This window comes from Dipteris shenzhenensis, chromosome 21 (assembly GCF_047967505.1).
Source record: "Dipteris shenzhenensis isolate YYH24624 ecotype China chromosome 21, Dip_SZ_1.0, whole genome shotgun sequence".
NCBI lineage: Eukaryota > Viridiplantae > Streptophyta > Polypodiopsida > Gleicheniales > Dipteridaceae > Dipteris > Dipteris shenzhenensis.
The window spans coordinates 48,312,502-48,456,680 of record NC_141616.1 but is presented as its reverse complement, the minus strand read 5'-3'; the positions used below and the strand labels follow the sequence as shown (position 1 = coordinate 48,456,680).

The following is a 144,179-nucleotide window of genomic DNA, read 5'->3' as shown; positions in this document are numbered from 1 at the left end:
ATTAAATGGCCTCACAATGTTTTTACGCTGGAAGGTCCTACATCTTCTAAGATTCATAGCTGCTTATTGTACATATAAGAACTTGTTTTCACTATGCTCTCGTACTCGAACAAATTAGAGAATGAAATTGTCATAGGGAGAAGAGTCGAACAAATCAGCAACTACAGAGGTGTTGTAGAGGGCCCATTCTAATCTTGATATTGCATATGGTTGTTTAGAGGCTTGACGATTTGCTAACCACCACGCGATGCCTTCTTGGAGGCTTACAAATCCACGGTGCAATAGAATGCCTCGGCAAGGAAGGGAGTGAAGAGAAGAAGCTAGGAAAGGGAAGACTGGTGCTTAAGAGTCGAGGCCTATAAGGTCATGACTCCGAAATCGCGGGCTAAGCAAGATCCTCGAGGACAAAAGGCGTACTCTGAAATCCCATTTTGTTCGAAAAGAATCCGGCATAGATTATCCTTGCTTTTTTTCTAGATTATCCTTTACTTTTGGAAGAACTTTTAATTCCTTCATTGGACGGACATAGATATCCAGTGTTACATCAATCCGGATGCTGCAAGTGGATTCAAAGCCTGCAAGTTTCATTGATGGGCTGGTGGAGGAAACTCGAGCTCAAAGCTCAACAAAGAGATAGGAGGAAGGGAACTTGCAATGGACTTATGACGTTCGACTACGATTACGACTATTGATACTCAGGTAATATGCCAACACCTTATCCATTCATGAGACTTATTCTTGGCGCTAATATTCTCGACATTTATATTATTAGCACTTATATTCTCGATGCACAGGGAAGGGCCTGTTCCCTTGGATTATAACTCTTTGGGGAAGGAAGCACGCCGCCTCCCCGCACGCTGTGTGGTTATAATAATTATATATTATATATTATCATACAAATATTTTGAATTACTGGTCCATTCAAAATTGCTTCTTTTCAATCTAAATTCTTACAACATTCCTCTCTTTTGATGCATGTTTTCGATGCAAGGGAGCAAGGAAATCCAAGCTAGATGCAAGATCAAAAGATATGGACACCTTTATTCATATGATTGTAGTCCATGTGACAATATTGCAATGAGGATTAGTTATGAGCTCTTTTGAATCAATTTATTCATGTATTTGTTGGGCTTCAACTCCCAAGATGGACAAACAATATGGCCAAGTCAATAAAAAATCACCACCCCTGACACTTGCAGGGAGGATCGGGTCCTAACGGACCCTGCATCGTGTCTCATGTCCACATTTTTACTCATTCGCCTTTTTCCTTTAAAAAGTTGATAAAAAGTTAGGATTCAAGTTCAATTTTGAGTTATGAGTAATGTGCTCCACGATGGAAAGGCTGCCTACCGCAACCTAGTTTTGGCCTGCCATGAGTGAAGGCTGTGTTCTCCAGGAAGGGCTTCCTCCGCCTCCTGCTAGTGTGACTATTGTGAAGAGCCAAATTTGCTGAAGATACCAGTCAACAAGCTAGGTCAACCACATCCACAGAGCTCTAGGCCTATTAGGATCTTCGTTGGAGCATGCAGATCCGCAAACAACGAGGAGTTTGGTTGGGATACAAAGACCCAAGTCATGAGCTTTGCTAAACCATTGGTGGATGTACTTGTGGAATGAATGTCAACCGCCAAATTTGATAGATAGGCATGCCATTTTCTCTAAGTTTAGGGATGCAAGCAATGTGCACGGCTGGGATTTCGGCAGCTCAGCAAACTTGTAGGTCATTTCTTTATGGCCTTTGAAGAATTTGCAAGTCGTTAGGCAGTGCATTATTTGCATGAAGCTGATTTAGGCCGCTATGTTAGACCATCCACTGGTGTTGTGCAAGGAATTCTGCATAGTGCCACGATATTGCCTCCAAGAGAATCGGCGCTCCTTGTGTCAGTATCAGCTAGAGAATATGGAAGATCTAGCTTTGATTGTTCAAATTTATCTCTCATGCATCCTTTCCTCAGGAAACTCGTCATCACGGCCATCTATAAAACGACGGAGATTGGTTGTGAACGACCCATCTTGTGAGAGTGTGCTCTATTTCATTAGCTTTTGATATGGCTAGTTGTGAGGGTGTTGGAGAATCGGCTTGTGAGTACCAGATAGGAGAAGGACCTCTTGATGCAGTAGAAGGCTCTCCGCAGTCCATGGACACCGAAAATAATACCTTCCAAAAGGGTGTTGTGTCATTCCATTTATTCTTCTGAATTCAATATTCGATTCGTCCTTCGAATTCACTTGCAAGGTTCATATCTCTGATTTCAATGTCTTGCAGAAATGCTAAAATGAGTTCGCGAGAAGAGTGTGCTTGATATCGTGACAACACAATGTCTACGGTGAAAGGTATTGTCATTCTTGTTGTTATATGCATCATTGTCTAATACAGGCATGGAATTCACTACTAATTGTTATGCATGCATCTTCAGAGCCAGAGCCAGAGAAGAAGTTCCACGAGAAAGCGTGCGCTTCTGTCTTTAGTACTCCTATTATGCTCTCAAGCAGGAGCAGGCCTCCCAAGCAATTAGAGTTGCTGAAAAACTCTCCGATTGCAAAAGACACGAAGCGTTCATTGAAGAAAGCGTTCCAGGCTGCGACGCGGTTGAAGAAGCGTACACTTAAGGTTGCAATTTTTTGCTCTGGTTTTTCATTCGCCAATGCATATTATGCTCAAGGTTGCAATTTGAAATACATTTAGGGATATTACACTCAAGGTTGTAATTAGAAATACTTTGTAGACTTTGGTAATATTGTTGCAGCTACAGCTAGTATCGAGAGATTTGTCTATTGTTTGATGACCTTTTGGAGGTTCATGTAGTAACGAACATTTTAATCGTGAACAGCAAACGATTCACAACAATTACATGGCTGTCATTCTGTTTGTTGAAGTTTAAAGTTTTTTCATGAGACAAGCGATCATACATTGTTTTGCTGTTGCTCATTGAGATATGGTGCCATGTGCACATATTAGAGCCTAAGGTATGGTATAGGAATGTATTAAAGTAGCCACCCTAGGATGTGGACTACATGATGTGAGGATGTGGATCGAGGACATCCACAAGGAGAGATGTGGATCAGAGGATCCCACAGGTGTTGATTATTCACAGGGCTCTCTCTATATAAGAAGCCTATTATGTATTGTTGAATATATAGATTGCAATAGATTGATTGTTGTCAACCTTATGTCGCTCTCATGGTGTTAAGATCCTCCTTGATCCCTCACTTTGTCATGGTATCAAAGCTCCCTTGCCTTCCACTGAGGCATTGTGATTCATGTGAGAGAGCGTGATAGAGCGAAAGATTGAGAGCTTCTCGAGTGTTCTTGTGAGAGTTCACTTCCGTAGAGAAAAGTTCCCATTCATTATGTTGAGAGAAAATTTTCGTCATTAGAGATATTTTCGTCCACTTTTTTTTAGAGAATCCTGCTCATAGGTTTTCCTTTATTTTGATTGTTTTTGTGTGAGCAATAGCAAGAGAATACTTTCGGTGAGAGTCTTCTTGTTCTGATAGAACTTAGGGAAAGAGAGACATTTGTTTTTATAGTGGCACAGCCAAAGAAGTGAGACAAACATTTGCAACTAAGGCCAAGACTTCATCAATGAAGCTCACATCCCCTTTATCAGTGGTCAGTAGAGTGCCACATGGCACACATGCTTGTCATGGCACATGTCACACAGTGCCACCCAAGCACATTCCCTTACGAAGCACAATTTGTAAGCTGCATGTGAAAAGCCTATGCCACATCATTAAGGTCAACTTCTTCATAAAACTTCAACAAGGCGTAACTTCCAATCCTATATGCACATGCTCCAAAAAGAAAAAGTGATCGCCTTTTCAAGCTCTACGCGCTTGTAAAGTCAAATTTGTTGTATGCAATTAGACACTGCCATATTTAAAATTTTCCTCAACTGGTAAGACCTTTGCAATGGCAATACGCACCCCAACTGTTGAGAAGTTCACTGGGGAAGGATTTCACACCTGGTCTACACAAATGAGGTACCTCTTGATGCATCAAAAGCTTTGGAAGACTGTAAAAGAAGACATACCCACTGTAAAAAATGAAGCCTGGAAGGAAAAAGATGAAGCAGTACTATCACTCATTGGTTTGCACTTGGGTCTAAACATAATTCATCATACAGACTCCAAGAATCATGCCAAAGATGCATGGGATGAGTTGAACACAGTGTTTAGTGCAAAAGCCAAAAACCAAGAAATTCATCTTAAGATTGAATTCTATGGTTTGCACATGAGCTTCAATGAATCCATGGCACAATTCGTCAACAAAATCAAAAGCATTATGACCCAACTAGAAGGCATAAATGCAAAAGTAGGGGAAAAAGATGCACTTGCAATCCTCCTTAAAAGCATGCCTGCAAAGTACAGCGAATTGACAACGACTTTGAAGAATCTCCCACATCCAAAGTTTGAGGAATGTGTATCCTCTCTTCTCGAGAAAGAAAGACATAGACATCGACATCAACACACAACAGCAATACTGAAGAACAAGCATTGTTCAATAAAACATCAATGAAGTGTTACCATTGCGGAAGGATGGGTCACTATCAAAGTGACGCAGACTCAAGAACAAACCAAAGTGTCACCATTGCAAGAAACTAGGACACAAGGAAGAAGATTACAGATTGAAGAACCAGCAGGTCAACTACGTGGAGTTAGGATGTGGACTACATGATGTGAGGATGTGGATTGAGGACATCCACAAGGAGAGATGTGGATCAGAGGATCCCACAGGTGTTGACTAATCAAAGGGCTCTCTCTATATAAGAAGCCTATTATGTATTGTTGAATATATAGATTGCAATAGATTGATTGTTGTCTAGCTTATGTCTCTCTCATGGTGTTATGATCCTCCTTGATCCCTCACTTTGTCATTGCTCTACCTTATATAACGAATTGCGATAGTTTTGTTTTAAAGATGTTTGAATACTGGCACAGCGACAACCAAGAAAGACAATTACAGTTCTGATTGTGCATTGAACAAGAATGGAACACTGTTAGTTTTTTGTCTGAAATTAGATGTTGTGGGAATTCTAAGAACTGACGATTTGTTTTTGTCTTGCAAAATGGTTTCCGTTGTCTGCCTTTTGCTTTTAATGTAGATATCATTGCCCTTGGACAATTTCTCAAATGTGGATTTTAGTGCTTATTGAGTTCAATAGTGCCTTCACCTTCATTCAACAAGGTGTGATAGTGTCTATTAGAAACATGAATACAACAGTTATTTGAATCTACTGCTACAGGCTTGTGTAAAAAAAAAGTGCTAGTAAGTTACTCAAACAATGTGAACTTGCAAAATGGGCATATCGTCATAGTGCTATCCTTTGTTTTGCCCCCGAAATAAAGAGTTTTTGTTGTTACAACGACTTGGAATTACGAAGAAAACCATAAGCATTAAAATTGCCATAACTTTAAGAAATCATTTCCTAAAATATTGTTTTGTAAGTCTTTTATTTTAACGTTTCCATTGCATTTTCTTAGCAAATGCCTTTGACACCCTTTGCATACCCTCTATTGTTGCAGCAAGCAAAGCAACATCATTGAAAAAATCAGAATGTCCTGAAGCCCAAGAAGGGTTGGCCCGTAATGAAGAAGTTTCATGCAAAGGCCATGACATTGCAACACCCAACAAGGCGCTAGCCTTGACACCCGATAGATTCATAGGAGGGGGAAATACCTTGCCTATGCTTACCATTAGTCAAGTCACTAATGCCATCCCACAAGGTTTGCTTTTGAGTGGAAGCTCCTTGTCAAGTACGGGAGTTTCAAAGATAAAAAAGCAACATATGATACATGCTTATGTGAGGACTTAACTGATCGTCACAGTTGTGAGACCATAACCTTGATTGTGCCTCATGCATTCATACAACAATACAAGGACACACTAATGCCCGATTCCTTCTATAGGATTGAGGGAGCAATTCCTTGCAAGAAAGGTCAAGATGAGGGGGGAAGCTGTTACTTTTCTTTGCATGTTGATGCAACAACCTTTGTGGTCAAAGGATAAGAATTTGAGGATGACATTCAATTCGTGCATGAAACATCAATAGCAAACTTTGCACCTCTAGCATCATGGACAATAAGAATGAAGCAAGGCACAATTTCAACTATGATGGCCACCATTAGTGTTGTTGTGATCAAAGTGGACGATGAGGGCGGTGTCATGGACCAAGTGATTGTCGCAGATGGACCACAAGATGAGGATCATGCAGTTGTAAGTCTCTTTGCCTCTTCTTGGCTTTGGGTAAGTGGTGCTTTGCCAACCTTCTAACTTGCCATCCTCTATAGCTGTCTTTTGTCACAAAGCGCAAGAGCGTGCTCACTCGTTTGGTACAATTGTACAATGACAATGGCATCGTCATGTACACCCTCAAGAAATGCTTGAACACAGCATCACCACTTTGTTTTGTTTTTGTATGGTGATGCCGGGACTGGCAAAACATTGACATTGCTATTACTAGCGCAAGCCTTGGCACAGCACTACTCTCCGGTCCGTAACTCTGGCAATGAGTTCCCCAAAGTCTTGCTATTAGCGTACACCAAAAAAGCTGCATACAACATAGGCGGGACAAATATACACTCTACTTTGCACTTGCCTTTGTTGACATCAACATACAAAAGCCTCGCCATAGAAAAACTACAAACACTTTCTCAGCTTTATAAAGACGTGCAACTAGTTGTGTCATGAGATTTCATTTTTGGTAGGCCAAAGCACCTTCGTTGTAGCAGACATGCATTTGTGCAAGATCAAACACAATCACTTGCGGCCCTTTGGTGGAGTATAATCGGATATTTTCATGCAAGCCTTCTGCATTAGCCATGTCGCCTTCTGTCTGGAAAGACAACTTCATGTACTATGAGCTCAACACCCCCATGCAACAACAAAACAATGTATTCCTTGATCTCCTAGACTGGCTCCGTAGAGGTAGCTATACCAACACCATAGAAACAATAAACAGCAGTATTGTCACCAGCCGCATGTTGCAGATCAAGTGCCTCATCTTTTTTACACAAACTCAGCGAAGGACACATAACCATGCCGTCAGATTAACGACGATACCTATTGTATAAAGGCAAAAGACATTAGACATAATACATGCAGTAAATCAACCGGAATTCTGTTGGATGCAAAGTCCATAGGAGGATTGCACACGGAGCTACAGCTAAAACAAGGCATGATCATCGGCAACCTCGACATCTCTGATGGCCTTGTGAATGGAGCCGATGCCATCTTCAAGAGTGCAATGTTGGACAGAAGCCCTCCAATTGGATAGAGTTTGAGAATCCAAGCATAGGAAGACATGCACGAACAACACACTCACACCTCTTCAAACAAGGAATACCAAACACATGGATCCCAATCTTGCAAATCGCACGTGAGTTTCAAATTGGGAAAAACCACCTCAACATAATCTACAAACACCAGTTTTCAATACAACCAGCAGCAACAACAAGAACAATCCACCGAGCCCAAGGCCTAACAATGGACTCACTCGCTTTCAATCCCTCTAGAATAAAACACATGGCCTTGTGTACATTGCACTGTCTCACATCCATGATCTTGCCAAGCTCTACATCTTGAAGCCGCTTCGACAATCACAAGTAAAAGTTAATAGCATGGTCCTTGAAGAGCTAACGTGACTACGTGCAACACAAGCATGGCGTACACTGCAGTTGGATTTCAGTTCCCTTACTTCTAGCATGATGTCCTTGCAATCTCTAAACACACAGTCCCTGTCAACACACAAGGTCGACATTCTTGCGTCCCCTAGTATCCTCGCAGCAAACTTCTTATGCCTACAAGAACTCCATGCCAAACAAACAAATGCAACATCTCTTCTAGAGTACTTGCACGTGCTTGGCACAGAAGGCCTCGGCATAGGCACATACTACAAAGAAAAACTTGTTCTAGCAGCAGACAAACAATTCCTCCACAAAGAAGGGGTATAATGTTTGCTTACCACTTTCAGCACTTCCCAATGCGGTTACATCACAATCATCAACATTTACAAATCCCCAAAAGCAAATGTTAGGACGCTCACACAAACTTTGCAATGTTTGCTACCCCATGCAACGCACAATAATTACGCATGCATTGTTGGAGACTTGAACATTTGCTACAACAAACGTAGCCACAGCCTTTGACTACTCCAAGAAATGATGCATGCACACAATATGCACCAACTAATCTCCCAACCAACAACAATTCATGGCTCCACTCTTGACCACATTTGGACATGTGCAAACACGAACTTACCCACCATCCACGGCACAAACTATGTTTACTGGACAGATCACTCACTAGTGTATGCAACAATCCCCAACACATGATATCTTCTTTATCTACCTTGTGATGGCAGGCCCAATGAATATCATTCATCTTGTTTTTTTTGGGCCTGCCACCGAGAGGCCTAAGTAAAGGCGATGATGAAAATATGGATTTTATGTTTTTTTTAGCGATACCTCGTCATATTTCCTCTTATCACCCATGCAGTGGAGTGCTGCATGTGGAGGTGCTACCGACATCTGTCATTTTTTGGTTGGCTCATACACCTCTCTCATTTTCTTTGTGCATGGGTGTATCATAATCACGATGCATATCTGCTTGCAAACCTTCATGACATAGCGACACTCGCCCCGTTGGAGTCGAGGGTTCCACGGGGAGATGGTGGAAGCAGTAGCGAAAGCAGTAGAGCTCTGGGAGAGGGAGGAGTCAGCAGCTCGAGCAGCAATAGGGAGGGCATCTAGGGGGGAGCAGTCCTAGATGCTTATCTTAGAGTCATCAACATGGAGCTTCAAGACAAGGAGGGTGTCACGAACGTGGTTGGCTCCTGCACCCCCCTCATTTGCTTTATGCATGGGTGTATCAGAATCATAGTGTGTATCTGCTTGCAAACCTTCATGATGCAACAACACTTGCCCCGCCGGAGTTGCATCTAAGGGGGGAGGCAGAGGGTGGGAGTGGGGTGAGTAGTCCCAGACGTTGAGCTTGGAGTCATCAGCATGCAGCTTCAAGGCAAGGAGGGTGTCATGAACGGAAGAAGTGGAGGTGAAGCAAGAGAGGGAGGTGCTTCCAACATTTGTCCTTTTCTGATTGTCTTGTGCGTCTACCTCATTTGTTTTGTGCATGGGTGCATGGAAGGCTCTTGGGTGTTCCTTTGTGAGCCTCGTTTTCACCCATGCTCTATGTTGTGTGTGCCAATTCATGTGCTAGTGTGGATAGCTCATTGTACGATGCAGTCTTCATCTCCCAGCAAGGAAATGAAGCATATGCACTGGCAAAAAGATGCAATTATTAAAAGATCCATACAAACCTTGGGACTAGACTCCTTGAGCTAAGAAGGAGGAATATAGAGAACATGCCCCAAGGCCAATACTGTGGAGTTCAGATAGAAAGAGCTCGTGAATCCCTAGGACACGAACCCAAACCAGATATTGGTGTTGTAAAATGTCATCAACCGAAAAAGGTTGCTGACCATGGTAATGGATAAACCAAATTACCCTTAAAGCCAACCGAATAGTACAACACCAAGTCATGCTCAGCTGCAAACGCAACAAGGGCTTGATAAAGACCATGCCCAATGAAGTGGTAGGCTTTCTTGACAGAGACTCTTGGGATAGATGGGTACTGTAGCTTTGAAATGACGTGCATCAACTGAAGAAACCCGATGTTTAGCATCAAGATCTCGAAGGTCGCATGCAAGACAACCGAAAGCAATCGAATCAATAACATCCCAGTCTCCATGTTTGGTAACATCCGTGTAGGAATCCATCACCACATCAAGCAAAGGCGCAGAGGACTCATCATTGTGGGGTGCTTTGGAAACTGGATTGCCCAATGGTGCAGAAGAAGGCTCGGGGAGCGACGATGTTCAAGAGGCATGGCTAGCTCATTTACAGCTGACATTTCTTAAGTTTGGCATGACGTTGATTGAGATAAATAACTATGACATTTTTGTATTTGATATTTTATTTGCTGTACAATGGCATCCATGTTTTTGGAACGCACGTATTTTTCCATACATATAACATGACCTAAATGCAAGGTCCAAAGGGACAACTCCTTGAGTTGAAGCAATAAGGTGGAGATGTGCCTCTCTGATCTTCACAGTGTTCTATAGATGTTTTTTGTTGTCCTTAGTTGCCCTAATTGCCGTGGGCTGCAGGTGATTTGCCCTAGAAAGTCAACCACATTTTCATAGTTTTCCCTTTTTTCATAGTTTTCCCTTTTATATAATAAAAGCCAGCTTATTTCTCCACATTAAAATATAAGAAAACTTGATTTCAAGGCCATAATTTTCCCATTCTCACTAGGGAGACATAGTTGGCTCTAATTTCTTCTAAAATTGTAACAATCTTCAATCCGATGGGCATGATACCAAAGCCAACATTATTTCCTCTTCTTCTTTAAATATGCCATGCCAATTACAAATTTACTTTGCATTTTGAAAAACCACATTAATCCATATTAAGAAGAGCTTCATTAAGCTAAGGGCAACGCCAACAAACCTAACCTAACATGAGCTAACTTAACCTAAGCTAAAAAGGGTCGATAAGAGCAAGGGGGGGGCATGCTGAGAGGGGAGATGGGAAGGGAGAGGCGAGAGGGGGATGGGGAGCATGATGAGGATAGAAGGGGGGGTGAGGAGGGAGAGGGGTGAACTCAGAGGGGCGAAGGGTGACAAGGAGGAAGAGAGGTGAACTAAGATGGTTGAAAGGGGGGTCAAGGAGGAAGAGGGGTAAGGGAGAGTTGTAGGATGAGGGGCAAGAGGGAGAGGGTCCCAGGGAGTTAGAGAAGGGGGAGAGGGGTCACGACGATTGATAAGAATGCTGAGGGGAGGAAGAGAAGGCAAGAGGAGGAGGAAGCTGCACATGAGGGGCAGTAGAGTGAGAGAATGGGGTAGGGGAGGTGAGAGGAGGAACGAAAGAACTAGCAGGTGAGAGAGGGAAGGGCTGGGGAGTTAGGGAGGGGAGGGGAGGGGATGTGTAGGTTAGAGAGGGGGAGGAATAGGCATAGGGGACGAGAGGGGAGGGGAGGGCAAGCAAGGGCCATGGGTTGGGAGAGGGGGGGTGGAGAGAAAGGGACAGGGGGAGGGGCAAGGAGAGATGGCAGGCAAGAGGGAGAGAGAGCGCGGGAGCATGAGATGGTGGGAAAGGGGGAGTGGCTAAGCTAGGAGGTAGGGGGTTGACTAATTTTTCAAATTTGGGGTATTAAACTTTCATAGTTAACTTGTGTCAATAATTTGAGATTTTTGAGGGGGGGTGAATTAACTTAGGTTAATTTGCAATTAATGTGATTTTCCACCAAAAGTTGAGTAGGCACACGTGTTTTTCAATAGAGAAATTCAAGTGATTTTCCACAAAAAGTTGAGTAGGGGCATCTACATCTCTCTCTCTCTCTCTCTCTCTCTCTCTCATGCACACGCACACACACACACACACACATAATTATGCTTTATGTATAATTATATAGATTTGATTGTGCTTTTATACCTCTTAACATCAGAGCTTCATACAATGCTAATTAAGAGATTGTACTATGACCAAGATCATGCATTGAATTCAATGCAAAATAGTTTCATGATAAAACTATCATTTGATATATTGGATTCACTTGAGCTAAGGTTTGAACTTCACTATCAATTTCTTGCCCATGTTTAGCCTAAATGGAATTTAGGACCCACTTATGTATGCATTCCCAAATGCACTAGCTTGTTGATGGTACCTTGTGAAGCTACAGGGTCCCAAGACTAATTCACCTGCCATCAACATATGAGCACACTAAATTCACATTTTGGATTCATTTCAAAAGGAGCTTCCCCATTTGGTAGAAAGCAAATGCATACATGTTGGAAGGAATGGGGTGTGGGCCAAGTTAGCCCTAATTTGGCCAATAAGGATGTGAAACTCGTTGTTTGCAGAACGGATGTTAATTTGGTTAGTTTGCATATTGGTTGGGTAGGGCAATTAGAGGCTTTTCCATTTGGGCAAATTTTTGTGTGGTATTTCCAAACAACGAACAACACACTCAAGAGATTCCATGTCTCTCAATGAGTTCACCCACATACAAAATGATTACCAAAATTAAGTTAGTGCATGCGGGTCAGAGTAAAACCTTTTGAACCTGTGATTTAATAAATAGCTATGGATTTTTGGTATCAGATGCACCCTTGAAGTCTGCTTGAGGTTGTACCAATTCCTACAAACTAGCCCATCTCCATGATCAAACCTCTAAATTCGCCTTATGTTATCCTCACCTAATTCCCCATTGAGAAATGGTGCCTATGCACTCATTATGTGTACATCGAGGTTGTTCATTGTTGCGCAATCCAACAAGAGTTGGATCAATGGAGTAGATGTCTCTACGTAATCAATTCCCTTAAGCTATGAGAGTCCTCTTACTTATAAACATGCCTTCAACCCATGCCACCACACTCATCAACATTTTCTTCCCTCATCTACCTGCCTTTTGGTGGCAGGATCAAGCTCTGTGTCATGTGATGCAATCCATCCACTTTGTTACATGTGCACACATGCATGCATGCACGCCTGTGCATACACTCACACACATGCTAGCTATGTGTATATGTGGATGCATGTGTGCATGTGCAAATGTGTGTATATGTGGATGCACGTGTGCATGTGTGATGTTTGGATGACCATTCCGAAGAATAGGTGCCTATGCATTCCAATAATTGCAAAAGGATGTAGGGATTGCTATTGCAAGATATGAAGACTAGGTAGAGAAAAGGAATCAAAACTCTTCATATCTTTGTTGTTCGCTTCGACAAATAACTGCATGTCACCGACCATAAAACAAGATATTGTTGGGAAGACAAGCATCAATGGTCCTATCAAGAGTAATTATGGTGTCGAAAAACTTTAGGAGACAATATATACACTTGCTTAATCATGTGAGAGAGGATCATGGTGTTTGTTATGATGGGATGTAGGGTTAGGCTATGAGGCAATTTGTACCATTAATTGGTAGACTCTTTGGCTTTAGGGGCAATGAAAACTAGTTAGATTGCAAAGTAAAGTAAATACTATAATCAAACTATTATAATAAAAAGGACATAGTATTTTATTGAGAAAACCAGGCATGCTGAGCAATAATCAAGCAATGCTATAGAACCTAACAAACAGTATAAATTAGCCACCATTTTAAATAAATAAATATTTATTTATTTAGCCCACCCTTTTTGACTATATGATCTAGGATTCTTAGTATGGGAGGTGAGGTTTGATAAGGGATTTAATGTGAAAAGAAATGGAAAGTTAAAGCAAGCTTAGAGATATGGTGGACTAGATCATAACCAAGCTTGAGAGGAAGATGACACCAAAGGTGGCTATAAAATAATATATCGTTCACGCTATTACAATATAAACATGATATATAATACATACATAACCCTAACAAAGGTAGACCTAAGTCCATAAAGAACATTCAAAATGTGTCTTAGGTCTCTCACTTAAGATGTGCGTAAATCTACCCATACATGGTATGTACCATGATCTGTACATTGTCAAGGAATGTGACCTTTAGACTTATATTTGCTCTTGTTTAGTCCTTTATTTTACTAACTCTTACCTCCTCCAAACCTCCCTCATCTCTAAAGACTTTGGGATGGTAATCACTAATTCATTTGCCTGATCTGAGGATTCTTTACCCTACAGCTAACGCCCAACATGCCACATCATCTTTCATTTTGGAGTGTGATTTGGTAAAAGAGAACAAAATTGTAATCCATTGTAGCTATTCCATTTTGCTATATCCCATTTTAGTCAAATAAGTAGGGAATGTGTAACCTCTTTTTATAAATATATAGGGAGTCTAAGTTTATCATCAAAAGGTTCAAGCCTTATGATATTTGTTTATTCAACTATAAGACATTCTCCATCTTCCTTTCAAGCTACATTCATTAGCTTGCCTAGAATGAAAAGAGCAAGTGGTGGTACAATGCAAGAGTAGGTTCCAAAATAAACAAATACCAAATTTAGAAACAAGAAAAGTAAAGCAAGTAAGAGGTAATCATTCGTTCTTCATTGCTTTCTTTTTTATGCTCCTTCCTTCTCCATCCTCATTCTATCCTTCCTTCTCCATCTTCTATCATGCATTCTTCATCTTCCTTTCAAGCAACATTCATTAGATTACCTCAAATTAAAAACAAGTAAAAATGAAGTAAACGATGCATAGAAACAATTGGGACAAGAGAAAACTTACATGGAAGAAAAAGAGTGTGAGGAGAGAGAGAAATTATTGGCTTGAAGCTCTCAATATTCATAAGGCCTTTTACGTTTGAAACAATAAAAAAGAGTAATTGGAGAGAGTGTAAGGGAGAAGGTACACCATAAGGGTCAAATGCATGTGAGGGTTGGGGCAGGTAGTAGAGAATGAAAAAAAAAAACGTAAGACATGCTCTGAAAATGCAGGAAATACAAGGGTGGCATTGGTACTTTTGTAAAAAACCCAAGTAAAATTTTATTACGAATATTGACAAAAATACCAAAGATCATGGAATCAGTGGATGATAAAATAGAGTAGTAGTAGCAAGCTCTTTGAGAAAATATATAGGGAATACTCAAGGAGGTACAAAGGAAACTAAAACATAAATTTTGAAATATGAAAAATATGCAAATAAAAGAAGAAGAGACAAACAATTTGAAAGAGGAAATCTTATATGGGTTTATGTAAGCAAAGAGAGACATCCACAAAGGGAGTATAATAGGCTCACAAAGAGGAATATTGGCCCTTGAAAAAGTTCAAAGAAGATGGACAAAATGCCTATAAAGTGGAATTACCTCCGTGGATAGATATCAGTCCTACTTTCAATGTTGTAGAGTTATATATTGTCTTAGACTAAGGATTACCAGAATTCGAGCGATTGCGTTCGAGCGAGGTGATAGTTCGAGCGAGGAATTTCATAAAATTGACATTCTAGTGTGATGATTTATGTTCAAAAGTAGTATGCATTGCTTACTTTTACAATTGTTGCCCTACCCATGATATTGTGAGGAATCAATTGCCTTACATACAAACAACAATTTTTGAAAATGTTTTGCAATGTTTGCAAGGCTCAAGGAAGAAGGAGGGGTCGAAGAAAGGGGTTAGAGTATGTGTTTTTCTTGTGAAATTTCCATTTTCAAGGCAAAAGATAATGGGAGGATATCGCGGCCTCTTGGGAGGCTCCTTCTGCCAATTTTATTTGGGCCATAACTTGGTCAATCGAACTCCAAATATGGTCATGTTTGTAGTCAAAACGATCGAAATAATATGAATGAATCCATTTATCATGTTAGAGTGTCTAAATTCCACAACTATAGAAAGTTTTTACTTATCTTTGTTTCATCAGAGCTAAACCTTATCAAACTCTTATATTTTCTTAAATTTTTCTCATATAGAGTTCGGGTCCTTGGTTCTCCCCCTCCCTCCCACAGGTATATACATGGTCATGGACATATGAAAGTGATCCATATTTTGTTAGCATCATGGTCATAAGGTGATCAATAATTTATAAGCTCCATAGTTTAAACATTTTATTCCTGTTATCATTTTGTGTACAAAATGGATCATATCATATGGGTAGCATAAAAATAGACAAGCTACATAGTACATGGTCATGTAGATTCAACCATTTCTAGTAAAAAACTATTGGTACTCTAGGTTCACAAAAAGTTCATCACAAGCATCGCTCGAACTCTGGGCTCGCTCGAACGTAGTCGCTCGATGTTTTAACTTACTCTCTTAGACTCTTTGAAAAAAAATGTAGGAGATACTGAAGGAGGTACAAAGGAAACTGCATATAAAGAGTTATATTATAATCTTAGAATGAATGAAGAGCATGATGACCAGTAAGAAGAAGAAGATGAAGACAAGCACAACCAACACTCAACATCGACATAAAATGTGGTTGATGATGAAGACTATTCTAAACAAACTTTTAAGACTAGGAGGTAAAATTACATCACGCACTTTGGCAAATGGAGAGACAAAGACCTTGCTGAAGGCACATTGGTGAGGACAAGTATCATCTTTTGTGGAAAATACATAAAGCAAGAAAATGAAGTTAGCTTTAAGACTATGGTTATTCCACTTACGAGATTGGATTCTTTCTATACTAGGGGAGACTGACACAAGAGCATAATCCCATTTTTTAAAAAAACAAGTGAGTGTATAGTCATAGAAAGAGGCTAACATGGTTGTAAATATGAAATTCATTGGAGATAGGAAAAGATGGCCACAATGGACTTTCAATAAGTCACCTTAACAAGAAATAAATACAGAGGACTTACATGATGGAAAGCTCTCACATCCTCTCACTTCTCCACATTTCTAGATTCTTATCAATTGATTCACGAGTGTGTACAAGGAAGAGAGATATTGAGCTACATCTCGTTTTATTATAAAGCGAAGTAAGTGTGAGTTTTAAGCCATGAATATTGTACCATCTTCACTATATTATTATATCTAAGTTGTGAGCTCAGGTTTTGAGAATATAATCTACAATGTTAGATCTTTTAAACATTTTTTTGAATCTCTAAAATCATTGAGTTCTAAGTAGTTGAAAGAGTTTAATTGGGAGAGGTTGAGTTTGAGACAAATAGTGCTAGAATGAGCACAATAGAGTGACTAGTAGCTCTCTCAATCTACAAAGTATTGTGCAAATTAGGTGACTATTCTTGAAGTAGATGCTAAGCTCAATGCATATTTTAAGGCTAGAATATTACTTGAATGATGAGAAAGAAGATTTCAAAATTGCACATTTGAGAAAGCTGGCATTACTCCTTATATGATGTTCAATTTAAGAGATTCTTTGGTGGGAATCTTAGCCTATCATAGAACAACATTCTAGTAAAGATTGGTCACTAATGGAGCTCTGTTGGTGAAGTTAATTTATTTTTTATGCTTCAAATTCATTTATGAGGACTTTCCTAATGTGGAGCCATAAAGAATGCTTTGGCGACTGAATGGAGCTCATTCAGGAGACTCTTTGACCAAGTTTCTAGCTTTGAATGGTTTTGATATTTGAAGATTGCATATACCTTGTGTTTTTGTAGCTACGATTCCTTGTCTAAGAGAGTCCTCATTGCAACTATGAGAGGTGATTCTCTCTCCTTGTTTTCTTTTTCTATCAAAAGAACCCAATTAGTCTTCGCCCTTGAAATTATAATTCAAACTAAAATATATTGCTATCGGTAATAGAGCAAACAAGGTGGTACAAACTCTTTTTCCATTAGTCTTTATGTTGATGAGTAAGAAAGTTCAAAGAGTGTTCTTGGATTGTGATTTTTTTAGTGATCTTCGATGGTTTTTCTATTATTTTCTAGGTGATGCAATGGGTGCACCATCCCCACAATTTGATGAATAATATGTGATGTGGGAGGGTGCCACCAACCATTGGTATGTGGGAGTTCTTGATCGTACTTCCACTATCCACTCGCTCCTTACAAATGAGCATACTTTTAAAAAATAGGTTGTGGTAAGGGAAGCAAGGTTAATTTGGGTAATACTTATGCATTTTGTATTAAAAGATTGGCCAAGCCCATCATCTCAGTACATTAGAAGCAAAGCTTACTTTGAATAGTTTTTACCACAATAACTTTCAAGCTAAAGTCGCACAACTCATGGAAGGTCACGAGGTGATCAATAGATGTTTAAATTAATTGGGTTCTTAGGTCTAGTTTTTCTATGTTAGTATCTTTTATTTTATTTGGGTATAGGATGTGGCTACATATTTAATATGTTAGAATCTAGTTTTTGGGTGATAATTAATATTTGATTTTATTGCATAGGATGTGGCTACATATTTAATAAAGAAAATAGAGTTCGCATCAATCATCTAGTCTAAGGGATGAAGAGCATAAAAGATATAGCAATGAAGACAAGCAGCTGGCAAATATAAGCTTTATTTTAGATTCTCAAGAAGGCTAATACATTCTATTATCATCCAAGTGCAAAATGAGTCAACATTACCCGTGACTAATACTATTACCCCTTCTGTTGTTGCAATTAAAATAAAAGGACTATCCTCTAAGAGAGGGGTTGATAGATTAAAGAAAAGCCTATTTCATGGAGATCTCATGAAGGACATGGGTAGAGATATAAGAGCATTAGGAGCATCTATAACTGATGGGACCTTTTATATTATGCAAAGTTTTTATTTTCTAAGTTGGGGACTATAAGGTTTTTCATCTAGAAGTTGTATTACTTTTGCTATATCCCAATCACGTGTAGGCTTGTTTTGTAACATTCACTTGAAAGGCATCATGGCTGTCATTGGCCTTAGCGGCATTAAGCCCTCTTTCTTAGTTATCAAGCCTTGTTTCTTCTCTTTTGGATTTGGTGGTAGTATTTCTTGCCTCTTTAGTATTACACCTAAGCTTCACCGTCCCTACAATACGATTAGAAAATGTATTCACTAGGCGTCAAGCTTGCATCTACAAATGACTTAATGACAGCAGCCCAAAACTAGCAACGCATGGTCCACTAGCCTTGGAAACTTGGATAAAATAAAATGTACGAGAATAGTAAGACCATTCCTATATATGATGCGACAGATGCTTCAATACCTTATAGTCCCATTATTGCATGTGACCTATAAATGCTAGGAAGAGTCTATGGCATGCAAGAAATGTAAAGAATAGATTTTCATTAAACTAGGGGATCCTTAGATACAAAATGAGAGCCAAAGTCCTCTTCCATCAAAATTTGAGTGTGATATATCTTCCCCCCTACTTGCCACATGTAATAAATCCAAGAAGAGAAATAGTAGACCCAAAAATCCATCTATAGATATCCCCTCTAAACCATTCACTATGCTTGATGAATTGCAAGGGAAGGTGTACAAAAAATGGGAGGTGATGGAGTGGTAGTAGGGACATACCACCTAACTGGAGCACATTGAAAAAAGTAAAAGAATACTCATTAAGTGCTAGGACAAGCCCAAATCTAGTGTCAAATAAAGATACATCTTCAAGCAACCACCATTTTTAAGCCTTCTTGAATCTTCATCAAACACCTATGATGCTTGAATCTTTGACAGAATCAGCAAACCTACAGATCCATCTATAGAGATCGCACACAAAAGCATTTAATATTTCTTGTGAATTGCAAGGGAAGGTGTACACAAATGCTAGTCGATGGAGTGCTAGGAACATGCCCCCTAGCCATAACAAATTGACGATCTCAAAATTGAAGAAGCTCATAAAAATAAATCATGAATTGCAATGATAAAAGTACTGGAATGACCACTCACCCTTTAAAAGTTAAAATAATGTTCTATGCTCTAAAAATCTTTACGGAGCATAAGCAATAAATATAGATACGATGAGCTATTATGAAAGGTCAGCAAGTTGACAAAAAGTTGTCAAGTTTTGAAGCATAATGTTGGTTCTAACATAGTTGCATGATAGCTTTGCATGTAGGTTTAGCTATTGTGCTACCCAAATATAAGTAGCAACTTATAAAATAAAAAATTGAACCAACAAAATAGATGTGAAATGTGTTGGAAATGAAATTGAGAGAATGCGAGAGGATGGAGCTGAAGCAAGCTAGAAAGAAATTGTAGCAACACAAATGAACTACAAAGCTAGGATAGTCATAGAGACAAAACCCTCTACTGAACACTAACTGGGGTGAAAATATTTGTGACTAACTCACCTAAAAACTCAACCTCTAACAAAAATTAGGGGTTAAAAACCTTCATAAACAAAAAAAGTGCTCCTAGCCCCTTATTACATAACACTGGGCATAGCTTTAGGAAATATAGATATTTCTAGCACCCCCTTGCAGTGATGACAATGTCACAATGTACAAGGTAAACATCAATCACCAAACCTAGATAAGATCAAAGGACCATGGTTTGATGGGACTCTAGATCTCTCTTTTATATTGTGTCCAAGCTTTGGATGAAAAAGTATACCAACAAACATTCTAATATTGGATAAGGCACCCGAATTGTCTTTTTTAATATAATAAGGCACTTCTCTAGTCCAAAGGGGTATGGGATGAAAACATGTGCAAGACATGACAAGTACAGTGGCTTTGTAAGTTCTAGCCTTTTGCATTCAACGACGTGGTTTATTTTTGAGGGGCGTGCGTATGTTTTGAAGTACACATAAGTTGAGGAGGTTTTGGATTCCATGTGTGCATGCACATATAACACTTATGCGTGAATCTTTAGGTCCACGGACCACTATCAATTAGTCTTTTGCTCCATGGGGTAATCGAGACTACTCTCTATTTTCTAACAACAAATCCTCTGGGTCCCACTCCAGACCTACAAATAGCATAGTATCAATCACATATGCTTGGAGGCAAATATGAATCCCCTAATCAATGTGGTATCAATGTGGTCAACGGGGTGGTTTTCAAGGTAGATGTGGAGGTGCAGGCAGAGGTACTAGCTTTTTAAGACCTATCATGTGCTGTAGATGTGGAGAGTATGGCCTCTACCAAGATGATTGTACACAATCGTTTGGGGACCCTCTTGTACAAAGTGCAACAGAAACGACCACTACACCAAAGATTGTCCTAATGGCAGATTGGAACCAGCAACTCAAGTCAATATGGTTGACATAGTAGTGGTGGGTGAGGGCAGCAACCCCCATTCGATTGGTGCAATGTTGGGAGCAGTGACCATGTCACAAACCAAAGGGGACAAGTGTATGGATGACTCAGAGTTAGCACGGGAGGCCTCATCACCAACTAATACCACAAGTGCATCCCCATCAAAGTCATCCCATCCCTCTAAGGTACATAGTATGCCTAAGAATGTACCACCCTTCTTTTTGGTAATAGTTTCTTTCTTGGACACTTGTGCATTTCTTGGTGAAGCAAGAAACAGTCTACAATGGCTACCTCTTCATGTGAGGCTAAGTACTGGGGTAGCCTTCACACGACCACTGTTGAGTGTATTTGGTTGTGGCATTTGGTGGGTGCTCTTCATGCATCATTCGAGGAACCTACTTGAATTCTCAATGACGATTAGAGCGCCATTGGAATGGTGCAAAATCTTGTGTTTCATGCTCGTATGAAACACATTGAAATTCATTACGATTATGTCAGGGAGCAGCTACATGGATGGCATACTAGCTTGGTCTTCTACCCTACATAGTAGAACGTGCTAGATCTCTTCACCAAGGCATTACCTCATCCAAAGTTTGAAGCTTTTTGCAACGCCTTGGATCAAGATCCCATCTAGGGGGGGCTATACTTAAACACGACTAGTGGACTGTTGAGTATCAAAATCACCAGCCCAATCTCAAGTGCTACAAGCATGTACATGAAAGTCACCCCTTAAATATGAATGGAGGGTTTGCAACATGCATTCATATTAAGAGAAAAGACCCAAGTAAAACATGTAAGGTCATCTATTAATGTAACATAATAAAGATGACCTCCTGCTCCACAAACATCCGTATGGATGAGCTGTAATTTTCATGTAGCACAGAGTCCACCATCCTTGGGAAAGGGAAAATGATGCATTTAACCCAAAATTGAACCCTCATATATTTTGTTTAGAGGAGTCTCTAATCAAGGCAAGGCATCAACCAAATTAAGCTTTTGCAATGACATAAAGCTACCATAATTTTCATGTCCAAACCTGGCATGCCATCATTTTGCATCCTGCATGCCATAGGTACAAGCCACAAAAGTTGAATGCTCTTTTCTCATAAGCATCAAGCTGAGATAACCTATGACCTACTAACGTCTTTAAGAGAAAGAAGAGAACAAAAGTAAATAAGCTAAACCACCCACGGTTGTGAGCGAAAGTTCTCCAATCCATTAATTGGACAATAAGAATTGTTGGCATAAGAAACACACTTACCAATGCACTAGGTAGCTTTGATTTATGCGAGGTGATATGACAGGCAATGCCACTATCAAAGTACAATGTCTCAACCATCATGTTAAAAATTCATGACTCCCAAGAAACATCATGGTTGAAAGTTAAGAACTCCCAATCATGCTCAACAAAATGAGCAAAAGTATCGTCAAAACTTGCATGTTGAGGTGAGCCTAGAACTCTTTCTTTTTCTCTTTTACAAGCCTCTTGGGGCATTCATTGATGTGATGACCAAGCTTTTTGCAATAATGGCACTTGCAAGGCTTTCAAGCATTCTTTTTATCTTTCTCACTTGCATGTGCATGTCTGAAACCACTACTACAGGCATGACTTGGTTGAACTTCTTTTGGCTCTTATCTTTACCTGGAAAAGCATGCTCCCCAACATAATGTGAAGCCATATTCTTTCGTATCTGATCCTCTTGCAAAAACAAGAAATTTACCAACTCTTGAAAAGTGACGCGATCTGATTCCCTTGTATCCAAGGGTCAAGAGATGTCTGAAAAGAAATATAAGACTCTGGCAAGGAGTTCAAAGTAATGGTAATAAGCTGTGAATCTAGAATGACCTCATCAATGTTCAAGAGTTGCTCTTGCAAATCTTGACCTTGGTAACACCCTCATCCAGGTGCACACTATCAAGCTCTCCACGCAAATATTTGATCTCATTATGAGCTTGGTACATATTTTACAAAATATCCCAAGCATCTTCAATTGTTCGGCATGACTCAATATGAGGGACAATGAACCTCTTGATATTCTGTGAAATCAAAGACAAGGCTTCAACATTACATGTATCCCACCTCCTTTTCTTGTGAGTAATACCTAAAAGTGCTTGCCCAACCAGGATAGCTTGTTGTCCTTGTTGCTCACAACCTACACTACCATCACCACCCCTCCCCCTTGATGTGGAGGAGTACTTGGTGCTATAGGACTGGGATGGGCATCATCGCCTATAATATAATCCCAAATGTCCTTGGCAACCAACATATTGTGAATACAAAAGCTCCAAAGAGGATAGTTGGTGCCATCCAACCGATCCTCCTAGGCAAACAATTGGAAGACATCATTTGGATTTTATTGTGCCATTTGCGCAAACACAAAGAGGGAAATAAATCTCAACAAAGTTCATGTGCTTTGAACACCCTACTCAAGTAACAGATATCATTATCAAAGTCTATACTAGGCTACTAGAAAGATCCCATGTTGTTATATGTGCTACAATCTCAGAATTCCCCCTAAAAAACCAACCAAATCTTGGCTCAATAAGGCATAAACTGTGTTGAATGCTTGATTGTACCTATAAAGGCAGACCCCAGTGGCATGAGAGCCAATAAATGCAAGAAATGGAATGGAAAAGAACTCTCAATGTAAGCAATACCAAAACTAAAAGTTCACCAAACAAAATCCAAGCAACGGGGCTGTAAAAATACCTCCAAGATGAATTGAAAATAATCTCCCACAAACTATATGTGCTTTCCTTCAAGTATGCTTGCATTAACAAGCAATAAATTACTATTTTTTCTCTCTCTTTAAAAAAAGAACAACACGTCCCCAACTGAACGGACTAAAAATGCACATATAGGTGCAAAGTATAAGTTGTCCTTGCACAATACAGTCTGAGACAGGTCAAAATATCAAGGAGAGATTGAGCTGCAAGCCCAAAATAGTCCCATGAGTGATGAAAAAGCTTCAAAACAACAAAACAGTCTAAACACCTCAAAAAGCATGTCTAGCCCTCAAGAAATAGGCACCTAGCCGAGGAATGATGGTTGCGTCCAAAAAACAACCAAAAACAACGTACAACTTGCCGTTTTTGTTCAAAATGGGCCTAAAATGAAGTCACCTAGCCCATAAGAAGCTCCCAAAGTGCTCAAAAAGAGGTGCCCCCCAACCTTGGACTTGTAGTAGGAGGTGGTGGCTGGTCAAAATCAGCAAAAAAACTTCCAAAAAGTGGTCACCCAAGTCGATAATAGCAGTATAACTTCTCCATAATTGGCACCCAAGCAAGATGACCTTGTAAGAGGTGGCTACTAGCAAAAGCAAACTATATTAACCAAGTTCTTTGTGATGAAAATGAAGTTTTTCACAATAAAATTGAATCTAGAGGTCGTGGAAGGCATGGGGAGTGGTGTGGGAGCGAGGGGGGACCTGCTTTGATGCCAAATGATGGAAATGGAAGTGAGAGAACATAAGAGAATCGAGTTGAAGCAAGCTAGAATGAAATTGCAGTGATGCAAATGAACTACAAAGCTAGGGTAGCCATAGAGGCAAAACCTTAGAATGAACCCTAACTGGGGTCAAAAGATGTGTGGTGACTAACCCACCACAAAATCAATCTATAAATGTGGTTAGAGGTTAGAGGTTAAAACCTTAATAAACGGGAAAAGTGTCCCTAGCCATGCATTACATAACATTGGCCACTACCTTAGGAAATATAAATATTTCTAGCAACATGGATTGTGAATCCCATGTAACCTTCTCATGATTGTGAAATGGTATTTGCCATTCAAAAAAATTCCTCTCTTTGGGTACTCAACTATTATGTACTAATATTTGTCACTCAACTTTTGTTTTATCCACCATTAAACCTCACAAGAGCTCTCAAAACTAAACTTTGAAAGGATACAAAATGTCAAGAAGAGTTATAAAGCTGAAAAAATCATAAGATTAGAGCTACTTCAAGATCTAAATGGAAAGGATACTTTTAGTAACAGTAATGAGCTGAATGGAAGTCTCCAAACTAAAAGGAAAACTCTGTACATGGTTTTCTTATGTATTGCTTTGCAATAGAGAACCTATAAGAAGCTTATGATAAGCTCTATAAGAGCTCACAATTTATATGCAATGCTTGAGAAACTAAATAGGATGCAAGAGATTATCTTATAGTAACATCATTGAGAAAGATGTACGCTATGTTGATACAATAGAAGAGATCATCATTATGGACTACATAGAATTTCAATAATAGTTATTTGATGTGAAATGGTCTTTTATAGTCTATAGTGGAGCTCCTATGATTGTGAGATATGATAGTAGCGGATTTTCCCAAATATATCCAATATAATATGTCAAAATCCAATAGATCTATTTGTTATGTCATATGCAATTATGCGATCCACACTATGTCATTACATGTTTATTGGCAAAATTAATGTCATTTTGAAAACAATGTGTAATTGCTTACTGCTCTATTGGAATGTTAGGGTCACCTCCACACTTGTGAGCCCCCATATGAGGAGGACATGAGGGAGGATGACATACACCATAGGTTGGGACAAAGAGGGTATGAATAGGCTCGCATCGCATGGTTATATTCATGTATCAGATATGAGAGAGCTTGAAGGGATACGTCATGGGAAGACTTTGGATTGCAATAGAGGTATTCATTGGAGTTGCCCTTCCACCAAGTACAATAGCAAGGAATATGGCAGTGGGGGTATACAATAGAGCAATAAGTATCGGGGCTAGTACAATGGGTACACTATTGGTTGGTAATACGACAACAATAGCAATAGGTCTAGAATGTCAACATCAAGTCTAATAGTAAAACATCAATCAGTACAGAGACCCAAGAAGCATTATTAGGAGTGGTGTATAGGACCCATAAAGGTTAGAAGGCTTGGGGGAGTAACCATCTATAGCACATGCCTTCAATAGGCTAGGAGCTAAGTCAATCAATTTAGAATCCTATAGACTAGATATGCTAATAGCCTACTACGTCGGCAAGCCTATGGGTGATGGTTGGCCAATATGAGGGCTTAGTGCCTAATAAACAGGCCCATTGTAGACACATCAATTAGTTAATGTGGAGGGGCATATCTTGTATTGGGGCAAATATAGGTGCATACCTTGAGCTGTAAGGAGAGCAAAAGATTGGAAGAAGGGAGCAGTAAGTAGAGCATGTGTGGAAGAAGCTACTAAAGCCTATTATTGGAGGCACATGTTGAATGAGATCTCCAATAGAGTCAGCATATGAAGCCTTAGGTGGTATCTTACCTTAACAGAGTTTGCTACTCCATATGTGTAGGTACATTTTGGAAGTTGTTGTAAATTGATTTCTACATATGCATATTCTTTGTCTTAAGTGGTCTCTTCTCTTCAGTGCTCAATTCGAACTTTTAATTGAGATTTATGAATGTTGTAGTTCGAAAAAATCTTTTGCATTTAGAAGTTTCGCTATGTTATAGTCAAGTGTAGGCTTCTTTTGCAACATTTACTTGACTTTCATTGTATGTCTAGTTTTCCATCATGATTGTTTCAATCAATTTTTGGTGGCATATCATACACACGAGCCACATATGAGCCCCCATACTAGGCCTATGCTTAAAGTATAGAACCCCACCAAGACATTAGTTATATGGTTTTATGATGATACTATCAATATGGATGACCATGTGGACATGTAGCAAGAGGAAGAAAATAGATCATTGGAATTTTTAATGACTCATCAAAAGAAGACGAACTGGAGTTAGATGAGGACGGATTTGGATGATCCAATATTTGTCTTGGCCCGTAGAGGCTAATTAACTTATGTTGAGCATAGTTTAATCTATTCTAAGAATAGGTTAGTCTTTTACACCTATGTCTGAGCGGCTTTTGATTTTGACTTTGAAATTCACATTACATGTTGAGGGGGGAGGGGTGCACATTTCTTCCCCCAAAGGGTCAAGAAAGGAATTGGAGACTTGGCCTTGTATTCCACGTGAGTGAGTCCTAGCACTAAGCTATAAAGCACTCTACTAGACTTAATGGGAGCCATACAATTTATAAATAACCCCTCCCTGTTTAATGCCTACCTTTATTAACGTCGCCTCCATTATTCCCTCTTCCACTTAAATTGGCATGCCTCCCTTCCCCCCTTTATTCCACTTCCCTTAGGGGCTTGTGTGATGGAGGGGAAATAAGGATGGCTATTTTGGATGTTTTTCCCTTGGAAGAGCCTAGTTTGAATGTTTTTCCCTTAGTGCATGACATAATGATCTAAGGGAAAATGAGAGAGGGTTATACTCCTATTTCCCTTCTATTCCCCTTGGTGCATTTGCACAACATAACAAATATAGCTATTTCCCCTTTTTTTCCCCCCCATGACACAAGGCCCTTTGTTTGATAATGCAATTGCCCTCTTCCTTTTCAACCTTTTCTTTTCTTTTCACCTAAATAGTCCCCCAACTAGTTAAATTTTGAATTTTCATTCGTTGGGGGGACATATTCAGTGAAGAAGAAGAGTAATTTTGTATTGAAGTCAACTTAGGCAATTCCAAATAACTTGCATATTTTTCATTTGACGGGGGAACATATTCAGTGAAATAGAAGAGTAATTTTGTATTGAAATCAACTTAAGAAATTCCAAATAACTTTCATATTTGCATAGCTATTCTAAAGACATTTTTCCATCTTATTCTCATAGCATGATTCATTTCATTTGGAGTGGCCTGCCAATTCTCCGATTCTATGCTTGTTTGAGAAGCTAAAACATCATGTGGTGACAACATAGGTCAATAAATATTGTTAGAAAAGGAATGAATTGGTAAGAATACCAAATAGACATTTGCAATGTCCAACATGTGTAACATAATGACAAATGGCTATCTCGATATGAAGCCTTACATGAAGGGAAGCTTGCCCTCTTTGAAGGGGTACCTAGGCTAACATTTGTAATTTCCAACATTTGGGAGAGGATGCCATCATGGTAGTTTAAAGACAAAGCTATGTGAGATGTGAAGGGCCTTGTGAAGTCCCTCCATGTAGACCCTCTCCAAAGAGGGCCCTCTCTAGATAGTTTACAAGGCCCTTCACATCCCACATAGCGTTATCTTCAGTATCTCACATCTTCTCCTTCTCATTATGTATTCACAAGGCCACATAGCTTTATCTTCATCACACTTTATCCTCTACAAATATATATTCACCCCTCTCTAGAGAGTTTGTAGAGGACCCTCTCTAGAGAGTTTAAGGGGTGAAAATAAATAAATAAATATAGACTTGGGAGGAGGAGAAGAAAACTAATAGCGAAGGGACATGCACTACCTTTTGTGTTCCATGTCAAGCTGAAGAGCACCACCCTCTTTCTCGAGGGCGGGGGGGGGGGGGGGGGGGATGCATGTATACAGGGGGAAATACATTCTATATTCCTTATCACATCCCAAACAGGGTATCCTCTAGAGGATACATTCATCGAGAGGACCCTCTAGAGTACAACACAGCTCTATCCTCTACGGTATAAGGGCACTGAGAGGACCCTCTAGAGTGGGATATCCGAGAGAGGACCCTCGAGTGGTAAATCCGAGAGAGCTTTATCTTCAAGAGAAGAGAGCTCTATCGTCTAGAGGATACGTTCACGCACCCCAGAGTGGGAGAGAGAGAAAAAAAAAATATATATATTGTGGGGAGGAGGACAAGGAAACTAATAGCTAAGGGACATGCACTATCTTTTGTGTTCCATGTCAAGCTTAAGAGCACCACCACCACCACCACCACCACCGCCACCTCCTCTTCTTCGTGCTGGGGGAATGCCCAAAGCCATAGCCTGCTCGCCTCCCTTCCTCTTCCATCGCCTCTGCTCCTCCGCCCTGGCTTCCGATTCCCGTCCCCGCGTCCTCGTCCTCTCCGGTCCTACCGCCGTCGGGAAGAGCTCCATCGCTCTCGAGGTCGCTAAACGACTCCGTGGCGAGATCATCAGTGCGGATTCTGTCCAGGTTTGTCTGCACCTCCCTGCTCCCTTTCGCACTCACCGTCTTGCAGCAAAATCCAAACAGAGGAAGCCGTCGACACTTGAACGACACTAGCATTCCATGTTGCACTCAATCCAGAGCGAGTGATGGTGAAGCAGAGGAATAAAAGGAGCGTGAGGCGGGAAGTGGGTTGGGGGGAAAGAGAGAGAGGGAGAGGGAGGAAGCAAGGTTCAGATTAAAAGGAGCTCGAATTTTACTTTGAGCTGGCCCTCACAGGTCTCTTTACGTCGAATTTTTATGTGAGTATAATGCCCTTTGGAACCGCGTAGTATGCACATCGATTCCGTTTCCACTCAATTCTATATACTTCAATGAACTCAATTCTTGAGAACTGCGAATTCCGTTGACGACTGCTTCGTCACTCTCTGTTGTGTACAAGGAGAACTAGCCGTTACAGATCAAATAGGAACTGATGTTTTGATTACATCACTGTCCTTTCTAGTAAGAGTTATTCTTATTCCCATGAAAACATGTACGTCTTCACTTCTGGAAGCCGTCGCCTATAAGCTGGATTTCCTGAGAGACACTATGAGGATACAACATATCGTCCTACTTTGTGATTATGGATTTGGAAGGCTGGATGCACTCCTTTGTGGTAAACTGTATGAACTCTAGCACTTCTTTAAACTCGCTAAAATAAAATTTAATTCTGCTTTGCGACCTTTATTCACGTCGACGTAGACGAAGTACATTGCGTTAAGCACCGCTTATGCATGCTCCACTGTAGGCAAGGGTTCTAAACCTGACCTACTATGTGGGGTTTCGGCCCAAGAAGAAGCTTGACCTCTCAAAGTGGGGCGCCAAATGAAGAGATTTTCAGATGGGCACTTTGGTTGGAGTATATCATGTAAACGTTGGAATCGACCATCTAGGACTGATTCATCGACCAATTAGGCCGATGGGTCAAGGTCTAGGCTCTCATGCTCAACGAAGATCCCTGCTACAGCCTACTCCTCAATTCACAAAGTAATGGAGTCTGGAGAACAGGCTACTAGTGTTATGACATATATGTATCCTATTAGGCCAGTAATTTAATCATGTCTCTACTTATCGTTATCCAACAGGTGTTTTTGATTTTTATCGTGAAAGCACAAGAAAATCTTTTTACCCACATGAGACTCTTATAGTTTCCAGAAGAGACATCTTTTGAGTAACCATGGCGTCCAAATTGTTCGCTCTATTTGGGGGCAATGGCACACTTAACAAAACCCCTTGGGGCTTGCATAGTCTGTTCAAATTTGTGTAACAGCTCTTATGATGGAGCAGATAATATTTGTTATTTAATAGAGTCACCCTTGCATGCAGGTGTACGAAGGGCTTGATGTGGGAAGTGCAAAGACTCCTCCGGAGGATCGACAGGTCTGCATATATGTGAAGGAAAATTGACATTTTCAAGCAGATCTTAATTTTGTGTGCAAGTGGTTATTTTGATCCTTTTTTTTTGGGGGGGGGGGGGGGGGGATTTGGCAGACTTTTTCCCTCTTCTTAAAATTTGGCAGACTTTTCCCCTCTTCTTAAAAGTAAGTTTGGATAAAACTAAAGCTAAGGATTCTTCAGACCCGTATGTCCTAATTCCAAGTCATCTTTACATCCTTTACCTTTGAATGTGCTGCTATGAAGAGAGATTCATACAGTTATGGAGCCCTTGTGATTGGTTGCCTGAAAAAGTGATTACATGTATTGCATGCAAATTTTGGAAATTGGAGTGACCTCATGGCTTTCTTTTTTATTTCCCTAAATAAATTGATTACTTTGATTACTACTATGTACCAGCTATTGTATAAAAATTATGGAAACTGAAGAACCTCCTAGACAAGTCGCCACATAATTGCCATGTAATTGATGAAACTCATTAGACTTTTGGTACATAATTGCCATCAAATTGATGAAACTCATTAGATTTTTGGTACCTTTCCGTATCCAGGTAACATTTGAAGTAGCATTTTCTCAGGGCTAAATATTGGCAGGATGCTAACCAGCTTTGTAGGTTGGAGTTCTAGTTCTTTCACCTAAGTAATGTCATACAAAAATAAATATGGAAATGGCATGTATTTTGGGTGGATCATACACATTATCGTTGATAGTAAACAATTTTTCTGGTTTGACAAATGAACAAGAGGTGGACCATGGCTTTGTCAAAGCTGCTTGTGCTTGTTGAAGGCTACATTGCCAAGGAATTTTAATAGCCTCAAAATTTTGAGTGCGTCAGAAAAATTAAACAAAGAAGACTCATCAATAATTTGGTGCTGAACTTGCAGGGTATACCTCATCATCTAATTGATATTGCACATCCACTGCAAGGTAATATAACGTTAAGCGTTTTTGAATTATGTTGGCCCTAGTTGTACTGCATCAATACGAGATTGACACCTTTATTTAAACAATCTAATATGTCTCTTGATACAGAATTTACAGTTGCAGACTACTTTGAGAAATCAAGGGAGGCAACGGAGCAGATTCTCACAAAGGGAAAGGTTCCGATTCTTGTTGGAGGAACTGGCATGTATCTACGCTGGTGCGGTTTTTGAGGCTATGTCGTAAGCATGGTCCGTGTGGCCTTGCTTCAAACAAGCCCGGCTCATAGCTGCTGTTTTTTTAGATGTCGACTCTCTCCCTTTCTCTCACTCTACTCTCCCTCCTATACATACACACATGCGAAGGTGCACATGCGTCTTCACATGCACATGTATATATGTAGCATAAACAACTACACCCACACACACTCTCGAGCGGTGGCAGACACCGCGCGCGCGTGTGTGGTCTTCTTGTCCTCTCCTCCGGCATCCTAGATACTTGTACTTCTCTTTGACATCTTGGGATGTTTGATCCTGTCCTTTGGGCCAGGGTTACTCTTTTTATTTTTGTAACTTTTGTGGGTTTTTACCTCTTCTGAGGTTTCCCACTTGGTAATAAAGTGCGTGTTTGTGTGTGTGTGTTTACACATAAATACATACATACATTTCTACAATCTACTTATATGACACACGAGTATGTGTACAGACATATGTATATGTAGATGCTTTAACATATCCATATGTGTATCTACATCTAAATATACTATATACACACAAAGATGTGAATCAGAGAGAGAGTCTATGCATTTAGGTTCTGAATTTATACTCTTTGAGGTTTCCAGAATCGTCTCCATGATGTTAACATAGCCTTGTGCAGCAAGTATTGTGTAAATTATGGAGTTTACTTCAACCACTACAGCTGAAGTCTCAACAGGGGGTTGATTGGTTTATTTTTAAAGGTACTTGTACGGCATGCCTGATGGACACAAATCTACTCCGGAAAGCAGGGCATTAGTCGATGAAGAGCTTCTGAAGGTTGGTGATGATTGGGATAGTGCTGTGGACCTGCTGCTTAAAGCTGGTGATACTAAGGCTTTGATGATCTCTCGCAATGATTGGTATCGACTTCGTCGAAGGTTGGAGATCATTAAGGTATATCAGCAGGTTATTGTGATTATTTTTAAGACACATGCCCAGACAAGCACTGTATATATCAGACTTACTGTGGGTTGTAGGGGGAGGTTTGGGGAATGTGGTAAAAGAAAGCTAATCTTGCTCATATCTTAATCATTATTTGTTAAGGTCTGTGCTTTGAATGTTTTTAATGCAGGCAACTGGTCTTCCTCATGATGCTTTTGGCTCTCTCTATTATACAAAAGTCCAGAGGGAGCCTGACGAGGCAGTGTCATCACTCAATTTTGTAAGCTCAAGTCATCAGCCTGCACATGCTGAAGAGCTGGACTACCGTTTCCTCTGTTTTTTTCTATACAATCCTCGTGAGATTCTATACCGCTTCATAGACCATCGCTGTGAGGAGATGCTGACAGGTGAGCATTTATCTCATATGTCATATCTTTGTAGTATATGAGGCAATTAGTATTCCTTTAGGCTTTTAGGCGATGTGCACATGTGTAATCTATCTTAATGCTTCAAAAGGTCGTTTGACATGGTATTTATGTGCTGTCAGGAGCGCTTCAGCTATCTTAAAAGGTTTACCCCACATTCAGGGCCCACATACATCCTTACGGCTACTTTATCTAGGTTGAGATCTACTGATGTCTAGTGGTTACAAAAACGCAATATGACTCACAAAATCAACTCTACATTGTGTGTCCTGCAAAACCTAGTACATCCTCTCATTGCAATGTTCCAAGTTGATGTGGTGGCAAGCATGAGTTGATCTATCTAATGCATCCAATGAAGCTTAAAGTTCGATAACATATCTCTCTACCGGCATAGGATTTTGTGAGAAGTCACTGAGCCTCCTATGAGCCCCCACATGAGGAGGAAAAGGTGTCAGTAGATTAGAGAGGATAAATGTTACCTGGGGTTAGGCATTGTGCGCCCGTCTGCATTGGATTGGAGGGCTTCTGCATCTGGAAATGGAGCAGGAACAGCCGCGATTACAGATGGCAGGCCTGCATCGCACAGGGCTGGAGAAACAGCAGTAGAACTGCACTGCCAGGACCTATTTATAGGCCTGACAGTAGGGACCTACATCAGCAGCAGGTTCCAGGACAAGCAGGGGAAAGCCAGGCAGGAGCAGTCGACTGAGCTGGCAGACCCATCGGTCTTGGAGCAGAACCAGTCGGATATTTTTGGGCTGGATTCAGCCCGATAAACAGCCCCCACTCCGCCACAGCCCATAGCAACACTGAAGCCCTTTTCCAGCAGGCAGTGTGGACCTGAGAAGTGTGTGGAATCTTAGAACTCTTCATTGCAATCATCTCTGGTTGCTGTTTTTGCCCAGCACCTCTGCTGCATGTATTCAGCTCTTTTGTGAGCAGGTTTCCACCATATGGACAGTGGGAGCCTTTACTGCCCATTATGGGCGGTACATTTTCTAGATGGATGCCAAGTCTGCATTTTTGAACGGCAACCTAGAGGAAGAGGTCTAGACACGTGGATCACCCACTGGGGTCCATGTTCCAGGTACATTTTCACAGGTTTGTAGATTGAAGAAAGCTCTGTACGAGCTGCAGCAGGCTCTAGAGCGTGTTACCAGCGCATTGATGACTTATTCAACAAAATTGGATTGTGTCGAAGTCCATTAGATGCTAACTTGTATCTCTTTTGAGAAAGAAAGTTTATTAAAGTTTGGTAAAGACTGATGGGTCTATGAGACTGATAGAAAACCTGATACAGTGAGCAAAAGGGTGGAGCTACTAAGCGAGCATCCTAACCCATGCTAGAACTGTGTAGACATAGTCAACCCTGGCATCATCATCCACATAATAGATGCGATATGATCCAGTGCAATACAATACAATGCAGCATACATAAGGAAAGCATAAAGCGTCAAGGTAAATCCGATGATGGACTGGGCAGTGTAGGCAAGAAGCCCGTGATAGATCGCTGTCTGCTGTCTGGAGGAGTATTCCGTCATGCCCTCCTAGCGGCTACTCTACGCCTAACAAGTGCCATAGTAACCCCTGTCCCAGATCTGAAAAATAGATGAGATGTCAGCTAGTATTATCTGTGTGTCTGTCGTCTGTGGAGTGTGTTGCGCCTCTATGGTCGGGGGGGCAGTGTGCTCTGGCAAGAAGAACTCTATGGTCATACTCTGGGATGGGCTGGACAAGGCCTCCCCCCTGTCTCCGTGACCTGATGAGACGCTCTCTATGTCGGATCGCCTTGTGAATGGCGGCAAGGCACCTCCGATCTGGGTATGAGAGAAGTTTGGAAAGGCCCTCGAATGTGTCTCTAAAAAGGCAATGGTATCGCCCCCACGTATTTCGTAGTAGGTTGGGCAGCGGAAGGCGAAGTGCTCCTCTGACTCGACCTCATGTCGCTCACATCATGTGCATATATGGCTCTCCCTAGGAATCCCCTCTCCTCGACCACTCTCGATACGAAATTGGTGGGATGACATACGAAACTATCCAATGGCAATCCTGAGTGATTGTGGCAAGTGGATTTGGGTGTACCTTGGCGGGACAATGAAACCCTCCTCAGGGATACGTAGGCAATAGTCTCGATAGAAAGTGAGCTTTATAGGAAGCTCTGCCTGTGCCAACCAGGCCCTAAATGTGTGTAACTGTAAAAGGTTCTCACGGATGATTGGATTGAACTCGTTGCCTTGAAATGGGACAAACGGAGCGTCGATGCTTGGTTCGTGGGTCCTGAAAATGTGAGTGGAAGCACTCTCTCTCCAATCGGGCAAGGTAGGCGTAACCTCTACTCAGGCAGGTTCTGCATCGCCGGTCGCATCGTGAAGATAGTATAAAGAAAATACTTGGAGACAAATAAAACAATACTGAAGACAATTAATGGCTGAAGAAGATATATATATCACAAACGGAACTCAGTACAAGTGAAGATATGAGAGAAGCTCTGGAGGAAGCAAACGTCAGTCCTGACAACTGTAGTGGACTTCTGCACTAGCTCCACAAGTTGGAACTGAACCAAATCTGAGACAGCAAACTGATGCAGGGGTTGCTGCAGATTTGGAATAGAAAGAACATAATCTGGAGCGGAAGTTGGAGGTAGATCTGGAGCAGAAGTTGAGGGCAGATCTGGAGCAGAAGTTAAGGGCAGATCTGGAGCAGAAGTTGGGACAGATCTGAAGCTAAAAGAAGGCAGATCTGGAGCAGAAATTGGAGCAGATCTGATGCAGAAAGGAGGGCAGAACTGAAGCAGAAAGGAAGGCAGATCTGGAGCAGAAAAGAGGGCAGATCTGGAGCAGAAAGGAGGGCAGATCTGGAGCAGAAAGGAGGGGCAGATCTGAAGCAGAAAAGGAGGCAGCCAGGAGGCAGCAGAGGAGGCAGCCAGGAGGCAGAAGTGGCTCAGGGTGTGCAGGTACCTCTGGAGCTGGAAGAGAGGAGATAATGGAATACCGAGCCCCCCCCCCCTTTAAATAGGAAGGGGCTTTTAGTCGGTCAAGCAACAGGTTGACCGACCTGGTCAGATTTGACCGACCAGGTCAATCTGGTCGGCCAGATCTGGTCGGCCAGATTTGGTCAGTCCAGCAAAAACTTTTTTAATAATTTTTTTAAATTTTGTTTGACCTCTGAACCGGGGGCTTTTGACAGATCTTTAGTTGTGGATTTTGCCTCCGATCCGGGGTTTCTTTGACAGGGTTCGGAGAGTCACCAGTGGTGTTTGTACCTGTTTATCCTGTCCTCGAGAATTGGAGATTGCCTGGCTTAACACCCCCTCTCAATGTCTAATGTAGACAGGAGAAGCAAAGAGGTGTTCCATGAGTGATCTATCTTCTTTATCAGCCTTTTTTTTTTTTGGGAATAAAGGGTTTTCATTTAGATGGAGATGCCTACAAAGTAGGTTTTCATCTCCACTAAATGCCCAGATGATGGTACAAAAAAGAAAGACTCGAAGAGGTGCCCTCGCAGGGGATTTGTTCACTTCCTTAAGTACACAAAAAGAAAAAAAACTGCTAAGAAGAAGGAGGAGGTAAACCAATCCCCAACCGTGGGCAGAGATGCTCAAGAGTAGGGCGATTAACCGGCTTGGTAAGAATATCAGCATGATTATCGGCAGCTGGAACATAGATCAACCGAATAGTACCTAATTCCACTTGCTCGCGAGTAAAATGAAAGTGAACACCGACATGTTTGGTGCGGTTGGAAAAAATGGGATTGCCTGCGAGAGCAATGGCACTTTTGTTGTCGACGTAGAGGATCGTGGGTTCAGTACAAGGAAAGTGTAGCTCTGCCAAAAACTGTCGGAGATATATGGCCTCTGTGGTACAATCATACAAGGCCCGGTATTCAGCCTCAGTAGAAGAACCAGCAACAGTTTCTTGTTTACGGCTAGACCAAGAAACAGGTGCCGAGCCAAACGAGAAAATATAGCCGCCATGAGAACGACGATTGTCCGGGTCACCAGCCCAGTCGGAATCAGTGTATCCCTGTAGGGTTAGTCCTGGTCTGAAATGTAAACCATAAGAGTAAGTACCACGAATGAACTGCAAGATACGAATACATGCATGCCAATGAGTGAGCTTGGGTTCATTAAAATACTGACTGAGAATAGAGACGGAGTAAGCAAGATTAGGACGAGTGTGAAGGAGCCAGAGGAGTTTGCCAACAACCTGGCGATAGAGATGTTCATCAAAGGGAGGAGACTCCAAGTCTTTTGAGAGCTTTACGGTGGGATCTAAGGGAGTGGCAGCCAGCTTAGGTTCATGAGGAATGATTTGATCAAGGAGTTGAAGAGCATATTTCTGTTGAGAAACAAAAATACCACCAGAATGTTGTACAACTTCCATGCCTAAGAAATAGGAGAGCCGACCGAGATCAGTCATTTCAAAAGTGATGCTGAGTTGAGTTTTAATGTATTGAAGTGTAGTGGGAGTGGAGCCTAAAAGCAAAAGATCATCGACATAGAGTAAAATAAAGCAGACCCCCTCTGACGAATGATGGATATATAAATTTGGATCATAGGGAGTAGAATGAAAACCATTAGTTTTGAGGAAGGTGTCTATCCGGTGGAACCATGATCGAGGTGCTTGTTTAAGCCCATAAAGAGCTTTGCGGAGACGGAGAATCTTATTTTCATGGCCAGGAGGAGAAAAACCTGGTGGGGGAGTCACATAGACTTCTTCATCAAGGTAGCCATTGAGAAAGGCACTCTTGACATCCATTTGATAGATAGTCCAGTGGTGATGAGCAGCTAGAGCGAGAAGAAGACGAAAGGAAGTTAACCGAGCAGTAGGGGCAAAGGTTTCCTCATAATCGATACCATGTTTTTGGCGGAATCCTTGCACTACTAAGCGGGCTTTGTATTTGTCCAGTGTTCCATCGGCTTTGAGTTTTGTTCGGAAGATCCACTTGGTTCCAATGACCTTTTTGTGAGTGGGTCGATTGACCAAGATCCAGGTCTGATTGCGATCAATACTTTCAAGCTCCTGTTCCATAGCACGATGCCACGCAGGATTTTTAACTGCTTCCTGCCAAGTGGCAGGTTCAGAATGTATGATATAGGCCGTGGTATAAAAAAAAAGAGGCAGTGGTAGTAGAAGAAGTTATTTGAGTAGAGCGGCGAGGACCAGAAGGAGGAAGTTCGACAGGAATAATTCCGGAATCCTTCATAGTTTGGCGATACCAGCGTGGCAGCGGGTCGTGAGGAGAAGCAATGGGTGGGGAGAGAGATGTTTCGGGAGGAGAGGAAGGAATTTCGGGTGGAGAATTGTCGGAGGGAACTGGAGTAGATACGTCATCAGGAGAGAGAATAGAGGAATTTTTTAGCACTGCTCTTTCATCGAAGACCACATCTCGGCGAACCAAAACTTTGTTTGTACGAGGATCAAATAATCGATAAGCTTTGGCTTCTGCCGAGTAGCCAACTAGAAGAAAAAGTTCAGCACGAGGTTCGAGTTGCGAGTATCATTGGGAGTATGAGTGTACGCGCGGCAGCCAAAGATGCGAAGATGAGAAATAGAAGGACGATAGCCATAGAAGGCCTCAAAAGGCGTCATGTTCAGGATGGATTGAGTAGGACAGCGATTAAGGATATAGACAGAAGTATTGATGGCTTCGGCCAGAGACGTTCAGGCAACTCGGCTGCAAAAAGCATGGAACGGGCCATGTTCATGACAGTACGTTGTCTCCGTTCGACACGAGCATTTTGGGAAGGCGAATTTGGAGATGTAAGATGGCGTTGGATACCATGCTCTTGAAGAAATTGAGTGAATTCATGGGAAATGAATTCACCACCATTATCACTACGAGCAATCCCAATAGACTTTCCCGTTTGGTTCATAACCAAGCGAGCCCAAGTAGCAAAGAAAGAAAAAGTGTCGGATTTCTCTTTCATGAAAAACACCCATTGATAGCGAGAGTAATCATCCACAATTAAGAAGAAATAATGTGAACCATTGAGGGAAGGAACAGGAGATTTGCCACTAATATCGAGGTGAATTAGACGCAAAATCTCACTGGCTCGAGAAGTGGAATGAGAAGGAAAAGGAGTTCGGCTTTGTTTACCTAATTGACAGGGATGATAAATATCTTTAGCTCGCGATAATTTAGGTAGGCCATCAACTAGATGATCCCGAGACATTTCATATAAAGAGTCATAAGACAAATGTCCCAGACGATAATGCCATAATCGTTCTGTGTCAGTTGGATCTTTCAGGGTAGCATTACCATAAAGCCAATGAAACTCAGAACCGCAATGGGAGGGAGTCGCAAGAAATTGAGTTATGAAGTACAGACCATTAGGTTGAGCATCACCTCGAGCTAGAAGGAGTCCCGAGGACTCATCTATGATGTCAACATGCATCTTTGTAAATAGCACTGTGCGACCAAGGAGGCAAAGTTGATGAACAGAAAGAAGATTGACCCCTAATTGGGGGACATAAAACACTTGATCCAATTGAGCAAGATTGGGACCTTTGTCAGTATCAAAAGTTATTGAACCAACACCATGAATAGTAGCAACAGAGTTATTGCCACAACGGACTCCCCCTGTCGCCGGTTGGCGAGAAATGAAGAGATCAGGATGAGGGGTCATATGATGAGTGGCTCCACTATCCACAATCCAAGAAGATTTAGAGCCACATGGAAGAGTATGAAAAGCTGACCTAGATAGGGGGGAGGCTGGGGTAGGGGGGCGGGTGGGGAGGATGATGATAGTAGGAGTGGCAAGAGGGGGAGGGCATGGAGAGGGAGAGGGGTTTGGAGGGGGAGGGGTGTGGGAGGGAATAGGGGCAGTAATAGGCCCGCCGTGAAAGAAGGGATGATCTTCATAAACCGGCAGAGGCCAATAAGAGTTTTGCACTGCTAATTAGGCTCTGGATCCCCTTCTCAACCGTTGTCGGGCTACCTTCCGCTGCTTCTGCCATCGCAACGTCAGGAGCTCCTGAGGCATGCTGCTGAGGCAAGGGTGACTGTGGTCATTGTACCTCCACTATTGCTAGATCGCCTAGTTGAACCGTGGTCCTTGCTGGGGGGGAGGGGTCTCTAGCCAGAGGCTCTTGCGGCCGCTCCTCCGCGGGTGCCTTCGTCCTGCTCTCGCTCTGTGTGTGTGTGTGTGTGAGTTACTTGATGAGTATGAGTGGTCTGTTTGAGTTACTTGATTCCGTACTTTGTCCCATAGGCCCGCGAGGCCTCCTACGGACGTTAATCTCTCTCTCTCTCTCTCTCTCTCTCTCTCCCCCCCCCCCCCCTACGTCTTGCCCGTTGTTTGCTGCAATTTCGAGCCAACTTACTTCGTTTCTTATTCTTTTTTCCCACTTGGATCCACTCTCTGCTTGAAGGTGTCACCCAGGGGGTTTGGGACTCTTGCTGCTCATGTCTGGAAGGGTGCTGGGCTCTGGCCTGCAGAATTGGCCTGTCCTGCGAGGGTTGGGGGGGAGGAGTCCGTCCCTGACCACAAGGACCTTAACAGTCGTGGGATTCGAGGGTGCTGCTATAGAGCCCCACTGGCCAGACCAAGAGTCACCACCAAGATTTTCTTTCTCTGAACAAGCACAAAAACTCCCGCTGTGAGGAAGGGAAAAAGAAACAAAAAGCCACCTGGACGGTGGGCAGGGAAGCTGCCTCACCCCAAGAAAGGCAACTTTGCATCCATACATGTATTCAAATGGCCTCATCCCCATTGATAAATGCTGGTGCCATTGTAAAGCCCATTAATAGTGTCGTGGCATACATGCCTCATATATTCCTACATCCATTTGTCTACCCTCTTAAACTAACCGTATGTCTCAAGATGGTATGATATATTTAGAGTGAATATATTTGTCCACCCATAGTAGTAAATAGCTCTTAGAACAACAAAAAATCTAAATTTGTACGATTGGATATGTTCTAGTCTTACAAGGGTATATATATACAGCTCTTGCCAAAAGTGACCCACAAACTTTGCACCTTTGCTTAAAATCATGTGAGGGAACACACGGTGTTAATACACATAGTGAATATATTGCCGGGCAACTTGAGATGTAAAATAGCGCACCTTTATGGAATGAAACGGGCATGTTTAGTGAACCTGTCCACCAATACATGTATGCTGTCCCACCCCTTGTGAATATAAGGTAGGTCCATGATGAAATCTATGGCAAAGAGCCAGCTGTCTAGTTTGCTTTCTTGGCATGGCAAACGTTTTGGGAAGCACTCAAACACATCATTCCAGAGGCCTTCCCAATATTAACCCTACTTAATGCATTCATAGGTCTTTATGATTCCTGTATGTCTTGCTGTTAGAAAACACAGATGGAGGTTGCTTGCTGTAGCCAACAGTCCAGCAGCAGTGGAAGATTGTGTAGAAAAGTAGCCCAGGAAACACAGTGCTAAATTCAAATCTCATTTCCTTTTCTTTGTGCTCACAAGTAGATAGAGATGGATGCAGATGCAGTTATTGAACCATGCACAGAAGTAAAGAAACAGTAAAATAGATTGCAAAAAGGTGATCTGCAGACTAGACTGCAGAATGATTGGGGGCCCTTTTTTAAGGCTGTTTGCCCTGCTGACCTGACTGACCAGTCTGTCACCCTCCTGACCCAGTCTGGCCATATTTCTGACCATCTGACCAGACCAGACCTTTTAAATAGCCCTGGGCGGATGAATGATGCAAGGCCCCCAATGGGGCCCTTTTATAAGGCTGTTTGCCCTGCTGACCTGACTGACCAGTCTGTCAACCCTCCTGACCCAGTCTGGCCATATTTCTGACCATCTGACTAGACCAGAGCTTATAAATAGCCCGGTCTGCTGCCTGTCCCAGGTCTGCCACCTTAGACCTGTTCTGACTGTCCCGACCTGCTGCTTTGTCCTAGATCTGTCACAGACTTGCCTTGCTGCTGCTGCCCTGTCACTGGTCCCCGTAGCAGTCCTTGCAGTCTTCTTTGTGCTTCTGCTGCTGCCAGCACCTCACTCCATGTCTAGGACGTGTGTTCCTTCTATGCAGTCATATATGCTGCTCACATGGCAGCCTGCATTCTGCCCATGTGGCAGCCCTGCTACGGCTGTCAGGTCTGCCTACATGACAGCGCATGTGGACTCTCTCATAGCCCTCTTTTGCTACTGGTGTACCGCACCCATGTCCTCATATGGGGCTCACACCTAAATGTTGGAAATGAGAGGTAAGACTTACTCAAGCCTCACACTCTGCGGAATAGGATCAGCTCTATCGTTCACACTCTATGATGCAACTCACTAATGAAGGCCTAATGCAATAGAATAGACAGCGTATACAGGAGAGAGATATAGAGAGAACCCAGATCATATTCCTCCACCAAACAATCAAGAGTGAGCATTACACAACCAGCAAAGGGGTGTTGGAAATTGAGGATAGAATCACTAACACCTCACTTCCTCTCTAGCTCATACAACACTCAGAAAAACTGAAAGAGAGAGAGGACAAAACTCAGATATATTCCTCCACAAACGTGGGCAACAAAAGCTCAAGGATGAGCGTGTACAAACAGCCCGAGATGCTGTCAATGATGCTGAGCCTCTGACTCTCCCCGTGCGCTTGCCTGTGTGCAAGGCTGTAAGTGCAGGTGATGAGGAATGAGGGGGGAAGGGGGGGATTTTTCTAGGAGGGGCTAGGCCCCCTCAATCTGGCCGACTAGGGAGTCGGCTCCCTGCCCAAGGCACTGACCTGCCAGCCCACCAACCGACCTGATTGGTCGGCCTTTGCTGGCTGGTCAGGCCGGCTTAGGCCAGCCCTATTTAAGGGCCCATAAGCCCTGCTTTATGGGCCGCTGTTGCAGCTCCCAACTCCGCCCGTGTGCAGGCCTAGGTGGCGCCTAGGATGCTGTGCCATCTTCTTGCTGCAGTGCGGATTCCCTGTCAGGTAGGTCTTCTTCCTTTTATTTTCCCCTACCCCCTATGGTCTCCTGCCCCCTTGTCCCCTCAAATCGGGGGCTCATAGGTGGGGCAGTGACCTTCTCACAAGGGGCTGGACAAAAGGCTGAGAACTCTAATGGAAAACTCCTGCTCTACGCTGCCTAGAAGGCTTCAGTGGCTGATGAAATGAGTGGGGGGGTAGGCGGGTTTATATAGGGGCTTGCTGCCCCCTAAAATACACCGACCTGCTGGTTGGTTTTCCAGAATGGGCCGACCAGCCTGGTTGGCTGGGCGGACCCCTTGGGCATGCCTGTATATAGGGCCGCCTCCCTTGGCTGGGCTAACCCCTTTGGGCAGGCCTGTATATAGGACCTCCCATGGGGCTGGTCTTCTTCTGCTGCTGTGTCTCAGGCAGCCCACACAGCTCCCCCAAAACACCCTCCCGTCACAGTCAAATGCCCTCTTGTCCTTATGTGGGGGCTCAGAGGTGGGGACATTGATGGTGATCAAGCCTTGTTGACTAAAGGAAGAAATAAGCCTCATTTGACGCCTTTGGGTAGGACGGATTAGGCTCAACCATCAAAGAAATTTTAAAAAATGCAGGTCAGCCCAAAAAGAAGGTTAGATGTCATTATTGCAACAACCTTGGACACCACATCAATGAGTGAAGGAAAAATGGTCTTGTTGAAAGGAATAATAGGTCTGTGATGGAGATGGCCAGATGCATGATCAAAGCAAAGAATTTGCCCCACAGATTTTGGATGGAGGCAGTAGTGTGTGCAACATACATTTTCCCCACCAAGGACTTGAAAACTGTGACACATTTTGAGGCTTGGTATACCAAGGTAGACTACCTCAGGGTGCTTGGCCGCGTAGCCTATGCACATATTCCTAGTCAGTTGAGAAGCAAGCTGGATGGTAAGGCAATTAAATGTATTTTTGTTGGCCACTGCAATGAGAACAAGGCCTACCATCTCTACAAAAGAAGAATTTTTATTAGTAGAGATGTGATTTGCATATAACTCAGATCAGTCCATGACGGACTTTGATAGACAGCTGCATATAGGTACTCATGAGGTGTTTAAAGGGTCACTTCCACTAGCGGTTGAAGGCACTTCAAAGCAGCCCGTAGAAGATCAGAATGTTTAGCCTGCACATGCGGATGCACAGCAGCCTTTTGATACTCTAGATTAGGCCCAGGATCAGCCTATCATACATGAGGATGTGCAAGAGGTTGTTGGAGAGGAGAGGGCTGTTGAAGCTATAGAACAATCTGATGGCTGTTACAAACTATGTAGGACAGCAGATTTTCCGCCTCTCTCTCTAAACTGCTGCCTCCACTGCGACCCCCAGCTCAGCTGCGTCTGCCCTTCAGCGCCCCCTCATTCCGCCTCAGCTTGTAGCTCCCCCTTATCCTGCCTCAGCTTCAGCCCTTCTCCTCCAGCTTTCATCTCCACCTCAGCTTCATAATCATTGACAGCGTCAAAGCATGGGGAAAGGAGAAAGGGAGAATGACGAGGACAATGGGAGAAACAAGAAACAGGACAAGAATTCAAAGCGGACGAATCTAGAGGACGTGAATACATGCGTCAACCGGAGCGGACTAGGAGTGGACAACAAAGCAATAACGAATAACTCTACATCATCCACTTCGACTGCATCATCATCATCATCATCGATATCCACCTCGGGGCCTCAACTTTGACTACGACATGCACATTGATTGCTACAACAGTTAGTACACTAGGCTCAACGCCTACTTCGTAGTCTCTGGAGATCTACACTGGTCCATAGTACTCTTTCTCTTCCCTCTCACCCCTCCCTCTCAGCCAGCCCTCCTTCCAGTACTCAACCAGAGTCGCTTCATCATTGTCTTAGACATCTCTTCTCCTTGCTCCGCTCACTCGATCGCCACCTACCAGCAGCCCCACCCCTCCACCTTTGTACCAGCTCCCTTTCGGTTTGAGATCCCAAGAGGACCGGGCTTCCCATCACTGGCTGATCCACTAGATGCTTGGGAGTCTCTTCTCATAGAGGTACACAACATTCGTGCGCGTGAGATGGAGCTGCCCGATTCCCACAAGAGTAGGCCCGTTTCACTCAGGAGCAAGCGCTTATTATACAACAACAGGCCAGTCTCATTCAAGAGCTTAGGCAGGACATCATAGAGCTAAAAAAGGGGATGTCTTCTTTGAGCACTACCTCGGGGGGCACACCGGCGGTAGCAGTGGAGGTCCAGATAGCCAATATGCAGTTGGTGATTGCAGAGACATCCAAATGGGTAAATCTGGTGAAGCGGGAACCTACGAAAGAAACCGTTTCGGCTACCCTTTTGAAGCGGCAGTAGAGGACCAATAAGGCTCTCAACATTAGAGTCCGCCGGATCCCATGGATAGAGGTCACATCGATAGATGACGCGACCACCTTTGTTGCGACCACTTTAGGGATTCTTGATCATGCTATTGTGGGAGCATGGCGAGTGGGGAGAGACCCTAATAGAGAGCACCATTATTATACGGTTCAGAGACACTCAGGCACGCCTAGCAACATTGCGTCGTAGATCGGCTTTATGAGATCGTCCCTCGATATCCATGGGTGAGGACCTGACACCTCCACAGATAGAGGAGAGAGGTGTCCTCTTGCACCAGTAAGATGCGGTCCACAAGGAGGGGAAGTGGACAGTAGTGCGGGATGGACGCCTCATCACTAGGTCCCATCGTCGGACATATGACCGCCCTCCCTCATAGGGAGGCGGGGTCTATGAGACGCGCAGGATATCGAGACGCTCGCTTGCACCATCTAGGACTATAATGGTACCTTATGGTCGGAGCCTGGGAAATTCTCGGATTCCTACACAGGGTGAGACAGAGTTTCCAATACAGAGACACATCAGAGCCCATAGCATCTCCTATTGGTTGTCAGCGGGGATACATTTGGGAGTCAGCGTATAGGGAGGAGACGAGCGAGACAGGTGGAGTAGGCACATCCCTAACGGAGTGGCAGTACTATATAGATCATCCTCATGGGGGTGATTTTAGTTGAGAGGAGGGACCCACACTTTAGATTCCTTTGGATCCGGATACGATGCACGACTAGTCGAGATCTCTTCATAGCCATCTACTACTTCCCATATAGACATCACATTTCGCTAGGGCAATGCAAGAGGAGGCTGAGACATCACTGTACACACCTCTTCACCTGGATATCATGGTTTTTTGAGTCGCGGAAATGTCCTCCTTGGGAGCACGTGAGGTACCACTACTAGATTTTCGAGAGGATGCAGTTTTACTACCCGACATAGATGTCATTGACATTGGCGTACCATGAGTATTTGCTGACAAATGGACCCCTATCACCTCTTATGGGCATGCAGTTATTGATCTAGGTATGACACATGATCTCATTCTCTACAATGGTCTTGAGCGATGGGCTGCCTCTGGTGGCTTCACCTGCTTTCCACATGGAGGAGGGTCTAGCGTGGTTGACTACATCTTGGGATCCCGGCCTTCATGTCACACATCACGGACTTCTCTGTGTCACCACCTCTACCTGGGACTGATCATACTTATCTCTTCTTTAGCATCACCACCCCTGGCCTCGCCACACCATCCACCACAGTACCCACCTACACCACCTACCATGACATACACTTTGATCACAACTTCTCACCAAGATACTCCTCACGATTCTACACAATACTCACTTATATTGACCACATATTCCTCCTAGAGGACCGTGCCACTCTGATTAGCCGATCACTACACGAGGCTGCCCCTCATGCTTTCCCATACACCAGACGATTTAATCGTCCACTGACAACTCCGATTCGAGACCAAACATGGCCTCCCAAGCGAACTGGACATGATAACTTGAGTACTGTCGTCTAGTCTAGTGAAAGAAACAAGTCTTCATTTGCCGAAACGAGGAGGAATTATTGACATTTTTTTTAGTAACAACTGTAAGGACTTTTAGCAGAGGTTCCTTGAACAACTATCTCCCTCACTGCTCACAAATACTCATATTTAACGCACATTATATGACATCCCCAATCAGCCCACTCCTGATCTCTCGCACACACGACCACCCACCTCTTGCACCCTATTTACTAAGGGAGGAGTCAAGGACGCAGTAATGAAGCTTTGTAATGGCCGAGCGAGAGATCACAAGGGTTTATGCACTGAGTTTGTTGCATATGGGATTGATATCCTAGTCCCGATCCTAGCAAAGCTATTCAATGAAGCAATTTACCTCGGTCTCCCACGCACGTGGACCCTCAACACCATCACACTTATTCACAAGGCAGGAGATCCTTGAGCCCATAAAACTATAGGGCCATTATGATCGGGCATGTGTCCAAGATATAGGCCTCAGTACTTGACATGGAGGTCAGCCACTATGTAAAGATGCAGGGACTCAAGGCAGAGGGGTAGGCAGGTTCCGGTGTGATCATGGGACCACTTACACTTAGGAGTGTCATTTGGAGGCTAGGGCACGGAAGCAGAGGGTCTATTGCTGCTTTGTGGATTTCTGCAAAGCTTTTGATACCGTACCACGCGTACGCCTCATCACGCAGTTACATGAGCTGGGTTATGGCCAGGAGATTATCTCGGATGTTATGGCATTATACGAGAGGATTTCCAGCAGAGCTTGGATGGGCAGTGGGGTGGACGGATGAGATCATGATCACCATCGGGGTCAAACAAGGTTGCCCACTTTCTCCGACCTTGTTTGGCCTTTATATAGATGAGCTTGAGTCTTTTATGAGGACCCTAGGGAGAGCTGGATGTTCTCTCGCTGGTGCCTTGCTCTATATTTTATTATACACTGATGACGCGGTGCTCCATCCTTTGAGAGGCTCCAGAGATGCCTAGATGTACTACTGGTTTTTTGTGATTCCCATGACTAGGTCAACTTGGATAAAACCAAGGTCATGATATTCACAGCTATGCACATAGAGCAGTTTACTTTTGACGGGTGAGATTGTCTCATCATACACGTACCTGGGGGTTCTATTTTTTGGTCCTAACTTTTTTGTGAGACCGACGATGCAGGCCCGCATGAGCAAAGGATATGCCTCTCTTGGCCGACTGGAGAAATAGTGCTTCCACTCACACTTCAGGATCCACGAACCAACCTCTTTGACTCCTTGGTTTGACATGCAAGCATGTATGGCAGCCCTTGCTGGCGCCATATCTCTTCGATACAGAGTGGACTCGAGTGGAGAGATTACAGGTTCTCTTACTATCACAGATGATCCGCAGTAAGCCATCGGTTCCTTATCAATGATGAAACCTTTGCCCCCATTTCCAAGATGACCACCATCAGATGTGGTGTTTGAGTGGTTGCTCATTTTGGGTGGAAAGTACCTCAGTTGGATATAAAAGCAGCCTTTCTGAAAGTGGACTTCCAGGAAGGAGTGATGTGAGTTAGTGTGTGGGTTTTTAGAAACTTGGTCAGGAACATAAAATATGCATACTCCATAAGGCCCTATATGGGCTGAAACAGCTCCGACAGGCTAAAATTCTCACATTTTTGAGCAATCAAGGTCTATAGAATAGTCCAACTGTTAGTACCCTTTATGTCAATAAGGACAAGGAGGATTTGTTGATAGTCATCTCGTATGTGGATGATATAGCTGCTCACAAGCACAAATGAAGAGAAATTACAGAGTACTAGAATGATCTCGAAACTTCATTTGAGATGTCTGATCTGGGGCTTTTACACTATTATTTGGGCATGCAGTTTATGCAAACAGATGAGTGGTCAAACTATCAAAATTCAAGGACTGTTATAAAGGTTTAAATTTCCTGACTGCAAGCCTATTTCAACTCCCATGGAGCGATGATTGAGGCTATTCATGAATGACACAGGTGAACCTTTTGATGCTGTTGTCAGCAGTTAGGCTGTTGGATACCTTATTTATCTTTGAATTCACGTCCAGATATTCAGTTCAGTGTATCCTAGCTAAGCAGGTATATGCACAGCCCAAAGACACAGCATTGGTGTGCTGTAAAGCGTTTCAGATACTTCTAGGTACTCTGTCTCTTGGTTTGTTCTATGTCAAGGGGCATGACTATGACTTGCATATATTAGTGATTTAGATTGTGCTGGGGATTGTGATTCCACCAATGGAAGTTGTTTCTTTATTGGTATTTCATTCATTTCTTAGCTGAGCAAGAAACAATCGATTGTGGCAGCATCATCTTGTGAAGTTGAGTACAGGGCAGCCTTCAGAACTATAGTTGAATGTGTATGGCTAAAGAGACTAATGGCAGATCTTCGAGATGGTTTGTAGCCATCTCCTTCCCTAGTCACTGACAGTCAGAGTGCTATTGTAGCGGCGCCGAATTCGATGTTTCATGCAGGCATGAAACTGATTTTCATTATCATTATGTCAGATAGAGATTGCAGGTAGGAGAGATGATTTTGATCTATTTTCCTACACATTAGAACATTGGTGATCTTTTCGCCAAGGTCCTATCTAGAGAAAGAAAGAATGTTTATTAAATAAAAGTCTTTGAAAGAGATGAGACTGAAGGAACCTGACACAATGAGTTGAATAGGTGGAGCCTCTAAGCTGACATCTACACCAAAGACAAATACAATATAATCATAGAAACACTAATACACAAAGTATCTAAGCCCATGGAGAGGATGAAAGTTGTGGTGTGGCATTATTGTGATGATCCTCTAGAGGTTGCAGAGGAGTCAAGCCAAAGGGAGACCCTGGCGGTGTGTGACGCTGCGGTGGCCTAAAACCTGTTATAGAGCGCGGGTGACGTTCAATATGTGTGGTCCACTATGGTCTCCTAGTTGTGGCCCTACGTTGGACAAGTGCCACTGTCATCTCTGTCGGTTGTGCCTCTAGTCTGGCGAACATGGAGCGAAGTACATCAATCTGTCACCACAATGTAAATATCCTAAGTCAAAGTACAGTTGACCATTTATTTGATCTTAATTAAAGAATGTTATATGTGTTAATTACGGTCGAAGAGTCATTTTAATGGTCAAAGGATTGACTACGGTCAAAGATACTTGACTCCAGTCAAGTAAACCTGACTACGGTCAGAGAATGTTGACTTCGGTCAACAAGACTTGGCCTGCGCCAAGAGGGTTAACCCCGGTTAACCAAGATGTGCCAACTCCGGTTGGAGAGACTTGGCTATAATTAAGGCGCCTTGACCCTTGGTCGAAGCTCTTTAATTATAATCAAGAGTGTTGACCTCGGTCAACCAGAGAAAAAATATATATATATTTATTTATATATATATTTGTTTAGATGTGCACATGTGTTCAGTGGGGACGCCCACCGTGACTAGGATTAGTCCACAGTGTGTTATTTTGCATGCAAAGCGCTAACAATTAATGGGTACCATGGTGGTGCGCTTTAATTAATTGTTGCAGGTACTAGGAAGGATTATTTTTCCTAAGCGAAATGGGAGCCTGACAAGCACCTAGGAAGCGGTTCGTGTGACCGAGAGTTTTGAAGACTCCAGAATGGCCCTAAGTGGCTTGTAATAAGAGTTAGTCTAGATTTTAGACAAGTGGCATGTTGCCAATTTGAATGGGGCTTGAAGCTCTTGTAAAAAAAGAGAATTCTTTTCACGTTTTAGGGGAGACTTACGTGACAGCTCAGGCTGAACTTCTGTAACAGAATTTCTGAAAGTAATAAAGACCTTCGGGGGGGTCCAGCCCGACAATTTGTCCTGGGCCCTAGTGTTTGTTCAGAGAGAGGGAGTGAGGGAGAGCTTTTGCAGCATGTAATTCCGTCGATGACGTGAAGATATTGCTGTTTTTCCACTCTCAGTGCTGTTTCGTAAGTTTCGGTTGTATTCGGTTGTATTGGTATCAGAGCCTGTTTTCGAGGCTTTTTCAAGCTTTGACGATCGGGTAGATAAGGCGTGAAGAGCGCAAGGATTTGAGATGGTGCAGAGCTAGGCGCTAATGAAAGGAACGGGAAGGAAGCAGCTCCGTTGATGGAAAGATTGACGCAGAGATTCTGTTCACGCAGCAAGCATAAGTGACGGGACTTTATTCGGAGCTCACGTTGCGAGAAGAAGACCTTGTTCATTGTTTGGAGCCCCTATTGTTGTGCGTCAAGCTGCAGGTGTAATTCGCAATGGCTAACAAAGAGTAGCGAATGTGCAAAGCAGCGGGTCTACACGCAGCGACAGAACAGGTTCCGACGTGAAGCAGGGGGGGGTTCCACCGTCGCCTTAACGTTTTGGCGTATTTCCTGATCTGATGGCCACGTAGACCTCCACATGGGCGCACACGACTTTTAGACCTTCAAATCTTGTGACGGAAAGTTGGAGGGACCGTGATGCCTTCACGTGTAGATTCGTGTTTGACGGAGCGACGCGAGACGCCTGACGATAATTACCAGCCAAGGTCTAGAACCTTAGGCTGATGTGGTAGTCAGCAGCTGACGTGGCAGCCAGCAGGTTCACGCATGCAATAGATGACGTGGCGCTGACGTGGCGCAGGACACGTGGCGCTGACGTGGCGCAGTACACGTGGCAGACCGCGCAATTGCTGACGTGGCAGTACAGGTGGCAGACAGCTCAGATGCTGACATGGCACTGACACGTGGCAGCCAGCCTGGCAGACCAGTGGTTAAGTTAATCCTGGTAAGGTTAAACCCTGGTTGGTTGACCCGTGGTTAGTGAAATCCTGGTTAAGTCAACTGCAGTCAGTTAACTCTGGTTAGTTGAACCAGTATCCAGTTAGTTCAACTTTGGTCCAGTTAAGCTGGCCTAACCAGACCAGTTTGGTTGGTGTAACCAGTCCAGTTAGTCTAGTTGCAGACTAACCAGACCAGAACCAGACAGTCGGTTAGAGTAACCAGTAGTTACTCATCTGGTTACTGTTTTCAACAAAAAAAAAAAAAAAAAAAAAGACAGTTGCAGAGACAGTTTTGGCTATTAATTTTCACCTGCCTGTCAGGTTTTTACTGTCAGAAAAGTAGCAGAAAACCAGAGAAAAGCAGAGAAAACAGAGATTTGCAGAAAAAGGAGAATGCATGCCTTTGAGCAGTAAAAAGAGGGAAAAACAGATGCCTTTTGAAGCCATCTGCAGCAGCCAGAAAAGGGCAACATAGTTGATGATGCTTTGGCAACTGTGTGGGTACATGCCTTGAACTGACAGCCCGTACTGGCATAGATTGTGAATGCAAAACACCTCTTGTTGAGGTACTTTTTCTGTTGGAAAAGCAAAGGTAGTGTGCATTAGTTATTTGCACAGTGTGAGAAAATCTGCAGATCTCAGAATATGGATCAATCACCTATCCAGTGGGATTCTCAAGATAGGGATGTGCATCCAAGACAGAGGAATGTGCCACAATCTCAACAAGAATTTGAACAAATGGTACGCACTCGTATACAAGAACTGGAAAATCTTAAAAGGGATCCCAGGGCTCAGCATTTGTTTCCAGCAGAAGCTATGCCAAATCCAGTATATGACGTGCCAATGCCAGAGGCACACTCCCGTGTACGGTCTGAGAGAGAGAGATCTCATAGATCTCATAGGAGACGGTCCCATAGTAAAAAGAGATCGAGGCATCGTCACCGATCTCCTAGTCCATCACCGTCTACCTCGAGTTCGACTTCTGTGTCTTCTTCTTCCTTATCAGATAAACCATCCAGGAAAAGAAGGAAACACGAGAAGTCTGGGAAGAGAAAGTCTTCCAAAGCGACCAGGGAATTTAAAGAGGGAGGAAAATCTGTCAAGTTTATGACCTACAATGGACAGTATGGTCATACAGACAAAGCATTGCAGTTTATCAGACAGTTTGATGCTGCATTTGGTACAGAGAAATTTTCAGAATCCTCCAAATTAAGAATGGTCAGCTTACACTTAACAGCAACGGCTAGTGCATGGTGGAGTGCACTGACTACAGATGGGTCAGCCCCAAGAAAGTGGAAGGGCTTCAAGAAAGCCTTCTACCAGCAGTTCATGCCTAAACAGTTCAGAGACCATGTTCTTCAAGACTGGGACAGCTTGCACATGGATGCAGGAGATACAGTGGATGGGTACAACCAAAAGTTCTGGGATGCTTATTTGCAGGTTGCACCGTTCAAAAAGATCTCCAAAGGTACCCAGATGAGGAAATACAGAGCAGGTCTCACTCCAAGAATTCAGGCAGTAGTGAATGCTTTGGGGGCAAAGAATATTCAAGATCTTATGCATTCAGCCTCAGTAGCGAGTCTTGTACCGCTACAAGATCCATCTACAGTACCATCCTTGCATGCAGGACGTGCTGATAAAAAGAAATCTGATTTCATAAAATCAGAAAAGAAAGAGTCCCCTAAGGCTGAAAAGAAAGGGTTTCAGCCTCAGAAGTCGAGGGGTACTCAGTTCTCAAAGACCTATAAAGGCAAATCTATTTTTACCCCTGAACAGATAGCGGAATTCCGTAGAGATGGGAAATGCTTCAGGTGCGGTAAAGAGGGGCATGTGGCTGCCCAGTGCCCAGAAAAGCCTTCATCATCGAAGGGAAAAGAGGCAGAGAAGCCACGAGGACCGCAAAAGCCAATGGCGGGGGGTATTCCTGATATACTGGGTCATGCTTTGAACCCAGAAGAACGAGAATTGCTGCTATCATGGGGCAAAGTTAGAGACCAGCAAGCGCTAATTTTATTTGATCCAGGGGCTACTGATAATTTCATATCAGAGGATCTAGCCCTGAGGCTGGGAATAAAGACGGAAGAGTTAGGCAGGGCTTTGGATGCCGATCAAATGTTTTGTGGGAACCCTGTGCCAGTTACTCCCTTGATAGGGAAGCTCCGTCTACATGTTCAGAGTTATGTGGATCAGGAAGACTTCTTCATTTCTCCACTGAAACATTATGATGTCGTTTTGGGGATGCCTTGGTTTCACCGCAAGGCAGTGAAGTTGACTCTTCCTGAAAGAGTGCTGGAATTTGTACATAGGGGGAAAAATCAGCGTGTAATTGCCAGGAATAAAGGGGACACTATCCCCATTGTATCTGATGTTTCATGCGGTAAAGCAATAAAGTCTGCAATTTCTGCGTACATGGTTTTTGTAAAAGAAAAAGAGACTGATATGCATGCTGAAATGAATGATGCAGACAAAGATAAGTTTCAGTTTTTGGTAAACTTTAAAGATTGCTTTTCTGATGTTTTGCCAGGGGAGTTACCCCCAGAGAGACCAGAAGATCATCAGATAGAGTTAATGCCTGGTAGTGAGCCACCAAACAGACCCCCTTATAGAGTCAGTGCGACTCAGAGAGAGGAGATTATGGCTCAGGTACAGGACTTGCTGTCCAAAGGCTTGATTCAGCCCAGCTCGTCTCCTTTTTGTTCCCCTGTACTGTTAGTACAGAAGAAAGATGGTTCATTCCGTATGTGTGTTGATTATCGCGCACTGAACAAAATGACCATCAAGAATAGATTCCCTATTCCGCGTATTGATGATGTCTTGGATCAGTTAAATGGAGCTTCAGTTTTCAGCAGGATAGACTTGAAGAGTGGCTACCACCAAGTGAGGATACAGCCTCAGGATGTGCATAAGACAGCATTCCGCACAACATTCGGGTTGTATGAATACTTAGTGATGCCTTTTGGATTGACAAATGCTCCAGCCACATTTAACAGAATGATGGATCGCATCTTCCGGAAGTACAGGCATTTTACCGGTACTTTCTTTGATGATATCTTAGTTTTCTCTAAGACAGAGGAAGACCACAGAGAACATCTTGCTATAGTGTTTCAAGAGCTAAGAAATCATCAGCTCTATGCAAACAGCAAGAAAAGTGAGTTCTTCTTGGAAGAAATCCACTATCTGGGGCATATAATATCCAAGAATGGGATACAAATGGATCCAGCAAAGATCCGTGCCATTCAGGAATGGCCAGAGCTGAAAACTGTGCATGAAGTTTGAAGCTTTTTAGGCTTGTGTTCTTACTACAGAAGGTTTATCAGACATTTTGCTGATATCGCAGCTCCATTACATGACCTCACTAAGAAAAACGCAGCCTTCACCTGGGGATTATCACAGAAGAAAGCATTCAATACACTCAAGGAAAAGTTGACTACAGAGCCTATTCTGGTAGTTCCGGATCTGTATCAGTCTTTTGATGTGGATTGCGATGCTTGTGGAGAATGTGTTGGGGCTGCATTGCATCAGAATGGTCATGTAGTAGCCTATGAAAGCAGACGACTTCGGGATGCGGAAAGATATTTAGGAATCTATGAGAAAGAGTTATTGGCTGTAATTCATGCCATCCATACATGGAAACACTATCTTTTGGGTGCAGATTTTACTGTCAAAACAGATCACCAAAGTCTGAAATACTTTTTGACTCAGACCAAGCTTTCAGAGAAGCATATGAAATGGGCAAACATGCTGTCAATGTATCATTTTCAGATTGTCCATACCCCAGGAATTCGGAACCGAGTGGCAGATGCCTTGTCCCGAAGACCCCAGGTCAATAATGTAACTATTGCTTATCATTAGGACCTGGAAAGCATGAGGGAACAATATGCTCATGATTCTGATTTTGGTGAAATTTTACAGCAGATGCAAGAAGGGCAACCCACCAATCACTATTCCCTGAAAGATGGGTATTTAATGAAAGATGATTGCCTATGCATCACCCAGGAGATGAGGAAAAAGATTTTGGGGGAATGCCATGCACCTCCCTATGCTGGACATAGAGGAATTACAGCAACAACTCTAGCACTAGAGAGGTATTTCTTTTGGCCAGGAATGCGCAAAGATATACATCAGTTTGTTACTGAATGCCTTACGTGTCAGAAAATGAAATATGATAGACACAAGGCACCTGGCCTACTTATGCCTCTTCCCGTGCCTCAGGCACCATGGGAAAATATTACAATGGACTTTATTTTTGATTTGCCAAGATCAAAGTCAGGGAATGACGGAATTTGGACTATCATAGACAGATTCAGCAAGCAAGCTCATTTCCTTCCGGTTCGCAAAACCATAAAGGCAGATCATATGGCTAAGCTATTCATGGCACAGATCTTTAAACATCATGGTATGCCTAAGTCCATTGTTAGTGATCGAGACCCCAGAATGACCAGTCTATTCTGGAGAGCTTTATTTGATAACATGGGGACGAATCTGAATTTTTCTTCTTCTTTCCATCCCCAGACAGATGGTCAAAGTGAAGTAGCAAATTCTACCATTTTGGATATGCTGAAATGCTACGTGGGTGACCAGAGTTCAGACTGGGAAAAGTACCTACCGTTAGTAGAGTTTGCTTACAATAATACAGTACATAGCTCTACAGGGAAAGCCCCTTTTGAAGTCATATATGGGAAGGTGATTTTGCCACCTATATTAAGGACTAAAGATGAAATATTTGCAGCTGATCAGTTTGTGAGGGACCTCCAGACAGCTTACAGCCAAGTCCGGACAGCAATTGAAAGGTCTCAAGAGAAACATAAAAGAGCTGCAGATAAACATAGGAGACAGTTGGATCTCAAGGAAGGGGACTGGGTACTTTTAAAGTTTGAAAAAGCTAGGCTCCGCAAGTTTAAAGGCAAACACAACGTGTATGCAAAGTTATCTCCCAGATACTATGGCCCTTTCAGGATTACAGAAAGAATAAATGAGGTTGCATACAGATTAGCATTGCCAGAGCATTGGAGGATTCACAATGCATTCCATGTGAGTCTTCTAAAGAAATTTCAAGGACCAGAGCCTACAGAACCAGTATCAGAAGATCCACCAGAAGTGGATGAGCTGGAGGAAGTCCTTCAGCCAGAGCAAATTGTGTACCATACTGTACGTAAAGGCCCTCAGGGTAAGGAATTTTGCAGGTATCTTGTAAAATTCAAGAATTATACGACATTAGATGCCAAGTGGATGGACGAAGACATGTTATCCGATCATCCACAGCTTTTGGATGTTTACAAGGAAGCTTTTCAGTTGAGGTCAACTGAATAGAAGCCGAGGGGATGTCACCACAATGTAAATATCCTAAGTCAAAGTACAGTTGACCATTTATTTGATCTTAATTAAAGAATGTTATATGTGTTAATTACGGTCGAAGAGTCATTTTAATGGTCAAAGGATTGACTACGGTCAAAGATACTTGACTCCAGTCAAGTAAACCTGACTACGGTCAGAGAATGTTGACTTCGGTCAACAAGACTTGGCCTGCGCCAAGAGGGTTAACCCCGGTTAACCAAGATGTGCCAACTCCGGTTGGAGAGACTTGGCTATAATTAAGGCGCCTTGACCCTTGGTCGAAGCTCTTTAATTATAATCAAGAGTGTTGACCTCGGTCAACCAGAGAAAAAATATATATATATTTATTTATATATATATTTGTTTAGATGTGCACATGTGTTCAGTGGGGACGCCCACCGTGACTAGGATTAGTCCACAGTGTGTTATTTTGCATGCAAAGCGCTAACAATTAATGGGTACCATGGTGGTGCGCTTTAATTAATTGTTGCAGGTACTAGGAAGGATTATTTTTCCTAAGCGAAATGGGAGCCTGACAAGCACCTAGGAAGCGGTTCGTGTGACCGAGAGTTTTGAAGACTCCAGAATGGCCCTAAGTGGCTTGTAATAAGAGTTAGTCTAGATTTTAGACAAGTGGCATGTTGCCAATTTGAATGGGGCTTGAAGCTCTTGTAAAAAAAGAGAATTCTTTTCACGTTTTAGGGGAGACTTACGTGACAGCTCAGGCTGAACTTCTGTAACAGAATTTCTGAAAGTAATAAAGACCTTCGGGGGGGTCCAGCCCGACAATTTGTCCTGGGCCCTAGTGTTTGTTCAGAGAGAGGGAGTGAGGGAGAGCTTTTGCAGCATGTAATTCCGTCGATGACGTGAAGATATTGCTGTTTTTCCACTCTCAGTGCTGTTTCGTAAGTTTCGGTTGTATTCGGTTGTACAATCTGTTGGTGAGTCTGTCGTGTCTCTCAATTTGGACCTTGGCTCCGCCGTCTCCCTGGGGCATGTTGGTCTCTGCCGGTTGTGCCTCTGGTTTGGCGAACATGGAGGGAAGGCTTCAAGCCTAATTTGTACTTCAATCCGTTGGTGAGTCTGTCGTTCTCTCAATTTGGACCTCCCTGGGGCATGTTAGTCGGTGTTGTCTACCAGGAAAAACTTAGTAATCATCCTCCGAGTCATGAGTGGAGTCTGGCTGTAGATCGTCATCTCGCGTATGTGTCTTGAGCACATTCTCTGTGCCGGATGGCCTCATGAAAGAAAGAGGCCAGGTTTTCTCTGATCTGGGTAAGATAAGAAACTAGAGAGGAGTCCAAAACCATCAGTGAAGAGAGAATGGTACCTTGGATCGCAAAGTACACAGGGCATCTGATAGCAAAGTGCTCCCACTCGATCTCCTACTGATTACGTAGAATACAGATGCAACCCTCTTTGGGTATGCCCTTAGCTTGTCCGCTTTCAATGCTTAGGCGGTGCAACGAGACACAGAAGTGTCCTGCTCGATCGATATCCTTAGGGAGGTGGACCTATGTGTATTCTGGTGGGTCAATGAAGCCCTCCTTTGAAATGTGCAAGCAATGATGCCTGTAGAAGCTGAGCTTCACAGGAAGCTCGTTGGATGCCAACCAAGTCCTAAATGTGTGTACTTGTAAAAGATCCTCTCGGATAACCGGTGGCCTCGTGTTATGTAAGCGGAATGGAGGGTTCTTAATGCTATACTGAAAGTGTGGTAATCTATCCATGTGTAGCCCTCTCAAACCATCTATGTAAGAGCCATAAACCCTGACTCGGTAGAGGTATGCGATAACTTGGAATGCTGCATCAAGCTGTAGTAGGGATGCTCCAAATTTAGTCAGATATCTTATGTGTGACTTAACTGTGACAGCAAGAGAACTTGAACCCGCTCGAGTCAAACTCAATCTGCCTCTAATAGATCGGACCCTCAACAAGGACTACCATACATCCGCAAGGCGAACTAAGGAGTCAAAGAGAAGAGACTTCGTCTTGGAATCCTGGAAATGAAGTGAATATCGGATTAGAGAAACAGACTCCCAAGTATGTGTAGGATGAGACAACCTCTAATGGTAATTTGTCTAGTGTGAAATGCTCTCTTTGCATGGCTGCTCATGGTGTGTTGAAGATCATGACCTTGATTTTACCAAGGTTGACTTTGAAGTCATGTGTCGTAGAAGGTATGAAGTGCATCTAAGTGTTGCTTGAGGTCCTTTGCTGAGGATCAGAGTAAGACAACGTTGTTTGCATATGGGAGGATTTGAACTCAAGGAGCTAGCGAGAGAGTGGCCTGCTCCATCTAGTGTCCCAATGGCTCATCTATGTCGAGGCCAAAGGAGATTGGTGATAATGGACAACCTTGGTTGATCCCAATGGTGCTCATGATCTTCTCTATCCACCTTGCACCTGAGGCGAGCTCTTGGCAGTGTGTCAAATGCTTTGTGGAAATCCACAAAGCAGTAGTAAACCCTCTGTCCTCAATGACCGCTTTGATTGTGAGTATGTGATCTAGAGTCACGTGATCACCCCATAAGCTTGCCTGTCCTTGGCCCTAGGTTCTTGGAGCTCAGCAAATCGGCTAACCTCTGTGTCGAGCATTGATGCACGTCTTAGACATGACATGCCCAATCATAGTGGTCTAGTAGTTTTTTTGGGCTCATGGGATTCCCTGCCTTGTGAATGGGAGTGATGGTGTTAAAGGGTTGAGGAGTGAGGAACTAGTGCAAATCGCTTCATTAGAAAGCTTTGCTAAGATCGAGACCATAGTATATATATGAATTCAGTATGTAGTCTCTTATGATCTTTAGTCGGGTGCTATGAAGTTTCAAAGCTGTGTGTTTGACACCGTTGGTTGTGAAAAGGGTGCAAGAGGTAGGTCGGGGTAGGTGTGAGAGATCAGATAATGGCTGGTGAGGAATATTATACAGCATGCATGCGTAGGAGTGCCATAGTGCGGTGTCCATGAGAGAAGATGGGGCTCGCCACTCCAGAAAATTTTGCTAGAAGTCCTTAGAGTTGTTACTCAACATGATGTTTAGTAACTCCTCATTTTGGCGAACATAAGTGTGCTTCTTCCGGTAGACTAGACAACGGAACTCACGTATCATCTCTGCCTCACTCGAAAGGTGATGCTTAGTCTCGAATCTGAGTTGAAGGCGTAAAGCCTTACAGTCATCATCATACCAGCTATTGCAAGATACTGAGCCAAGAGGTAGTTGATGAGTGGAACGGGTGGGGTGTGTGAAAGCGTGTAGGGCGACCTCATGGAGAGAGTGGGTGATCGTGGTGGCTTGGTCCTCCAGGAGTGGCATGCCATCAATATACGCAAGCAAAGTGGAAAGACATGCGGAGTACTTAGGTGACATGCTATGATCAAAGTATACGTCGTGACATGTACTCAGGTGATAGGCTCTAATCAATGTGTATGTGCGTGGGTGGTATTTTTGTGTGCATTCTAAGACCGGGGATGGATATACTAAAGAAAAGCTAGGTGTGATTTACTCGTGGAGGAGGTGGTGGTGAGACAAAGAAATTGGTGATCTGCGAGGTGAAGGCAAGGGTCCCATGAGATACTCAACTATGTTGGAGCCCCCCCCCCCCGCCCATGGGAAACAAGTGAAACCACCGAAGGAGGGCCATCGATCTAGACCATTATAAATGACAAGATTATGTATCTTGCCCTTGTTTAAGAATGCATGCCCGTAAGATGTGACTGGGGGTTATCTGTTTGCGAAAACTCGAGATATCCTTGCCTCATCTAAACCAACCTTTGGCAATGACATAGAATCATCATGAAAGTCTAGAGCGACACTTGATGTGTGCCTGCCTTGGAGTTGAAGTTTCCCAACAAGGAGAATGTCCCCATGGCTCAAGAAATCATGACTTTCGGGTATAGGGTTGTGTATGGTGAAGCAGCCTTAGCATCTTTGCGTATGTCTTGAGAAAAGTTTGAGGCTGGAGTAACATACTATGATGAAGAGGTCTTGACGAGAGGGCATGGAATCTGAATTCCTAGAAATCTAGCATCTCTGTCATGCCTCGCGACAGAGCTTGTCACGATAAGAGCTAATCTGTATAGTACTGCAATTGCTCCCAATCCATGCAATGCACCAATCTCTCGAGTCTCGTCCCGGCATGCTATCTCCCATGTGTAACCATTGATGGCGGGCGTACTGGGCTCTGATTGGTCTTTGTGTAGAAAGCAAGACTGAGACATTCCTTAGATCTGACCATATGGTACCATTACAGTTCCAAATAGTGTAGGTTAGGGTCTCAGTGCTCTGACTCTCATAGAACCCACCCCCTTATGTAGGGGGGCCACTGGATGCCTATCGAGGGCCTATCAAGAGCTGCCCATCTCGAGAAAATCTTGAAGCTTTCCGCAAAGCTTTGGGCTTACTTCCATTTGGTGATTGAGATCATTCCTTGTACTGGACATTGTCCCAAAAAGGGGGTGTTGGAAATATTGTAATATTAAAGGCATGACCAATGTATTAAGTAGTTAGGAGGGTCAGGGGCACTTATTCCTTCTATGGTTGCCCCCCTAACCATAGTTTCTGGTTGAGTTTATGGTTCAGTGAGTTTTAGTTCGCATTTTGGTTTTTAGGGTTTCGTCATGTTGACAGCTCTTTGTCAATTCAGGATTGCTCCACGTTTTGGCTCTCCCGTCCATCCTCACTTCTCACACACATGTGAGCTCTATGGCTGATGATAGTCTTGTAACAGTGTGGAGATTGTTCAAAACAGTCGATAGCCGTCATTATTTGTAATAGTTGAGTTGTATTCAGCTTGCCGAAAATCTATGCACCATGATAATCAAAATCTGTGTCCGAAGAGATGTGGATTTGATGCTCTGAATTTCTTGGATTCAACTGTAATTTGTTTCCCCTTCATGATCAGGATGTTCTCTTTCTTTCGAGAATATATTATCAAGTGACTATGAAAAGAAAGAATCTTCTCTTGTGTGGATTGACGCCGAAGAACTTTCTAGGGATGCAAAGATGAGTTTTGGTTCCTTAAATAGATATGTGATAATAAGGATCTTCTTTCATGATTTTACATCCACCAATGGCTCTTCAAGCTGAGAAACATGCTATCTTTATTCTATATCCTCACACCTTTTTGTATGAGTGCTGTGCTGCGCTGCGCTGCCTAATCGACCACTTTTCTAGATTTTTGGCTATAGAATATCTATGTGGGAGAGACTGAAATTCAGCACCTTTTTCCACTGCGCTGCGCTGCCTGATCGACTACAAAAATTCTAAATTTGTATGATTGGACTTATTCTAGTCTTACAAAGGTATATTTTCGCTATAGAATATCTATGTGGGAGAGACTGAAATCCAGCACCTTTCTCCACTAGCAGTTGTAGCTTTGATGACGAGACATGACTTACTTCTGATTAGCCTTCTCCTTAAGTAGAAGATTCATTGTGGCTGCTTTGCCCTTAAGAAGAAGGTTAGCCTTCTCCTTAAGTAGAAGATTCATTGTGACTAGCTCTGCCCTTCTGCTTCGGAGTTTCTAGCAGGAAGGTACTGCAAGTGCTTCTTATATAAATGGATACTTATGTTTGTATGGGTTGTAAATTGTCACGAGGGTAGGGGTTTTGATGCTCACATGTGGCCTCGACCCTAGTAATCAAATGGCGAGGTCACATGATATGGGTGTGCAAGTTCCCCCTAGGCAATTGTGCCTTTGGGGCAACTGAAAGGTTTAGGGCCAAAAAGGGCCCAAAAACCTTAGGCCTTTCAAGTTGGTCATGGTAGGCTTTTAAAAAGGCCCCACCAGAGGGGGGCCTAGGGGCAAATGAATCCCTTGGGGACAACCCAAGGCGGGCTGCCACGTGGCAAGCCCATGCAGCCCCACTTTGGAAAGGAAGGCCTTGAAGCAAAGAAATTGATGGGATCTTCCACGCAGGGAGGATGACGCCAAAAACGATCACCGTTTGTTGAATATGTGGATACAGAGGTCTGTTGGATGCAGCCGTGAGGACAAACATGCACGGAAGGTTTAATGCAGGTACGGGTGTATGGAGAGGTACGGCGCTGCAGGTACGGCCAGTGCAATTAATGCAGGTGGAAATGAGTACGGCTGTGTACGGAGCTTGGCACACTCCCCTATGCTGTGCACGGTTGATGAACTGTACGGATTGGCATGTGAGAAATCTGACTGTTGTACAGCAGTACAGACAGACTGTATGATGCAATTGGCTGCTTGACGTGGCTGTACGGGGCAGGATTTGCAGGGCTGTGTGGGCTGATGTACAGCCACATGGAGCTGTTGTATGGGCAAGGACTTAGCTATACGGATGGATGCCATTATGGCAGCGTAAAGAGGTTATCTCCCCATTGCCTTGCTTTAGCTCATGCTTGAGCACGGTACCTTGAGTTCAGGCTAAAGAAGAAGTCTCTTATGCTTGTTGAGTTTGTCATTTGCAAGGGCTTGTTGTGAAGAAGCCTAGGTGGCAGGGTGATTCACATTGAATGCTTGCAGATCAGAGATTGACCCTTGTGATCATGGGCTGTTTATTTATGCTCTCTCCCAATGCTTGGGTAGTTCAATAAGCCAGTGGGCACGAGAGGCAGTGTGGGAACTTGTTCATTCCTGTGTGGATTGTCAGAGAACAAATTCCAAACCACATGCTGGTGTATGGTCAGAGATGGATGCTCATTGTCATTGGGGTGTAAGAGAAGGACCCAGCAGGGTCATTGCCTGGATTATTGATGCCTATTGAGTATTGATAGATACTCTGAATGCAACTAAGAACAAGGTCATTGTGTAATCTTTTTGGGGCCAGTCTGTGTCTTTGTACTTTGAGTAGGAGCGCTCTATCTATCTGTGGAGTGTTTGCTGAGTATTTTATTGTTAAGGCTTTTGTTGGTTAGTGTTTTACCGCCCTCTTGTTGGCCGTGAGGCTGGTTTCAAAATGTGTGTATGTGTGAGAGCATATGTCTAGAACAATTGTCTACATCCAATGTCAAGTGCTGATGCTGTTGATGGGGATGTAGTAGCAGCTAGTCCCTGCTATGTGGGATGAGGGTGTTACTACCTTGTGGGTGATGATCATGAGGTTCGAGCTGCAGGGTTTTCAGCTTTTTACAAGATGAGTGGGCATATACTTTGATTCTTGCAACTTTAAGTCCATATGGTGGACAATCTTGAACACTGTTTTTGTGAGAGTTTGTTGTTAGCCTTTAGGCATTTATGAGCGCTTAGAATGTGTAATCTACTCTGCAGAGCTTCCGGGTGGGCTGATTGGGACAGGTTTTACTTATTCTTGATGGCCTGTGCATGCAGGAAATATGGGCTTATTAATGGAGGCATCATGGCTTCTAGATTTGGGGCTCAAACCGAACACTTCCTCTCCTTCTCGGGCTATTGGCTATCGGCAAGTACGTTTTCTAATCTTCCGATAGCAAGATTCTGTTCATATATACACATCGTGCATGAGGGATCAGCAAGATCTGTGTACCAGTTGCTTTCGCCATAAAGAGAAAATAAAGATGTAAAAGGATTTACTTCACCATCACTTCATTGATATACATTGGAAAGATAAGCTAGCCAAATCAAAACAGTTGTTCATAGTGTTCAAAAGTGCCCTGCCCATAATGACTTTGTGCTAGCCTTTCAATACTACAACAGAGAGAGAGAGAGAGAGAGAGAGAGAGAGAGAGAGAGAGAGAGAGATGATTCTATTAATGTCCATGTGAGACCCTTTAGGGTCTATGGGACTGGTGGTCATTATTAATAAAGTTTGTGCTATTTTCTTCCAATCTATTGAAAGAAAATAGCACAAACTTGCTATGCATTGAGTACTTGTTGAGCTAGCTTGTGTGCTAGTTCAAGTATCTTGTTGCGGTGTTCCAAGGTTTCTTTTAGGTAGCTCCCTAGATTTTTGGCTGGCTGCTCCAACAGCTTTTTGAGTTGCTTCTGCTTCTGCTGTCCCCATATTTTTCTCTGATGTGTGCATAGGCTGGGCATCCTAGGAGTAAACAATATCCAGCTGTCCCCTCAGAATCTGAGAAAATCCTGGAGTCTTCCAAACACCATTCTCCCGAGGTCTGTTTCAACCTGTCTTCACTCTGGCAGTATTGGCAGCCAAGTACTCACTTGAAGCAAGGAGATCCCAGCGGGTGATCCACACAGATCTCTCAGCCCAAGTGTATCTCTAGAAAACGTGGACCATGAACTTCATATGAGCTCTCAAGTAGGAAATCCTCTAATCTTAGCATACTCTGTTCACCTCTAGATGTCCCTGTGTTCACCGCAGAGGCTTCAACATGTTCATAAAATTCACCTTCCAGCAACCTGGGTCCTGCAATCGAGCTTTGAAGAAGCGATGCAGCTCATTTTCTACCTCTCCGGTAGGGTAGATTTTGCAGATTCTTTCCTCTCTTGGGACCTTGGGTCTTGTCCACCTGCCCTTTCCACCTCTAGTTCATGTGAGCTGGTTCTCACTTGCAGAAAGAAGCCTGAGTTTGCTGTGCACATAGACAAGAATCTCTGCCATTTTATGAGCAAGCCGATTGCGTTTGAGTGAATGGATGAACCCATAGGTGGACCAGTTCCGCTCTGCTGCAGAGGAACTTGATACTTGTGAGAGGAGCCTGATTGCCAACTTCTGCAGTTGAGGGGTATCTGAACCATAATTCTCCCACCAAGCAACGGGAGAAAGTAATTCTCTATCTGAAGAAGCAGAGAGCTCACCAAATGCACCCACTTGGCCAAGATACATTGACAGTTGATCCTTCATCAAAGTCCTCGCTGCAACATCCTTTCCCACTCTATCTAGAGTTTGCCTCCAACCTCTCATCACTTCAGCATCTTGTTGTGGATTCTTGCCAAACCATTTCAGACTAAGAAGAAAGGCTGTGGCATGGAGAGGAGAATGAAGCATATCCCATCTCACTTCCGCAATTTCTCTTATTTCTTCATATATTGTCTCTCCATTGCTTTCTCTGGTTAGGACCTCTTTTATTTTCTCAAGCATTTGATCAATACCTTCATAGATCACACCAAGACAAGCATCATCCTTGTCCACCAATCGTAACATGCGCGTGATAGGCCAACACACTCTCACATACTCCTCCGCTTCATCCCAAAATGAGGTTGAGAGTATGGTGTTTTGAATTTGCAAGGCTTCATCATTGCGACCTCTCCAATCATCCCAATCTTGGCTGACAACCATCTGCTTCAAGGCTGCCTTTACTTTTACCAAGCGGTGGAACATAATGAAGTTTGATGCAAATCTAGTATCACCGGGCTTGAGCAACTTCAATTTTGAAAATTTTGACAGCATAGCCCTTGGTGCCTCATGATTGGAGATGAATTGCTGCACCTCCTTGCCATGACAGATAGCTAGGTCCATCCATGCCAGGGCCGAGAGATGCTTGGGCAGCACATGGGGTCCAAAAGATATGGTTAAATTCTTGCTCCACAAGACGACCAGCTAGCTTGCGATTCGAGGCATTATTAGTAACAACTTGAACTATATGTTCAGCGCCTACCTCCAAGATAGTCTCTTTTAATGCAATGGCAATGTATTCTCCAGTTTTCGCATCTCCACTTGTATCTATGGATCGCTTGAATACAACTCCTCGTGCACTGCAAACCATAATGTTTAAGAGAAGTCTCCTTGCAGTGTCGATCGAGCCATCAGGAACAATAGAGCATCCATAGTATGGCCAAGTAGATTCAACCGTGGATAGGCTCCTTGATGCTCTTTCTCTCTCCTTGTCTAAAAGAGACGTACGGAGCTTCTCATAGTTTGGAGGTTTATATCCCCTTCCAAATGAAGCAACTGCACTCACCATGCTCGTGAAATATGGAGACCGTGCAAGAGCAAATGGCAATCCATTGGCATAGAAGCAACAAGCCACAGAGTCATCAACCTACTCCCTTGAAGCATTGTTGAACACAATGGGCATAGTCGATTGTGATAATGCCTTTGGACCTACACTCCAACTGGAACCAATAGGACCCTTGTGCTTCTTACTAGAAGATTCATGATCTTCATGTGCCATTGCTGCCTTATCATCTAGTGGCACCTTTGTGCAAACTTGGACACCCATGTTCTTTATTCCTAGAAGATGGGCACGCACACGAGAGTATGAGCCACAACACTCGCATCCACAAAAAGAGCATTACCACTTCTTGCTGCCTCCTTTGGCAAAGCTGCCCTTTGCTGCAACATACTTTCAAAGTTGCTCAGGATCTTGTGCACACCATGGCATCTTGGCACTTGAAAAACACCTTATTGTGAGGGATCTGGTAAATGCCTTCTTCGCTTCTTTCCCTGGCCAGCAGCTTCAAGTCGTTGGTACAAGGGGCAGTACCCATTAGGAGTGCAAATAAAGCTTATGCAATTGCAGTTGAGTGCCCTTTGACGGATAGCATCGTCAAGGGAGAGAGCAGAAGAGAGCTTGAGCGGGCAGGTGCATTGAGAAAATATCACTTCTCTTGGCACGCAATGCATATAGAAGCATTGCAGCTTATCATCGTTGGCGCCATCAGAAAGAATAGAATGAAAGGGCTGAAAGAAGAAGAAATCTGGATAGATAGATAGATAGAGAGAGAGAGAGAGAGAGAGAGAGAGAGAGAGAGAGAGAAGACTGGTAGCTAAGAGACAAGGTGCTCTGGCGAGAAAAAGACCTGCACCTGCAAAACGACAGAAAGCCAACGGCAATCGTTAGAATCCACAATCATTGAACGAAATAGAAGCGAAATCCAATATTAGGCTGTGTGCAATAGCAAATCATTTGACTCCACAAGCACATTGAACGTTGACGAAACCCAATAGTGGGCTAACCATGGAATGAAGAATTGCAAAGCTTGTTGAATGAAGCAGGGCACGCGAAGTATGAATCAAGGAAGACCAGCTGAGCGGATATGTGGAGAGTGCTACACAAAGGCACTTATAAAGATGCCTCGTGTGTGGACATTCCAAACTCCATGGCATGCCATGCAAACCACGGAAATCCAGTTGGATTGTTCCATTAGAATGACATGTGGTGGACTACTGTTCATCGCTGGCGTCTGTAGTGATTCGATTGCTATTCTCCACAACCTTTCTAGCACAATACGTCGATGAAGGCAACAATGAAGGCAAACCACAAGGTCCGTCTGCAATTTTGTGGTGCATCATCACGATTCTGCGTTGCCACAATAAAGCTATCAGAGAGCCTGGAGGCTGGTGGCCAAAGACGAGCCAATGACGATTCCATGGTGGAGACCAAGATCGATTTTGGCACGTTCAAGGTGGACCAGCGCTGCATGCAAGTGCTGGCATTTCCACGTTTCGAAAACGTCACTTTTTTGGAAACGTAGGGAAATGGCGTTTCCTTATATTTTCCAACATTTCCTGCAACTTAGTTTCATCTTTGAGAAGGGCATTATGAATGAAGACCATTGGCAGATGGAGCTTTGGTGTGAATGCGATTGCGCAAAAACCTAACAATTGGAAGTGTAGAGTAGAATACAATGTAAACTATGTGTTGTTTCTATAAAAATCGTGTGCTGAGTCTAGGGGCATCTAGGGGTAGTGCCAAGGGTAAGTCATTTGTGTAACACTTTGTACTTTTATCGTGGCAAGGGCAAAAGCTTGGGTAGAAATAGTCTCTAAACCAATTCTACTCGGAGTTTTATTGATGCAATGACAAATTTGACCCTGGTTGAAAGTTTGAAAGCTAAACAAGAGCATATAAATATATGATAAGGCTCTTGGATTTATTTGTACTTTGGGAGCAACAATGTTGAGCATATTGCAGATGTAATAGTCTGGGACATAACTACTAAACCGGTACATTTTTTTGTTGGGGGGGTGTATATTGACAATAAATTGTCAATTTTGTTGAAGGGAATTCTTAATCATTTATCAACTCATTGTGGTTTGGATATCTTTGGAAGAGAGTACTAGACTTCTCCTTTAGTGCTAGCCTTTGTCATGACTGAGTCTGCCCTTCACCTCCGGAGTGCTGACAGAACCTTAGTATGAAGACCTTTGTATAAATGGATGGTGGCGTATGTGGATTTGTATTTGGGAGAGCATATGTTTATACTATGGTCTACACCCACTGTTGGGTGCTGATGTCATCAGCAGGGATGTCATAGTAGCTAGTCCCTGCTATGCATGGAGTTTATGGTTTTCCACCTATGAGTGACTATCATGAGATTGAACCTGCACTATGTGTTGTCTTCTTAGAGGGGAGTTTGGGCATCTTCCTGGATTCATCTATATATATATATATATATATATATATTACTGGAAGAGAGTCAAATGTGAAAATGGTAGAAAATTAGTGCTGTAAATATACAAAGGTGAATGTAGAAAATTAGTGCTGAAATTTTGAATTTTCAGTCTAGAGTCCATGGTAAGAGCGAAAAATATATTATTTACCACTGTATTATACTTATTACTCAGACCCTTGGTTGACTTTCGAGTTTTGTGCCTTTCATAAATGCACAGCTATCCTCCTTGTAGTGCATTAGCTACTAATGTCTGAAGCAGTGTAATGCATGATCATTGTATAATTTATTGTCATATTCATGCTACTAATTTCTGAAGCTGTGTAGTGCAGGATCATTGTATCGTTTATTGTGATATTATGGTCTTCGATGCTTTCTGGATGATCTTGCAGTTGTAGTTTTGTTTGCAAGGAGCATTGGTGTTTGCTTAGATTTCATTTTCTGGTTTAGGCAATGGAGTATTTGCTGGAATGTAGGGGTGCTGATGGTTCGAGCTCTCCACAACAGTTCCGTTCATTCCTCTCACAATTTCAGAAGGCGTCAAGGTTTGAGCTCATCAATGCAGCTTTCAGAGTTATTTTAAAGAAGCAATTCTCAACTGGAAATATCTAGAAATTAAAGGAACATATTGAGGTAAGTATATTAAGACAGTAATGAAATGGTAGCCCTAGCTGGATGTGTTCTTTGCATCTGTAACCTGTACTTTATTCCCAATTTTATTTGTTCATGCAAATTGATTCCCATTTTAAAGAAATCTATATATTATTAGAATCATCAGTAATTATACAATGGCGGAGGTCAAGTTTTTAATTGCCTAGTAACTAGGTTTATTCCCTTTTGGAGCTCTAAAAATACGTTTTCTTGTTTCTGGCTGCTGTGTGATTTCGAAGGGTAAGAAAAGTTTAATCGTACAGAAACAATCACTGTACCATGCAGTTAGAGCAGTACATCCTATAGACTATTCCTGCAGTTACTGTATGGTTTCCAGATTTAGAGTAAATTATCTTTCATTCTACCTGTGCCCATCGAGCTTGGAACTTACATTCTTATATGATTCTCACACAAATGCAAAGCTGTTTATTGTGTCAACGCATTTCTGCACAATGTTGACAAGTGGATAGTAACATTCAAACTAATGTGCTTCACGTCCTAGCTTCCAGAAACATGTCCCAAAATCAAAATCAAGCTTGTGGTGATTAAGGGTGATACTGAAATGGTTGGCAAAAATAAAATTTCATGAAAATTGGCGATTTCAGTGCTCTGTGCAACAGCCTTTACAGAATGGAGGCGCCCAGTAAGAGTTCCTGTCTTTCTTTGCAGCATCCTCTGTTGCAGTTCGTACGTTTGTGCTAGCAGTCTGCAGCCTCTGGCCTCCTTGCCTCTCCAGTCCCCCCTTTCTGTTTTTGCAGCTCCCTTCTTTCTCTTTGCAGCCCTCTTTCTCGCTGCACAGTCCCGTCTCTAGCTCCTCATTTCAGGTCTCCCTCTATAGCCCATTCTCTGTGTCTGTGTTTGTGTGTGTGGGGGGGGGGGGGCGCGTGGGGGGCGGGGGGGGGGAGGGCTGGCAATAACAATCCAAGCTCTGTATGTGACAGTTTGGAACTGCAGTGGACTCCTATTGTCAGAAAAAAGGGGATTTTCTGACACCTGGGTCCTACATAAGGAGGTATTATTTGCTATAAAGAGACCATGATGACATAGTATTCAGTCTTATTTGTTTTCTACTTCATGAGCCGACGTGGTCTTGAAGATTGCTGCATATGGTGAGGCTCAGCTCATTGACAGCTACTAGATGAGCCCTGGGTGCAAATCACAATTCTCTAGTGTCTTGTTTGCATGAAAACGTTAGGCTTGTGGATTTCCTGTGCCTTCAATCTTGCAAGATGTCAGCAACTAAAGCCCGTTGGTGATGTAGAAGGTGAGTGTGTACAAGTTTGATGTCCGTGTTGAGTCTTGATGTTGCTCCTGTCTTAGAACAAGTGGTATGAAACTGAATTGTTGCAGAACATGGCCTCTCTAGCTCTCAAACCAAGTCAAAATAATGAGGTGTGTAGAATTAATGACCAACATTCTAATCTATGCGGGGGCTTAGCCAGCAAGCAAAGAACATCCTCCAGGCATCTAGAGGTCATATAGGAATTTGCTAAAAGTAGAAGACAGCAGCAAATATGTGGTGAGCAAAAAGCTGATGGGGGCAAGGTGGATGGAGATGATAACGCAAGACAGGCTAGAGCAAACGTGCAATCTGGGGAGAAGGCGCCTGGACTGAGCAGCCTAATGTAGAATGCCTAGTGATGATTGTTACCTAAAGTTGTCCCTTTTAACAAATCTGAAGGTAGAATTTGTAATCAGGTTTCTATTCTATTAATCTGATTAATATCAAGTAGAGTTTTTACCCTAATCTAGCTTAGGGTTTTAAAATTAGTACTAGAGTGATCCAGTATCAAGCTGAAAAGTTTGAGTAGCTGATAGACTTGTACTTCACTTCGTGGAATTCACCTCATGCACTAGCTTTCAACATCCGGGAACCTAGGGTGGTTCACTGAAACCTATAAAACGTTAGTTTTGCTACCTACACTTAAGTTGGCACCGCCATAGCAAGGGTGGTGTAATAGGACAAAGTGAAAGCCATTTCAAAAGGAATCTCTGTGCATAAAATAATATGAAATAAATAAGAGAAAAACGGAAATGGACATGTAGTTACTTTCAAGGTAAGAATCATAGAGACCTACTCCCCATGGCCGCTCCATTTAGGAGGCTTCCTCATGTTATACTTTGCTGTGCTTAAAGCTATGAGTACTTCCCTTTCATTCATTTTTGTGTGGAAGCAAGCTGTCAACCACTGCAGTCTGCCGCATAAGCTCAAATTTGGCTATCAATAGCTAAGATAGAATATATTGCTAGAGATCCACATATTTGTGATGCACAGCTGATAGTTTTCTTTAACAGCTAGATTATTAGCATAAATGCTACTGTTTCTCCTGTATTGACTAACCACTGGGCACCCCAAGGTTAACTAATCAGAACTGTGACTCGTGCTGTGAGAAATTACAACTTAACTCTGAGCGTTTTTTACTAGGTCCCTCTTGATTTGCCCCCATATAGAGCACAACAACGCCTAGCCAAATACCCACCATAGAGGCTGCCAGTCTGATCTTTGGCCACCCCTTCACTATGCTGAATTGGACTACCCAAATGTTCATGACGAAGCTGGCAATTGTCTTCCATGTGTTGTCCTGTAGCAAAACTCACATGCACGTATGCATGCTCTTTCAGCCTGACATAATCTTTCTCTCTCTCTCTCGACTTTTTTTTTTTGGGGTTAGAAATATTTATATTTCCTAAGGCAGTGGGGCCAATGTTATGTAAGAAGGGGCTAGTGGCATTTTTTCCCTTTATACTCGTAACCTCAGCTAGAGGTTGAGTTTGTGAGTGAGTTAGCCACTAAACATCTTTTAACCCTAGTTAGGGTTCATTCTAGGGTTTCGTCTCTATGACTACCCTAACTTTGTAGTTCATTGTTGTTGCTGCAATTTCATTCCAGCTTGCTTGGGCTCCATTCTCTTGCTTCCATCTCGTATCAGAGCGGGTTCCCCATCGCTCCCACACCTCTTCCCGCGCCTCCCACGCCCTCTAGTTTCGTTTCTGTCATGGAAAGCTTCGCTTTTGTCATGAAGAAGTTGGCCAAAACAGTTCGTTTTTGCTGGTAGCCATGTTCTACAGGGTCCTGTTCCTTGGGCACCACTTCTGGAGAAGTTCTAGCGATGTTCTAGACCTGGATGACCAATTTTTGGAGGCTGATTTAGAGCTGGTTTGGACCAGGCACCGCCTCCTACTGCAAGTCCAAGGATGGGCGTCTCTTTTTGAGCACTTTGGGAGCTTCTTCTGGGCTGGATGACCTCATTTTGGACCCGTTTTTGACAAAAACGACCAGCTGAACCTGTTTTTCATGGGATTTGTTGCTGATTTTTGAATGCAGCAATCATTCCTAGGCTGTGCGCCTTTTTGTTGAGGTCTACACCACTTTTCGAAGTGTTTTTAAGGGTTGGACATGCTTTCGAGGTGTTTTTCAGGACTATTTTGCTGTTTTGAAGCTTTTCTACCACTCACGGGACTATTTTGGAGCTTCTGGAATTTTCTCCTTGCTGTTTTGAATCTGTCTCACGCAGTATTGTGAAGGACAGCTCATATTTTGCATCTCCAGGTGCATTTTCAGTCCATAGAGTTGGGGATTTGCTGTCTTTTTTTAAAAACATAGATAAAAATCAGTCATTTATTGCTTGCTAAGGTAAGCATTCTTGAAGGAAAGCACATATAGTTCATGGGAGATCATTTTCAGTTCATCTTGGAGCTCTTTTCGGAGGCATTTTGCAGCCCATTTGCTTGGTTTGGTAAACTTTCAGTTATGTTATTGCTTGCATTGGAAGCTCTTTTCCCTCTCAATTGCTTGCACTTGTTGGCCCTCGTGTCACTGGGGTTTGCCTTTGCAGGTAGAATCAAGCATTCAGTTGGGTTTATGCCTTGTTCAGCTGCGCTGGTTTTTTAGGGAAAATTTTAACATATCCAAGTACGGTATCTATTTGGTGTATTTGAGGAGCATCCTCAAGCCTAGCATAGGCTTGTGCAATGATATTTGTTGAGCAAGGTGTGCACAACAAGTGAACTTTGTTGAGATTAATAGCCTCTTTTGGTTTGCTCAAATGGCTCATCAAAATCCGAATGATGCACTTAACTATCCTCTTTGGAGTTTTTTGATTCGCAATCTATAAGTTGCCAAGGGCGTTTGGGATTATGTTACGGGTGATGAGGCCCGTCCCGGTCCTATAGCACCAGGTACTCCTCCACAGTAAAGGGGGGGGGGGGGTTGTGGTGGTGGTGCAGGTCGTAGGCAACAATGACAACAAGCCGCCCTAGTTGGGCAAGCACTTGCAAGTACTACTCTTGAGCAAAGGAGGTGGGATACTCGTAATGCTCAAGCTTTGTCTTTAATTTCAATCAATATCAAGAGGCTTATTGTGTCGGAGATATCATAGCCAAAGAGTGTGTTTGTGTTAAGTGTTGGTGTGTAGTACTAGGTGATCTAGTACTAGCCTATGTGTGAGTGCCACGTGTCATCATGGGACTTATCCCATATGCACTAGGTGCTAGTGTGTGAGTGTGTAGCCTATATAAAGGCTTGTACTTCACTTGTCATGATACACTTAATGAATGAATGAAAGCCTTTCATTATGTCTTCATTTGTGCATCATTTCCTCACACCCTAACCTTCTCTCTCTCTCTCTCTTCATCATGTTTCTAACACGGTATTAGAGCAGGTCAATCCTGCCCTAGCCCGCCTTGCCATGTCATTATCTTCTCCAATAAACCCTAAACCCTAACTCTGCTCAGCCGCCTCTCCTATGCAGCTTCCTCAGCCGTTTGCTTCCATTTATGCCTGTCCACAGCCCGCCTCCATTGCCGCCTTTATACCAGACCTTTTGGAGCTTTGGGCGCCGCTTCACGGCCTTTATAGCTTGCTGGTTGGCAGTTCTTGCAAGAGGCGCGTGCACGTGTGGTTCCCAAGGCTGTTTTGGAGCTCTTCATCTCCGAATCTAGGGTTTCTAAGCTGCTGCAGCAGAGCCAACCATTTGCGCACATCGCTTGTAGAAGTTTGAGGTCATTGAAGGCATTTCCGAGTGTTTCTGAGCTACTGCTGCATAGCCGCCTTCAACAGAGGCATTTCAAGGCTGTTTCCGGCCTTCCAGCACATCTACTGTAGCCGATTCTCTGCTTGAAGACCTGCTGCAGCACCTCGGTGTACCTTGAACAGCCGCCTTTGCATTTTGGAGCTGTCTTGTTGAGCCGCTTTACAAATTTTGAGACCTACCTTCGCACTTGGAACATCTACAGCTACCGCTTTGTTGATTTCGGACCTGCTATTGCCCTTTGTAACACCTACACTTCTGCAGTTATAATGACCTCAACAGCTCCTCTTCTGGTTCAGTTCTACATCTCGGTGCATATTCCTACCGTGTTTTCATTTTAGAGCCTCCAAGGTCATCAACCAGCTGCTGGAAATGTTTATTCACGCCACATTTGTGAAGACTGCTGACCCATTTCAGAGCCCTAGACCAGCCCCTTTACTTGCTGGTTATTCATTTCAGCTTGCTGGCTCTTCATTTGCTGCTGCGAAATCTGTTACCTCAGTTTGCTCATCAGCACCACTTGCATCTAGGGATAAGCAGCATGACAAAACATTGGCGCATCTTGGCGTGAGGTTGGTCAGCAAATTCCTTCATCAACTTGACCTCACTACTTCAGCTAAGGAGAACCTGGACAAGCTCAAGAATATTTGTGCTACATTTACTGAACATGAGCAGGAAGCTTCAATTGCTATGTTGCATGATCTATTCCTCTTTGAGGAGGTAGAGGATGCTTAGCTCTATGTGTTTTTGAGTTGAGTCAATAAAGGTTCTCAGCCTTGAGTTGTCCCTCTAAACTGAATGTATTTGGAGTCAATAAGAGGTACTCTGTTCGGGGTCGTCTCCCAAAAATGAATGTATTGTCTTTTACTTTGGTTATGGATGAGGGTGATTCTATGCAGGAACATGTCACTAGGATTGCAAGAGCAACTCTTGAACATTGATGAGGTCATTTTAGACTCACATCTTGTTACCATTACTTTGAACTCGTTGCCGGAGTCTTATCTTTCTTTTTATACGTCTCTCAACCTTTCAATGCGAGGGAATCTCACTTTTCAAGAGTTGGTAGCACTCTTGTTGCAGGAGGAGTAGACGTGAAAGAGTATGGCTTCACGTTCTCGTAGTGGGGAGCATGCTTTTCCAGTGAAGGATAAGGCCAAAAAAAAGTTCAGCCAAGTCATTCATCTAGTAGTGGTTTTGGACATGCAGATGCAAGTGGGAAAGATAAAAAGGATGCAAAGCCTTTCAAGAAAGGCAAGTGCCATTATTGCAAAAAGCTTGGTCATCACATCAGTGAATGCCCCAAGAGGCTTTCGGGCTTGCAAAAGGGAAGAAGAAATAAACTTGTATGGCAGTTTCAGGCTCACCTCACCATGTAGCTTTTGAGGATACTTTTGCTCATTTTGTTGAGCATGATTGGGTGTTCTTTATGCTTCTTGGGAGTCACGTATTTTCAGCGTGAATGAGACGGCTAAGACATGGTACTTTGATAGCGGTGCTTCCCGCCATATGACCTCACATAAATCTTTTTTTGATAAGTTATCCAGTGCACTGGTTGGCAAAGAAAACAGTTTCTTGTGGCAATGATTCGTCTTATCCAGTTAAAGGGATTGGGGAACTTTCACTCCCGACCGTGGATGGTTCAAATCTTTGCATCCAGGATGTTTTGTATGTCCTTGGGATTAAGAAGAATTTACTTTCTGTCTCTTCTCTCTCTCGAAGAGGTTACCAGGTAAGATGACATATGTACGGTCTATGACAGGGAGAGAAATTATGCCTTGGTTTTCAGCGGTACATTATGTCACGGGTTATTTCAGCTTGATGCCTTTGAGAAAAGAGCATATTCAGCTTTTGTGGCTTCTACCTTTGCCATGCAAGATGCAGAGTTATGGCATGCCAAGTTTGGGCATGTAAATTATGGTAGCCTTATGTTATTGTAGAAGCTTAATATGGATGATGCCTTGCCTCGTTTGGAGACTCCTCCACAGAAAATATGTGAGGGCTGTATTTTGGGTACAATGCATCGTTTTTCCTTTCCCAAGGATGCTGCAGTCCGGGCTACACGAAAATTACAGCTCGTTCATACCGATGTTTGTGGACCCATGCGCACTCCGTCTCTTGGAGGTCATCTTTATTATATTACATTCATAGATGACTTCACATGTTTTACTTGGGTATTTGCTCTTAAGCAGAAGTCTGAAGTTTGCAATGTGATAAACACTTAGTTGCCTTGGTTGAAAATCAATCTGAATGCCAGTTGCAGACCCTCCATTTAGATCGAGGGGGGGAATATATGTCCAAGGCATTGCAACATTTTTTTTGTTGAGAAGAGCATTACACATCAGTTTACGGTGAGGTATACTTGTCAACAGAATGGAAAGGGTGAAAGGAAAAATCGGTCACTTTCGGAGATGGGGAGATGCATGCTAAAAGCAAAAAGGGTTGCCAGACAAATTTTGGATGGAAGCCATCGTTTGCTCAAATGATATTTTAAACATGTGTCCCATGAAGGCTCTTAAGGTCATGACAGCTTATCAAGCATGGTTTGGTCGTAAGCCTGATGTGGGCTATCTCTGTACATTTGGTTGTGTAGCATATGCACGTGCTGCCTCAAGAGTCGCGTGGCAAACTTGATGACAAGGCAGAGAAGTGCATCTTTATGGGCTACAGCAGTGAAAGCAAGGGGTATAGACTTTGTAATCCCGTGACCTAGAAGGTTATCACCAGTTGGGATGTTTGCTGAAAATGCAGATATGCCCTTTGCTGGTTTTGACAGAAATCAGGGTCCTTTGGAATCCTCTGACGGGCTGCTGCCCATTTTCTTTGACGCTGCACGTGATATGCCAGTGGAAAATTAGAATTTGCAGCAAGATACTCTAGTGGGTGATGCCTCCGTTCAGCCTATGGCTGAGCCTGTTTCTCAGGAAGAGATTGATGATGTCGTAGCACGTGAAAGTACAGCAATGCAGGAAGCAAGATCAATACCTAGTTGGATGCTATGTACTCTTGAGGACAACAAACTTTCAGTACATTTCAAATCCGTACACGGAGTGGCACTAGAGACGCTAAGGATGCGCATTTCTGTGAGTCTACTTGGGTCAGCAATAGACTTCAGGCAGATGAGCCTGATGGTTTTGATGGTGTACGAGACAATGTGCATTGGATGTAGGCAATGCAAGCAGAGATTGACTCCATTAAGAAAAACCACACTTGGGAGTTGGTGGACTTGCATGCCGGCAAGAAGGCAATTGGCACAAAGCGGGTGTACAAGCTCAAAAGAAAATCAGATGTGTCATTGACAGGTACAAAGCTCACCTTGTAACGAAGGGCTATGCACAACGAACGGCAAACATTATGATGAAATCTTTGCTCCCACTTCTAGTAAGACTGCTGTTAGGTGTGTGGTTGCATTGGCCGCATTTCATGTATGGAAGATCCATCAGTTGGACATTAAAACTACATTCTTGAATGGGGACCTTCAAGAGGATTTCTCAACCCATTGGATTTGTGGAACTTGGCAAGGAAGACAAAGTATGCAAGTTGAGAAAGGCCTTGTATGGTTTGAAGCAAGCTCCATGAGCTTGGATGCCCTTTTGACTAGTGAGGGAATGCAGAATAGTCCGCATGAGAGTACCCTCTATGTCAGGAAGGAAGGGGGAATTTTCTCATCATTGTTCTCTATGTCGATGACATGCTGCTCACTGGTACTAATTCTGTAAATATTGCAGATTTCTAGGCTGAATTACAGCAGATGTTTGAGATGTCGAATTTGGGGTTGCTTCACTACTATTTGGGCATCCAGTTTTATACAAGATAATAGAGGTATTGGGCTGTTACAGGCCAAGTAAAAGATATTGATGGCATGCTTGGCATATTCTTTGACTGGATCAAAAATATCATCCACTTCCACCATGATGCGTGTGGTGGGAACTGGATCTTTCCAACTTTTTCGGGTATCTTCAAACCCCTCGTGCATTACCTCATATACTAGTTGAGCCTCTGCAGAGGCACGAAAAGTCATCCTGACCCATAACCTGCTTTTGCTTTTTGCTTTGGACCGATCTTTCTTTTTGAAACGTCTTTTCATATGGACAATCTGCCATTTTCTGAAAAGGAGAAAAGGAGAAAGAAAGCGGAAAGGGCTTAGAGAGGAGAAAGGTAAGTGTGTAAGAGATTACAGAAAGGGCATAGATAGCTAGAGAAAAAAGGAGGGAGGGAGGAGTAAACTCAGGGGTTGAAACCCGTGAAGAAATTGCACAGAAGAATCCACAAACTGTATGGCTGAAAATTGTACGGAATGTGATCGTACGGCCAACTGTCAGAAATTGTACGGTTGGAAGCAAGCAACCTGTACGAAAATCAGAGTGGGGCTGTATGGAAGCAACCACCTATACAGCGTACGGATGACGACCTGTATGGAAATACCACGCGGGGCTGTACGGATGTACGGACACTGCACGGGCACCGAGGGAGAATTGTACGGGGCCGTACGGGATGTACGGAGAGAAAGGAAAGGCTGTACGAGGGGGCTTGACGGGGCTGAACGGGGAGAAGTCGCTCCTCTCTCTCTACACACACACACACACACACACACACACACACTCTTTTTTGTTGTTTTGGTGAAACTAAGAACATTATATTATGAAACATCCATTTTACAACAGGGCAGTGCTCGAGAAAAGAGCCAATGCCCTATTCATCAGAAACAGTAAAAGAAAAGCTCAATGCAAGAGACATCCAAATCCTCCTCATGCAAGGCATCATATAAGGACTGTTGCAATGAGGCTCGGAAGAACTCATAAGGGTGCTGAAGAGATGAATTCAGAAATGCATGATTTCGCTGAAGCCAGAGGGTCCATAATGCCCAGTATCTGATCCAATGGAAGAAAAGAGAATACTGAGACAAAGAAGCTGATAATCTGCCAAACATCCAGAAAAACCTCGAGAGCATGTGTGCTGGAAATCTGAGAGAGAAAAAATAGGAGATCTTGTCCAGAAGGTCTATGGAATATGAACAAAACCACAATAAGTGCTGAATACTCTCAGGAGCATAATGACATCTTGGACAAAGAGGAGACGCAATCCTTCTTTGAGCCAATTTCACTCACGCTGGAAAAATACCAACAATGCATCTTCAGAAAAAGAGTCTCTGCTTTAATGGCATTTTCAACTTCCATATCAATTTCAATTTTGCTTTCCACCAAGATAAAGACTTATTCAGATGCCAAAGAGAATTTGCATGATGAGCAATCCATGGAGGAGGTAAAATCAATCTATAAGCATGTATGGAAGTCAATAAATGCAAAGGTTGAGAGGATAAGCCTGGACTTGAAGACTGAAGATGCCAATCTTGAAGCCTGTCTCTTACTTCCAATGATGGAATTGGAACAAAAGGGAGTAAGAGATCTGCAATAACTTTCCATATGGGTCTATGATGCATCCCAAGATTGTATTGTTGACAAGCTGCCGGAAAAGAGAGAATATGCCCCTGAATATCTAACACATCATCAATGAACCGGATGCCCAACTTCATGAGATTGGAAGCCCTGATTGGTTGTTGTACAGCAAGAGGAGAGTAAAAAACAGCACTCCAGTCGAAGAGATGAAGCTATAGAAGCAGGATGGGGAGACCATTTGATGCGAGAGAGCACCTGCTTCCAATCCTGAATCAAGGCAGTAGAAAATGGACAACCAGTTATTTTACCTTGAAACTTGCCAAGTACTACTTCCCATGGATCAATGAGCCAATGCCCATAAGCATTTGTGTGCATCTGGCCACACAAAAACGCCAACATAATAGACCATGGCTGCTCTTGCTGAAAAAAAATCATGAGCATAGTGTTCTTTCTTGCCAACACATGAAATTTGATGTTTAGAATATTCAAACCTCCATGCATCCTTGGAGAGCAAAGCAGGGCCATTTTGAGCAACCTCAAAGCTTTTTTATGAAGCTTAGTTTTCCAAAAAATCTCCATGGCTTGATACATAAAAGAAGAGAGATCTCGAGATGACCAATGTAGTAAAGGCAGGTAAAACTGGACATAAGCTAAAACAATGGACTGGACAATTCGAAGCTGAACATACAAAGGCCAAGTGGAGATCTTCCAATATTCTAATTTGTTCTGAATTTTGTTGAATACCCAAGACATTTGTTGCTTATTGCTGATTTTCCAGCCAGTTGGATAACCCAAATGTCTTGGGTATTCAATAATCTGACCTGGCCAAAGAAGAGCATGCCAGTCACAATGCTTGAGAGGCAAGAGTTTTGATTTCTGAAAATTAATATTTAGACCAGTTGCCAACCCAAAATCAGAAAGGGTATCCATCAATAAGCGAAGCTCTAGAGGACAATTCTTTGGCATGAAGAAAGAATCATCTGCATAAGCCTGTGCAATGAAAGGCCGTGAGCGAGGAATCTGAAGCCCCACAAGCTGTCTAGTATCAACCGGATGATTCATATAAAGAAGCAAAGGATGAGAAGCAATAGCATAGAGCAAAGCATTGAGAGGGCACCCTGTCGAACTGACCATCCCAGAGTCCAAGACTCCGACAAATGATTCCCTATAAAGCATTGAGCAGTGGAATCTGAGTAAAGCCAATAAATGACATTAACTAGCTTTGGCCCAAAACCAAGTCTAGACATGGTTTGAGAGACATAATTCCATTGTACGGTATCAAATGCCTTTGCCACATCCATCTGCATGACCAAAACATCTTGTGCTGAATATTTAGCATATTCCATTGCAATGAGAGTATTAGAGATATTATCATGTATATTCCTTCTTGGAACAAAACCATATTGCTTGGGACGAAGACCATCATGAAGAATATCCTTTATCCGGTGAACCAACATTTTGGCAATAAGTTTATATATAACAGGCATCAAAGTGATGGGCCTCCAGTCAGCCATAGTCTCACATAGGAGTTTTTTGGGCACAAGCTTGACCAGACCATGCTTCCAAGCTGAAGGAAGATGTTGATGCTGCTAGGCTACATTAATGAGTTGCAAGATTGGACCCTTCAATTCAGCCCAGAAGGCTACAAAAAATTCAACCGTCAAACCATCCCAGCCAAGGGATTTATGTTTACCCAAATGTTTGAGAGCATCATCCAATTCAATATGTGAAAAAGACACTTCCAGCAATGAAGCTTTTGGCAAAGAAACAATAGGAGAGACAAGATCAATAAATTTGCTCCGAGCCAATTCAACCTGAGGAGTAGAAGAAGATGGCTGAGAAAAAAGAAGCTGAAAATGATCCAGACATTGTTTTTCTAGCTGAGATAAAGTTTGGGTTCAAATACCATCTGATTTTCTGACTCTCATGATAGATTGTCTTTGTCTATATGCATGTAAATTCCGAAAAAAAGATTTTGAGGAACAGCCCTTATCTAGCAAAGGCTTAACTCTAGCCCTTGTCTGCCATTTGGAAAGCTTGCGTTTATCATTGGCAACAATTATGAAAGAAGCACAAGACAATGAACCCTGTTCAGAAGCAGAAAGGGACCTTTGATGGCTAATCTGTACCAAGGATTGCTTTTGTGATTTTGCCCACTGGATATGATGCCTGGTTTCTGCCATGTACCATCTTCCATATTCCTTAATGACATTTTGGATGCGATGCACAAAAGAGTTCCAAGCAAAGTCAATGTCCTCCCAAGCATGTGATAACTATGGCCTGCAAGCCAATCGAATCATTTGTTGGAATTTTTCATGAGAAAGATATAATTGATTGACCTGTAAGTGTGTGATTGGAGAGAGCTGCATATCATCCAGGGGCATACCAAATGAAAAGTTCAGCCAAAGAGGAGTGTGATCAGACAGTTGTTGAGAATAGTCAGTGCACATCATCATATTGCTGAGCATGAATAAGATACAATCTGTCAAGCCTGGCCGAATACTCTGTAAAAGCATTATGATGATATGTAAAGCCCAAAACTGAAGGGTGAGTTGCTGTCCATAAATCTGCGGTATGAAGTGATGAAATCATATCTTTCCATTGCTGAATTTCAAAGGGCAGCATATGGGATTTATGAGTGGTATTGTCCTTCCAGTGAGGAGAATTATTGAAATCACCACAAAGTATAGCATTAGTGGACCAAGGATATTGCTTTATGGAATCCCACATTCGAGCTCTACAAGCTGAAGTTTGAGAGGCATACACGGAACCAATTTCAAAAATCTCTCCATTGATCATGCATTGGATAATCATCCATCGGCCACAAAGATCATTATATGCTACACAGGGCTGCAAATCATGTCTGGCTAGAATGCACACCCTAGAGAATTGATCAGAGCCTGCATAAAATATATCATATCTTGAAAAGAACCCATGCTGGCCAGCAAAAGAATGCTGATTATGCTCTTGCAGACACACAACATCTGGATGAGTTGTATTTATATAGTGCCAAAGGAGCCTCCATTTATTCGGGTTGCAGAGGCCTTGCATCAGGCCTCTGCCATTGCCTCAGGGTCTTGTTGACCCTCAGAATCCAATTCCCTGACAAGATCATCTTCTTCACAAAGCGGAATACCCTTCTTGACTGCATTGACCCATGCCTTTGAGGTTGGGCTATCAGAAGAGGTAGATGGTTGACCAGGAGAAGGAGCAGATTGTCTTTTGGAATCTGGAGAGAGCGCCCTCTTTGCATAATACTTTATTTGTTTCTATCATGTTGAAGCTAGTTGATTCAATAGAAAGATTCAGCGCTGAAATTGCAGTCGGGTAATAAGCTATGAAATAGAGGGAGATGAGGGCCGAGACGAAATAAACAGACGGGATAGAAAATTCACAGTTGGGGCAGATAGCGAGCAGAAATGGAATAGACAGTCGGGGCACGAACCAACTGAGAGAGAAAGTAAATAGATGGGACGCGAACTAGACAGGTTGGGCTGAAACCAAACTAGGGGCGGCGACGCTGGAGCGGCTGGGTCAGAATAGGTTCAATAGAGCAGTGAGGAGAGTTGGGCACAGGACCTGGACAGAAGGGCATGGGAACCTGTAGCGACGAAATTACTTGCAAGAATACTGTGGGCACCTGGGGGTGCAGCTCATTGTCGAAAATCTTTTGATGATGGGTCGAAAGGTTTCGCGTCGCAAGAGCTCTACGAGAGGCACTACACACACCACACCACCACCACCGTCACACCTTGCCGCAACACACACGCACACACGCACGCAAGCACACACGCACGCACGCACACACACACACACAATTAAGTCATCGAACGGCCAAGAATGCCTTCGCACCAAAATGGGATACAATCGAGGGGCATTCATGAAACAGCTAATAAAGTGGTGACTAAATGAGCATGAGGCGTTGGATGCCTTCTTCCTCTTCACTCTTATCTGTAAAGAGCTGGTAACACATTAGATGAGGGAGCCAGGTTTTAATAGTCCTTTGACGCTCTTGCACGATATTTTGATGTTGGTGCAGCTCAAGGCATCCTCTGCCAAAAATACTGAGGAGAGCAGAATGATTTTTTGTAATCCCATCTACTGAGTGGGAAACGTGTTGTTTTAAGCGTGAAGTTGCGCACATTCTGAGGCAAATTGGATCCTCCTGACTTGGTGCAAAGAAAGGATTTGGAGCAGCTTAGCAGTGAACAGAACAATGCAATGCTCGAGGCATTGACTATAGTGTTAGGCGATGGAGTAAACCCAGGTGAGAGGAGCCATTGCTCCTTGGTACTTCATGTTCTCCCTAAAATAATTTTCCCTCCGGCCACTCATCGTCGTGACACAGGAACTGATTAGCTCTCCATTACCTTCTTACTTGTGGAGGCTAGCTTGTGGGCTCTTCGATGACTCTTGAAGTATCAACCTCTTCCCAAGCTGAGTGTTGATACAAGCATGTGGATCCCACTTGTTAGCTCTCTCTCCTTCAGCATAGTTTCGTTGTAACTTGTAGCGTTGATAGTACTCCAGCACCGCGTTGACGCAATGCTTCTGCGTGAAATGAGATGAGCATGTATCGGTGAAAGACATGCTAATATGCCCGCATACATCCCTCTGTAAACTTCTTTTCACAGGCAACTCGATCGGATCACGTAGTGCCTACCTGAGTAGGGACCAATGAATCAAGTAATCAGTGCCTCCCTAGTGCCTCGCATTAGACACGACTGACGACGTCATGGATCTGGCATTCTTCTTTAGTCTAAGCAGAGGGTTCCGATGTTGCTACCAACGTTGGCCAAAGACCATACTGAGTGGATTGGACTATTTAGCTCTGAGTGTTGTACGCTATAGCAAACTCAGACTTCATCTGATAAACACTTTGGGAGAGCGGCCTCCACCTCAGGATCCCTGGGCTCAATCCTTGGGGAAGGATGGCTGATAGGCCTTATGATTGCAAAAATGATGTATTGTTATAGCTTTTCATCACTATGCGTTATGAGCTTTTGCATAACGTTCTAGATAGTAATGCCTCCACAACAAGTATACATGGCGAACACAGATGGAATATTAGTAATATACACCTTTTTGAATAAGCACATCTCTTAGTGATTACTCGGAGCCTTTACCTCCCATGGTAAGGCGTCCTGATAACAACCGCTAGGTAGAAAAGTTTGCATATCGATCTTTATGTAAGAGAACTGGTTGCCTTACTCAAAGCAACAGGCTCTTGGAGCTGTGAAAGGTTTGAAATTTCGGTCATGCTAATTCCACACAGAAGGAACGATGCCTATATTGTTCAAAAGTAGAGGCCTTTACTTTTTATGTTTGAAGCGGGACATTCCGTGCTACTGCGAGGATGAGGGAATACATTCCCCTAGCAGCCCGGAGTGTTTGATACCTCACGTCAATAGCAACTGATATACTTTCCTAAGACATTTTTGCATGCACTACCCTTGCAAATGCCACGTTGGGTGCGATCATGTAGCCCTTGGATCACTAGACAAGTAAACAGAGTAGTAATTTTTGACAAACAGACATGCAGTCATAAAAGGATTGCCTGAGTGACATCCAAGAATAGTGAAACATGGAAAAAGCAGAATCTCCAAAGACTGTATGATTTGTGTTTTTCCATAGAGTCCAGAGTGCCCAATATCAAATCCAAGTGAAAAAAAGATCAAATTCGTGCCTCCGTGGGTGAATGCCAAAGAGCCAAAAAAGCTTTCCAAAACAAGTAGTAGCAAATTGGGCACGGAACGCTGTCAAAAAAAAAGCTGAAAGTCACGAGTCATAGGGCAATGCCAGAAAAGATGGAGCAAGGATTCTTTTGGAGCCAAACATCTGTGACAGACGGCAAGAGCAATATGTCTACGGGCTAGGAGTTTGGCCAAAAGGAATAACACCAAGCATCACTGGCCATCGATAAACCTATTGACGAAGAGGAAGTTTGTAGGACCAAAGCTGATGCAATCTTTTATATTACCATTTAGCATTACGATGCATAGAACAAAAGTTGATTTCCCCGATGTGAACTCTAAGGAGGAGGCATCAAAACCCTGTACAAATAGGGTCCATGGAGACATCAGCTAGCTGTAAGGGGTGAGTGATAAAATATTGTTGGTGTAAAGTCCTATCAGTAAGACGATAAGTAAGCTTCAACTTTGGTATTGGTAAGAAGCAATGAAGCATCTAAGAAAGATAGTGACAAAGTGGTCGATAATGCATTCCCAATCCATGCTGCCTAGCTGCCAATGAAAAGGGTAATAAAGTACCATTAGTATGAAGCACATCATGTACCAACTGAATCCCTTTGGATGAAATAAATAAGAGTGCCAAGGTTCCTGCAATGCAAGGGGACGATGAAACACTTTTGACCAATGTTGACTCTCAGCACGTAGGAACTCCCATCAAGAGAGTCGCGACCATGCCATTTTAGATGAGAAATAATTTCTTTTCAGGCTGAAAACATTTGAGAAGAAAAAGGGCATCCTTTAACTTTGCCATCAATATAGCCCAGAATGGAATCCCATTGAGTGGGATGCCAGTGCCCAGAAGCAAGAGTGGTCAACTGTTAAAGTTTTATTTTGTCGACCACCATTTTGGCAATCACCTTGTAAATGACTAGCATGAGTGTAATAGGCCGCTAATCAGCAAATGATTCACAAAGATGTCGTAAAAGTCACCTTCCCATCTGTAAGCCCCCATATGAGGAGAGCGTGGGGGAGATGTGCTTAGGGTTGGGGTTGCCACATGGGCATCACTTTGGCTGTCATGTGGGCAACATACCTTGAGCAAAACATGTGTGCATTGGGGTTGCCACATGGGCAGCAGGTTCAAGGCAATACTGGGCAGATCTGGAGCTCTTTGGGAGCCAATGATAGTGTGCACCTGCCATGTGTCAGGACACGGGGGAGGTGTGCTTAGGGTTAGGGTTGCCACGTGGGCATCACTTTGGCTGTCATGTGGGCAACATACATTGAGCAAAACATGTGTGCATTGGGGTTGCCACATGGGCAGCAGGTTGCTATGTGGGCATCACTTTGGCTGTCATGTGGGCAACATACATTGAGCAAAACATGTGTGTATTGGGGTTGCCACATGGGCAGCAGGTTCGAGGCAATACTGGGCAGATCTGGAGCTCTTTGGGAGCCAATGATAGTGTGCACCTGCCATGTGTCAGGACGTGGGGAGGTGTGCTTAGGGTTAGGGTTGCCACGTGGGCATCACTTTGGCTGTCATGTGGGCAACATACATTGAGCAAAAATGTGTGCATTGGGTTGCCACATGGGCAGCAGGTTCAAGGCAATACTGGGCAGATCTGGAGATCTTTGGGAGCCAATGATAGTGTGCACCTGCCATGTGTCAGGACGGAACAGTACGGGACTGTCAGCAGCATCATATGCAGGCTGGAAGGCCGTGTCAGCATGCTGGGACCCTGTAGAAAGGGTACGGAACAGCAGTGCCTGTGTACAGACCAGTATGGGGTGACTGCAGGGCATGCATGGAGCTGAACAAGGGCAGAACATGTGCAGAACAGAAGCAGCAGGATTGCGCCTGATCTGGAGGGTCTTTGGACCTGAGGTAGGGCTGGAAAGAGGCTCGACTAGAGCTGCAGCGGTCTGGTCTCTGGCTGCCTGCCACTTGGACAGGTGGGCCAGCAAGGCCTGGTTATAGGGTAGGCAGAGGCAGACAGCCAGGCCGACTTGCAGGGTGGCTGGTGGGGGTCTGCTGATCAGTTTTCCTAGGCTGCAAAGTTGGCCAAAAGGCCCCATTGGGTCGGTTTGTTGGAAGACTTCAGGGCCCTATAAAAAGGCAGCCATAAGGGTTCATATCTCATCCATTGTTGGCAGCCTTCAAGAGTAGTGGAGCAGCAGGGCTTGGCGCCTACATCCAGGAGGACCAAGAGGAGCTTTGTACTGCAGATAGAGCTTGAGGAAGGGTTGCACCCTTGGCTGTCTTCTAAGGCAGCAAGGTACAGGCATCACATCTGCCACTAGAGCAGCAAATAGTGAGTAACTGTAGCAGGAGAAGGCCAGATAGCTAGAAGGGCTTCCACAAGTCGAAGGGAGGTGGCAAAGGACCTGCAGACATAGCTCACAGGAGGCTGCACACCTAGGCTGACAGTTAGGGCTGCAAGGTAGGGGATCAGGCACGGAGTCTACAGAACTTCGGCAAGGAGCATGCGGGCTCAGGGATCTAGAAGTGCCAAGAAGAGAGTAGGATAACTTTTGGTAAGGACAGAGGACCATGGTTTGGGGGGACTCTAAACTCTTTTGTGTTGTGTCCTTTTGTGGACGGAAATATATCTTATGTTGGATCTATATCTCTCTTGGATCATTGGCTATTTGCTGGCTTGCACACATGCATGTTGAGTATACACAAGTAAAGAAGTTTTGGATTCCGTAGTTAAACACTTTTGCGCGAATTCTTGGGCCCATCTATTCATCTTCGGCTGTGGGATACTCTCTGTTTGGTTCATTTCTGACATGGTATCAGAGCCCTGATCGGAAGTTCACGAGAAGTGGAGCCCAAAGGCAAGGACCTTGCTGAAAGACGACCTTGATTCAGAGCTTGGGGGAATCTACTTCGCGCTTTCGAGGATTGTGCCCTTGCAAGAAGGAGGGAGGCTCAGGTTATTTTGTTATTTTGTTATTTTGTTACAGACCTTGCCAGATGGAGAATGGGTTGAAAGAGACCTTGAGAACATGGTGCCTGGAGGACCCCATCTAACATCAAACCCATCTAGCAATGGCCCGAGCTAAGAACGGTGCATGAAGTATGCAGCTTTTTGGGACTTTGTTCTTACCTATAGGAGACTGATCAGGTGTTTTGCTGATATTCAGATGGGGAGAGCAACAGATTCGATGAAAAAATTTGCAGTATTCAGACGGGGAGAGCAACAAAGGATAGCTTTCAACACTCTCAAGGAAAAGTTAACCCACAGAGTCCATTTTTGTTGTTCCTAACTTGCATAAAGCCCTTTGATGTGGAATGCGATGCATGTGGAGAGTGTGTTGGAGCTGCTCTTTGTTCAGATGGTCATGTTGTGGTCTATGAAAGTAGGAGATTGCAAGATGTTGAGAGGCATATGGGGACATACGAGAGATTTTGGTTGTAATTGCTGCCTTAATTATCTGGAAAACTGTCTTTTGGGAGCTGTTTTCACAATCAAGGCCGATCACCAAAGTCTCTAGTATTTCCTGACCGAGACTAAGCTCTCAGAAAGTATATGAGATGGGCAAATTTTCTGTCCATGTCCCATTTCCTGACCCAGACTAAGCTCTCAGAAAAGTATATGAGATGGGCAAATTTTCTGTCCCTTTATTGATGCGCCATTCGCTCCTCCGACTTCAAAACATCAGATCTCATGATCTGATGACGATTATGAGCTTGAATCAATTGCACCTCATCCCTATTTTTGTAAATAAAATTTCCGGAGGGCTCCGTGTGCCTATTGCATCTGCAATGGCAGCCATGAGACAGGATGCAAGCAGTTTAAGCTTGATGCTTGATTGATGTTTCATTAGTTGATTAAACTTGCTTTTCAGTGAGACAGGCCCGAGAGAGAGAGAGAGAGAGAGAGAGAGAGAGAGAGAGAGAGAGAGCATTAGTTGATTAAACTTGCTTTTCAGCGAGACAGGCCCGAGAGAGAGAGAGAGAGAGAGAGAGAGAGAGAGAGAGAGCAGCGGGAGAGGCAGAGATATAAGGTGAGTAGAGGCAGTGAGACGGATGAATCCAAAACCTTCGGGCTTCTCTCGAACGTTAATCTTTCCATGCGTGGCTGCCTTACGTTAACTTTTTCTTCCTCTCGCAGCTACTTATACAAAAAGCGATTTTTTGTATCATAGGGCACCTATTCAGATTGTGCATGCTCCAGGGACACAAAATAGATTGGCGGATGCAGGTTAGTGTTTTACCATAGCTCATTATAGAGACCATGAAGAGATGAGAGAGCACTATCTACATGACCCGGATTTTGTTGCATCTACATCCGTTAGTGTCACCCTCTTGACAAACTTGTTAAGAGTTTTGGTGCTAATGTAAACTGACCGTGTAAGCAGTGAATATTTTTGATGATGGGACTCCTTGTGATGCCCCTGAGTTAGGAGGTTTCTCTTTATATGTATCTATACAAGCCATGGACTCTATTTTTATTCACCGCCTAAGCCCTTTCTATTCCATGTTGCACCAAGTTTAGTCTTCATACATACAATATGTTTGGAAAATAATTATTATCTCCATCACTATGCCAAGTTGTACCCTTCATGCATATTTATGAAATTACATTCAATCACAAGCCTGGTATATTATTTATACATTTTGTATGTATCCATTTTGTGTTCAATTCTTACAACTGTGGATAGTGTTTTTGTAGTTATAGGGCATTTTCATACGCAATGTCTCTTTTGGGCAGGAATTATGCAAAGAGACAGTTTACTTGGTTTCGCCGGGAGCCTTTGTACAACTGGATTGATGCTTCGCGACCACGGGTATTATTCTTTAAATGCTTATTGGGCTATCATAGAGGACCTTGATGCAATTCACATCACATGAAACTTATTCTTGATGGTTTGGAAACAATTTTCCTGTAATTAAGACTCAATTATTGAACTGGTTGCGTGTTGGAAGAGTTTTGCTTTCTGAAGTGCATCACCCTATATTTCACAGTGATGTCTATACTGCTCCTATAATGGTTCATTGTAATTTTTGAAGTTAATGGAATGGAGCCTCATAGCCAATATAATGAAAGGTGTGGAAGTGTGCAAATAGCAGATGTATTAGCAACCTTTTAGTGTGTTGGGAGGAAACTCACAATGCACAAGAAGAAGCTCATGAAATACTTCTTCATATTACGGCGGAGATAACATATTACAGCCATCTCTCAAGATTACATTCACTTTATCACTATCTATAAGAAAGGACTTCAAGTCCATTTACACACATGCTTTCAAGAAGCCATGTCATTCAAAAATCTGCCTAGCCAAACAATGGCTCCCTGCAAAGAAAAGTATGCCAGACGACCAACTTCAAAAGTGCCTGCAGGAATGAAACCTGCTCAGAAGGCCAAATGCAACTGTACGGCTTGTACGGTGACTGCACGACAGAAGTATGGATGACCGTACTGTACGGACGAGATGTCTGTTGCAGGTTGTACGGTATGTACGGCGTCACACGTGCGGTACGGACGATGTACGGCTGGCGACGATGTACGGTACGGAAGAGGCTGTAGGCTGTACGGCGCCTGGAGCTGCAGGCTGTACGGTGCTGTAGTTGTACATGCGACGATGGCGATGGAGTTGTACGGCGAACCATACAGTCTGGCGACGATTTGTACGGCTGAAGACTGCTGTACGATGACGATGATGAATGGCAGCGTAGGTACTGTTCGGGACTGTACGGAATCAGTCCGTACGAATTGTATGGACGATCTGTACGGACGGTGAACAGATGGAGCTTGCGAGCTGGAGTTGGAGGCAGGAAGTAGAGAGCAGGGTCAACCTGCTTTGATACCAAATGTGAGAATGGGAGAGAGAGCAAAGGTGAGAACAAGAAGCAGGAGAGAGAGAGAGAGCTGAAAATGTAGTTGCAATTAGATGAGAGTAAGATACAACTGAATGGAGTGATGGGTTTTGTCTAAGTGACAAAACCTTATCACTTCACTAACCATAGTTAGTGAACTAACTGTGGTTAGGGAAAAAAACCTCTAAGTGAGGGAAAAGTGTCCCTAACCTACTTATTACATTACATTGGTCACTGCTAAATTATAGCAATAATTCTAACAGGCTTGCTCTATCCACATCAATAGCATTAGAAGTTGAGGGTGATTAGAGGTGTTGGTATGCTTGACATGATGTTTTGAGAGCATGGGACTCTCATATGGGTAGATTGCTCCCTTTGAGGGTCCTCTTATTCCACTCACTTGTCACGAGTCTAACTTGGTTATTTGGGAGGATCTCATACAGTTAGACATGTATAGGACATGATTAGCAGCTTTTATTTGGGAGGATCTCATACAGTTAGACATAGATACTTGCTTGCATATGATAGGAGGCCTTCATGGAGGCCGTTCCGTGTTTCCTCACACCGACTACGCATTGAGATTGGATGGAATGCGGGCGTAGAGGGGGTCGCATATGCTCTCCATGTGATCTACACGAGGTTGAGTCAGAGGAGCACACCACTTTCAGAAGGCTTGTGTACTATGAGATCCGGGGTAGTTACCCCTATCTTTTCAGAGATGAATTCGGACCCCTCGCCACCCTCTTGTGTCACCTGGATGAAAGACGTTTGGTGACCTTCATTCATGAGGCTGTAGGCTGACCGGTCTATCCCAACAAATACGTTGAGTATTTATATGCTCTTTCTAGCCTAGATGCTTGGTGGATATGGAAGTTGGAACCTAATTATTGGACCAGGGAGATTTGTTAAGCAGATCAAGCTCATGAATGCTTTACCTAGGCAAGCCAATCCTTTTGTGGCCAATGAGTGCTAAAATGGAGGTCAAATGTTAAGGCATCTGTGAAGGGCGGCAATGCTACAAGATGCCATTTTGGTAAGTAGAAATTTCTAATAGGAAAGGGAAGACATGCTTTGTGGTTGATTTTGGCTTACTTTTAACCTAAGAGTAAGTTATGATGTTTGATATATCAGGAATGTGACCTTCCCTCATGTGGTCTCATGACTAATGTGCACCTTAAGAAGGATTGGCATGATAACGAGGATTTGGTTAGACATTGGACTTTAGCTTTCGAAAAATGATTTTTGGAAGGAAGTCTTTAACAAGACACTCAAAAAATGTAACAATTTCTAGGGCATGTGGAAATTGTAAAGGAGTACTGGATCTTATAATTGAGGGCTGTTGATGTAAAAATTAAAAAACGGGATTGGGGAGTTAATAAGAAAATTGATTCATGTGCACCTGTTTGCAAGTGTTAAGGCGTCATTCTTATGGCTTGTGATGGATGCAAAATTTAGCCACCAAGTGCTGCAGCCATGGTCTGGATGTATGCATGAATTGGGTTCAATCATCAGGAAATTTTCAACTGCTTTGCCAGAGCAGTAAGTAAGCAAAGAATGAATTGATTGGTGTTTATAACTTGTCGTTAGTAATTTGAAGTTTTAAATAAACAGAAGTGGAACGATCTTTGGTTTGGTGGCTTGCACTTGCATGTGCTCAGCGTGGTTGTACTAGATTTTCATGTTGTATAGGTTGGTCTAAATACAGTGAAGAAACTAAATCTAGTAATGTCTTCTAAAGCATTTTTTTGTAAGATTGGATATATTGTTGTCTTATTGAAGGGATATACGTAATACCTGTCTGGTTTAGCTCATACATGGACCTCATATCATCATCATGCAGGATGAGATTGTTGATTTCTTGGTGAAGGCCTACTCTGAACCTGCTACTGTAACAGCAGCAGCAGCAGCAAGGGGTGTGGTAGTGCAAAAAGAAACTACAGAAGACGAGAAACTCCAATTGCTAGAATACAGGGCAAAGAATAGGTATGCCTATAGTAAGAAGCTTCCAGCTGTCATATCTTTCTTTCATAATTAATTAAGTTCGGTTTATGTTTCTACAGAACTCTGAAAAGGATGTTTGCTAGCTATACCAGTTTCTTGCAAGGGAAAAAGGGACTAATGTTTAGTTGCCTAGTGAGAGTTAGAGGGGATTGTGAAGGGGACTATATAAGTCCAACCCACAACGTTTGTATGCATTTTTTATGTTACATCGTATCTATCCTCCTACTCTCCTCCTTCCTCCTCTAATGTTTTTACTCTCTCTCTCTCTCTCTCTCTCTCTCTCTCTCTCTCTCTCTATCTCCCCCCCCTCCCCTCAGCCCATCCCTCAGCCTCCCTCTCCACCCCTCAGCCCACCTTGCCATCCCTAAGCCTCCCTCGCCACCACTCAGGCCACCCTCGCCATACCTCAGCCCCCCTTGCCTGGTTTCCTGGTCGTGGCGGCTCCCTCTTGGTCACGAACTGCAGACCCCCGCATGCCGCCTGCCTCCCTCCTGCAGCCCCATGCTGGTCGCGCATGCTGCAATGCGCCATTGCACCCTACTGTGTGCCATTTTGCCTGGCCTCAAGCCCCGTGCTCAGGCCTCAGCCCAGTGAGCTGCTGCGCCATTTGCGCCAGGCCTCTATAGGTCTTGTCCCGTGGGCTGCACCTATAGGCCTTTGTGTAGCTGCGTGGATGTTCTCAGCTCTCACCTAGGACCTGCAAGAAACAAGAAGCCCAAGAAGATCAAGACCCGAACCAAGAAAAGGGCAGAAAAAACACCATTGAAAGGGGAAAAAGTAAGGAAGCACAACCAGCCCAGCACGCTTGAAGACCACTTCGGGCTGCGACCCCACACAAGAATGTGATAGAAAGAACTGCACTTCTGCATGTTCTACAAAAATATCAACAGTCATAGAGGTATGCAAAATGTAAGATGCTGAGATTGAATGCCTACGGAAGAAGCTAGGAGAAACCAGAAAAGATGAGCTCTCAAACCTGCGTGCCCAAATGCAAAAAGAAGGCAAGGGGAGATGGAAACAAAATGGGCAAAGGATATGGCTCAAATTGTGGACGAGAAAACCAGCTTTCTGACTGGAAAACACATGATCATGAGGGCCTATGGATTGAGCATTTTGCACATGGGCACGAGGTCTTAGCCCCAGTTCTAGCACAAATGTTCAACCATGTTGTATGCCACGACTTCCCACTTTTTGGAGTACTACCATTTTGTACCGATTGACAAAGCATGAGATCTCATGGATACTGGGAATACCGTACCCTCATGATTGGCCACACACTGGCCAAGATTTATGGATCGGTACTTGAGAGGGAGATTAGTCATACAGAGGCTTGGGGGCAACGGACACTAGGACATGCAGGATTCCAAAGGCAGTACTCCACTCTAGATCACATCTTCACTTGGAGGGCTATCATTGAGGAGGCGAAGTTTAGACATAAGAAAATCTACGCTTGCTTTGTAGACTTTTGGAAGGCGTTTGACACTGTCCCACAATCCCGCATAATTAGGAGACTACAGGAGATGCAGATTTTGGAGACTTTGATTTGTGGTGTGATGAGCCTTTGAGTCCGTCAAAGGGAGAGTCCGTGCTCCAGTGGTTTATCGGATTGGGTTGAAAGCATGATAGGGGTAAAGCAGGGCTGTCCCTCTCACCGACTCTTTTCTGACTCTACATTGATCTCAGGGTTGAAAGCACAATAGGGTGAAGCAGGGCTGTCCCCTCTCATCGACTCTTTTCTGACTCTACATTGATGAGATCACATCTTTCATTGACCCCTTAGGGTGTACACCAATCCTCATATCATCTTTAGTGGAGGGGCTGCAGAGACACCTGGAGGCCCTAGAGGTTTGCTGCAAAGAGAAAGAAAGAAAGAAATAAAGTTTATTAAAGTTTTCGGAAGACCGATGGGTCTATGAGACTGTGAAAATCTTGGTACAAGCGAGTTGTGAGGGTGGAGCTACTAAATGAGCATCCACACCAATGCAGAATGCAAAAAATTGTAGAATGGTAGTACTAAGTACTAAGCACGACATAGTTGTGTCGGTGGTAGACTACATATCAGTCACATCATCATCATCATCATCATCAGCATCATCAAGACATCAGGGGTGGATGAGGCACTGGAAGCATGAAATCAACGATAGAGTGCTGTCGACCACTTGAGGGTGCAGTCCTGTGACGTCTCGTGGTCATAGCTCTACGCCTAACAAAGGCTATAGTAACCCATGTCGGTCGGGCTCCGATGTGAAACATGGAGGGGATATCTCTAAGTGTAATCTGCGCGTCCCTCCTTTGTCTGAGTTGTCGAGTCATTGGCTCTTGGTCCCGATCATGTCGAGGTCTCGTCTCGGGGGAGTCCAGGTGATATGGTTGAAAGAACTCCGTGATAGAGCTCTGAGAGGGGTTTGCCAAGGAAGAGGTCTGCTCCTGTCTCCGTGATCGAAGTATCCTCTCGCGGTGCCTGGCAACCTCATGAATGAAGCCTGCCAAGCATCTCTGATCTAGGTAGGAGAGGAACCGGGACAAAACCCCATAGCTATCTCTGAAGAGGCAGCAGAAATGCCCTCGGATCTCATTGTAAACGGGACACTTGAAGATGAAGTGCTCCTCCGTCTCAACCTCGTGCATGTCACATAATGTGCATAAGCGCCTCTCCCTGGGTAGGCGCTCTGCTCTGCTGCTCTCGATACGAAGTTTATGTGAAGAGACCCGGAACTGCCTAATAGAGATCCTCTATCCTGGTGGGTCAATGAAACCCTCCTTGTGATATGTAAACAATGACCTCTGTAGAAGCTCAATGAAATGACTTCAAGTTTGCTCACAAATATTTTTTTTGAAAGTAAAAATATCAAAAGTTGCCACTTCTAACATTTTTGTAGTTACAATCTATTTATATGTAGAGTAGGTAATCTTTAGAGAGCTATTAAAGCGTACAAAACATAAAAGTGTGAGAGAGAGTAGGAGAATCATTAAAAAAAATGAAAATTTAATCCCATAATTTGGTTCTCATGAGCATTCTAACATGAACATTACAAATCATGTCAAAAGACTAGTGCATTCTTAAGGCTAGAATTGATGGTGAAAGTACAATTACACTATTTTAGCTCTCATGAGCATTTTGTTTGAAACGGTATTCTATTATACATTTGTAGTGAAAGAGATATTAGATTATATTTGACTTGAACTGAGCCTTGCCTTTGCCAGCCTTGATCAGCTCTTTCATAGTCTAGCTGGTTGTGTGGCTCGCGTATGCTAGCTCTCATATTATACACATTAGGACTCTCGATTAGCTATAAGTGTAGCAACGATCATCCAAGCATTGCACTTTGTCTATGAAAGAAATAAAATGATGTGTTGTGATTAGATCCATTAGAAAAACGTAGGAATAACTCAACCACTAACGGTGGTTAGGGGGGGAGGGGGATATATCAATGAGGGAAAAAAGTGCCCCTGACATTATTACTAACCTAACATTGACCGCTGCCTTAATATTTTCACAGGGTCTGGGCCTTTTATAGAGAGAGACTAGTTGAGAGCGGGGTTTGCTGTCCTTGTACGCACGTATGTTCAAATGGTGTCACAGCCAGGGCATTTAGATGGATGGTTTACCTCCCTTTCAGTACAGCTTGAACGCCCCTGATCCCTTAGTCCCATGGGATGACATCAACTGTATCATACGGTTGGACCTATTCTAGCTCTATATGTCACGGACTGATGGGGGGGGCAGGAGTTCCCTACCAAGATCTGGGCTCTACGGCGACCACTTCTTGAGAGTATCGGAGGATGGAATGAGTATTAGATCCTAATATCTGGAGGACAAGTGAGTGTCACACGCCCTCGGAATTGCCGTCAGACAGATGCGGCTCTCGTTCGTCAGCTAAGGATTGAGGTGGAAAGAGCCAGAGGTACACCTAGAGAGTAGTGGATCTGTAGGCTATGCACTTTGGAAAGAGCCAGAGGTACACCAAGGTCCATTGCTGGTAGTACGGTTCTTCATCACACATTTCGAGGATCCTCTCTCTCTCTCTCTCTCTCTTATGCACCCTGAGACAGACTATTGGCTGTACGAATTTCTCTCTTCTGCCCATGATCATTTTGCCCTCTGATTCTAGCTCGTTTTCTCTCTTCCTCTCTCACTCTCTAAGCTGCACATTTCTCCTGTTGTCTCTTGCTTTGTGGATCTGCTACCCTCTGGAGGTGTTGTAGCCTGGAATAGAGCAACTAGGAACCGGTTTGATGCCGTTTGGAGCTGGTTCGAGCTCATTTGCTACTGTTCCTTCATTTGCTCGTTATTAAAGGTCTTCTATGCAGTGCTGGGGGCTTGGACAGAGGATAGTTGCGAGGCGAGAGCTCGTCCCTCTTCCATGGACAATGCGTATAGTCGTTCTGGCCTCATTTGGATTCCATTTGTCATTTTTGAAGTTGCTCTTTTGTTGTTCAAAGCTCTTTCTTGGCCATCCAGGCAGTGGACAGACACCCAAACACAAAGGGTGTGCCTAGATTGGTGCTAGAGGGACAGTGTTGTGGATTTCTTCCTGCCTTGAGGTCACTCGTGCAGTTTGGGATTTGTCTTGTTGCAATGTTGCCCTGAGAGGCTATGTGGGACTACCAAACCCTCTAAAGCAAGCTGGATTCCTTGTGGAATGCATAGTCAGCTATCACTTGGACATAGGCACTGGGGAATGCCTTAGCCTTTCCTTCGCAGTTGGATGCGCCTTTCCTTCGCAGTTGGATGCTAGTGGGTGCTTGGAATTGGATGCCTACTGAAGCCAGGAATTGGCTTGGACAGTGGATTTGCTAGTCAAGCAAAGTGCAAGGGTGAGCCCTTGTTGTAAAAGCAAATTCCATTGACAGAAGCAATAAATAAATGCCGAAAGGGCGCCAAAGCATTTGCCGCCAATCTGCGTCTCTTGTGTATGGTTTATGAGCAGGGGCACTCTAGCCTCCCTTACAGTGCTTTTAAAGTTTGTTTCTCAGTGGTATTTAGCTAATGGAAGTGGCTGGAAATGATGCATTGTGGCTGTGATTAGTGTGGATGTTATGTTAGTTATGGGTTACCGCCCTTTAGCTTGCTAGACCCTGGTTTCAGTCATTCCATTGCTGGGATAATTACCATCTTCTCATAGAGTTCTTACAGGCGTGTGGAGCTGTCAGAACAGATCGAAAAGTACTGTTGTGGGCTGCTATGGTTTATGAGCAGGGGCACTCTAGCCTCCCTTACAATGCTTTTAAAGTTTGTTTCTTAGTGGTATTTAGCTAATGGAAGTGGCTGGAAATGATGCATTGTGGCTGTGATTAATGTGGATGTCAAGGTAGTTATGGTTTACTGTCCTTTAGCTTGCTAGAGGCCGGTTTCAACAAAGAAAGTTTAAATTTTCTTTCAAAATTTTGCACTTTTTGCAATAATCTCCTATTCTCGAACTACTTGTTGATATTAGTTTCATGTGTCTTTCAATCATTGACCAACGCATAAGAGATTTGGAGCCATTGTTGGAACAAAGAAAGCATCTCCAATGCTTCGTGTAATGCCTTAATCATTTTGAAGTGGATTTTTAATCCCTTTAGTTTTATGCGGGGGTATTGTTATCCATTACTACATTTTCTTTTGCACTTTTGTCAGGATATGTTTTTGAAAAGCTGCAACCTCTTCTTTCTAATAGACATGTTTCTCTATTTGGCTTGCAGGTATTTTGTGAAGCCTGAGAACTGTCGTGGAATTTTGGAATGGATCAAGAAAACCCAGAATGGTAAAAAGTAAGATTGCACTTTGGAATTGCTTTCATTTATGTTCTAACAAAGCTTAGAAGAAAAGTCTTGAGAACTTGGGGCACTAGAATGAAGTGCTTCACAAGTTAATGTATGAAAGATTAATTTTTGGGAAGTCAGATGGTTAACATTCTTGCAATGGGCTAAATTAAAAATGTGCATTGCATATTTTGAGTTTTAGACATGACTTGTAGTTGTCATGGTGCTTCTTTTCACTATCATTTTGGAAAACGACTTGGAAGTTTGTCAACCTACGCATCATCATGATATGTAAATATATCAAAGATTAAATTACGTACAAGTGGTATTGATAATACCATATGTAATGTTTTATTGTCAAATTATTAAATTTGATTTACAATTATTGAGCAATTATTGAGACCTTTGCATGAGTTGCAATGCCTCTCCAATGCCCACATGATCAAAAATTTTGCAATGTAAATATTATTTTAAATAAATTTTTCTCTTTCGCAAAAAAAAAAAATCCGTAATGGGGTAGATTTTAGTGAGACCTTTGCATGAGTTGCAATGTCTACATGATCAAACCATGGATGACAAGATTTAGTTGCATTTGTGTGAAGTCGTATGATATGGTCCATAGAAGGATGATGGATTGTTGCAAGACGACCATATTACATAATAAGAACTGTTTATCTGATATGGATATCCCTAACATGTTAGGGATGCCTTTTTAGATAGAGAATGCAAAGGAATGTCTTACCGAACAACCCTTACGATGAATATTTTTAATGAGGGTAACACATTAGTGGTTCCCAACTCGATTTTGCTCATTCTTACTTGCTTGGAGCCATCTTGAATAATTGTCAATAAGACATTCTTTTATTCCTTAAGCAAACCTAAGGCAACTTCCAAAAGATAACATCGTTGGATAGGTCCTATACCACGATATATTTTGTTGCCTTAACTTCTCAATTTTAATGCAATTGTACCTTAATCCAATCCTCAACTGTGATAGGATGATAATTCAAGTCCTTGGGTTGGAATGGAGTGCTATCAGGGCCTATGATTTTAAGATGTGGATGGGGATAGCTATGCACACATAGGCAAATACAAGTACTTAATCGCGTTCATTGTAAATGTGAAATCATGTCATACTGCTACATTCAAGAAAAGATTGTAAATTAGAAAGAATATTCAAGTAAATTTTTTTCCCTCTTATAAGTGCCACAATTTGTATGGCTCGCTTTTAATATTCAAACCAAAAGCAAATAATGAGAAATGTTGTTGATCTTTACTTGCCTAGTTGCAAGCAAGCAAATAATATTACATTTTCTTGAGATTAACACGTGTGATATGCAACACTCCTATAGTGAAACAAAACGTGATGCTATTCGGTGTAAGTATAGTGTCTAGTGTCAAATCTTTGTGGTTACTTTCGCAATACAAGTGAATTACTGACATTATGCATAAAAAGTCGTACTTGTAGTTTTTGACGATGGTATATCACTATTAACATTTTAGTAAGCAGCATCACTCGTACTTTCCTTTGTTAAAAAATAGTGTTGAGAGGTAGATAGTAGTCATTAAAGATATGCAAAAAGGTGGAGTTCTCTAAGGAGATGGCCACCTCTTTTTGGCCCCTCTTATGTCTTAGATTAGGAATGGTGTAGTCTCCTTCGAAAGTCAAAGTACATTTTAGAAATGTTCGAGGATGTGCCAAGGGTTTACTATATCAGATTCCACTCTCATATTTACTCATCTCCCCTTGATTTCTTGCTACTAGTACGCTTCATCATCCCTTAAGTGGGCTATAGTGGCTTTGCTACTTTGTTTTTGCCTTTCTCCGTTGAGTACACCTCTAGCCCTCCCATCAACCTAATAAAGTACATGCATCAAGAAAAAGGAGAAGGTAGCTATATAAATGTATGAAAGCGCCTACCATAATAGCATGGCAACGACTAAAGAGTTATTGAGGGACCAGTGTGGCAAATGGCATCTCATTGTTTATTTATGCATGATTGGATGTTATGAGAATTTTTTATTTTTCTTCTTAAGTTGCATTGTTTAAAATTAGTATTTATATTTTAAACAAGCTCTTTGCATAGCATTTATGTGGTTTTTTCTAGTGCAATAGCATTGTGTTTGTCATACAAATGTAAATACATTGCTCCTTATGTGTATGTGAGCACATAAGGAAGTAGTTAAATATTTTCCATAAAGGCTACCATGCACTTGTGATTACTTTGTTTTATATAAAACAAGAGTGCTATTTGTTTGCTTAGAAGTACGATTCTCCATTTGAAAGTGTGCTTTTCAAATTTGATAGCTTGTATAATCCCATTGCACAAGATCTTTACAAATAGGGATAGGGATGGTGGGCTTTCATGTAAGCCGCATTAATCCGTGTTCAATAACCTTGGGAGAAGAACAACTCATAAACTTCAATAGATATTTACTATTTTGAGCAATTTTTGGATGGGATTAGAATTGGTAACTCGCGTCATCAATCACAGCATGAGGTGGCTATAATGATTATCTGTATGACCCATTCGTGTTATGCAACTCAAAACCTCATTTTCTTGGTGTTTGAGATGTAGTGAGGGGCCATAGTGCTAGAGTCAAAACGTTCACATTGGATGTTGAGTTTGCAAAGGGATCAAATTTTAGATATTGTAAAATAAAGTGCTCATAGTGGATGTTAATATAGCTTGTAATGGTTATGACCAACAATTTGAGATCTAAGGGGGATCCAAGGCAATATAATAATGGGCTTGATGGAGATTCTTGAGAATTGCCTTGATTTCTTTGTTGTTTGTAGATGATTGCCTAGGCTGCTACAAGGTAAAGAAGTTGATGTTGATTGGGTTAAGTACAAAATGTTGGTTAGGCAAGGTCATCTATTATTTGTACATGGCAATGGCAATTCTAGGGCGGGGCTTGGCTCTCACTTTGAGCAATAAATACATCCACTCTTAAGGAAACTATATTAGCACAAGAACGAGTACTATTTAGGGCAACCAATGGATTTCATGATAACCAATGCAAGATATCAAGCATGCTTCACAACCTAATGCTATATGTTTGCAATGGACTAGCAATGCACATAGCTTTGGAATGAACTATTAAACAAGATATTAGAGCAACATAAGAAGCACTACAAGTAGATGAACAATTACAAGTGAAGAAGAAGATAAATCTTGGGCATGAAATGGTAGTCAAAATTAGGCTATTAGGGGCCCTAGAGTTTGGAAAAGTAGTAAGATGAAATGATTTGAACTAAAGGAAAGAGAGGTGGAATTTTACATAAAGATGGAAACCATCCATATTTCATTTAAAAAAATAGATTAATTTATCAAAGTAGGATATGAACAACGCGCCTCACCTTCGACAAATTACAAAAGGTCCATTTAAAGGAAAAGGAATGAGTTAATTTTGCTACATGCCTCAAGGAGAGACTAAATTTTCAAAAGCCACACGTGTTGTCTATGGAAATAGATTAACAAAACCAAGGATCATGAAATGACATCAATGACATATCATAAAGGCAAGGTGGTTGACTTTAGGCCATCTAACTTGTACAACCATGTTAATGTAAAATTTTATCAAACTAGAGGCTTGAGAGCTATGTAGTTTGGACATGGGCAATGGCACGTTTGCACACCATGTTGCATGATCTTGTCCCCACATGCACTTGGGACACCCACCTTTTGCTTGATGCAAAGCCCTCTTTCTCCGCCTCTCCTATGTAACCTTGTTATGAGCTAGCCATCCCTGTGTCCCACTTGGTCAAGTCTAATCGTAACTATCCCACCCAATAATTCCACCTTGTTTGCACCTTTCCATCCCTTCCTCTCCCTACCACTCTGTTTACACCTTTCTTCCTCCACCTTTGCTGCCCTCATCTCCCCTTCCTTGCATGCAGCTATGTTTTTTAATATTTCTTGTTGCTTGAAATATATGACAATGTTTTAAAGATTGTCATATTAAGAGAATATGTTTTTAAATCTTTCTTGTCTCTTGAAATATGCTACAACTCTTATTATAAAAAAAAAGACGATTGTTTTTAAATATTTCTTGTCACTTGAAATATGCTACAAATCTTTTAGAATTGTTTGTATAAAGAGACAAAAGGTGAATGTTAATAAAGTAACCTATTGCACATATCAAACATGGGCAGCCATAGTTGATGTAAAATGTTTCAAAAATAGGAATTTCGGGGCTTGAGATGCATGGGTGGTCTCAATTGCGAGGCCAATTAGATAGTTGCAAGGTCATTCTATCTAAATTCAAGAACACAAGAATAGGTGCCTACCATGTGGGATGACCGTCACCTTGCACTTTCTCATGCAAGACTTTTGCCTCCTCCTCACCCATGGATCCTTACCACAATTTTGTTGTCGACTTGGATCCACCGTGTGCGAGCTAGTTGCAACTCTTAATTGTCCTACTTGGCACTCTAAGCTACACCTCACTTGCATCGACACATCTAAATCACTTGATGTAAAGGCCTATCACAAGCATGATTTGGATCCACATAATTCTCCTACCTCCCTCTGCATGGAACTATGCTTTTAGAGCTTTCTTGCTCCTTGAGGTTTTTTGAAATTATTAACGTAAATCTATGCATTTTGGTGAGTTATAAGAGGGTCAATGCATGAATGGGTGTAGCCGATCCTAGAACTATTTTGGGGCATGTCATGACCTGTGCTGTTAGGAGGGGTTACAAAATCTGTGACGGTCATGATGACGTGGAATAGCTCACATCCTCAACGGCTTTTTTTCATGGCGTGAAAGGAAGGGCCTCAATGCTCATCACAACAAAAATTTTACTAGCCACCATCTCATTATAGACTCCTTTAGGTTAGCAGCACCACTAGTGCCATCAGATTTGTTATTGGCAGTGGCATGCCACATGGACTTAGATGCTTTATTAATCTATTGTGACCATCATTTAAGTAACTAAATTGAAATACGTGGCACTTCTCTTGCATCTTTGAAGCCATGAATAGGATTCTTGGTGGAGGATATCCACTACGGCTATTGGAATACACTTGTAATGGCCCAAGTCAACTATTGCGTTGGCCACATCAACCAATGTAGGTATAGAGGCTAGAGTTATTTACAGCAACCCCCATGCTTGGTTGGTGATGCGAAACATTTGGCATTACAAATGCGAAAGTGGCATACCTCAACCACCATGATGCTTGAAATTACTGCATGCCAACCATCGTGATAGTTGTAACTAGACAGCTAAAACCAGACACGTCAACCCCCACACAAAAGTTTTAATAAAGCCCTTAAATTAAGGGAACTCCTAACCCTGAACCTTAAATATGTAACTAGATATGTCAAACCCCACACAAAAGTTGTAATGAAGCCCTTAAATTAAGGGAAATCCTAACATTTAACCTTAAATTTTCCAAAAAATCATAAAATAACAAGATTTTCAAATAAAATGCATATATTAAGTTCCTTAAAATTAAAGGCAACCTCAAATCCCAACTTAGATTTCTCATTTTCAACCAAAAGAAATACACTACAGACCGGTTTTTGTGAGCACCAACTTATTCTACTACTAAGTGGTGCAAAGAAGATCCAAAGCTTTAAAAAAATTTAGTGTATGGCTATTAAAAAAAAAATATTCATACAAGCCCAATTCAATTAAAATGAAGAGACTAAAATGAATTTGTTTAGACTTCACAAGCAGTTGTAGCTTGAATGAAGAGATTTGGACTACTTTTTGATTAGCCTTCTCCTTTAGTGCTAGCCTTCGTCATGGCTGAGTTTGCCCTTCACCTCCGCAGTGCCGACAGAAACTTAGTACGAAGACTTTGTATAAATGGATGCTCAAGTATGTGTGGGTGTGTGGATTTGTATGTATGAGAGCATACTTTTATACTATGGTCTACACCCATTGTTGGGCGTTGATGACGTCAGTGGGGATGTCATAGTAGCTAGTCCCTGCTATGCGTGATGGAGTTTATGGTTTTCAATCTTATGAGTGACTCTCGTGAGATTGAAATGAGTTTGGGAATGTTCTTGGATTCATCTAGGTATATGTAAGTAAAAAAAAAAATTCAATGTGAAACTATAGTACTACCTCTAAGGAGGCATTGCTTCACTCTCGACACCATGAATAGAAAAGTGTGTATATATTGACAAGTTATCATCAAGAGGGTCTAGTTTCATATTCATCAGGATAAAAAACTATTTTACACAAAAAGGAGCTCAGCACTTGAGCTACTCAACTTTCCTTGACAAAAATGAGCTTAATGAGCTGCTCAACTTTTCTTTTAATTGTGAGGTCATAGAAACTCTTGCAAGAAGGTGTCCTAGGCTTGGTTAACAAGGGCATGAGGCCCATGCAAAACCCATAAAAAGAAGCTCCTTCATCAAGGACTTGAGTACTACTTGCACCTCAACTTCATGGGGCAGACCGCCCCTCCATGAAAGGTCTTGAATATCTTGCATTCTCTAGTCATGGGATAGAAGTGTTACCACCTTGCAGTACCTAAGAACAAGAATGGGAAAGGCTAGATGTGGGACATATTGGTGGAGCTGGAGGGTGGAGATGAGGGTGGAGTAGGAGGTGCAACAAGAGGGTGGAGCAAGAGATGAGGGTGGAGTAGGAGATAAGGATCAAGAGGTGCAAAAGGAGGGAGATGAGGGTGGAGTTAGGTTGGATGAGAAGAAGTCAATGAGTGGCTACATGGCACTTGACAGACAATGCCATTGCATTGGTAGCCTGGCCTGCTATCATAGCATATCATTGGTAGCCTGGCCTCACCAAATCAAAACAGTCCTAGAAGTGATAGCATCGACGTGGTACTCACAAAAGGTGGAAGCAATCAGAAACAACTGAACACTATTACACAAGCAGTTAAACCAAAATTTTGCACACACATCTCACACAATCAGCATAACAACAACTCCAAAATTTGGGACAGGAAATCAATGAACTAGTGGCAAAATTTGCAGTAAAGATGAACCAATTGTTACTCCGGGTAGAACCCAACATGATGGAAGAAATGAAGCTATTCTTTCTATGGACACATTTACGCCATGACATTTCCCAACGTACTAAAGATCAAGGCCCTAGATCTTTCATGAGGCTATTCAAATCCCCCAATGGATTGAGGCTAACATGGCTTGAGACAACCAAAACCCAACCTCAAGCTACACTCATAAACCCAAATCACCCCTCGAATTGGCCATGCCGATGGACATCGACGTCCAAAACTCTTAGTTTCATCACCAACATGATACAAAGATGGACATCCAAGATGCTTCAACTGTGATATGTATGGTCATCTCACTAAACATTACCGTAAATCGTAGAGGCGTAGATTGCAAATGACCCCACTCAATGTTCAAATCTTCATCACTGTCTCTTCATCAACTTCACTGGCAAAGTACACAAGAAAATGAATGAGCCAATCGCCAAGGGAGGTCAGTAATCCACAATTGCAATCCTTCACCATTTCTAGTAAAACATTCATCATTACCTTAGTAACTCACATAGCACACAATCCCACATTAGCATTATTTGACTCTAAAAGCTCTTTTTCATCAGTTAGTTCCAAACTAGTAGAAAAACATAACTTCAAAACCCAAGATGCACCTCACATAAAAGTTTTCTTTGGCAATCATGTACAAGCATATCAAACCCATACCATTATCGTAAACCCATTTGTCCTCAATGACACCACTTTCACCCATTATTTTTACATTCTACTCAGACATTGGAAGAAAACTCTTCCCACTGACCACAGGTTGTCTTTGGCTCAATGCCCACAAAGCACCCATCGATTCCCCATCATGCAAATTGTGTTAACAGCGTCATCCTTGATATTGATTGATCACCCTTTCCATTACAGATAGAACAATCCCAATTAGCATCCACAACATCAAAACTGATAGTTACAAAAGACCATAGCACACATCATCAAAATGCAACCCTTCTTTCAATCTCTGGGGGGGCAGATCAAAATTTCTAGCCAAAAGACCGTATTAGATAATTTGGGAAAATCCCAATTCCTAGCTTGGCAGTATTTTGAGAAATTGTAGCCCTTCTCCATGAAAAACTAGAGAAATAGGCAAAAACAACTACATTATCATTCACAAAATTATGAAATATCAACTATGTTCTCACTTGATAATTGCATAATCATGCAACATTGTGCAAAAAACTTAACTGTTCATTGTGAAATCAAACATAATTAAATTCTTACTTTATAGTGTCCTTGGGGAGAATCGAACCACTACCATTCCTCCATAATTCTATGCCAGTGGGAATGGTACGAAAGTCATAGTCTATAAAACACCTTGGAGTTTATGGAGTGAGAATCATCTGATGAACCTTGGTGGTATTCAAGGGAGAATGGTAGGGTCATAGTCTGCAAATATCTTGACAATGGAATTTACGGAGTGAGAATCACCCCTCTTTACTTATGAACTAATGAAAAATTTTTTAAAGTTGAATTAAAAAACCTCCCTTGTTATTGTAATCGTGTTAAAATTTTCCCATAAGTGCGATTAAAATACCCCTCCTTTTGAATGCGCGTGCTATACTAAATGTTTTGGAGGCAAGGACATGAGGAGGCAATGGCAAAGCATTCAATATGCAATTCTAGATGTTAAGAATAAAATTATTCATTGTAAGAGTTGGACTTCTCATTAAGGTTTTTTTTGCCTTTTGTTGAAAACTTAATAGTTCATGGATGCACAAATGGAAACCATAAATTTAAACATCTTTTAAACTTTTTTAACATTAAAGTCCCGATAAGAATGTCATGTCAGTGGTGCCATTCCGAGACATGAAATATGTAACATTGCCTTAACTATGTTGACACATGATCTAAACAAACATCATACACAACATTTAAGACCTAAATTCCACAACTGGTAAAAGAAAATTTGGACTAGTATTGGATGTACAAATGAGTACAATATCACTTTAAATAAAAAATCATAGTTCACAAGTACCTCCTCTCTTGCACATATATGATCTATGGTTTCAACACAAATGTGTCCATATTATGCATTGTTTGATCTCTTCATGGAGATGGACCAAGGTGCTACATAAGAGGAAAATACTTAACAAACATTTGGATTTAAATTTGTATTTCTACAACTGTTGATAAACCCGGCCACATTGCCATGCCGAACATCACCAACATTGTACACCATATCCTCCATAGAGACATAAAGGTCGAATCACTACATCCAATGCGTCCATTGTTGTCTCCTTTAATAACTTTACAAAAAATCTGAGAGAAGTGAATGTGAAGGAGGGATACATTGTTTGTGGGAATACTATGGTTGACATCAATAATAACTTGGTTGAGAATGTGTTCAATGTCCATTAGTAACAATTATGGAGTCAAGGTTTCAAGCTTTCTAGAAGAAGTTCGCAAGTTTAAAGATAAAAAGGCATTTCTTTTAGAATACCCAAGGAACCATAAAGTACTGGCCAGTTCCAGTAGTAGTAGATCACTTGTGTGGATGTGAAGTCTCCTATTCAAAGGCGATCATCAAGACCGTGCTAACCAACTTGAAAAATAATTTTGACTGCAAGTCTCCACTATTGCCTTAGGCCAACATGGTTGGAGTGCACCTATTGGGCACCCAAGTTCTCACTCAAATGTGCCAAATGAATGAGGAGATGGAAGGCAAACAGGAAAGCATATGAAGCACAATTGACTATAGTATATGAGTGACATCTCGGGGTGGATATTGAAGCCAAGGCAAAGTGGGCACACTTTGAGGTAGTTGCATCACGCAAAAGGGAATTTCAAGCACGATTGCAAATCGAGGTAGCTGACGAAAAAACAAAGAAGGCTTAAAAGTTGGCTATGGAGGAGAAGCAGAGAAGGCAAGAAGTAGAGGAGTGCATTACGTGCCTGAAGCAATAGTTGGACACTGAAATAGAGACAAAGATTGCACAGAGTGAGCTAAAGTCCATGGCAGCAACTCTTGAGATTCAAAAGACAGAAGAGGATGACCTTTTCAAACAACATTGCAATATAAAAGACTCATTGAACGTTAAAAGACACAACATGATAGAGTAACTACAAAAGGACAATAAGCAAACTAGAGCAGTGTTAAGCGGGTTGCAAGAAATCTTGAAAGTTGGGCAAAATGTCCAAGATGCAGATTGGGAACAAAGCAACTCCAAGCAAGATGAAATGTCCAAATATTAGAGAGACATGTACTACAACCTCCAACTCCAATACCATGCCACTATGCAGGAGCTTGCTAAGGCTACTGAAAATTCGAAGAAGCAATCGGCCAATAGTTCTAAATTGGAGGATAGAGTGACCCTCTTTGCAGACTACCTATAGAGATTGTCAAAGAAATTAAAATGGTTCAATTTTTTTGTAGGAGTTTAATGAGGCGATCGCCAAAAGTGAGTAGCGAGTGGAAAAATTGAAGGACAATATCCGCACCCTCAAGTTGAGGGAGAACATAATAAAAAAATAGCTTGCCAACAAGGAAACATAGACAATTGATAATCACTTGCAAAATAATATTCTCTCTCTCTCTCTCTCAGCCTTTTACGAGAGAGAGAGAGAGAGAGAGAGAGAGAGAGAGAGAGAGAGAGAGAGAGAGAGAGAATTTTCTTTTGCAACAAAGCATCTTATATCAAATTTCAATAGACGATCAAGGAGAGTGAATAATCCCCTCTCCCAAATATCAGATTAACCTAAGCTACCCTCAATCAATCAGCCTCTATCTCTCTCCACCCCCTACCCCTCCACATCGGCTCAGTGCCCCCTCGCCGTTGCTCCACTCCTCTCCCTTCACTCACCCCTTGGTCAACCTCCCTTGACCCCCCCCCCCCCGCCCCCCTTACATCCCCTCTATATATTCACATGTAGAATCTCTCCCAATGCCACAAATTCTCGCCCTCTCACCCTTCCGCAGCTTCGGGAATATCTCCACCGTTATCTTAATCACGTCTATGCCACAAATTCTCGCCCTCTCACCTTACCTTAATTCGAATCTCACCCGTGTAGCTAGAAATACTAATGCCCATTTTTTAACTCCCCGAAGGATGTGCTTTCCTCTTTAATGTGTGGTCCCTCCCCCCTCCCCAATCTCATGTCGCTCCTTCTTTAATGCCCCTATCCTTCATTGTTCCTTAATTTATCCCTCCCCACTTTATACCTTAGTTTAATCATGGCCTTGTTCTCTTCCTTTTCACCCTCTTCCTTTCTCCACAACTAATTAATAGGAAATTCTCATTTTTCAACCTATTGTAGGGTGCTATTTGTTTCTACTTGCCTTTCAATTAATCAATTAGCTCCTTGTTGCCTCTGGATTTAATTAATCTAAGTAACCTATGCCGCACTGCTCTACCTTGCCTCTGCCTGCGCCTTGCCGCCTGTCCTCTCTCCCTTCCATCATTCTCCTCTCTCAGGCTCTCCTCCTCAGTGCTCTCCCTCCCCTCCAAATATACTCGCTCAGCCTTAGCCCCCTCCCTCCCCTCCGAACTCTCTTGAATCAGCACCTTGGGATTCGCACGAAGGTTCAGGAAAAACAGCACATGAACAACTCCGATAAGCCACTGCACGCACATGTCTCAATGGGCATTTCTTTCAATCGGGTACATGAATCAATAGGGGGCCCCTCAATTTTTGCATAAGGTAAGTGCGAAAAGGGCAAACAAATTAATGGATAAGGTGAATTGATCAAGTGGGGGTACTTATGGGGCAAGCAAAAAGACCTAAGTGGAGTTTAGGGGTTTTGGAGATTAAATTGGGACTAAGTACAAAAGGGAGAGGAAAACGAGCTGAGATTGGAGCACGACCAATTCACAATCGCTGCTGCTGCCGGGTAAGTCTCTCTCTCCCCCTCGCTTTTCTATCCTTCAAGTTTTGGCCAGTTGGTATCGATCTGTTCCCTCAACTTTTGTCTCAAATCGGTGGAACCTCCTTTTCTTCCTCAGTATTAGCTTATCCTTTCTATAATCTTTCTTCGCTCTGCATCTCGCTTTCTAGTTCCTTACGAACCCTTTCACTTCCCCCGCCTACCTGTCTCTACATTTCACTTGAAATTTCTCTTCGCTTCGTCTTCATTAGCAATACAAAGCCTTTGTGGATCATTTCAATATGCCTTTGGAAGCAGATAGCTGTTCACGCTTGGCGAGTAGACTTTCATGACTCATTTCGAAGAACATGTCATTTTGCTGTGTATGTCGTATGCAGGCCGGACATCGTCACTCTGTTTATCCAGATTAGTCGACTATTCATAAATGTTTTCTGTGACTGCATTTGTGGAAACTTGATTCCCTCCTAGAGTTGTGTTCGAATTTGATTTTGAGGAGTACATTTGAAGTTCTGACCTTCAGTTCCAGCCTCATGGTAAATCCTCCCCTGCTATGCTTGACACGTGGATGGACTCTTTGTGAGTGGAGTTTTGTGAACTCCTGACGATACGTTGTGACTTAAACCCGGGCTTCCCTTTTTTACAGATTTCTGCCCCATATCTTGCTGTTTCCTTATCACAGCTGAGCCTGCTTCTCCGTCTCACCCTCCTCATGTGTTGGACAAAACTTTTAATTTGCACATCAATGTATGATTACCTGGCTATGATGACAGTTTATTGGCTTGAATCTTTTGTGAGTTGACTTTTAGGCTGTATGTTAAAACCTCGTCATGCTAGTCCCTTCTCCTAGTCTGTAGTTTGTGTTCTTGGCAGGCTTAGGTGCTGAGAAATAATTGGACATGATATAAAGTGCTCTCTCTTTGTCTTTGTAGTTTGTGTTTGTGGGCAGGCTTAGATGCCGAAAATTTGTTTTAATCTTCTCTCTCATGCTGATTCTGTCCTTGTTCTCAAGAGCAATGGACTACAAGCATATGAAGTGCTAATGAGGACATACGGTTAAGCATCTAACCTGTCCTTACTTTAAAGTTGTGGATGATGCAAGTAGGGACATCTTTGTGTCCACATGTAAGTAGGAACATCTTAACATGTCCACTAAATTTATTTTTGGAAACTTTGTGATTAGTTATTTCACTGAAGTTAAGGCCACACTGGTGTTGGGTTTGAGATGCCAAGTTTGGAAATTTATACATGGAAATTGATCAAATGATGCCTCTTTTCTCTGCAGTTGAAAGTCCACAGTTCTGTATCTATGTTCTGAAGGTTGCTGTTGTAGTCTGCTCTCGACAGTCTACTGTAGTGGTGTTTTGCATCTCTTGGCGTGGATGATAGAACATGGATAGCGATGGCAGGACAGGATTGCGCCGCATTTCGGTACCTGAGCAGGCAGAGCATCTAGCTCTGAAAGAATATGCAACAATAAAACTAATGCAAGTGGTTGCTGAGCGTGATGCAGCCGTAGTTGAGAGGGACAATGCATTTGCAGAAAGGAAATCCGCCTTGAATGAAAGAAATACTGCCTTTCTGCAACGAGACATTGCAGTGGCCGAGAGAGATGCAGCTATAATAGAACGAGATAATGCAGTCATTGCCCTGGATGCTGCAAGAGGACAGAGGACTGCTAGCTGGAACAATTACAAAAGGCAAGCAGATCTCAGAGGAAAGGACATGATAGCAATGCAGATGGGCTTACCAAACACGGTTGCTTTTGGACTGGAAGAGCTGGATGCTTCTATAGTAGGGTTTGTAGGCAACTCGGATAGAATGCAACTTGTGCAAAGGCAGAATTGCCGGTCACAAGAGAAACAGGGTTCGAAAAGTAAAAGATCCAAAAAGATATCTGAAGCTGGAGCTGAAGCACTGAAGTTGGATGTGAAAAAGAAAAGTGATCACTCGCAACAGCATGGAGCACATGTGCAGGAGGGGCCAGAGGAAGCTCTAGCTCTTGTCAGGTCGCCTGTTTTATTTGGTGTACAAGAGAGTTTACAACAGCTGCCCAAGAGCAGAGTCCAGCAGTCTGTGCAGGAGTGTAAGGAATCTGATAAAATAGCAATTATTAACACCCCTATACCCCATTGCTCCTGTACTGGGGTGAATCAATCATGCTATAGATGGGGGAATGGTGGCTGGCAATCAGCCTGTTGCACCACTGCAATGTCCCTGCATCCTTTACCAATGAATCCCAAGAAAAGGGGGTATAGGTTACCAGGGCGAAAAATGAGTGCAGGTGCTTTCCAAAAACTAGTCAAAAGGCTTTCACAGGAAGGTGTGGACCTGCTCCAACCTATTGATTTAAAGGATTACTGGGCAAAACATGGCACCAACAGGTATGTCACCATCAAATAACATCTCACAGCCTGACAATGGATGCTGATCAGATATCTCTCCCCAGCATTGATGCCAGAAAAATGCTGGAACCCAAACTAGATGATGTGAGGATTGCTTTACGCGTATGGATTCTGAGGTTTCGGATATGTTTTGAGCTTGCTCAGTGTTCTCCAGGAAGAAGTCTGCATAATGAATTAGTGGATTGTTTGGAGTCTAGAGCATGTCTCAGATCCAGGAGCCTTTTGAGAACTAACGGCTGGTCAGCAATTTCTTTAGCAAGCTGGACCTGCAAAGGTGGATTATCGTACTCAGTGCTGGCCATGGAGGTTAAAATTGCAAATATCCTTACCTTTCCTATGGTATAAACTTTAATAAAGTCTGTGTATCAGTGAAGGAAGAAATCAGAGGGGCCTAATTGAAGATTAGGACTCCCAAGCCACAGCATTGAAGGCTCTCTGGAATTTTGAATTGTGATTTTGAAATTTTGGTTAATAGTTTGCATTTATGTTCTTATTTTTATTGATTTTCAGGGACTTTGAATCTCATTTCTTACACTTAATAATTCTCGTGAATAGTTTCTTAATCAGACACAGGTTTCTCAATTTTCCTGCCTGTGTTGGAATGAAATTTGCAACAAAAGGAGTTTTTGATCTCACTGTTTTCATTTTATGTCTATGCTCATGTTTACATTTTGCAGGGTTTCTCTTGTTTTGTATCTCAGCTGCATATCAAGTCCAGCCATCCTTGGCTGTTACTTAATTATCACGTGCCTGTCTTGCTGTACGTTACTGTTGGTGGTTTTTAGCCTTGGTCACCACAGACTGCATGTCTGGAAGCAAAAACTTTCTACGTAATGGCTTGCTTAGCCCCAAACCGATGTATGGGCTCTTTTGCCACCTCTTTGTCACTGTCTCCTTGCATCCTACCTGATTCCGCCTTTGCTTGCCTCTCCACCCCTATGTATTATGTATTTTGTGTGTGTGAAGTATGTGTGTCTAGAAATTTGAAAATGTTTGTGTTCGAAACCCCTGAAACATGTTTCTAGAGATGTTTCTTATGACACTCTACAGTACAGGATTGGAATTTGTTGCCACAGTAGGTTGGACATTGCATTGTATTTGTGGGGTAGTTGTCTGTCAGTTTGGGAATCTTTCTTGGGAGAACTCTTGCTAGATTTTGGCATTCTCCTGCCTTTAAAGAGACACCATGGCTTCAAAAGTGTGCAACAGATGACCTAACGGTTGTAGTATCCATTTTTAGAGTGTCGGTGTCCACCTTGATTTGATGACAACTAATTTTGCCCGCCTATAGAACGAACTCTTGGAATGTGTATGCTACCTCCATTCATTCAGAAAAATTGTTCCAAACACCATGATGTAGCCTATGATTTTACTGTTACAATATGTTGAACACTGGACATCATTTTTAAAAAGAAGTATTAGATTGGTATGCATTCTGTTTGATTTCTTTCTATACCCAATTATATCCGCAGGATTTCTTGTTGAGCAAGATAGAGGAATGGAATGTTTACACATAAATTTCCCATTCAATTTGTAAGAGATAGTAAGGTGTGGTTATGAAGGGACCTGGTTTCTCTTGTATGGATGGGGCCTGTTGCATGTGGTGTAATACACTTGTTACCAGCAAATAGCAGCAGGTAGAAGTGCTGTGCTATCAACTCTGCATGTCTTTGCCTACAGTCACCCCAGGTTTCAGTATTTGGAGGAAGATGAATGCATGCCACTCTTGCCATACAGTAAGGCTGCAGTAGGAGTCTTGGCAAGCTGATCTTGTTCAATGAAATGCGACTCCAGAGAATTCTTAGAATTTATGTGGCCCAGTTTATAATCTTTGGTGCTGCAGTCATCCATGAGATAGAACCGGATGACCTATAGCTGTTATTTGGTGAAGAGGGAGTTTCTTCATTTTTTTCCATTATGCATGGCACTTTCTTTCCTGAATGCTTGGAAAAAGGTGGAGGCATGCTTTGATTTACATGAGTGAGCATTGGAAGGTGAGCTTGTACTGGTAGCCCTTCCTTCAATTATGGGGTTTTGAATCTAGTATTAACAGAGAAAGAACAAGTGCTTAGCTAATACTGTATACCTTTCCATTTTGGTTGAGATTTTATATGCACCACAACAATGAAAAGTTCATCTGACATTGCTAGTTAACAACTAAAATTTTTATAATAGCTTGGATTATTAACAGGATAGTACTTTAGAATCTATATTTGTATGATGGTTATATCATAGTCTTATCAAGGTATGTATAATACTTTGTGCTTTGTCGAGGTGTGAATCTAGAAAGGCTGGCAGCTGACAAGTGAGGTTCAAAAACTTAGAGGGCTAAATAAACTAACAGCAAATATTGGACTTTTTTAACAAGTAAGCATTCTAGCCACTTCTAATGTTTATCTCTATTAAAGGCAAATACAAGAGAATGCTAATATGTGATAATAGTGTGTATAACAATTGTGCATGTCTAATGAGATGCATTGAGGATGTTTTTAATAGGTCCTAAAATGCTCTTATGCCCTCAAGATTGTCAAAGATGCTATCCAAATAAGTCCCCTGGGAAAGGTAGATGCAGTTTTGCTTTTCGATAACATTGTCCTTACCCATGTTGGTAGGTTTCATGAGTGCTACTCAGCAAATTGAATCTAACATATACAAACAGCAGCAAAAGCTTCAAGGAATATTAACAAGAGGAAATAGGAATTGTGAACTTGAATCAACAAATTTCCACCTTCATTTATAAGCAATTGGAATAAAAGGCAAGGAAATCATTTTCCTTGTGACCATGAATCAACTTTTTTCCACCTTCATTAATAAGCAATTGGAATGATGGCAAGGAAATCCCCTCGGACTTTGACCAAGGGTGAGGAGAGATCTTCTTCACGAAAGTCATCTTCTTCGCGGGTAAGGGGAGCCAGTGCATGGATCGCTTGGACCCGTGCATTGAGTCCTTTGCCTCTTGTAGGGAGGTGGTTTTAAAGAAAATCTTTGAATCTATTGAGCGAAGTGCAAAACAAGAGGAGGAAAATTTGCTAAATAGAAAAATGTCTTTGGGTTTATAAAGAAGGGTTATAAGGGGAGAAGTATATCTCCATCCAAAGGTAAAGGAGTCAAAAGATTGGATGATATGTGAATTGACTCTAAAGTGTGAGAGAAATGTGTCTCTAAAGAGGCTTTTAGGGAAATCTTTATTTAATATTTTATTATATAAAAAGAACATGAAATATTTGGATATGATTAAATTTATTAGGAGATTGAAAATGAAATAAGCGATTGTTAAGAAGCTGAACAATGCATTCCTCCAATGATTCTGGTCATAGTATCTAAACAAGAAGGTGCGAAGGGAGTCAATGTTTGTCCCACTTGATGTCAAGATTTGAAAGTGCGTCATCTTCAATAAATTTACCTTTCAAGATTTGAAAGTGCACCATCTTCAATATTTGAAAGTGCATCATCTTCAATATTTGAAAGTGCGTCATCTTCAAGAACTTTATCTTTCTGTGCTGAAGTGGCAGAGAATTTTTGTTGGGAGTTTTTGACCTTGGAGGAGAGTTAAGATTGATGAGATGAGAGGGACTCAAGGCAATCTTTTCGACTTTGGGGAATATTTGGGAGGGAAGGAAGTCCCTTTATTTAAAGAGGTGAGAATTTTTTTCAAAGAGGAAAGGGAAAGGATGTTGAGGGTAAGGGAGGGACTTGGAAGGTTTACGGACGAATTTGGCTACTTCAAGTAAGATAACTCTGAAGCAAAAGGTGATAAGGGAGAAGATGGCTTCTTTGGGAAGTTTGGAGGCCCAATTCAAAAAGCAAAGAATTTAGCTTGGAGGGATTGAAGAGGGGAAAAGGTGTCCATGGAATAAGCATGTACCATATCATACGGTCTAACCAACAGATACACGATTTACACAACATATTTGTTTTCTTGATTAGGCAAGCACATTTTAAAGAACACCAAAGAGACATTCCGATAGTTTTTCACATAATAGCTATCTTCTTTATAGGAAGTTGCAAAATTGTTTCAACTAGCTTGGAATTTATGGAGTGAGAATCATCTCATGAACCTTTGTGGTGTTCACAAACACCTTTAATCATAGATCTTACATCCTAATCATGCAAAAAATGAACTATCCTAATAAAAAAAGCCTACATCCTAACCAAAAAATGAACTATCCTAATAAAGATGTACTATGTCAAAGTATATACTTAATGGGAAGAATCCAACCACTACCATTCCTCGATAATTCTATGCCAAGGAGGTACCAGGTATATATTTGTTTAGTCTACAAACACAAGCCAAATGAATAGAATTTAAGGAGTGAGAAGCATCTCATGAACCTTGGTGGTGTTCACAAACTCCTTAGTATCTCTTACCTTAACCATACCTATTCATGTGAATCTTTCGTCATGTCATCACCTTCAATGGTGTCCATATCCCAAGAAGCCTTGGACTAAGTGGAGGTATGCAACATTATAGTTGATGCAATGATATGAGGTAATGACAAAGTGTTTAATATTCACAAAGTGTTAATATGAACTATGTATCATTGCCTTAACTATGTTGACACACTATGTAAACAAGAGGCACATGTGCCTAGAGCATTGCCCTTGCCCCCAAGAGGCTGAGTATAATTTCTGTTGTTCCGCTTTCAAAGGGCATAAAAAATAGAAAGTTTGTAGTAGCTAGAGCTCTGTGTCCCTAACGGGGCAGTGCTAACAAAAATCATACACAAAAATTAAGACCCAAAGTCCACAACTTGTAAGAAAAAAATGAATTAGCTAGTATTGAATGTTCAAATGAGTACATATCATGTATCAAAAATCATAGATCGCAAGTAGCTCCTCTCTTGCACATATGTCGTCTATGGTTTCAACACAAATGTATCCATATTCTGCAACATCTACTCTCCTCATGGAGATGGACCAAGGTGATAAATAAGGAGAAAATACATAACAAACATTTGGCTTTGAATTTGTATATCTACAGCTGTTGATAAACCGGGCCACATTGCCATGCTGAACATCGCCAACAATGCACACCATATCCTCCATCGAAACAAAAGGGTCCTCTTGGAGAGAGTACTTCTTTAGCCTTGGTCTAACCTCACACAATTCTTTCCAATCTTGATACACATATTTGTCACCTCCATAAGTATCACCACATCAATAAGGTTCTTAATGAAGCACTTAAAATACAACAAAAAATGCATTACAAATAACCTTTCTCTTCTTCTCCACAACCTCATAAAAAGTGGTAGAGAATATGCGCTAGTATCATTTTACTTTCAGTGTGGATGACAATAACATCATCCCGTAATGAGGTTATGGTGAATTTTTTAAAAAAATCATCAGAGAATGGCACTAGTGCCACTCTCCAAATTTTGACAGATCTGTGTAAATAAATTCAATTCATACACTTTGGGAAAACAAACATTACAATGCATTGGGTTCATATCACAAAAAACCAATATCAATTTAAAAGTGGCAGTGCTATATTATTGAAATGGTCGCTACCACTATTTTTGAACTAGGATTGACATGCCATAGATCCCTTTACAATTCATCTAGAGACATAACAAGAGGAATGATAGCAATATCTTTGGTAGCTATAGGAGGCAAGGGTCCCATTGGCTCACCATCATCTTTTGAATCACGTGGTGGTGGCAAAGCAGCATGTGTTTGTAGTGGCTTTTCGATTCGAGACCAAAATCTAATCTTTGGATCATTTGTTAAAAGATCAGAACAAATGGACTCGACTTCTACGGCTTGTGATTTTGTCATCACCAAGGACACCACTCTTCTTTCAGAGGATAATGCATGCCTTGTCACAACTCCTTTGGTGAAGAAGTCAACTACAAACTGATCATCCCTACAAAAACACATGATGCTTTCTTTCATAATGCATTCCTTGATGGCCTCTTGTAGATCCTTTGTTTCCTCCTCCTCATCACTATCAACCATGATATTATCCTCAAGTATGTTGTAGAGCTTGGCAACTTGCAAGAGGTGATCAAATCTGGCATATCCACCATCTGAGCTTAAGAATGTCAAAATGCCAAATGTTTCAGTCAGACCCATCAGCACCTCATCTTCTGTGTGAATAACACACACGAATCTTCGACTCCAAATTGAACACTCATCAATGGCATTGTTAAGATTTGCCATCTCTGTCATATTCAAAAATGACAAAAGAACAAACTGTGATGGAGACACTGTGGACCGCATTACACCTTTAATTAACTTCCCAAATGTAGTTTTATTCCAATCAATGTTTTTTGCAAACCCTTGTGTAGTGTCAAGCACACACAAGCTGATAGCAAGTTCGTCTGGAAAGTGTCGTGACAAAAACTCATCACCTTCCATCTCCATATTGACAAGAGAGACCGTCCATGGAAAACACTTTTTTGACTTGACACTGTCATCATTTCTTGCTTCTATTAACCATTTAGCATAGCTAATTGCAGCTAGTGGGAATTTAGGTGTTGATCTACCAACCTGTAGCTTTTCCTTTAGCCATGTCTCACAAATTCCATTAAATCTTTCAAAAGCAATGGAAGTAATACCAAAATAACTTGCAAAGTTATCCCATGTTCCAAAGGTGGGATTTGCATGTTGTGAGGTGAATACTTTCATAAGATCCTCTCTAAGTGCTTTGTCTTGCTTCATTCCCAATGCCCTTTGAGCCATGTCGGGAACATTCTTGTTATCTTTCTTGGACTTGATGAGTACAATGTCGCCTGACTCTTTCTCCTCTTGGATCTTTCTTACAATGTCAATATCCAATCCCATTAAGTGTCTCATATATGCTATGGTCAGTTTGACGACCTCTCTCCTACACTGATCTCAAAATTTGTATCCATTTTTCATATATGTCATCCTCATAGGTCACCATATGGGTGTCTTTGGTGGCGAAGTTGGCACCCATTGACACATTTGCAATTGTTACAAAATCTTGAAAAGAAAATCATAAATAGTACATATAATAGATGAGATCGAGTCAAACATCGATAGCATTCTTTCAAAATTGATGACACTCTGATTATTCTCACTTAAGAGAGAGTGAATGCCATTCTCATGATTCTCTCTATGAAAAATGGTACTTTAGCTTTTCCTTAAGAGAGGAGATTAAGAATGGCACCAGTACGACTCTCTCTTTTGTGAAATAACTAGATCCAGTCTCCAAAATAACTTGTAACTTGAATTGAAAAGTATACTTGAAAATTTCATGAACAAATATAGCAATAAAAAGAGAGGAATACTTACGTAAGTGTTTTGGCGATCTGCATGACCTTTCACAAGTCCTGGGGCTGGCTTATTTGGTCGTCCAAACGTAGTCTATTGGCGAGACCTTAAATGCTGTAAGATGTCAATGTATGGCTGGTTATTTAGAATTGTTTGAGCCTCCATGTTAGCCATCGATGATATCTTGTAGCTCACACCGATCGGAGCATTGACAACAATTCACGACTTCCTCCTTGTATAGAAGCTCTTCCTTGTAGCAAACACTTCTCCTTGTGGTGCACTTTCCACGAAATTTTTTGCTGCAAGTATTGAGTGCTGGCCTGCAAGAATCCAATAATTATATTCCCGTAATCTTTAATGTGAATATGCTATTACATGATTTCTCCTTGCAACCTCCATTTCAATATATACCATAGCCAATATCACTAGTGCCACACACATGAATTGCATGAGATTGGCACCAGTGCCGTTTTGTACAAACTCACATGGAGAATTCTCTACAATCTCACTTTAGTGGGCACTCATGTAATTCTCTGTGTGACTGACACAAATGAGATTAGCACTAGTGCCATTCTGATAGAGAATAGAACTAGTGCCATTCTAATAGTGAGTGCCATTCTAATCCGCGAGAGTTTGTGGATAGTGGCACTATGCCAATGTCTTAAAAATGTTATGCATAAATGTTCCACATCTATTTCCATCTTCCCTATGAGCCTGGCAATGCTGCCAATCTACTTAGAATGAGAGTGGCAAACTAATTCAGATTGTGGAGAATGGCTTGAGATTGGCACCTGTGCCATTGTATAAAAAATATCAATGCATAAATCTTTCAGTTTAGCATGGCACCGCTATAATCTACTTCTTACATGTTTAATGTGAATATGCTATTACAGGATTTCTCCTTGCAATCTCCATTTCAATATATACCATAGCCAATCTCACTAGTGCCACTCACATGAATTGCATGAGATCGGCAATAGTGCAATTCTATACAAACTCACATGGAGAATTCTCTACAATCTAACTTCAGTGGGCACTGATGTGATTCTATGTGTGACTGACACAAATGAGATTGGCACCAATGCCATTTTGATAGAGAGTGCCATTCTAATCCATGAGATTTTGTGGATAGTGGCACTGTGCCAATGTCTTAAAAATGTTATGCATAAATGTTCCACATCTGTTTCCATCTTCCCTATCAGCATGGCACTGCTGCCAATGTACCTAACATTGACATAGACATAGACATAGAATGAGAGTGGAAAACTAATTTAGATTGCGGAGAATGGCTTGAGATTGGCACCTGTGCCATTCTACACAAACTCACATGGAGTTGGATGGCACCACTGCCATCGTAATCCAGGTGATTTTGTGTAGAATGGCATCGGTGCCATTGTATAAAAAATATCAATGCATAAGTTTTTTAGTTTAGCATGGCACCACTGCCAATCTACTCCTTACATGTTTAATGTGAATATGATGCTATTGGATTTTCCCTTGCAACCTCCATTTCAATATATAGCATATCCAATCTCACTAGTGGCACTCACATGAATTGCATGAGATTGGCACCAGGGCCATTCTGTACAAACTCACATGGAGAATTCTCTACAATCTAGCTTGAGTGGGAACTGATGTGATTCTCCGTGTGACTGACACAAATAAGATTGGCACTAGTGCTATTTTGATAGAGAATGGCACCAGTGCCATTCTAATCCATGAGAGTTTGTGGATAGTGGCACTGTGCCAATGTCTTAAAAATGTTATGCATAAATGTTCCACATCTATTTCCATCTTCCCTATGAGCATGGCACTGCTGCCAATCTACTTAACTCTAACATAGACATAAAATGAGAGTGGCAAACTAATTCAGATTGTGGAGAATGGCTTGAGATTGGCACTTGTGCCATTGTATCAAAAATATCAATGCATAAATCTTTCAGTTTAGCATGGCACCGCTGTCAATCTACTCCTTACATGTTTAATGTGAATATGTTATTATAGGATTTCTCCTTGCAACCTCCATTTCAATATATACCATAGCCAATCTCACTAGTGCCACTCACATGAATTGCATGAGATCGGCAGCAGTGCAATTCTATACAAACTCACATGGAGAATTCTCTACAATCTAAATTCAGTGGGCACTGATCTGATTCTATGTGTGAGTGACACAAATGAGATTGGCACCAATTGCATTATGATAGAGCATGCCATTCTAATCCATGAGAGTTTGTGGATAGTGGCATTGTGCCAATGTCTAAAAAATGTTATGCATAAATGTTCCACATCTATTTCCATCTTCCCTATTTGCATGGCACTGCTGCCAATCTACTTAACATTGACATAGACATATAATGAGAGTGGCAGACTAATTCAGTTCCTAATTCAGGTGAGTTTGTGTAGAATGCACAGGTGCCATTGTACAAAAAATATCAATGCATAAATCTTTCAGTTTAGCATGGCACCACTCCCAATCTACTCCTTACATGTTTAATGTGAATATGCTATTACATGATTTCTCCTTGCAACCTCCATTTCAATATATATCATACCCAATCTCACCAGTGCCACTCACATAAATTACATGAGATTGGCACCAATGCCATTCTGTACAAACTCACATGGAGAATTCTCTACAATCTAACTTGAGTGGGAACTGATGTGATTCTTTGTGTGACTGACACAAATGAGATTGGCACCAGTGCCACACCAGTGCCATTCTAATCCATGAGAGTTTGTAAATAGTGGCACTGTGCCAATGTCTTAAAAATGTTATACATAAATGTTTCACATCTAATTCCATCTTCCCTATGAGCATGGCACTGCTGCCAATCTACTTAACTCTAACATAGACATAGAATGAGAGTGGCAAACTACTTCAGATTGTGGAGAATGGCTTGAGATTGGCACCTATGCCATTGTATAAAAAATATCAATGCATAAATCTTTCAGTTTAGCATGGCACCGCTATCAATCTACTTCTTACATGTTTAATGTGAAAATGAGAGTGGCAAACGTATTGAGATTGTGGAGATTGGCACCAGTGCCATACTCCAAAAACTCTCATGGATTAGGATTGTTATGAGGGTCCAAGGTAAAATAATTCGTATGCATCCACTCAAGGTCTAGTAGTTATGTTATAAATTCTAAAACAAAGGACTAGACTAGTGACAAAATAACAAGGAGGTACATTAACAATTATATCAATTACCACTGCCAATCTACTCCTTACATGTTTAAATGTGAATACGTTATTACATGAAAAACAAATTGAAATAAGTTCCAACTTGTCACAAGATTTCTCCTTGCAATCTCCATTTTAATAGATATCATACCCAATCTCACTAGTGCCATTCTTTTAGTTTAGCATGGCACTGCTGCCAATCTACTCCTGTAATGTTTTAATCCAAAATATTATATTTCATGGCTTTTTTTTGAAATAAGTGACAACTTGTCACATGATTTCTCCTTGCAATCTCCATTTTAACATATATCATAACTAACTTATCACATGAAAGGGAAAAGAAAATGAGAGGTGAGGAGCTCTCTCATTTAGATGAGATGAGGAGTTCTCTCAAGCTTTTGTGTACATAGAGATGTATGAAGTGAGATGGAGGATAAAGCATGTAGGGAACTGAATGTAGCATGCTAAGTTCTTATGAACAAGTAAGAAACAAGACCAAAGAGATGGATCATAAACATGCAAGAGGAACCTAAAAAGAGGAGAAAGGAAGTTATGTAACATGTGCAACGAGCAATGGGCTATCATGGAGGTGTAAAAGCGAGAAAGGAGCTTGAGGAGACACGATTGTGAAGCTAAAGGAATGCATGTAGGAGGCTAATTGTAGCATGAAATGTTCTTGTTGGCAAGGAAGAAAATTACAAAGATAATAGAGCATAACCTGGAAAAGGAGGAACTTGGGCTTTCAAGTGGAGAGAACTACTCACAAGATGGGAATGAAGGTAAAGGATTGGGGTGGGTTAAGTTAAGGCAGGAAGGAAGGCTATGGCAAGGTGCATTTAAGAATTATGGAAGTATGTTTTGTGGCAAGAGGAAAGTAAGTGTAGGAGGAGGGAAGCACAGTATGTATATATATAATGGAGGAGTCGTCGTTGCAAAGGTAGATAGAAGGTTAAGAGGAGAAAACATGGAAGTTGGAAGCCAAAAAGATAAATGTTGAGTGGTTGTAATTTGTAGGAAGACCTATAGCTAAGATTGGCTTAATTTTAGTGGGGAAGGAAGAACTATTCAAGGAGAGGCATTTTTTAATATAAAGGAGGGTGAAGGAGTGAAGTAAAGTTAATTATTGGACAGGTAAGGAAGGTGTAGCAGGGCAGTGGTGGTAGTCCTAAAAATCAAAAGAGAAAGGAAGGAAAGTAAGAATGTGGGGGTTTTATGAGAAGATTCATACACATAATCAAAGAGAGAATGAGGGTGAAAGGCCCAATAAGTGAAAAGGAAAGAGTGTTAGCCATGAGAATTGATAGAGTAGTGGAAAAGGACATTGTGAAGAGGGAGAGTAAGAGCAGCAAGTGTGTGTGTGTGTGTGTGTGTGTGTGTGATCCTTTCATTAAAGTATCCACAAGAGACATTTTACAATAACCTAACATTTGACAACACATCAAAAATTTGTATATACATTTTAAAGAAGTTATAGGATTGATTTTTGCAATAAACATATATCATAAGGCTTAAACCTTTTGATAATACACTTTAGATTCCCTATATATTTATAAAAAGAGGTTATGTATTTCCCTACTTATTTGAACTAAAATGGGATACAGAAAAATGGAATAACTCATATGGTATACAATTTTTTCTCATTTACCAAATCACACAGCAAAATGAAAGATGATGTGGCATGGGTACATGATTTTTCAATCCCTCTTATTTCTTAGATAATCTTGTATGGCCTCTTATATGGAGATTAGGACTATCAAGGTGAGTTAAAAAAAAATTTCACCTTGTATTTGAAAGGTTTGTGGCTAGGAGTCCACTGGTCAATAGTTAGTTGTCCTTGTTGGTTATAAAACATGGGGACTTATTGAATCCAACAACATAAAAATTAATGGAATGACATGAGATGAGGTGAAAAGATGTAGGTCATTGAGATTTTCAATACAATGAAGATGGCCTAGCTTGGTGGACTCTCCATTGGTGAAGATTTGTACTTAGTCTCACCAAACCAAATAACATATACTCTAGGGTAAATTGTCTATTGAAGTGATGTATGTGTTATCATATATGACTGGATTGGCTATAGTTTCCATAACGCCACCTAGTGTCAAATGACATGGTATAGGTTATCAATATGCTGTGCACTCTAATTCTTGTAATAGACCATCATAGTATCATTTGATATTGCTCCAAATTCTCCAAGTGATTTTTCATCCAAAAGGCATCACATGAAATTAAAATGTACTCAATTTTGTATAGGTAGTGCCATGATTATTTATTTCTTATTAGACCTAGATATGCATTGTGAATGTTGTGCATGAAAAGATATCATGAGATTGAATTCCACTTGGGGGCACCTCTTGAAATATGCATAATAGAACTCTACAAGATATGGTCCCAATATTCACTCTTCTCAAGTGTGACAACTTTTACATTTAGGTACCTCAATATCTGGTCACTCATTCCAATGGTGGTCAGCACATGTCTTGGCCATGTATTGCCTCATTGTTGATTTCATAGCATATAACAAGTTTGTGCACATGCGTGTGCATGCACACACACACACACACACACACACACACACACCTCCCCTCCCCTTGATAGGGTGTTAATGATGAGGGGTTTGGGATAATACCTCCCGACAATGGGAGTATTAACAATGCCACTCCATAAGGCACCATACTATGGAAATTAGCACAAGGGTTAAGGAAGTACAAGGTTAATACTAACACAACTATGGAGGGGTAGAATCACCCTCCATTCATACACATAGAAGGAATAGTTACCCTTTATCCCAGTAATGGTCCGACAACCCTCCAGCATGGACTTGTTTTCACTAAGGGTTAAAGATGAACCTTAGATGTATGATTAAGGAAGGTGGATAAGAACTTCTATGGAATTTTTACAAATGCATAGGTGCCAATTTTCCATGTTATGGGGCTTTTGAATATAAAACTTTGGATGAGTTGCCCTGGGAGGTCGATAGTTACCCCTAAAACCTATGGTGAATTATACCATGAGAAGGACATGCCAAGACATGGACACTAAAAGGACATATGGTTTTCTATAAGACACTACGTGATATACTACACTAGGGTTATAAGACAACCCTCGAAGTAGTAGTGAATACAGGTGGAGTTCCACATGCATAGTGGTCCCCATCGCTAACTAACCTTGAGTGTACTGTTGGCGGCCTAACTGGCAGTGCAATAGAATTATGTAGTACTAGCTCTTGCAATCAATGAGGTGGGCACATGCGTACACGGAGATACGTTGGTGCCAAAAGCAATGAAGAGGAAAGGTTCGGCGCTCAGGACTCCAGAAGAAACAAATGCATTTGATTGCATCTTTGAACTTTGAAACACGATACCCCATAAGGCTTTGGATGCCTTGGGAGTAGCTCACACATTGAATGGGAGACTCTGGCAACAAAGAGCTAGTAGAGATTTGAGTAATAGCAGGAGATACACTACGAACGGCGGTTCTGACACCTCCGAGAAGAGGCCCTTGACAAGGAGGGAGGACGGTGGATGGGATAAGAGCCAGCAACAACTCAATCTACCCCACTTGAAATGGATGAGACCTAGGTGAGTCTTTTGCTTTTGCAAGCCTCCCCTTATGACGAAAAACAGGCTGCGAGCAGTTGCCAGCCTAGTGAGCCAATCCCCCTATCATGGCGCGATCCCTACATCCAAGTGCCTAGAAAGAGAGATAGGGAGAGCTTGACACCTCCACCAGAGTGCCTTAGCAACCAAGCACAAGGATGCTACCATTAGATCCCTTGAAGCCTAGCTCGTAATGCCTAGCATATGACCAGGAAACGGGACCGAGTAGGAGTTTCCACAGACATTTATGTGCGGGTTGACGATTGAGACGAGTATGTTTGAGAGTAGTAGACACGCTAGTCGTCTCTGTCGACTCATTTTTTTAGAGAGCTCATACTCCACAGAGTAACATAGGAGCACTCAAAGTGCATTGCTTGGCTTCACCAAGGAGCTCCCCACTTGCACAAAGATGTATCGTATCCAAACTTTGAGTCCAACACCTCATCCTCCTAACGGATTGGGAGTCTCATGCCAGAAAGGCCGGCGTCCTAAGAGTGTAAAAAATATCCCATGGCCTCTCCCATAAAGAGGAAAAGGAAGGGGGCAAGAGGGAAGCCTTGTAAAACCAAACAGGATAAATGAAATGCCTATCCTGTGTGGCCACCGATAGTCCACCGGACTGGAGCTCCCAACATAGAGGGCTGAGACCCCTTGGATCTGTCTCTCTAAAAGGCCCAATCTTAGCATCATACCCTTTAGGAAGGACCACTCCAACCTGTTGTCATACACCTTCTCAAAGACCAAGAGAGAGGTTGAGCCTCCTCTCCAGCCCAATCCACTATCTCCCAAAAGGTAAAAATGTTGTGGAGGATGCTGTGTCTCTGAACAAAACCAGTCTGTGTGTCGCATGCACACGTTGAAGAGGCGAGATACCATCACACTGGTTGGAGTCAGTCCTAATGTAGTGTGTGTGATCGATGTAGTGGAGTGAGGATATCAAGGCGTGACTAGAGGGAGAACCACAGTGATCTCTGGGCATATGCTACATAGTATAAGTATTTGTGACTCACTCACTGCTGGATGAATGAACGCAACGCAGTAGTTGGTCTTCGAAAGAAATGTAAGTCCTCAACAAAAATGCTGTCAACAGTTAGAGGCAGTCAGCATGAGCCTGAGAGCTAGGGAAGGCTACACGCCCACAGATGAGTGCTTGGACCATCAGGCATGGGGACATTGCTAATGTATCATAGTGGATGACTGTGTGCCCAGCATGTGACTGGGTAACACGAGCAGGGAAGAGTTCCTTCTAGCACTAGTGCGTGAGCTTACGAGGGGACGAGAACATCTGGGATGAATGTAGATGCGTGAACCATCTATGTTTGTGATGCTTACAATCGAGATGCCCCCCATCGCACGTTGAAGTTTAATATCATTCAGTATCTTCTACATTGCCTCGCCAGGGAGCCTCTCACCTGCTTACACATATAGGTGACTTGAAAAACCTTTTAGTCCATTGGAAGGAAATGAGGTACGCGATGCCTGGCTCCTCATGCATGATCGAATGCATAATATAGTTGGCATCAGGACTGGATTGGAGGGAGGATCACAATGATCTCTAAGAGAACTATGCACTAACTAGTACTTTACGGTTCGTGTACCGTCAGTGCTCACAATACCAGTCTTTGATGAGCTGCATGGTAGCCTTCACAAAACTAAAGCCATTATCTGATAGTGTAGCCATAGAGATCTGAAAGATGCACTAGTCAAGACCAAGCAAAATAAGACTAAGCAGAAAAGGAGGAGGATAGATCGCCCCCAATGATGAAGGAAGCATTAACAACACAAATCAAGAAGGCACCTCGAGAGCTAGGCATCCAAGGAAGACTCAAAGCTAGCAAGAAATGGTGACAAGTGCTCACACAATGAAAACACAAAAGAAGAGTGTTGCACCAAGTATTGTTATGCTTGTTCCAAGCATGTCCATGATTGTTTGGAATGCTAGTATCACAACAAGCAATGAGCTTGATGTCAACTATCTCACCCAAGAGTCAAAACTAAAAGACAACATACACCCTCTCGTAAAATCAAGGAAGCGGAAGAGGTTATGGAAAAAGAGGTTGAGGAGACCAAGAGCCATGTTAAAGGGTTAGAGAAAAATATATGCAGTGCTACTCCTATGAAGAAGAAAGCCATGTCAAGACCAATTGTAAGCTATGTGACAAGAGCACGTTAAACTCTCCGATACAACTCGAAGGGAGATAAGTATATTGAGAGGTCAAATGCCAAAAAATTCTAGTAGAGCTGCTTGATTGGACGAACATTAGTGCAGTGACCCAACCTAAGGGATCGATAAGAAGTATAAAAAAGATGCCACCAAAAGGGATCGACATCAACAAGAAGGATCAAATCAAAAGTGCATTCAAAATAGCAAGAGAATTGAAAGGGAAGGCTCCTATTCTAGAATTCCAAGAGCACACCCTAGAATGGGTGCAGGCCCTAGAAAAACACCACAGTTGGTCTACCTTATCCCTTGGTACCTCGATTTCACAATGGAGGGTATGGAAATGACACATCATGTCCCCGCTTTTCATTGACACTCCACTTTTCGAGGCCCTTGAGAGAGTATAGGTCCATTCTTCCTTCTACAAGGGGGCTTTTGGCACAGTGCTAAAGTCCCCACCAGCTACAACAGCTTTAGTATCAGCATATGATGGGGTTCCTAGGCTCAGGCTAGTTGTAGAGAACTCGGAGTCCCTCTCGGAGATGATTCTTCTCGAGACCTTGGATGGGGGAACACTTTGACACAGGTTGGAGATCTCTGGGCTTCTTGGATAGTGCCTACATTGTAAATAGTTGGGGCACCCAGCCTATCCTAGAGGGAAGACACAATGAAGCCGCCTCCTCTCTAACCGCCCCCCCTTCGGATCCTTCTCCCCTTCCCCCCATCCCCGTTGCCGTCTAGATTCCCCCTCTACTCCCCCCCCTCCTCTAGCACCTCTTGAGGTTATCACCCTCATCACCCACCCCCTCCCTTCCCCCCCCTTGTTCCACCTCGTACAAAGAGCCATCCGCCCCCTCCTCCTTCCGAGCCCCTCCTGCCGCTCAACCCTCAGGCAAGGGCAAGGTTCCAGCCTCTTACATAGCCCCTCTCATAGAGCATCAGGGTAGAGCCTCCCCTCAGAGGACTTTGGACTCATGGCAGGAGTCAGAGGGGTCTCCTTCTTAGGTTTCGGATAAGCTTCGATCGCCTATGGCTCGTTGGATTTCTTCCAGCTTGGTTTCACTCTCGAGAGGCCGGGTTCAAGGCTCTGGCAGTAGATAAGATCAGACTGCCACACGAAGTGAAGATTGATCCAACCTACAATAGTGTGCAAAGGCATTTGGGGTAGACTTTTCCTTCATGATGCATGGGCTTGAAAGGAGGTTGTTGAGCCGGTTGCTACCGTGGTCTGTACATGCATGAACATAGACTACTCTCCTTGCAAGTGTCCACCATCAGAATTGCAAAAGTCCCTCTTCCTAGAATAAGATCCCAATCATAGGCGAACTTTTTTCTCTTCGGCATCTTCCTCATGAACTGGACAATGGTGAGTTGGAACATGCATGGACTTCATGATCATGCACGTAGTCAACCTCAGTACTTGATTCTTTGCTAAAGGTTGCAGAGAGTAGTGGTAGGAAGGTCACTTGACCTCCTCTTGATCCAGGAACATATATTCACAATGGCTGATATCGGATGTCACCATCACCTCCTCCTTGGAAGGGGACTCGAGGTCTAGTCCTCAGCAGTTGGGAGCGGAGGGGTGTGTAGCTTAGCCTTGCACAATAGAAAATGGCCTCCTAGGTTTTGATCAAGGTGAGCTAATAGCAGACAGGGCACTGTGGATAGGTGTTCATGTAGGAGGCCTCAGGATTAGGGATCTTGAGCGTTTATGCACTAGCATGTATATAGCACCAGCCATCCTTTTGGAGATGCCTAACAGGGTGCCTCCTAGATGTCAGCTCATGAATTGTTGGCGACAATTTTGACAATCTAGAGTTTGCGGAGAACAAGAAGGGGGTACATATCTTTCTTAGATATGCCAGCAAAGCAGAGAGGAGCAGTTTGTTTTTGTGATTAGTGGCAGAGACCCTAGGCAAGAGGTAGAGTTTAGTAGGACTTCAGGCATCCTACACTTCTCCTTTGGGCAGAAGAGAGATGAGGATTGCTAGAGTGCCTAGGTCGGTTCTATGTTGGGGACTGGTGGGCTCTACATAGAGGGGGTTCCACTAGGTACCACGATGTTGGATCATTCCCCAATCGTACTTCACCTCAAGTAGCCCCATATAAATCTTTCCTAGAAGGGATTTGCATTCCAGATAACTTGCTTAAGGAGGAAGAGGTTGAGCACTCCATACTAGCAGTGATCTGGCAGCAACCAAAGGGAGGACCTCCAATGAGATAGGTGCTTGGGTAGTAGAGACAGTCCAGAGGAGTAGCGCAGAGCTTCAGTCCTAGGCATTTAAGAGGAGGCTTGCCCTATAGGAGAGGGAGAGAGCCCTGAGACTAGCCTCCATAGAGTGCCTCAGAGAGCAGGAGCCTGGCTCATAGTGGCTTAGCAAGAGATATGAGTCTACATGACTGGTCTTGCAGGACATGGAGGTGAAGAGGCCGAGTTATCATATCACTCTTCCCATGCTAGATGAGTGTAATAGTGGGACAAAATGTCTTGATAGTTTTTCCAGGTCGTTGGCCATTCTCAGCAGGGATGCAATTGCAACAATTGAGAGATGCACAGAATAGATGCATACGGACCCCCAAGAGACTCTAGCAATGACCATGGACTTCTACAAGCAGCAGTTTTAGATAGAGGAGGAGACCCTAGATTCCCTTGTGGCTAGAGAGGAAGTGTGGGAGCAGGCTGTAGCGGAGGTCTCTCCGAGCCTGCCTTTCACATAGGAGGAGCTTTGGGAGGCCCTCCAGGTACTTCCTCCTCAGAAGTGCCCCAAGGAGGATAGTTTGACTCCAACTTTCTTTTGTTTCTTCTGGGAGCATATTTGCACTCCGCTCTGGCGGGCTTTCTAGGAGCTTTTTGACATAGGCTCTCTCCCACAGCCCTTGAGTCATGGTTGGATTAACTTGCTCCCAAAAGGACTAGACACTACATGCAAGATCTCAACCAAGGTCTTGAGTTTGCAATTGAGCCCCCACCTTCTAGGTATCCTTGTTTGTGGAGGTATCAGTGGGCGAACTTTGAGATGGTAGGGGGGATTTGTCCATTTATTGTGAGGCCTTTGGAGCACGGATCAACTAGACCAAATCCATCAGTTTCTTCACAGGCATGGAGGAGGTCGATGAGATCCATGAGTGGGGGGAACCTTGGCTTCAGGTGGATCCCCGTGGGCAGACAACAAGATACCTAGGGTGTCAGGTGGGGCTAGATATTATAGTAGAGTAAAAATTGCTTCGGTTCTTGAGAGCATGCCCTCCTAGGCAAGCAAGTGGTTCGAGGTCTCACACCCAACACAGAGCCTTGGAATCTCCTCCTATAGAAGGGACTTCTCAAGAACACCCCTCGGTCAATGGGGTAACAGTCATATAGGTGGATCTTCTCGGATGCACCTCTCATAGGGAGAGGATCCCCATTCATGAGGAGCCTAATCAAGGTGTGGCACGGGTTCCAGGGGGACTCATCTGGGCCATCCCTTCCTATAGGGAGGAGTTTTGATTATTTGGCACCTAGAGGTTGGAGATGTAGATCAACGAATGTTAGGGTAGGGGATGCTGGATGGGCACAGTGGGATAGTGGCCTAGCGAGATCCTTTGGGTCTTGGAGACAACTCCCTAGGAATATAGAGGCCAGGGTTCAAGAACTCTCTCACATGCTAGGAGAAGGTATACGAATGGCCGAGATTGATGTAGCAATCCCTGAGTCATGGTGGGAGAGGTTGCATAGCCCTTGAACCCCCCACTCCTGGGACAATCAGTTCTCGTAGAGAGCATCTATGATTCATCCAACGTAGGTTTTACAGGGTGGGACCAGGTGGCCTCTTACAAAGAGAGTCAGAGAGGGAGTCACAGGAGCTAGTAGCCTTGGAAGAGCTAGAGTGGTAGAGGATCAAGGTTGTTGACTGTTTGGGCAAAGTGTGGCAAATTGATGAGACCACAATTTTAGCTAGTCCAAAGGGAGCGTTTTGGCATCTTTGGCTGTGGGACTGCAGGCCTCTTAGGGAAATCACTGCATGCCATTGTAGTTGGGGCCCTCAGATAGGAGAGAGGACGTACCAAAAAGAGTGGTTCAGGCTATTGCAGTTGGGGCACTCAGACAGGAGAGAGGACGTACATTTCTTCTCTTACACGACCCGCATCGGCAGACGCATTTAGTTGGAGACAACAACATGGACCCCCATGTGGGAGCGACATTGCGTGGAGTAGGAGGTTCCCAGAGAGGTGGTCCACTTCTATCCACAGATATGGTCTAGCCTGAGACTGCAAAAGATCTCTTACTTCTTCTGGATGGTGGCTCATGGGGGCTTACCCATTGGCCCCTAGCTGGAGCACATGTGGGTGAAACGGTAGATGCGTTCACTGTATGGAGGGGGTGTTGGAGCCTCGATCCCACACTACTTATTGAGCTACCCTGCGACATAGAGCATTTAGACAGTAGCTTTTTGGATCGTGTCCAGGATGTAGAGGATGCGGAGAGACTTCACATGGGGGATGGTGGTGTAGTTCACAGAGGGATTCCCTCAGGATGCCATGCTTTCTCTATTGAACCGATCTCACCAACCTACATGATCCATGGTGAGTAGGTCTTTCGGATTAGCTCCTTGATGCCGTACCACCATCCCGCACTTGCCCGTAGCTTTTGTCAGAGGATAGTGTTTGGGTGACGGTGTTGAACATCACTGCTCGAAAAATCTGGGTCACCAATTGCAATCAGGTGATGGGAGGGCAACATGTTCCAATGACGACTACACTAGTAGCCATATGGCAAGACATTATCTTCACACTACGTGCCAGTTGTGAGCATGGTGTTCTAGGCTTACAAGAGACCATCGAGTGATGGGAACATTTCTATCAGGCTTGGCCTGCAGGCATATTCTACACATTCTCCATGGGAGATACCCGCTGGATGTATAGGCCACTATCCTGGTTGTTATACCTTGTTCCGGACAGTCCCTAGCCAGTGATTTGCTGGTAGGCTAGTTTGGGATAACCAAATTTTCTCTTCGTATCTACCATCATCAGCCCTAGTTTGGTAGCTAATTCGTATGGGGTTTTTTCAAGCATTAATAATAATTTCTTCTCTTTGCAAAGAAAAAAAACAAAGGCAAAGAGAAGAGTGGCTCACATAGCAAAAAAACCTCTACCTCAAGCACTATTTCAAAGATGTAATGGGAAAGATAGAATTGGTTGAGTTGAAGGTGACAATCAGTTAACTTCGCACAACACATCTGATCCCTGAGCCAACATAAGAATTGAACTTGGGCACAGAAGAATAGTCTTAATAGTGAAGGTAAGCCTGAAAGTGATGACAACCCACCTTCAAAAGATCAAAGCCTTATTCACAAGTTTCAAAAATGTCTTTGCATGGAACTACACCGGTGTGACGGGTGTTCGTCTCGAGATCTACAACATAGGATACCCTTGTGCCCAATGCCAATCTAGCGCACTAATAGAGGTACAGAATCAACCCTAACTATGCTAAGTAGGTGAAGGCTAAGATTGACATAAAAAAGAGTGGTTGGTTGTTCCTAATTTTGGTGGTGCTAATGAAAAATGGGAAGCTTTGAGTATGCTTGGACTATCGTAAACTTAATGCCCTATCCATATCGGACCTGCTTCTCTCCTTTTTTCAAGAGTATCTTGGACTAGGTAGCAGGTCACAAAATGTACTCATTCCTGGATGGGTTCAATGTGTAAAACCAGATCTCCTTAGCACTCAAAGATCAACAAAGACAAATTTCATCACTGCATGGCGGCTTTCATCATTGCATTAGGTGCATACACATGTAAAGTCATGCCCTTTAAAACTAAGAAACACACCATCAACATTCAAAAGGTTCATGGTGGAAACTTTCAAGGAGTACCTGATCGAGTTTCTTGCTATTTGCTTAAATGATTTTTGCATTAACATATAAGAAATGGGTCATCTTCCCTATGTTAAAAAAGTCCTTCAAAAGCCTCACAAATCAGGGATTTTCCTAAATCTAGCAAAATGTGTGTTTTGCATCGGAGCTCGCATCTTGCTTGGACATGTCATCTCTGAAGGGGGTCAAAACCAAGCAATCCAAAATCGAGGCCATAAAGAAAATGATGGAACCAAAGAGCATGACCCAACCTATGATTGTTCATTAGCTTCATCATTTTCTATTAGAGGTTCGTTAAAGACCTTGCCAAGATTGCCACACCATTCTATGAACTCACCAAGAGGGACATAAAGTTCCATTGAAATGGAGAACTATCCATGACATTCAAAGAATTGAAAAACCAAGCAACAACATACCAATTGTATGCCAACCAATGTAGGATGATGTACATGTTAATGCATTGGGGTATGCTATGTGTATCATCTTAGCACAATTGGATGGTAGACTGGATTACTTAGTCTACTATGCTAGCCCCATATGATGTAGCCACATAATGACTCTCCTCAAGTGCATCTCCAAGCGAGAGGCCCTATGCATGGTCTATAGCGTTCAAAAACTTTAGCATTATTTTCTTGGTAACCTGTTTGTTTTCTATGTCAATCACCAAGATTTGCTTCATCTAATCAACTAGACAACCATACAAGGAGAAATATGTGATTTTAGTAGGAATTCAACTTCAAAATAATTCCCAAGGCTGGGAAGTTGCATGTCAAGGCGGATTGCCTCTCAAGACTATCAATGAGCTAGCACCAAGCTGCCAAATGCTGACCTACTTGTAGTTGACATCCCACAAAATGAGTATGAGGATATGCTTGAATACTTATCCCAATTGAGGATATGCTAAACTAAACTAAAAGAGGTTCACTTGAGGTAAATTTGGGCTGACCCAACCCCAACAACCCATCGACTAGCCCTTGTAAAGCCAAGTCTTGTTAACCCCAGGTTGACTCTCCTCCTAACCTTGAGGCAATTGATCTAGTAGCCCCTGGTAAAGTTTATTCCAAGGGCCCATGTGCCCTATAATTGCCCCTCTTTGCCTTGTCTTGCATCAGCAACCAGATCTACACTAATCTACTGCACACTCCGCAACCTGTAAAGCTGATGGACATCTATTGGCTAATTAATATGATGCCATCTAGAACTACCCACATGGTAGACTGATCTATTGTCTATGTGATAGTCCATGTCATCTAGAACTACTCATGTAGTAGACCTATGTGACAGTCCATGTGCTACCCCCTTGGCAGCCCCAAACCCTAACGAATTTGCAAGGGTCAAACCCCTTGGATCTTCCTCATTTGTGGCTGACATGGGGCAATGACCTATTTACTTTGATAGCACTTGCATACACTCTCTCACTTACTGAAGTAGAAGAAGGAAACTATTAAGAAGCCAAACTAAGGCAATTGGAGATCCGATTACCAACTAAGAAGCCCGCAGTATCGCCCATCGTGTATTTGAATTGTATATATCTCTATGCCATTTAATTATAAGGTAGAGGGATTAGCTTAGAGAATGTACACTACCCTATCAGTGTTAAAATGTGGATGCTTTCATTCACATTTTAGGATTTTAGCTTTCAAGTCAAAACCCTCCTCTTTGATACGATGGTGAAATGAGTTATTATGTGTCTAGAGACTTGACTTTAGTTGTTAGGTATAGTCACAAAATGCATCCAAGATGTCTAGATATGCTTAGGGATCCTTGAAGAAGAAAAGGTCATGACCACATAATATGCAAAAGTATATATATGGGCAATAGGATCCCTGGTTAATCGAATCCAACACCATTATTGTTTTCCCAAGCCTCCTCAATGGTTGCACAAAGAATTAAGATGCAACACCACTATTGTTTTCTCAAGCCTCCTTAGTGATTGCACAAAGAATTAAGATGCAATCAAGTATAAATGGTCTTGCCTAACAAGCTAAAAAATGATAAGTTACATACACACACGTTAGTGCTAAAATTCACAATCCCTTGAAGTGGTCACATGGCTTGATCTTTACTAATCTTGTAATCTATACCAAGAAGTAAAAAAATTAACTAGGTCATCGCTTATTTCTAGGCTTTGCATCAAGCAAATCAAGAACTTTGTAGCTTTGATTTTTATCGATCCCCATTTAATAGAGGATACTCAAAATATGATATTCATAATTTGAAAGCCAAAAGAGGTAGTAGCTGCGCATTGATGTATAGGTGCCCTATGAGATGAAAAATGGGAAAGTCCTATTAATTAGTTGTGGAGAAAGGAAGAGGGGTGAAAAGGAAGAGAGGAAGGCCATGATTAAATTAAGGTATAAAGGGGGTGGATATTAAAGGAGGGACATGAGATTGGGGAGGGGGGGAGGGACCACACATTAAAGAGGAAAGAACATCTCAAAGCAAGGGTTTTGGGTACGAATCTTTCCTTGAAGGTCTTGGGGAGCCCCCTTGGACATAGTCTATGCATTAAATAAATTAAGCCATAAAGAAACATAGCTTAATTAACGCATAAATAAATTAAGCCATAGGTAAACATAGCTTAATTAAGTGAAATACGACGAGAGAAAGTTTTGCATTTGATGAACAACTTGTGATATTGACAAGGTATAACCATAGGGGGTGATTTGATTACAATCACGAAGAATTGCAAGTTCCACGTTTAGGAAACATGGCTTTTAAAATATTAAAGCAAACACCAAACCCAAAATTATATTTATACTTCTTAATACTTGATTCTTTGATAGGCACCTTGAGTTATAAAATGAGATGGGGAGTCTACTTAGTGTGAATGGTAGTAACACAACAACACAAAGTAACTATAGACGCGATTGATAGACGCACAAAATAGTGGGCGCATCTATAGGCGTTGCTTGAATAGAGAAATTACGGGCGCATCTAATAGCACGTATAACAGCTCGTCTATTTGCATGTGTATTGACATGTCTATTAGCGCATTTACATTGAGAAAATACGGGCTCGTCTAACACTGCGTCTGTCAGCACGTCTATTTACGTGTGTATTAGCGCGTCTACACTAAGAATTAGACGTGTATTTAGATGCAAAACAGAGAATACAGAAAGTGAGATTTTGGTGTACATCACTGCTTTCCAAACATTGCCCATGATTACCAAAGCACATAATTTTAACAAAAACATCAATGCTTTTTTGCAAGCCCACATATACAAGAATTAAGTGAGGTGAGGAGAATGAGACAATATGTAAAATAGTTTTGCTAATATCAATGATGGCAATCTCATCCTCAATGAGATCAACCCTTGCCAAACTATCTACTTCAAAATCCAAACAATTGTTTAGATCTATAAATACATTCAACCCACTACTACTTGTGCTACTCATGTGCTCATCAAAATCAGCATCACCAATGGTAGGCTTATCCTCACAGATAATGGCCTCAATATCTATATCTCCTATCTCATGGTCATCCTCCTCTCTCGTATCACGGTCATCATCACCTCCATGGCCATGATCATCCTCCATACGCTCCATATTAGTAAATGTACTATACATCACTTTGGAACGTGGCATAATAGGTATGACATGCCACCATCTATTATTATCCACCATTGGTTGATAGACAACCTAATTCAAACACAAATACAATCATGTTATTTTCCTTGCATCGAAGGTATCAAATATTTAAAAGCGAGTATTTTTATATGTGTGCATAGTACCTGTTCACATTGTTGCGTAGTACTAGTGTGTCCTTTCTACTTTGGCAAAACTTTGTGGAGTCAATAGTTACAAAGCCACTTGCATGGCGTTTGATTGTTGCATTAGGGCCTCTTTTCACCACGTCCTTAAACCACTTTACATCCAAAACATACACAAAGAAGCGTCGAAAGTCAAGCTTAATAATATCTTAGATTATGCCACAATAATCATCCATGGCTCCATTGGCTCCCTCAAAGCTAGCAATGACGCCACAATCTTGTGTGTTTCTCTTATCATCAATCCGTTGTGTTCGAAAATGCTTGCCCTCACACCATATAGCATTGAACATAGTGCACTACACCAACAAAAAATCAATTAAATAAGCAATCTAAATTATTAAAAGCTCCTAACTTATGCATAACATTCTATATACCGACCTTGCTCATGCATCCCCTAGCATACTCCCATTCTTCCATTGTGATATGAATCCCCTCGTCTTTCTCTGCTTTCTCCATTTCGTCAAGTAGCCAATCCACATGAATATCCTTTGGAAGTGCTCTTAGATACTGAGGATATGACACATGAGATCCCTGGTGTGTACGAAAGAGGGCCCTTTCTTCTTGTCTTCTTGCCTTTGCATCCTCGTATCTTGTCACCCATCTTTTCATCACATCACTATTAAGCATGCAATAGAGGTTGATATTATTAAGCAACTCTGTGTCTATTACTTTGTTGCATCCTTTCCCTTGAGGCACAATAGAGGTCATCCTTAGGTCTTCATCATCTCTCCATAGTCATGGGAGAGAGCTATCCACAACAATAAGAAACTCAGAAATATATACAAGTGACTCTTGTACTAACCAACCCTCAGCTATGCAGCAACCTTCGGGTCTTGCATTTTGTCTCACGAAGCCCTTCAAGGTCTTCATGAAGCGCTCGAGGAAGAACAACTATCGTGCATGTATAGTATCGCATATAGCAATCTCATCCATCAAATGCACTATGAGATGTAGTTGGCTTGTGAGAATAGAACGTGAAATGTCTCCTCCACTAAACAAACCACCTCCACTGACATAACTCGAGCATTCTCAAGCGTGGTGGTATGTATTTTCTTTGAGCTCACATACCTAGAAATGAAAAAGTATACCATATTAGCAATATGAACACCTTGCATGGAGCATTGATACGCATCATATTTTGTATCATGTAAAGTACCTCACAACCTCGTCCATCTTGTAAATACAATCCTTCATGTCCTTCGATGCACTACGAGAAATGCTAGTAGGTAGTATGAACTGAACACACGAGGAGGTGGTTGATTAGTTGCTTCTAATTTACTCACAAATTTGAAAGGAAAAAGATATTATGTACATAAAATACTTACTTGGAGCATCTTGTGCCAATCATGAGATTTCAAGCCATATAATTGCTCTACACCTCTTTTCTTGCTCTTTGCAAAGGCCCCCTTCAAACACCTCATGCATCCAGTGGGAGTACGAATTGTAGTAATAGCGCGCTTCACCGCTGCCATCTCTAGCTTTGATAACCTCCATAGTAGACGAGGTAAAAAAACATGCCCATTTGGTCTCTCTTGTGGCCAAGCTTCATGCATCCTCCCTGTGGTACATAGATCCTCCCTTATGCCTGCGAAATCTCGTGTCCCATTCAAATGTTCCCAAATGGTAGATGCCACATTCTTGAAGATATGCATGGGATCAAGCAGGTGATTGGGGACCAATATGGTAAACCATAAAAGATGGAGTATCTAAACAAAAGCTGGTGTTAGCGAGCAATCTTTATTTCCAGCCAATATAGCACACAATAGTTACAAACCCTTATCGGCTCATGCCAAGTGGTGGAGGAGTCATGAAACCGTCCCAAACTCTCGTCCAATCTCCCGGAGTGAGTGATTGTGGGAGGACTTCATTCTAAGAGGCAACATATTTAGGATGATTAGGTGGAAGAAATCGATGGTGATTCTCATAGATAATCTTATTCAATGCATCTGCCCGTGAGGCAACAAGCGAAGGACTACAAATAGAACATGCATGGTAACCCGATGTAGTGAGACCTGAATAATAGATGCAATTAAGAGTTGAAGGTCGGTTTAGGGTGCCACATCCTTTGCCTACTCATAATTAGAAGTGCAATGCTTACTTGAACACTCGCCATAGCCTGGGAAGTCATGCATCATCCACATCAAGATTGCTTTGCAGTTGAAGCCTCGTGACGAGGGAGGCCTGCTCACATCATGGACCTCGATACCTCTCCAAAGTATCTCTAGCTCTCGTCAATCAAAGGCTCTAAATAAACATCAGGATTTTTGACTTTATGTTTCCCTGGAATCAGAAGGAATAATATAACATGTCCTTTCTTAATCGCCATAGAGGGTGGAAGATTATAATTCACCAATATCACTGGCCATACACTGTAAGAGGTGCTTTTGAGACCAAATGGGTTCACACCGTCCATACCCAATCCAAGTCTCAAGCTCCTAGGTTCTTCCTTGAAGCTTGGCCATGTGTCTTCAATATGCTTCCATGCAGGAGTGTCTGCGGGAGTTTTCCACTTACCATCGGTTGATCGATGGGAGGAATGCCATGACATGAGCTCTGCAATGGATTTGCACTTGGGATGCGAGGGATTATGGGAAAATGTCGCAGAACCTTACGAGGCACGTCCAAAGTTTTGAGATCTGCTCTATATCTTGCCTCTCCACAAGTAGGACACTCTCTTCCATCCTTATGTAGTCCACGAAACAAAACGCAATCGTTGACGCATGCATGGATGTGCTTGTAGTCTAATCCTCCAAGCGAGGTTACATGTTGCCTTGCCATATCTCTTGAGGTCGGTAATTTATTCTCCCTTGGAAGCATTTTACACAATAGCCTGCACGTGAAGACCATAAATTAGGAAAAGCATTCGAGTAATTGACCCACTAGCATAATTCACCATGTTTGCAAAATAGACATTAAAGCTTACTTGAGTAATGCATTCAAACTTGCATTGCTCCATCCATAAATGGGTTGCAAGTTTAGTAACTCAAGGGAGGCACGTAGAACAGAGAATGTGCACCCCTCAAACAGTGGAGTCGATGGTGCGGTAAAAAGATCGTCCTGCTCCATGCTATCATCCCTTCCTTCGGATTGGACATATAAATCCCGCACCATATCATCAAACACCTTCTCCTCCACGGCTTCATGAGGTAATGGCGGAGGGCTACTATCACCATCACTCCATGCATCCGTAACGGTCCCTCCTGAAGATCCCACCTCATATCGTCGACGCTTTGCCTCCTCACGATGAGCATAGGACAACATATGCGGGTATGGCATTGCATCTTGTATCAAATCATAACGAACACCCATAGGTATCTCAATCAACCTTATTTCTTTAACACTTACCATGTTTACGGTCGCATCCCATTCTCCATACTTTGAGATGTGATTGAGTGTAATCTTGCATGCACGATACATGTTTCCTCGACATCGATCACACATACATTTGATTTTTTGCTCCAACCACATTTCGCGATGGTGGATACGGAGGGATTCATCCTCACTGGAGCTACTTGTTGAAGATGAAGACATCCTATAAATAAACAACCCAAAAAATTTGCTCTTGTATCAAATATTTAGTCTTAAAACTCTGTAGCATGTCTAATGCCGCGCCTAAAACCGTGTCTGTCTATTCTATGGTGCGTGTCTATAGGCGCATCAAAAACCGCATCTGCTCTGTGTAATAGACGCACAATTACACGCGTATTTAGACGCATGTATAGACGTGCAATTACATGTGCTTATAGACGTGGTTTTCAAATCTACTTTTAGTGCGCTTGCTTTGCTTTTCTTCACATACTTTAAGCTTCGTGCAGCTTGCTTTGCTATTAACAGACATAGTTCCGAGCACCCACACTTATCTCCAGGCACCCACACTTACTTCTAGGCTTACACAATCATCTCCAAGTACACAAGAGAAGAGGGTGAACAAGGAAGAGAAGCAACTTTGAAGAAGGACAAGAAGCTTTCATACCTATATCCAAGGTAAGTCTCTTTACAGTTATCTTCTTTGAAAGTTGCTCTCTTTGGATTCGTCCTTTGTCGTATCCTAGAAACGAATGTTTTTGGTACTAGTGTTGTGCTTTTGTGTCGGGCGCATGTCCTTTTCAAGTTTTTAGAATAGTCCGTTTGTCGGAGCGTGTCTATAGATGCATCTGAGAGCGCGTCTAAAATCGTGTCTATAGACGTGTACTCTATTTTGAGAAACAGATAGCCTCGTATATAGACGCGTTGTTATACGCAAAAATAGACGCGCTAATAGACGCACTCCGATAGTTTTAGACCCTTCTCTTTCCTTCTCTTCCCTTCCCTTTCCTTTCCTTTCTCTTTTCTCTTCCCTTTCCCTTTCCACTTCCACTTCCAAGAAAAGGATTTGCCTCTCTTTTCTTCTCTCTTTTCCTATATTTGCCTCTCTTTCCTTCTCTTCTTTATCCTCTCTTTCCCTCTCTTTTCCTCTCCTTTCTCCTCTCTTTTATTCCCACTTTTTCACTCTTTTTCTCCTCTCTTTTCCTCTCCTTTCTCCTCTCTTTTATCCCCACTGTTTCTCTCTTTTTCTCCTCTCTTTTCCTCTCCTTTCTCCTCTCTTTTCGTCTCCTTTCTCCTCTCTTTTCCTCTCTTTTCTACTCTCTTTCCTTCTCTCTCTTTCTCTCTCTTTCTCTTCTTTTTCTCTTCTCAGCTCATCAGTAATCTTCTTTTTTCCTTTTTTCCAGTTCATCATGTGGCCAACAAGCTCTTCAGGCTCACCTGATCTTCGGGAGACCATCTTTCAGGAGTTATATAACCTTTTGGGGCACCCTCCCAGTCCTCGGGAGTTATAGGCTACATGATGGGTACTCTAAACACCCCCCAGGAGTCGGCACTACAGACTCGAAACCACCCCAACCCCACATCAGCTGAGATTACCCCAGCGGAGTCAACACAGCCCATCCGGCTACACAGTCGAGCCCCTTTCCCCATGTCGTCTTATGCCCCTTTCCCCATGCCATCAGGAGGTCCTTCTATGTCGTAGAGCCGTCGGCATACTCCTATGCAGTCGAGACTCGGTTCTCCAGCTACGAGTGGTCCACATAGTCCCGTGCAATCTCCAGCTACGAGTGGGCAACGTACTAGCTCGACACGACACAATAGCACGCGTAGTAGAAGGAAGAGCGGTGGGGGATGCATGGCACAGTACTTTGGGAGGGGTGGTGGTGGGAACGAGGATGATTCAGATGATTTAGACGTGCTTCCGAGTGATGATACGATCTTTTATGACATCACTCAGACAGGAGG

The 144,179-nt window shown here is 42.5% G+C and overlaps 4 protein-coding genes across 5 annotated transcripts in view; 2 read left to right on the top strand and 2 right to left on the bottom strand.

The window, feature by feature from the left end:
• LOC147888980 (putative serine protease EDA2) overlaps nucleotides 1-1,462 on the bottom strand; it is a 144,682-nt gene extending 143,220 nt beyond the window's left edge. The window contains exon 1 of the mRNA XM_087392576.1: nucleotides 1,357-1,462. The gene's annotated coding sequence lies outside the window, so the exon portion shown is untranslated. The remainder of the gene's footprint in view (nucleotides 1-1,356) is intronic.
• Nucleotides 1,463-28,199: 26,737 nt separating this feature from the next.
• Nucleotides 28,200-99,176, top strand: IPT9 (isopentenyltransferase 9). Its single transcript, XM_087392682.1, has 11 exons — nucleotides 28,200-28,547; nucleotides 29,889-29,942; nucleotides 30,842-30,884; nucleotides 30,990-31,098; nucleotides 31,837-32,029; nucleotides 32,208-32,424; nucleotides 63,601-63,695; nucleotides 68,998-69,092; nucleotides 90,033-90,108; nucleotides 92,979-93,121; nucleotides 98,825-99,176. The coding sequence occupies exons 1-11, from the start codon at nucleotides 28,272-28,274 to the stop codon at nucleotides 98,895-98,897; spliced, it is 1,374 nt and encodes a 457-aa protein (XP_087248808.1). The 5' UTR covers nucleotides 28,200-28,271; the 3' UTR covers nucleotides 98,898-99,176.
• LOC147888979 (uncharacterized) lies at nucleotides 64,742-65,686 on the bottom strand. The gene has a single exon (XM_087392127.1). It carries the CDS (start codon nucleotides 65,669-65,671, stop codon nucleotides 64,742-64,744), a length of 930 nt encoding a protein of 309 aa, XP_087248253.1. The 5' UTR covers nucleotides 65,672-65,686.
• An 11,453-nt stretch (nucleotides 99,177-110,629) lies between the features above and the next one.
• On the top strand, nucleotides 110,630-113,611 carry LOC147888977 (uncharacterized). Of its 2 annotated transcripts, none has more exons than XM_087392779.1 (2): nucleotides 110,630-110,704; nucleotides 111,981-113,611. In XM_087392779.1, exon 2 carries the CDS (start codon nucleotides 112,088-112,090, stop codon nucleotides 113,096-113,098), a length of 1,011 nt encoding a protein of 336 aa, XP_087248905.1. In that variant the 5' UTR covers nucleotides 110,630-110,704; nucleotides 111,981-112,087; the 3' UTR covers nucleotides 113,099-113,611. The 2 variants fall into 2 exon arrangements, with proteins under 2 accessions (XP_087248905.1, XP_087248906.1); XM_087392780.1 differs by lacking the exon at nucleotides 110,630-110,704 and adding an exon at nucleotides 110,715-111,231.
• The last annotated feature ends 30,568 nt before the right edge of the window (nucleotides 113,612-144,179 follow it).

What these genes read in the sequence shown, in the direction of transcription:
- IPT9 (XM_087392682.1), top strand. Translation starts at nt 28,272, where the DNA reads ATGCACTATCTTTTGTGTTCCATGTCAAGCTTAAGAGCACCACCACCA. An exon ending in CTCCTCCGGAGGATCGACAG is followed by an intron (nt 29,943 to 30,841) that starts GTCTGCATATAT and finishes CTGAACTTGCAG; the next exon opens with GGTATACCTCATCATCTAAT. An exon ending in CTGTGAGGAGATGCTGACAG is followed by an intron (nt 32,425 to 63,600) that starts GTGAGCATTTAT and finishes CTGTGCATGCAG; the next exon opens with GAAATATGGGCTTATTAATG.
- LOC147888979 (XM_087392127.1), bottom strand. Translation starts at nt 65,671, where the DNA reads ATGGACCTAGCTATCTGTCATGGCAAGGAGGTGCAGCAATTCATCTCC.
- LOC147888977 (XM_087392779.1), top strand. Translation starts at nt 112,088, where the DNA reads ATGGATAGCGATGGCAGGACAGGATTGCGCCGCATTTCGGTACCTGAG.